The 140,579-nt window shown below is 46.4% G+C and overlaps 3 protein-coding genes and 3 long non-coding RNA genes across 12 annotated transcripts; 4 read left to right on the forward strand and 2 right to left on the reverse strand.

Annotated features, from left to right (window-relative positions):
* Window positions 1-10,648: 10,648 nt before the first annotated feature.
* Window positions 10,649-54,089, forward strand: PMEPA1 (prostate transmembrane protein, androgen induced 1). 3 transcript variants are annotated; one of them, XM_059862467.1, is made up of 5 exons: window positions 10,649-10,817; window positions 25,812-25,850; window positions 42,677-42,831; window positions 48,612-48,665; window positions 48,758-54,089. In XM_059862467.1, exons 1-5 carry the CDS (start codon window positions 10,715-10,717, stop codon window positions 49,322-49,324), a joined length of 918 nt encoding a protein of 305 aa, XP_059718450.1. In that variant the 5' UTR covers window positions 10,649-10,714; the 3' UTR covers window positions 49,325-54,089. The 3 variants fall into 3 exon arrangements, with proteins under 3 accessions (XP_059718450.1, XP_059718452.1, XP_059718451.1); XM_059862468.1 differs by having other exon boundaries at window positions 10,654-10,817; window positions 48,761-54,089; XM_059862469.1 differs by lacking the exon at window positions 25,812-25,850 and having other exon boundaries at window positions 10,653-10,817.
* Window positions 54,090-70,160: 16,071 nt separating this feature from the next.
* Window positions 70,161-76,274, reverse strand: LOC132335777 (uncharacterized). Its single transcript, XR_009488729.1, has 3 exons — window positions 75,819-76,274; window positions 75,122-75,561; window positions 70,161-70,963 (listed from the first exon to the last, which is right to left on the reverse strand). It is a non-coding gene; the product is annotated as an uncharacterized LOC132335777 (long non-coding RNA).
* Window positions 76,275-88,520: 12,246 nt separating this feature from the next.
* PCK1 (phosphoenolpyruvate carboxykinase 1) lies at window positions 88,521-96,139 on the reverse strand. The gene is made up of 10 exons (XM_059862418.1): window positions 95,979-96,139; window positions 95,488-95,762; window positions 93,934-94,115; window positions 93,138-93,341; window positions 92,611-92,798; window positions 91,569-91,731; window positions 91,225-91,449; window positions 91,002-91,133; window positions 90,177-90,272; window positions 88,521-89,609 (listed from the first exon to the last, which is right to left on the reverse strand). The coding sequence occupies exons 2-10, from the start codon at window positions 95,709-95,711 to the stop codon at window positions 89,155-89,157; spliced, it is 1,869 nt and encodes a 622-aa protein (XP_059718401.1). The 5' UTR covers window positions 95,712-95,762; window positions 95,979-96,139; the 3' UTR covers window positions 88,521-89,154.
* LOC132335638 (uncharacterized) lies at window positions 93,502-103,458 on the forward strand. 2 transcript variants are annotated; one of them, XR_009488714.1, is made up of 4 exons: window positions 93,502-93,775; window positions 102,552-102,682; window positions 102,816-102,902; window positions 103,009-103,458. It is a non-coding gene; the product is annotated as an uncharacterized LOC132335638 (long non-coding RNA). The 2 variants fall into 2 exon arrangements; XR_009488713.1 differs by lacking the exon at window positions 102,552-102,682 and having other exon boundaries at window positions 103,009-103,453.
* Window positions 103,459-104,829: 1,371 nt separating this feature from the next.
* CTCFL (CCCTC-binding factor like) lies at window positions 104,830-120,914 on the forward strand. 4 transcript variants are annotated; one of them, XR_009488741.1, is made up of 10 exons: window positions 104,830-105,010; window positions 109,622-109,874; window positions 111,466-111,636; window positions 112,323-112,456; window positions 114,116-114,236; window positions 115,474-115,623; window positions 116,298-116,458; window positions 117,234-117,354; window positions 118,523-118,899; window positions 118,990-120,914. XR_009488741.1 is itself a non-coding variant. In XM_059862738.1 (9 exons), exons 1-9 carry the CDS (start codon window positions 104,966-104,968, stop codon window positions 118,648-118,650), a joined length of 1,284 nt encoding a protein of 427 aa, XP_059718721.1. In that variant the 5' UTR covers window positions 104,830-104,965; the 3' UTR covers window positions 118,651-120,914. The 4 variants fall into 4 exon arrangements, 3 of the variants coding, with proteins under 3 accessions (XP_059718721.1, XP_059718723.1, XP_059718722.1); XM_059862738.1 differs by having other exon boundaries at window positions 118,523-120,914; XM_059862739.1 differs by lacking the exon at window positions 104,830-105,010 and adding an exon at window positions 105,110-105,684 and having other exon boundaries at window positions 118,523-120,914.
* An 11,451-nt stretch (window positions 120,915-132,365) lies between these two features.
* Window positions 132,366-140,103, forward strand: LOC132335890 (uncharacterized). The gene is made up of 3 exons (XR_009488764.1): window positions 132,366-132,681; window positions 132,795-132,869; window positions 139,853-140,103. It is a non-coding gene; the product is annotated as an uncharacterized LOC132335890 (long non-coding RNA).
* Window positions 140,104-140,579: the final 476 nt, after the last annotated feature.

A 140,579-nucleotide genomic window follows, 5' to 3' on the forward strand; every position in this document is an offset into this window, starting at 1 on the left:
TGGCTTTTCCTTTAAGGGAGGAGCTGAGAGATGCCTCAGCTTTGGAGCTGAGTTCTCTGCTGGCACTTGTCAGTCCTTGAGTATTCTGGGCTGGAGCTTGTGGTCTGGTGTAAGAAAATAAATCCGCCTCTGAGGAGGCTTGAAGAAAAGTCCCAGAGGTTTTGCTATTAAGGATGGGATCAGTTGCAGCTCTAGGAATGCCTTATTCCTCACACTTCTCCTGTGCTAAGGACAGCTGGGATGGGTCACACTGTCCCTTGTGCAGCATCTGAGCCTTGAATGAGCTTTCCACTTGATATGTCCAAGTTTCTGACACCATAAGCCTTGGGTGGAAACTTGCTTGTGTCTGGCTGGCTGGCATTAGGCAAAACTCTTAAAGGAAGAACAGCTAATTGCATATTCATAATGGCACATACTTGAGGAAAGCCCTTAATTTCTGCTGTGGTGGATCTGGAAATTCACCTCTGTCCATGCTCAGCAACATCCATCCCCAGTCTCTGAAGAATGTGGATCAAGCAGATCTTTTTGGCCCTTTTCCTCTGAGAAAGAACCACTAATTTCTTCAGTTGGAGCACATTATTTTTTTTCACAACAGAGCATGATACAGCTCTATACACCAGTTGGAAGCAATGTGATTTGTGTCATGAATACTAATATGCATTTGACGGTATCCTATAAATTCAACACGTTCAGAAGAGCAGTAACAAGAGTTGTAGGAACCATACTTAAATTCTTCCCCTACTTTTTTGTCAATTAAAGGAAAAGGAAGCTAGTGAGAGTCTGCATTTGTATCCAAAACAAATATGGCTTGGGTCACGACAAGACTTCTGCACGCCGTGCTAGACCTAGGTCTACAGCACATGCATTGATTTTTGTCTCCATGAATCACCCTAAAGCTATAGGCAACAAAAGCTGAAGCTATGTAGATGTGATTTCTAGTTCATTTGTTGTTCATTAGAAAGATTTTGTCTCTCTCATTTGCAGCACCCCTGCTGCTGCGTGTTCATTAGGAGAATGGAACGTATTCCAAATATTTCCTAGCTCTGGCAGGGCAGATGGTGGAAAGTAATTTTCCAAACTCTTCTGGAAAAGGATGGGGCAGGGGGGGAGGGGGGGAACACACCCAAATAACCCCAAGTCACCCCCTGCACGCCAGAAGAATTTGGTATTTCTGAGTGCAGACGTGCCGTACACTCTCTGTCTCTCTGGTTGTACAGTGCAGCATGTCGGAGTGGTGGGAAGTGTGTATGAATGGGAATGTATCACATTACATGTGGGATGTTAGCAAGGCTGGGATTTTTTTTCACAGGAAACTACATTTGCAAAGAGCACACAGCAACACGCAGTACCCTAAAAGATGTGTGTGAAGGAGTGAGCAGGATTCATTTCCCTAAATCTTCTGGGCAACCCAATGCCTGAGGGAATCCCAGGGAGGGAGGACAGAGCCTGGGCCCCACTCCAGTTTCCCAGTCCAGCCCTGTGCAGAGGCGTGAGCAAACTGGAAGCTCCTCAGACACCCCATCCCCAGTGCCTGCCCTGGGCAGAAGGATGTCCCAGTGCTCAGACAATGGTGGAGGAAGCGGCTCTGGCTGCATTTCCCTTCTGCTCCCTGGGGAGCCGGGGCAGCACACAAGGCAGGGCCAGATTTAGCTCTTGGATCCACATGAAACATCCCCGTGCCGACTGCTGCCTTCCTCCGCGCCCGGGCTCTCCTCACGGGAGTGGAAGTGGCGCACACAGGGGGAACAGAGGGGCCGGGCCCGAGTGCAGCAGCAGGGCCGGGAACACAATGCGGGGGAAACAAAGAGCGGGGCTGTGTTTGCTGCCTTCCCGGGGCCATTCACTTCTCCTGCCTGGAGCCCGTTTCCTCTTTTCAGGAGCCTCTTGACCTGCAGCTCCCTCTCCTCGGCACACAGACCCCAAAGCCCTGCGGCTGGATCCTAATGCCTCTTCAGATCAAACCAGCCAAGCACTCGGAGCACAGAGCCCGAGCTGTGTTTGCAGCCAGGCTTTAAGCTCCTTGGTGTTGGCACCGGGGGTTCCTGTTTGTTTTCCAACTCCTGGGGACAGCAATGGTGCTCTCAAAGTCAATACAAACAAACCAGCAGAGGCTTCAGGAGTGCAGCAGAGCTTTTCCAAGGGCTGCCATCCCTGGGACTGGGCTGTGCTGCTGCTGATGGAAGGTGCCTCCAGCACTGACCTGGGCTGTCAGCTCAGGCCTGCACTCCCCAAATCGCACACAAAGAAACCTGGCAGAACACAGAACTTCCTCAAAAGAAGGGGGCCAACTGACCCATCCATGCCAAGCCACCCAGCTTGGGAGGGAGGTGCTCTGACAGCTCTAAAGCCTTGTCAGATTTTCAAAGCTCTCTGTCAGTGATGGATTTTCAAAGCCCCTCTTTCTCTAGGCACTCTCACAGTGCAGTGAGTGGGTGCAGGTGGAGGTGTTGGGGCTCCCACTGGATTCATTTCATAGAATCACAGAATGATTTATGTTGGAAAAGCCCTCTAAGGTCATCAAGTCCAAGCATTCCCCCAGTGCTGCCAGGGCCACCACTAAGCCCTGTCTTTAAGCACCACATTTACACATCTTTTACAGGAGACCCCTCTGAGCCTGAAAAATCAGGAGCAGAACTTCCTGCAGCCAGGACTGACCCACCAGCTGAAATTCAGGGCTTTGTGTACCCCATATCCAACACCTGAACCTGAGTTTTAAACTCCTCTCCATCAGCTACAGCTGGCAGCCTTCAGAGATGAGCAGGGGCTGTAATTGATTCGTCAGGGCTCCTGTTAATTGGGCTTTGCTCAATTGTTGTGATATATTTCGCTCCCGATTATTACGCTCTGGAGCCAAGGTTCCTTTAGGTAATTTACACTGTAGCCTACGTATGTGTAAAGAATTTATTGCACTCATGTTTTTAATTAAAATGCATGTGATAATACTAAAAGCAGAGAGGGAGAGGGAGGGAGGAGAACGCAGATTAAGTTTTTAATTGTTTTAATAGTGAGATTTGTTTCAGAGAGAACAGGGCATATTGGTTTCCTTGGAAACATTGGCGATGTATTAGCTGTATAAAATCTAGCATAAAAGATTTGAGAAAGTGAAGCATTTAGGTTTTAACTGATGTTATAACTCTTTTCATTTGGAAAATCAGATTCACACATGCTCCCTGGAGCCCCAAAATAGTGTCTTTTTTTGTGTTTTAAACCTTAGAATTTTTAATTTCGTAGATTATCAGAATCATTAGAAATCCAAAACTGCAATAACAAGAAAAAAAAACCCTTCAACAATTCAATATCCCTGATTCATACAATTTAATTAGATGTGCCTGTAACTTCTCTTTGTGCCAAACAGTACCAGGCTCAGGCAAGACTCCACGTGATTTGAGAAAGAAGTGCAAAAATTTGGCTTTTTAAAATGTTCCAGTAAAACTAGAGATTATTGGTAATGGACAGAGAGTGATGTTTTATACACATCCTGTGTTCAGTTGTTTTATTGTTTATATGTACAATACACACTGCACAGACAGTTTCAACCTCAGGGAATCACTGAAGATGATGACGATGACGATCTGCCCTCACACAAAGTCTTCAAGGCCTCTATTTTTCCTGGCTTGTATTTTAGGAACCAGAGGAGCCCCAGAGAGCCTCATCCCCAGAAACAGCATGTGTTTGGGGCTACAACACTCCAGGGCAGTACAGGAGGTCAGTTGTACATTTTACATCTGAAATTAAAACACTTTCTCTTCGTTCTCTTTGAAAAGCAGGCTCTCAAATTATCAGTTTTGTCTCTTTGTGAGGGAGGCTTCAGCTCTCTGCAGCCGAGTGGGACTGAAACAACCACTTTTAATATCTGTGATTCACCTCTGAGCCCAAACTGTGATGATACAGAGCATCTGGGGATCAAATACTGCAGAAACGCTCTCTTTGGAACAAAAGGGGGGAAAATAGACTGCAGATAAAGTACCAGATGTAGGATTTTGGACCATCGGAGAAGAGAATGGATGGCTTGGTTTTAGTATGTAAGACTAATCACTCAGTTGAAATCATTTCAGCAGCTGAGTAAATAGACTTATGGAAAAGACATTTATGGGAGCATTTGTGTTCCAGGATCCTCCCTCTTTCCTAGCCCTGCCGTTTGTTTGCTTTTCTGTCTCGCTGGTGTGGAAGGCTCCCCTCTCGCAGGTTTACGATGTGACGGTGTCAGCCGTGCCCCGTGCGAGCAGAGGGGCTCCGGGCTGCCCACCCTGCCGGGCACAGGGCCCGATGGCCAGCTCGGCTCCGGGCCACCCGCACGGGAGGGCAGCACCGGCCGGGCCCCGCCAGCGCACCCAGCGCTCCGGGTCACCGCCAGCAGCGCCCCCGGCTCGGGCAGCCCGGCTGTGCCAGCGGGGGTGCCACGGAGAGGCACCGAGGCTGCGAAATGAGCGGAGCCTAAAAGAAAGCGGTGTTTAAGGACATGGGCCAGGCAGGCTCGGCCTGTGCAGGGAATGGGGGACTTCATGGTCCAGCTCTGCCTGCCCGTCCGTCTGTCGTGACCCGTGCATGCAGACAAACCCTGCCTGTCTGTCTGTGCTGCCCGGCCGGTACAGACAGAGCCCCGCTGTCCGTCCGTCCGGGCACGGCGGCTGTGCCCAGCTCGGGGCAGGGCACGGTCACCGCTCGACACCCCGCAGAGGTGATGCCATATGTCCCTGCCTGCTGTGCGTACGGGCGGCTGAGCCGGTTCATGACCGGGGCAGGAAGCGCTGGCAGCGCCGCGGGTGCCGCGACACACCCAGGGCGCACACAGCCGGCAGCGCCGGGGGTCGGGCCGGCCCCGCCCGGCCCCGGTCGCTCCGGCGGCCCGGGGCCCGCGCTGTCCCTTTAAGGCGGCGGCGCGGGAAGGCGCGCGCTGCGCCTTTGTCGCGGCCCCGGGTCACGGCGCGGTCACGGCCCCGCCCCACGTGGCGCCGCCGCCCGCAAGGCGGCGGGCCACGCCCCCTGCGCTGATTGGCTGCCTCACGCCCCGCGGCTGCCGCCGTCACTTCTGATTGGCTGAGCCCGCGCGGCCTTTGCCGGCGGGGGCGGGGCAGCGCCTGCCCGTGACACCGGGGCCATCTGGGGCTGCCCCGCGGCCTCCGCGCGACTTAAAGGGGCCGGGGAGGCGAGTTCGGTTCTGCGGGCACGGTCCCGCTGGGTTTCCATGCGAGACCGAGGGCGCATTCCTGGGGAATACCCTTATGGTACCCCGCGAGTGATGGTGATGGCGGGAGGAGGGCTCAGGCCCGCCCTGTGCTGCCGCTGAATGGCGACTTAAGGCAGGGGCATCTTCAGAGCCTTCTCCTCCTCCCGCAGAGTTTGCCCGTGGCAGGCGCGGAGCGGCTCCGAGCGGGGCAGTGAGAGGGGCCTGCCCTGAGCGTGTGTGACAGGGCAGGAACACGCAGAGCAAAGCCCGGCTCTGAGCTCACCTTTCACGCAAGAAAGAAAAGCACCATAGCGCAGCAAATGTGTTGTGACAAACACGAGCTGTGCGTGTGTAGTATTTGTGCAGTGAGAGCACGGGGTGGGTGTAGATGGGCATCAACAAGGACAGTTCAAGCCATGAGCTGCTCGCAGCTGCTCCGCTTCCAGAGCTCCGCTGAGAGCAGTTCCGAGCTGCCTTCCAGCATCACTCAGGTGCTTCCTCGGATCAGCCTGAAGTCTTCACTTGGCTGTGGCAGAGCTCGGGGTCACCTTTGTTTGCCTTCCAGAGTGCCATTCCCCTCTTCAAAATGTTGCTCCTTTAAGAAAAGTCAGGGATTACTTTTTTGGTGCAGTTAGAACTCTTCCCCTGGTGCTGTTTTATTTTATCTGTGCCATCCTGGTTTCTCTAGCACAAGGAAATGAAGTGTGCTCAGGCAGGGAGCTGTGAATTCAGAGGGTGATGTATTTCCTACCAGTGCCTCAATAGAATGTAAAGGTAGGGTGGAGTCTTCCCAGTGATGTCAGCCGGAGTTATATCAGGCCCCAAATAAGACAGAATGGGTTGGAATTACATTCTGGTGGCTTCAGTGAAAAATTTTCATTACAAACAAATATTCACTGACATTTTATCTCTCCTGGTTGGGAACTCCTAAGTGGGACCCTTAACTAAAACTGGTGAGCATCCATGTCCCTGTGGCATTGTTCTCCTCTGTGGCAACAGAGATCCTGTTCTAATTGTTGGAGAGAAAACCTGAGTTTCTGGTACCAAGCAGTTAGAAAAATAAACTTAAATTGAGAAGTTAGTCACCAGAAAGTGGAAACCATGTCTGGAATTGTTAGAAATAAGGCTTGCTTGAAAATAAATATAGAATTATTCACCATGGTAACTATTGCCCTATTGTGTTAGTGCCTATCGATTTAACATTAATCCAAAGACTAATGCTGTGAAATATTTGGGCTCTTTATTGGACAACTGTTTAGTTAACAAAGCTTTGGGGAGTTGTGGAGGTTTTTTTGTTTTGTTTTTCCTTAGGTTGTCTTGAACACCATTTGACTCTTAAGGTTACTTATTTCTCAGATGGATCTTGCTTTTCCATTACATTTTATGAATTTATTCATAGTGCTGCACTGTAATGATCTAAGTGATGCTGGAGTGTTGCAGTGAGGAATAAAAGGAAAGATTTAAATGTGACAGCACAGGCAAACGCCTGACTTCTGGTCTGGCACTGAGCAAAATTACGTTACAATCCCCAACTAGCCATGGCAGACTGATGTGCCTGTGTCTTTCAGCTTGTCCAAGGATCCCAGATGATCTCAGAGCTCCTGTGTGTCCCTTTCCATGGCTGCAGAGCCCGAGGCCCAGGGAGCAGCCTTGGATTTCCCTGAAATTTGATGGCAAACCCAGGAAGCGAAGGGAGATCTCTCAGTTCCAGACTCATCCTGGAGCCATCTGAGGTGTCTCCAGGGAAAACAAAAAGAAGTGGAAAAAAGCTGATCAGTGACTGAATACAGGAGCCAAAATCAACAACAGCGTCTTCTGGAAATTTCCCACAGATGAGCAGCACCCGCTGCTGGGACAGAAGCTCTGACAAATGCATTGGGCTGGAGGCTGGATGGTGTCATTACAAAGAACAGGGTGAAGCATTTAAGTTAGCTGATGTACTTTTAATTTTTACAAGCCCATCTGGGATGACTTTAATTATTTGTTCTTAAATCATGGTGGAAAAATGCTGATTATTCTTAAAGCCACATGAGTCGTTCAGATGAAATGGGGATGGTGGTAAACAGCATTTTTAAACCAGCATCGACTTGCAAACAGTTAGTTTTTCTTTATTTTTAAAGAAGGTTGGGAAGATGTGTGAACTTGCAGCAGCCTGCACCTGAAACGGGAGCCTTTATCCACCAGAGCTTTGTGAACTTGTAAAAACTCCCCCTAGAACAAGCTGATTCATGGGGTGAGGGCAGGAGCCTCCCCCCGCTGGAGCTGCCTCTGCCACAGCTCCAGGGCAGCCTGAGCACGGGTGCTGGCAGTGCCATTGCTCAGGGCACCCCATCTCCTGTCCCTGTGCCCAGGGGTGATGCCTTTGGGATGGCAGAGCCTTTTGGAAGGCAAGGCTGTGCCTGTTGCAGCAGAGATTGCAGAGAAGGACCTTCTGCTCAAGGAACTGACCTTCCTCAGAAGGATAATCCATTGCTTGGAGCTGCACTCACTCTCTTGAAACTGTTTAAGGGTCTCCCAACTGTGCTAAAATCCAAGAATTCTGAATCAAACGTGAACTGCGGCCACAGCTACATGGCTGAAGAGCTCAGAGGACTTGGCAGTGGTGGCAGGGCTGGTGCTGCCAGCTGGGACCTCACATGACACAGGGACACGTGCAGTCCTCACCTTGACTTATTTACGGCAGTGCTATGTGTCTTAAGTGCGAAGGATGTGAGTTGCAAGCTGGTAGGCTCAGATAAGCTTCCAGCCACCTTTTCTGGCCAGGCAAGAAAGGTCCTTTGGAAAAGTGTAGCTAATGTTCAACTACCAAGTGTTTTAGACATAATATAAAGATATATACTTTCAGATAAATAATAAAAGTAGGTTAATTGATAAAGCATATCTGAACTGGAATTTGTCTTCAGAATTTTGACCATGTGTGTGCCTGGCTTTAACTTTCTTGATGTCCTTTCTGGGGCTGGTGGGCCGAGTGTCCCTGTAACAGGGGTAGTGTTTCTTCCTTCACATTTTCACAAAGCATTTCTAAAAATCTGACTGCTACAAAATAAATTGAGCCCAAGAAATAACCTGAAGGAATCAAGATTACCCCTCCTGCATTACTGATGAGGAAACTGAGGCAGGAAACAAAATATAAAATAGGATTGGAAATACTTTATCTCCAGCTCTAGCACAGATTTTTTTCACATAACTGTCCCTAATCTCCCAGCACACCACTTCCCACCTCTGGTGCCACCCCAGCACCTTCCCCTGCCTTTAGGAATGGCACTTGTTGGATAATTCATGTGTGCTTGGTGCTGGGGAGCACAAACTTCTCAAAGCCCATTTCTATCCGAGCCACACGATCCCCTTCCGTGTTTCCTTTGGATCAGTAATTGTTGGGAGTTCCCATCTGTCGAGTGGCAAAGAGTAAAATATTAAACAACCTGGCAATTCCTTGTTCCTGCTCTCCAGGCATTTTCACAGGACTGGATGGGCTGCAGGAGTAAAGTACAGGTGGGTATTTAACATTAGTTTGTAGTAGTCATGTAGAAATAAATTCCTTCTCTGGGCAGGGAAATAAAGGTTAAACTTTACCAATGAGTGCCACTGAATCTGACCCAAATTTTGAGACCATAAATCTTCTGTGATTGCTTCAGCTTTGTAGGAATAGGATTTCTGCTGGCTGGTCTCCTGTCCCCACCTCCATGCATCTTCCCAACAGCATCTCTGGGGAATGCAGGCCCAGCTAGGGATGTCTCAGATACTCCCAAATCCTAAATCAGAGCTATCAACAGTTACAGGGAAATGTGCTTTCTTAGAAGATAACTGAAGCTGCCTTTATCTCCCAGTAACAGGATCCACCAAGATTTATAGCAGCTACTTCGCACCACTGTAGTTAAGCTTGTTTCAGCATTTTCTTTATAAACCTTTGTTTTCACAGGTTTATTTCCCAGAAAAAATATAAAAATCTGTCTCAACTAAAGCTTGGCACAATGAGCCCTTAGGGAAGAGATGATGTTTTTTCCTTTTACCTGTCTTGCGGTGAATGGGGTCGCTCCATTTTACAGCGTGTGGTTTGAAACAAAAGTGGGAATGTGTCAGGAATAGTTCTTGAGCTCTGAGCAGCACCACTGGCACCACCATGGGAGCTAACGAGAATTCTCACTGAGCTCAGCCATGGTCAGACTGGGTTATCCCCCACATGTCTTTTCCAATCTTTCCTATTTTTCTGTCTGAAATGCTGCACTGGGGACTGGCTGTGTGAAGTGAGCCTGGAGCCCTGTGGCTCAGTGCTGTGGGGCCAGGGCTGAAGGGGGTCCCCACAGCTGGGTGGGTGTTGTGGGGTGAGCCGGACTTTTGGGTGCTTTTCCAGCAGGATACCCAAATCCAGGTGCTTTTGGAGCTGATCTGCAAAAGGATCTCTGCCAGGTCCTGCTGGAGGCTGGCAGCTGGGGGTGCCACTGGACCCACCTGGGTAGGCTCAGTGCAGGTGGTGCTTTAGAGATCCACTGTGGGTGGGTGGGTGCAGTAATGACTGGAGCATCTCTGATGAGGAAAGGCTGAGAGAGCAGGGCCTGCTCGGACTGAAGGGATGACTGAGAGGGGACCTCATCAATGTGTGTAAATATCTAAAGGAAGGGTGCCAAGAAGATGGACCAGGCTCTGCTCCGTGGTGCTGAGCAATGGGACAAGAGGCTACAAAACAGATGGCCAGGAATTTCCACCAGAACACGAGGAAGAACTTTGTTTCTGTGCAGGTGAACGAACACTGAACAGATTGCCCGGAGAGGGTGTGGAGTCTCCCTCGCTGGAGATATTCCAGAAGCCTGGACACAATTCTGTGCTCTGTGCTCTGGGATGTCCCTGCCTGAGCCGGGAGGTGGGACACCGGGTGACCCACGGTGGTCCCTTCCACCGCTCCACCCCGCTCTGCGGTTCCGGGGGTCCCGCGCCCCCCGGCAGCTGCCGCCGCCCAGCCTGGGCGCATCCCGGGGGGGCCGCACGGGGCGCTGCCCCCAGCCCCGCTCCCGGCGGCAGCGCGGGGAAGGGAAGGGAAGGGAAGGGAAGGGAAGGGAAGGGAAGGGAAGGGAAGGGCAGTCCCCGTCTGGCGCTGACGTCACGGTCCCGCCCGCGGCGGCGGCGGCGCGGCCGCGTCCCCGTGGCCGTGAATGAGCGCGGGGGGCGGGAGCGGAGCGGGAGCGGGCGGGCCGCGCTCCCACCGCGCTCCCACCGCGCCGCGCCCCACAAAAGTGCGGGGCTGCCGCGGCCGGGCCCAGCGCTGCCGCTTCCCGGGCCGGAGGGGCGCGGAGCAGCCGCGGGGCCGAGCGGAGCCGCTGCCGGGGGCGCTGTGCTGCGCCGGGTTTTTTATTTCCAATTTCTGATCGCAGCTGCATTTCCCTCCCTCCGCCCCCCCCCCTCCCCCCCGCGCCGAGGAGGAGCCCCGGCTTTATGTGGTGCTGCCCGGGGAGCGCTCGGCGGCCGGGAAGTTCTTTGTGTCGCCGTCGCCTTCCTTTTTTTTTTTTTTTTTCTTTTTCTTTTTCTTTTTTTTTTTTTTGTGTGTGTGTTTAAATGTATAACTTCATGGGGCTGAACAGCACGGCCGTAGCTATTCAGCCCAATGTGTCCTGCACATGCAACTGCAAAAGGTCTTTGTTCCAGAGCATGGAGATCAGTAAGTACCAGTCCTGCTGCTCCCGGGGAGGGTGCGGGAGGTGCCCGGGGTGCGGGAGTGCCCGGCGGCCCCGCCGCGGGCGGGGAAGTTCCCGCGGGGGCTCCCGGCGGCGCCCGGGACCCTTGGCTGCGATGCGCTTTCCCGGAGTGGTTTTCCTCCCCCCTCCGTGCGAGCCCCGCTCTCTCATCTGTTGCCGCTGGGATGTCGGTGCGGGTGTGACACGGCGCGGGCCGGGCTGCCGGAGCTGCCCGGGATCGGCCGCCCCCGGCCGCTCCCCGCCGGCACCGCGGCTGAGATCCCCGCTCTTCCCCATCGCGGCTCCATCACCGCCCGCGTCTCGCCCTTTCCCCGCGATGCTCCGGTGCCCCTGCCCCGCGCCTTCCCCTCCTGCGGGGGTGATGCTTGGGCGCTCCCGAGCCTCCCCCGGGGGTTTGCGCTACCCCCGTGTAAATCACCCTGGCCTCGGTTCCGGGGGGCACCGCGGTCCGGACACCCGAGTAGGGTTTGTGTTTGGGAACCTGTTCTCCCCGTCTCCAGCCCCTCGGGGCTTTTTGTTCCGAAGGGCGATTTGGGGTTTTTCATTAATATTTTTCAACCCTCGCTGAGTAGCAGTGAGGGCAGTGCCTGACCTAAATATTCACCACTTCTCTGTGTGCTCTTTCCCTCTTGGAAATGAAGTGCACGGAGGTGGGAGAGAAGGAATATGACTGCTGAGGGAAGAGGAATGAGTTGGGCTCTTTGGCAGTTTTAAGCAAATGGTATTTTCTGTAAAGGGAAGATTTTCAAGGCATCCCAGAGCGGGAGGGTTGTCAGGATTGTACCCTGCTTAGCACCTCATTCAGTGTCTTGAAATCCAAACCCTGCACAGACTAATGCAAAATGGCCCAAAAGGAAAACTTGGGAAAGAGTCTGGATTTTGCATATATGCCTGGCACTGCGACGGGGCAGGCTGGCGCTCGGTGCGTGCAGGGAGAGCCAGCTGAGCTGTGCCTGTTTCTGCTAGCACAGGATCTGCCCCGTTACCTCCAGCGGGGCTGCAGAGCATCTGTCCCTTGGTATTTTGGATGGCTTTTGTCCAGCGTCGTGTGCCTTCTCCTTCTCCAGCTTCATCCTTGTTTAATTCAGGTGTCTGAGTCCCGGAGAAGGTCTGCAGGCATTTGTATACTGGGTACTAAAATGTGTTCACTCTGAATTTTAGCATAAACCATACCCTTTGTACTGTATGCACTTTTAATCTTGATTTAATCTCATTCGTGTTCAGACAAAACTAAGCTGGATTTGCCTGATTTTATTAACACTACCGGTACTGAATAGACCATTATTCTTCCCTGACTTTAACAGGCCGGGCTAGATGTGCATACCAATAGCAGTGTATAAATAATGAAGATACAGTTCTTTTTTGTGTCAGCCAGTTGCTGAACATTAACTGTGTCCCACAGAATCCCAAGGATGAGACTTTGTGTCTGAGCAAGGCTCATGGTTGTGATAGAAGTTGTGAATTAAAATAGGTAATGTCTTTTGAAGAAAAAGCTTCTATTCCAGTCTAACTCTTGGCATGAGGTTTTGTTGGAATAACTCAGGCTTTTAATTTCACTCTTTGACTTTTTAGAAATGGCACAGTTTATAATTTTTCCCCCCATTTTTGTCAGCATGTGAAAGGCTTGGTAAGAGGCACTTGCTGCTTATGGGTGAGGAGGGTGTGAGAGACAGGGAACAGTGAATGACACCAGAGACCTTGCCTGGATTGGGATGGGTTTTATGGGAACCTCGTGCCTGATGCTCCCGAGGTCCTTCCCTGACTTGTCCCCTGCCCTGTGTCAGCTCTGGGGTCCTGGCACTCAGGTGCTGAGTTCCCGTGAGCTCCTGGGAGCCTTGGAGTGAGCTCCCTTATTGCTGCCCTTCCTTATTTCATGTTGGGGTAGGTTTCTTATCACCAATGTTATTATTTATTTCCTGCTGATGGCGGGCAGCATTGGCTCACCTCTGTGCTACAGGAGAGCTCTGCTGGCACTACAGGGGCTGTTACCTGATCGCCTCCTACACCTGGCTCCAGTGGAAAGGGCAGAGCTGAGCCTCCCTGAAATAAATTCATTCTACAGCGTTTCTCCTCCTCCAGTCGCTCGATTTTTGTGTATCTTTCTGATACGACTTTGAGGGAACCTCAGAGCAGCTACCACCAGATGCTCCTTAATTTTTCAGCCAAAATTTCAGTTACCAGGCAGGAACACTTCAGGAAAGTATCACGGAGAGGAACACGCAAACTCCTCTGATTTACAACCCTCTAAATAGGTTAACTGTCCAACCGATGCCCAAACCCCTTTTCCTCGCAGGCTTCATTCCGTATGGCGGCTGCGGCGCTGCGGTGGAGGAAGCAGCTGGTTTCTGTGTGTGGCGCTCCCAGATTAGGATTAGAAAAGGGTTTTTTGGGGGCGGGGGCGCGAGTCTCGCTGGGGGCTGGAGTGCCAATATGCCGGGCGGTGCTAAGCAGCCAGACGTCTGCAGCAGTGGGCTCTAATCGCCTCGGCTGGGTGAAGGAGGTCAGGGGTGACCGGCGTGGCGGAAGAGGCTGTAAATAACTAATTATTTGGCGCGGGGAGCCGAGCGAGGCGCCGTGCCTGCCTCCCCACCCGCACCGGCACCTGCCCGGCCCGGCCGTCCCGCGGGCACCTGGGCATCCCTGCGGGAGCGGCCGGGGCAGCTCTCTCCGGGCCGGGCCGCTCTCGGCAGAGGCTTTGCAGCCGCTTTGATCGGGTAGGAATGGTATCCGAGGCGTTTGGGATTTTTGGGAGGCGTCGTTGCATCTCCCAGGATCGAGGCCGATCGCCCCAGCTGCAGCGCCCGGCTGGGCTGAGCGAACCGTGAGGGCAGGTTCCTGTCCAAGCCAAGACTTCTAGGTTTTCACATTTTTTGGTTGAATAACAAACCAAATGCGTATGGCTCAACCAGGGATCACATCTTTCCACTTTCACACTGCTTTTCTGACAAATGCATTTCTTTCCTGACACTTTGTCATCGGCAGTTATGGCTTATTCCAGGGCAGAGTGGATATGAACCACGTGCTTCTTTATTCCTCCCCTAAGTTTTCCCCATGGAGTGAAGCCAGAGCTGCTCCCAGCATTTCAGCAAGCCCAAAAGTGCTTGCACAGAGGATGTTAGTTTGTGGCATCTCAGTTTGACCTCAGCCAAACCGGGGAGTTCCCTATGTCTGGCTCTGGTTATGTGTCTGTGATGAGCTCTGCTTTTTGCTGAGATCAGCATCCCAAGGTGTGATCCTGGAGGAGCAGAGCACAGCTGGCTTTACTTATGGTGGCCTGAGAGCTGTCTGTGTGTGCCCTTGGCCATCCCAGGGGAGCCAGACTCTCTGCAGTCCCAGCTCTGTGGGTCCTACCTCTCAAACCCAAGGAAAGGCCTGATTCCCTGAGCCTGGACAGCATAGGGGTCTTTATTAAAATTACAGTTTATTTGTGCCCTCAGGTAGTGATTTTGGTCTTAGTGCTTTATAATTTATGCCGAATGGGAGAATGAAAAGACAGAGGGGGAAATGCAGGGGAAATAGTCAAACTTTGTTTTTTCCTGTGGGTGAACACCTGGATTGTGCTGTGCTGCACAGCGGGACCGGCACACGGCACCAGAGGTGATCCTGTATAATTGGAGGTGATCATTTATCGTGCCAAGTGGAGGCAAAACATGGTTCATTATTCCTTTTCAGTCAGTGTCAGGGTGTTTGCTGCAGTAAGTTCTGTTAGCTTCTGGTGTGGAAGCATCCTCCACCCCCTGAATGTTTGCCTCTGTAGTGTGTTTTCAGATCCTGGCTGTGAGAACACCAGAACTGAAGGGTGTGTGCAGAGCAGCAACCATGTTCTTTTCCTTAAAGCCAGGAATTCCCAAGGTAGGATCTGGGATTACCTCTAAACTTTTGGGATATTGAATTAGCTGCTACCACTGCTTCCTTTGTGAATGGAGAGAAGAGCAACCACAAACACATGTTCTTACTTTTATTTGCTGTTGCTTATAAAAAAAGCCTAATAATTTTAAATTTCTCAGTTGAAAGTTGGTGGTTTGATAAATCCAGTTTTAGAATTAATTTGTAAACATAAATTATACGTGGAGAGACATAAGGAGACCTTTCTAAGGGAAGTACCAAACTACATGGTGTCACTACTAAAGGGTAATTACAATCCAGCTCCTTTCCTGAGTAACTCAGTGTACAGTCATGTCTGTCAATGTTGTTTCATTCAGGTAGCAGCAGCTGTCAGAATTTGCTAAGCCTAATTAGTGAAAAAAAAAGTAATTTATTTGCAGTGGTGTCTCATGTGAAGACTTCCAACCAGTTTGCTTCCTGGAGGGAGATCCCGTACTGGTGTGTGGTTTGCCTTATCAGATCCCTCCTGTTCTCTGTCACACGGTGTGTCTGCTCCTGGCGGGTTCCATCAAAGGGACAGAGCCAGGCTGGAGAGCTGGTGAGGACGAGGTACAAGGGCCTGCAGTTGAGTGGAAGCTTGGTTCACGCCATGAGCACACTCGCAGGCGGCCATAAAGCCCAGCAATCATTGGTGTCCACGGGGGTGTTTTCATGCAGTGTTCTTCCTGTCTGTGTGGCTGAATTGCTGGGTGATTATTTTATAACTATTTTGGGTGGCAGGAGGTAGGTCACTCGGGCAGGTCCCAGGTGAGGAAATGCATCCCAGACCTGCTCTGTCTGCGAGCGGCGTGGCCGAGTCTGGCACAGGGAGGAACAGGGAGGAGTCCTGTGGCAGCAGGATCTGACCCCTCACTTCCATCTTCCAGAGCTGATCACTGGCTGCTGCGTTGCTGCTTCCTTGCTGCAGGGAATGCAGTGGTGGTCTGGGAGCTCCTCCAGGAGCGATGGGTGAGTGAGGAGTGAAGGGGAGCGGGGCAAGGGCGATCCTGGCGCTGAGCATGGGAGCAGCTCCCTGAGTGCCAGCACCTGGAACCTGGACACAGTGCTGAGAGCTGGAGAGACCCTGCACACACACGCCTCTGGGAGCTGGAGAGACCCTGCACACATGCACCACCAAGGGCTCACAAGCTTTCAGCACTTGAGGAGGTCTCAGGGTACTCTGTGTGTGCGCATGCAGGCATAAACACGTCCATGAAACTTAATTTAGTAATACAGGAAAGTGGCTCCAATGAACTGGTTAATGAAGAAGTTGGTAACCAGAGAAAGGAGCTGTGGGGTTTGGGCTTTTTTGATTTTTTTTTGGGGGGTTGTTGTTGGTTTTTTTTTAAAGCAGATAAATTTCAGCTGTAAGAATTTATCGTTCAAATCAGAGGATTTGGGGAGCTATTGAGAGTAAAGAGAGCTTTGATGATTTGGCAAGGAATACAGCTTCTAAGGCAGCACTTTGATCTGCATTTTAAATGCTTCTTTGTAATGACAGTTTCACAATTTCTTTTCTCATTTTGAGTCAGTTTTGCAGAGGTATGTTTTGAGAGAAAATAGTAACAGCACACATTATTCTTGTTGGCTTTGGAGCCAGCTAGAACTTGTAGTTCATCCCAGATCTTTTGGCTACTGTGGTAAATTTATGATTGCACCAAAAAGGAAAATTAGTAAAGATGTTAAATATTATCAAAGCTTTGAAAATCTTTTGAAATCTCTCTGGTGTGAAAACTAAACTTGCATTAGCATTTCTGCTGTGGCGTGTTGAACAGTGTTTATCCAAGCATCCACCTAATACTGCAGGTTCCTGATTTAGCTTTTTTTTTCCTTCTGAAGGACACGCTACTGTTTAGCACATGCATCCTTTTAGTCTTGCATTGCAGCTGAAATCTTGGCTCTAATGACTCAAGCTTTCTAAAGACAACCCTACTGGGAACCTTTTTCCTTTCCTTCTGTCTACAGCACCTCCTCAGATAAACTCTTGTTGGTGGGAGAAGGTTGTTGGTGCCTACATGTTCTTATACATGAGAGCTTGTTGCATTAATTTATGTATTATGGAGAGGGGTAGGAATTGGGAATGTTTATTAAGGTTTTAGTTTAAATTTTCCACAGCATCTTGAATCCAGTCTGGGGAGAGGTTTATACCTCTCATTGGAAATCAGCAGCCTCAAGCATGAGAACAAATAAGCAGGTTTTCCCAAATTGGTTTAGAGCTGTGTGGCAGCTCTTCTGGTGCTGGTTTTGGCCTCTCCTGGCTCTGATGAGCTGTACCAGGCTGGCAGCTCTCTACTTGTGGAGCAGGTGTGTAAAACAGGGCACAAATTTCATTTGCAAGGTAAATTTGCCCAGGAAGTTGGGTCTTCAGTACATGCAAAGGGTACTGGTAGGCCTTAGATAAATAGAGCTGTGTGTACATTTGACTGGCATCCCTCCCAAACTGTCAGTGACTGTGCTCAGTGGGGCGTTATCCCTGTTTTTGGATCTCTCTGGTACAGGGTGCTGATTTGGAGCATGTAGCCCTGAGACATGTCAGTCACCATCCCACTCAGAGATGTACAACCAGGGCACTGTCTGTGTTCAGGCTCAGGTTGGCATCAAGTCCACCTTCACTTTTAGATTTATATTTTTTTACAAATGCTGCTTTTTCACTGTGTACAGTGAGGCAGCAGTGCTAGAGGCCATAATCCATCAGTGTCCCCTTTTTCTCCAGGTAGTCAGACTTCCCCTTTCTCCCTGGTGCAGGAGTGGGCTAATGCTCCATTTAGAAGAAGGTGTGTTTTTCACTGTGTGTGGTGTGTGTTAGCGTGTCCCAGACTGTGCTGTTACGTAAAGACACCTTGCACATCTTTGGAAACTTGCCTCACAAGTTGTCAGTGTTGGTGGATGTCCACAGTGCTTTCAAGTGGTTCACACATTTGTGCTTGGTGTATTCAGTCTCGCACATCTCTTTAATAAAATGCCTCAGACTGGGTAATTTTTTACTTGCAGTATGCATTCAAGAGTGTGCAGTTGGAAAGGAAAGTGCTTTTGCACATGGCAGTTCTTCTCTGGACCATTTTTGAGACCCTGCCGAAGCCTGCATAGCTGAGGGATTGTGCCTGTGATGGTTTGTGCTCTTCAGCAGGTGCAACAGGATTTCCCACATTTGCAAACTTGGCCCAAGCAACCCAGCAAAGCAGAATTTAGCCTTGGCGAATGAAAACGGATTAACCCCCAGGCTTGGAGCGTACCAAGGATGAAAAAAGTTACTGGCACAAAAATCAAGGCTACTTTTCAAAGAATATGTGCAAGACATGGCTTGGGGATTTTTTTCCATCTCTTCATTCTGTCCAATATGTAAAGTAGCTGGTTTGTTACTCTAACCCCCTACAAATGATTGTCAGTAATAATTCTGTAAAACTGTGAATCAACTCTGCATGACTTTGTGCAAATAGACTGAGTAATTTCTTTGTTCTTTTCTTCTTACTTTGTAATTGGAGTCTGTAAAAGCCCAAAGGTTTGGTCTTGTGGAAAGCATGATTCATTTATTGGTGTCTGTGCCGACTAGTTATCTTTCAGTAATTCCAGAGTGCTGCTACAAGCCAAGAGTGATTCATACATGGCTAAGTGCACAAACAAATGGGGTCATGGCCATCTGCAGAAACTTTTCTAATCTATTTATGGTATCAGAGAAAGAAGTGGGTGTATTAAGGATGATGGAATAGGTGTCAATTACATTAGTGACTGTAACTGGTTAAGTAACGCTCACCATTACTCAAAACCACATCTGCTCCTTGCTGAAGATCACAACAGCAGGTCCTGTTTAAATGTTAACGCAGGTCTGATAGAAGAGATGGATTGAGTGTCTAGCCTGCCTCCTGAGGAGCTCCCCCCCTCACAGCTCTTCTGCCTTCATTGAGATTGAGACAGGGATCAGGAACTTGCACTGGGAATATTTGTAGTGACAAAGTCTGTCTCTGCTGTTGCAGACCTTGGTCGTTGTAAGCTTCACGCACAGAATTTGGCCTTATACTTCACTTGTGTTGACGGTCAGGGTAGGGTTTGTCATTGGCAGAGCATCTCAGAGTACTGCTCCAGTGGTCAGTTTTCCTTCCAAATGCATCTTCGGTGGTTTAAAATCTTGAGGGAAGATGACCAGCATCTTACAAGGTGGCCTTTCTCTACTTCTGTCCCTTTTCACTAATTGTGAGAATTAATTCTCCCTTTAACTCTGATATCAAACAAAACATCCCTGGCTGCAGCTGTGTCACAATTCCTCTGGTCAGGTTTTAGGCTTTTGCTTTTAGGCTCCTGCCCTGCTCAGGGGTGGAGGAGCTGGGCCCAGGGCTGGAATTGGTTGTGAGGAAGACAGGGTTTGAGATCAGCAATAGGAAACAGGAGGGCAAGAAGCAAGATGCCCATGGTTGAGGGTCTCTGGTGGGCTCCCTCTGGACTCCTGGTTGCCAGAGCCTGCCTGCTCATCAGCCTTGCACTCTGCCTCTGCCTTTGCACCTAAGATATGTGCATCCAACAAGATCTTGCCCTTGCAGAGTGTGGAGTGGTCTCACAGAGTGTTAGAACCGTCCCATGTCTGCAGGATGGATGAGTGTTACTCATGATGAGGTTTGGAGGTGGCCATGGCCTCGTCTCCCTGAGCCCTGGGAGACCTGGACAGTCACTGTTCACTTTGATTTCAGAGGACTTGACTGGAACACAGAGCTCACGGACTCCAGTTTCTGTAAACTGAATTTAGGCATCAGCACTGGCCAAAAATATGGGAGAATTTGGCAGTGCATTGTTGTTGTCCTTTCACTGATGTTTTGAGCACTGTGTTCTGCTGCGCCCTCCCTGCACGTGCTCCCATGAAGGGAGAAAAGGCCTGGCTGACACCCTGAGTTCTCTGTGGAGGGGGAAGTGACCCAGACTTTTGCCCAAAGGACTGATGAGCCTCTCCTGATGTCTGAGCATCTTTCTTCTCCTGCCCTTGCTTTACTTAAGTCAACAGATTGTGTAAGCCACATGCGAGATTTACCTGCAGGGCAAGTGGGAGAGAAGCAGTGCCATTTGGATGAATTCCCAAGAGACATCTAACCACTGAGTGTTCAGACTCACATTTCTGAGCTGAGTCCTACGACAGTCCTGAGTCTGCTCGTCGCCTCTTCCACTCTTCCATCCGTGGCTCTGGCTGCCCAGGACGAGTCCCAGGGAATTTGCAGGCTGTGGCCGCTGGCTGGCTTCTCCCCTGCGGGCTGGACTCTGTGCTGAGCAAGCTTGGAAATTCTCCCCCTTAGTGGTTTCTGTTTAATGTTATGATTAATGTTGTTATTTCTTACAAAAACAAAAGATCCCCCCCAAAGCAGAGTGCCTCCCACACCCTCCTGCGCTGTTTCCCACGGTGCTGAGGGTACACGGGGCTCACCCTTGGAGCTCTGCTCTCTCTGCACGGGGTGAAACCCAGAGCTCAGCAGCTGAAATGACCCATGACTGGGCCTGTCCTTGGTGCCTGTTCCAGGCCTGAAACCAGGCTGGATCACCTTGTGCTCTTCACAGGTGTTTGTGCAGTGAGACCCCGAGAGTCAGTGGTTGTCGGTGTCCCCTGCGCTGGCTTGGCTGCAAGGGCTCACTGAGGGCACATGTCTTTGCTGGAGGGGTAAGTCCTGCTCCTTCTGTGTTGTCTTCATTATTTCCACCATTACTCCACTTTACCAAGGGTGGTCTCTTGGCTTTAGTACCTCAGAGTAGCATATACAGATTAAAATAAGCTCTGTAAGTACCTTGTCCTGCTAGGTGCTTTTTATGACACTGAAGAAACAACATGATTGATGGGCACTTGCTTCACACAATTCAGGGAAAAATTATCTTAAATTGCAATTATTTCCCACCTAATAAGCAGGAATCTCATTTTTGTTGTTACACTTACATTACTGTAATGGGACTCTGTTTGAATGGGAAGATGTGTTTTCAAATTCAGTGTTTCCAACTGCTGAGACACACTCAAGGTGTGTAACGCTTAATGATACTGATCACTGGTGTGTAATGCAATCAGGGTTTATGTTTCTCTAGTGTGACTTATTCATAGCAGTATATACACACTGCACCTTCCTTAGGTTTTTCTGGGAATGCAGGTGCTGGCTGGAATGCAGGTCCTGTCAGCTGATGAGCCAGAGGTGGGCTCAGAAACAAGAATAGGGGCAGAGGTCTCTGATAGGGGTCCTGTGCCATGTGCAGAACAAACTGCAGGGTTACAAACACATTCTGTCCTGCTGATAGCTTTTAATCCTCATAGTTCTCATGGGTTTTCTTGATAAATACACTTTTCAACCTCTACTGAGTTGCCATCCAGGCCTGAATTGTAAGGAACAATAAACATAATGGACAGACTCAATTTAATAGATTTCGCTACGAGCTTTTTATTAGTACAGCTTTTTAAAAAAAGAAGGAAAAGGAGATGACTGCATTTATTTACTTGAAGTGCAGAAAGCAGCTCTTTGAAATCCAAGGGAAGTGTGCCTGAGTGGGCTCAGTTCAGCTAGTAACTGTGGAATGAGAGAAAGATCCATCCTGCTGCACAGCCTGCAGAGTGCTGCCTGGTCTGGAACGGGTTAACAGTGCGTGCAGATGTTCAGGAATTCCTCTTTTGACTTGACCGTGGGGTTTTGCTGCTCTTCAGAGCACAAGTGCACTCCAGTCACAGCAGGTTCGTGGGTTTGGAGATGCCTTTCATCTCTCCTGTTCTTGCTGCATGCCCGAGAAGGGATCACGCCGTATCTTGCTGCCATGTGTCTTCCTTGCTTGTGTTTCTAGAGATTTGCAGACCCACATAAAAAATCCATTAAATTAAGCAAAATGGCCTTTAGAAAGCTACATTTCAAGTGGAAGAAATGCTTTATGTAACGTAGGGGTATGTGAGGGGACCTAAATACAGGCTTAAATTGGCTGTTACGAAAATAGGTATAATTGGGTTTTTTGCACAGTGATTTTACAGCTTCTGAGTTTAATGTCCTGGTGAAATGCTGCATCCAGTCCACGTGCGGCCGAGGAGATGGGGGTTGAGCAGCCTGAGTAATGGGGCTTGTTCTAGGAACAGCCTTGCCCTCGATTGCAAAACTGGACATACCTGTTGTTGGCTGAGGCTCTGCTGTGTCTGAGAGGTGTCTGGAGTGAGGTGGTTCCTCTCACCTGTGTTTGCCCTTCAGTCTCTCCCCTCAGCTGCCCTGTGTCAGGGCAAGGGGCATCTCCGACCGTGGTTGTAACTGCTTGCAGGTGAAAAATGCAGCTGTACCCTCCTAACTGGGCACGTGCCAAGAGCTGCAGCTTTGTTTTCCAGCCAGATCAATGCAGTTCGTTGAAGTCGTTGGGTAATTTAGTAGCTGGAGGCACTTCTGTGGGCTTGGCGTGGGAGCGACTGCTTCGCTTCCCCCCTCGGGAAGGCTGGGAAGGGTTTCCCTCTGAACCCAGGCTTCCCCAGCTGCATCCGGCCACAGGTGATGCTGTGGGGTCGTGGTCCAGCCATTCAGGGATCAGGAGCCTGAGGAAGTGGAGGATATCACATTTTGACCTTGCATCCTCATATTAATCCCGATGGTTTTTCCTGTTTTAATATTTAAAACCTTTCCATTCTTCTGTCTGGGGAGACAGAGTATTGGCTCGCCTGGGTAAAGATTTGAGACATCCTCTTTTGGAAAGCTCATCCCAAAGCAGGTTTTCTTCATGGAAATCAAGGTGCCTTCAAATCCTGTGGCAGGAATTGGAAGAATATTTTTTTTTATTTGGTCTATCTTCAACCAGTTAGGCCTGAGAGCTGGTTTCCTTTCTGGCTTACTAAGGTCTTGCAAGGATGAAAAAAATATGTTGCTTTCCTTTGAATCTCTTAGCCAAGGCATGGAGGAAAGCGTGGTACTGTGAGACAGGGTGGAAGAAGCTGAGATAGTATTTGCTGCTTCTTCGAAACTATCCCTTTTTAATTGTCTAAACAGCATTTCAAAAAAAATCTCTGCTCTTCTCCATGTTCTTCCAGCATTATAATTCTATATAATCACTTTTCTTTCTCTAGAAGAATAGAGCATGATTTTTTTTTTTTTTTGCAGAAGGGAGAAGGGATACATTCCAGATGTTGCTGGGATACACTTTTTGCCTCTGCTTAATGTCTAGTGGCTTTCAGTAAATATGCTGCAAGAGGTGGGGCTGGTGTTTTTATTCCAGGACAAATAATTTACAGCAAATCCCATCTGCTGATGGAGGGAGAGCGTCTCTTGGGTGTGACCTGGTGGGGTTAGAGCTGGTTCTGCCAGAGACTGAGGCTGGCCCAGGTGTTCCTTTGGGGTCTTTGCCCTTGGTCACTCATGGTCTTCACGCTGCCCTTCCCACACCACTGCCCAGCTCCTGCTCCGTGAGGTCAGGGCTCGGGTCCCTGGCATGGGAATAGGAATTCTGCTCTAAACTGGCACAGGGCATTTTTGGGAACAGCTCTGCTCTGCAGGCAGCCCTGGCTGGGTGAGGACTGTCACATCCTCTGTGATGTGGGACCCTTGGTTTAGCAGGACTCTTCTGGCCAGCCAGGCTTTTTGCTGCTGGTGTTTTAGCCCAGCAAAGAACATCCCTGTGCCCCACACCAGTGTGGGGCTGGATCCAGAAGCTGGGCTCTGCAGATGGGCAGCCCTTTTCCCTCCTTTCCTGCCTTTTCAGTGCATGCCATGCTCTCCCCTGCTCTGCAGCCTTGCAGGCTGAAGCAGCAGTGATTTTCCAGCATGTGTTGCACAGAGGTGTTGTGGGACCAACACGGCAGCTCTGTTCCCTGTTTCATGTTTTCACCTGTTTAGGCAAAGCACATCCCTGCTTTGTTGGCAGCCTGTTGGGTTGCACAAACAGTGTAAGACAAAACCACGAGCAGGTGTTGGTCCAGCCAGGGTAATTACTGGTTCCATGCTGCTGCTGGTAGGCAGAGAGCCTGAGCCACCCTTCCCATGGAGCTGTCTGGCAGTGCTGCGGCTGCAGAAGGGCTCCAGGCACGGCTCAGCCACTCCCTGGATCTCTTCCCTGCTGCCGATTGCATAAAAAAAGTTTATGCATATAAGGAGGGAGGGAGGAGAGCTGAGGGTGGCTCTGGTCTGGTTTAAAGCACCGACTTTATGTGCCAATTCTCATTTGCATTTAAAAAGTTGGCAAATGCATGGCTGAACCTAAAGGGCAGATGTGAGGATGGGAGAGGCAGGCGTGCTGAGAGAGAGAGGGGAGAAGCAACATCCCAAAATCTTGCCTGACTTCAGAGGGTTCAGGCTGGCTTCTCCCACACATCCCAGACCATGGCCAGACATCTTGGATGAGACGTGATGGGGAGCACATGCCCACACGTGCACAGGGTGTCATGCTGCATCACCTGGGCTGTGGAACTGAGAGGGGAGAGACATTGCTTTCTACCCTTTTGGAAATGTAGCCAGAGAAAAGCTGTTCCTGATCCAGGCAGCTGCATGCACAGGGTCTTTTTCTCAACCTTTAAATTTCCTTTGGACTCTCACCCTTTTGGATCTCCCAAGCCATTTTGGCATCCACTTTTTCTCAGACTCTACATTTTACTTTTGGGACTCCCACCCTTTTTGGCCTCCAGTCGTGTTTTGGCCTTTCACTCCTTTCCAGCCTCCCACCCCTTTCCAGGCTTTGTGCAGTGAGCTGGCTGAGCAGGAGGAGGAGGAGGTCCAAGCTTGTTGCCACATGTTGGTGTTTGGCTCGGCAGAATTCCTTTCTCTCCTTTCCTGTCACACTTGGTGTCAGTGCCCGTTCCAGTGGGGTGGTGGTGGTGCTGCCCATGGGCCTGGAGGCTTAAGGCTGCCCCTGTGCATTCAGGTGACACCTCACGTGTGCAGGCCCACTTTGGAACACCTGCATGTGAAGTGTCTAAATCAGCCTGACTTCCCATCAGTGAGCCCAGCCTGCGACCCGTCATGATTTAGCTGCTACAGTAATTTACAGCAACTCTCTGATCCTTAATCTTTACCTGGGATTAAAAAGCTGGTTTTCTCTGTCCTCCCAGGTGCATGGAAAGTAACTTTTTAAAGCTTTATTTGAGAGCAGTGATGTGCTGATATATCCCCTCGAGCCTGCTGTGTTGCCGCAGAGGCAGGCGCAGTGCGAGGAGCGGGCTGTGTGTCCGTGGCCCTGTGTCTGGCAGTGACTGACTCCTTTGCTCTTGGGTTAAAGGCCACTTTTATAGGCCAGTAGGACTCCTTACGGTCAGACTGCACTAATTAGTACCAATTAACCATTATCAGTGACAGACAGTTCTTACAGGCTTCATAAAAGAATCCTGTATGTGTTTCTCTGGCAAACCTCCTGCAGGATGCAGAGCTCCCAGCCAGCCCAGAATGTCTCAGCTTGCCAGGCACTGGGGAGGATCCATGTCCTGTAATCCCTTCAGTATTGCAGGCAGTCGCACAGTGATGGGTGAGAGAGAAATCATGAGTGTTCTTTTGTTGCAAACTTTTTTCTGCTTTGTTCTCCTCACTTGAAAATACATCTGCTGGGCATTGCTGCTGGGGTGTTGTGCAAGATTTTGCTGCGGCTCTTCGTCTTCAGCGCTGCACAGCCAGTGCCCCCGCTGTGGGCATGGGGTGTCAGGAGACCCTGAGCTTTCACCAGGCTTAGCAGCATGTGGGGCTCAGCTCTGTGTGTTTGCAGAGGAGACAGAATGTGATAAACAGTCTTTGAAATGCAGTGCCTTGAAATGCAGAGTGCTGCCCTGGGCCATGGACAGGCAGTCTGGCCCTGTTGGATGTGGCAGGGAGGTCTCTGGGGTGGGCTGAGTGATCCCAGAAACTTCACAAACCTCTGTGAAGCTTTGGCAATGCCGTTAGGCGTGATCAGGAGAGCAGTCCTGGGGGAAGCAGAGGAGAGAGGAACGGGACCTTGAGTGGCAAAAGCACATGGGGTCATTATCCAGGAGTGGTGGGACCTCTGGTACTGCTGGCCTGTGAAGGTGGTGGGAGCAGGTGTCTGCTGGCCAGGGGAGCTCTGCCAGGACGAGTCCCCAGGAGGGGAGCTGGGGTGTGTGTGCAGCCGCTCGGAGGTGGCTCCCATCACTGACGGATCCTTTCTGTTTTTCTTTCAAATGTCTCCAGGCACTGAATGTTTAGGTCGCACCTTTCCAGGTAAACTGGGTAAGTGAAGTATTTCAAGAGTTGCCAAGATCTAATTACGAAGGCTGATTGCATGATTGCAGCTGCTGTACTGTAAACACCCCAGTTACTGCTCCACACAACGGGTGGGACATTGCCTGGCCCCGAGAGCAGCAGGTACCTGCTCCTCTGGTGCAGAGGGGGATGCAGTGGTGTCTTCAGAGGCTGACTGTGCAAACCTGCTGTTCTTTGTCTGTCCATACCTGGCTGCACTTTGGTAATCCTGGATGCGATTTTTTTTCCTGCTGTTCAATGTAGAAATGTGTTCAAAAGCTGAGTGTCATTTTAAGCACCAGTCCTCTTTCATTTGCTGCTACTCTGGCAAACTGATGAGCAGTGTTACATTGAGGAAAGAGACTTTCACTCTATTTTATGAAAGTAATTGACATCCTGCACCTTTTTAAGTCATGGGATGTGGGACTTCTGCTGAGTGTGGCCAGGGATGCTCATGTTCAGCACAGGCAAAACTGGGCGTTGGAAGCCCTGTTAAACCAGGCTCCTGGATTTGAGCTGAACCTGCTTGCCAAAGAGCCTTTAAAAAGACACTGCTATAATGTTTATGGGTCTGTCAGTTTACAACTGAATTTATGACAGTACCTCAAAACTAAGGTGTCTTTGCTCAAATGTGGTGTCCTAAGCCTTCTGGGGAAGAACCAGCTAAATAAATTGTTAACAAGCGGTGAATGAATGATTTTAATAAATGGCAAATCAATTGCTCTAGAGCCTAGAAAGTCAATAGAGCTTATGACCTTGGCTTATAACCACACTCAGATCCCTAACATGCCTGTAATGCTTACAAATCATTCATTAGGCTTTTATCAAGCATCAATTAGTAAAAGTCATAATCTAAAATAAGAGGGAAAAAAAAATTATTTCAGTTCCTTTATTTCGAGCCTGGTGGCACAATTTGGTTGCACAGCAGGATAGCCCTTGCTTATGCAAAAAAGCTGTGAGACACCACCAGTCCCCCAGCAGCGTTACCGTAATCGTGGTGCAGACATCAGGCAGGGGAACCGCGGGAGCCTGAGCTGGGATCAGCCCCGGAGCTGGGACACTCACACCAGCCCGCAGGGAAACTGTCCTGCAGCAGCCAATGGTTGATTTACATTTATTTTATATTAATGCCTCAAGATCTCAGCAGATCAGGCGGGCAGGGGTAGCTGTGATGTCCCAGTGCTCTGAGCGGCTGCTCGGGGCACTTTTGCTCCAGCAAAAGTTGTTTGGCTGTTGCTCCACAGTTGTAAAACTCACACCCGTTTTCTTGTGCTGTGATTTGGGAAAGTGTGTGAGCAGGGATGTGCTCGAGCTGTGCTGCTCTTCCTGCTTTCCCTCGTCTTCCCATTTTGTGTGTGTGTGTTTGTGCCTCGGGGACGGAGGCAGCGATGCAAGTGAAAACATGTGGTTTTCTTAGAATATAAATAACAGAAAATTAAGTATAATTTTTGTTTGTTGTACAGTCATTCCCTGCAGTCTCCAGTTGTTTGCTCCTTTGCTGCACTCCTGTACTCTTTGGGTTTTTTTCATCTTACTGGATGGATACTGTTAGGAGTGTGCTGCAGGACACTTTAGTGATCTTGCTGTGGGGTTAATTGTGCGCCCAGCAAAGAGCTGTGCTTGCAGACATCAGTGCATGCCCAGGCTTCTGAAAGCCCGGCCTGCCAGACGGGGCTGCCTCTATCAGACAGCTTTTTGCCTCTCCTTTGTTGTCTGGGTCCTTGTCTGCAGCTCCAGCCTGGGCCGGCATTCCCAGACATCGCCACCTCCACCACCCGCGTCCTCCCGGAGCGTCCTGGTGCTGCCTGCTGGGCCAGAACCCCAGGGGGAGATGCCCCTGCCCATCCCAGAGAGATGCCCCTGCCCATCCCTGTGCCACCTGGGATAAAGCCCTGCAGGTGGTGGGTCAGAACACCAAACCTGGGCAGGGAGCAGCGCTTCCTCCCGCAAGGGAGGTTTGGTTTTCACTGGGCTTTTTTTCCTAGGTTTTTAAGGTATTCCACCATCTCCTTGGTAACTCCTGGGTGTCTGTGGTGTGGATGTCAGGCTCTTGGATTCCTCTAAATGACTTGCGGGTCCCTCTTGTGCCTGCTAAGAGGGAACAGTTTGACTGAGCTGCAGTCTCTGCCCAGATCTGTGCACTGGGGCATGGTCAGGCACCACTGTGTCCCCTCCATGGGGAGTAAAAGAAAAGGTGCTGCAGATTCTGGTGGATTTTGTGTTAGCTCTCCTGCTTCTTACAGAGGGTGGCTTGGGTATGGGTACAGAGGAGGAAGGAGAGAATGCCCTCAACAAATGGCTATTCATCTTATTTAGGAGGAGATGCATTCCTTGAACTCTGTAAAATCAAAGGGCAGGGTGGAGGGTTTACACCAAGCAAAATTCACATAGCTGAACATGTAAGTACATGAAAATATGTGATTTCTTAAAAGTTTGGGTGAATTCTTTGAGAAGCTGGGTCATGCTCTGCATTCACTGCAATGTGAAAATGCCAGTGTGCACCATTCTTTATTTTTTTGTTGTGGGTTTGGGCATTTTGTTATATTAGTCTTAAATGCATTTGTTTCCATAGCTGCGCACTGCTGATAAAAATCCCAGTGTGGGATCTCTCAGTCTCTCAGTGCATGTGCACCAAAAATAAATCCCAGGCAGTTGTCAGGAGATGAGCTGCTGCCATGGCAGGTGCCAGGCTGTGAGGAAGGTCTGGCTGGACCCTGCTGAGGCTGCAGGTGTGTGGCATCTTGCCGTGGTGTCCATTCACTGTCCTGCCACAGCTCCTGGCTCTGTTGGTGCCTCAGTAGTCCCAGGGACCTGGAGCACTTGGGGGAGGAGTTGCCACAGGACTGGGGTAGGAAGCAACAGAGGCAGGGGAAGGTGAGGTGTGCTGGTGAAGGATTGGCCTTTGGTGGCTACCAGGATACTGAAACTCCTCTCGTGCTCTGAATTCCCTGTATTCACCATCAGCTGTTTGTAAATCACCTCTCATCAGAAGGAGGTGGGGATTTAATAGCTGTTTAAACGATCTCAGTTGCTGGGTCTGGTTTTGCTTGGTCTCAGGCTGTAACTCTAGAGCTCCAGCCTGGAGCTGGCAGAAGGAGGTGGGATCCCTGGAGCTGCCTGAGGTGGCTGCTGGCTGTGCCCAGGGTTGCAGGTTCCATGTGGAGTGGTGCCACTGGGCCAGTGAGTGTCCCTGGTGCCCAGGGTGCCACCATGGGTCACGCTGGTTTTCCATCCGTACAGCTGGGCTTGAGCACATCTTCCAGCTATTTGCCTTTCCTCCAGGAGCAGTGGAACGAAAGGGTTTTGTTTTGCCCAGAGTTCTGATCTGTGGGTTCCCAGGTTTACCTGTGGCCCCACTCTGTGCTGGGTGTGCTCAGGGCAGCTGCTGCTCCTGCTGCCTGTGCTGGCATGGTCAGGGCACAGCCAGGGAGTGGGATCACCCCAAAACCTTATCCTGAGGGCACATGGGGGTGGTTGGCTGGGAGTGCTTCCCCTCACAGCTCTGCCGGGCGTGTCCTTAACCCCCCCCCATGCTCTCTCTCCTTTAATGCATCTTTTTAAGTACTGAGTAATAGTGTTTTCTTTCTGGCAGAGACAAACAAGGGCTTTTAATAGGTCTTTTATTTTCTCTTCGTGCAGTTCCCGGGCAGTAACCTGCCATTAGCTCCAGCATTTATCTAGGGTATTTGTATTTTTATATGTGGGGACCTCAACACTGGGAAGCCAAGGGGTTTGATCAGGGTCACCCAAGAAATATGTGTTAAAGCTGGGACTTCAGCTTTTTCTGAATGTTGATGTGACCTCTAGGCTTGGCAGAGAGGGAACTTCTTGGTTTGTCCCCTTTTAACTGAGCCAGACAGGGAAAGCAGAAAATAAAGGCTCTGTGGAAGGAAGCATATATTTCATTTTTGCTCTTTCCTGTCGGCAATCCGCGCAGGGCTGGGATCCCAGGATCTCCGTGTTCAGGAGCGTGAGGATGCTGTGCGCGAAATACACGGAGGCAAAGGGAAACCCGGGGCTGGAAATCTGACGGGCTCCTTCACCTCCACGGGTTCCAGCAGCGCTGGGAGATGGAAGCTGCCCTGCAAACCCTGCAGACCGTGTGCTGGGGTGGAAGGGTGGGCTGTGCGTGCCCCCTCCCCCGGCAGCGGTTCGGGCGATGCTGCGGCTGCAGCTGGGGCTGCCTCGCTGCTCCTGCCCCGCAGCGCCTCTGTGCCCGCCTTGTCTGAGCAGCCCCAGTGTGCCGGAGCACAATGCTCCCTTCACTCCCCGTCAGACTGGAGGTCTAGACGCTCTCCCTGCCTTTTGTTGTCAGGGTCACAGGTTAGGGAGCGTTCCCAGCTCCTTTTCCCTCCGCTGATCAGGGATCGCTGCCCGCATGGAGTGCTGCGCCGGGGCACCCCTCCGGAGGGAGTCACCCCGCTACCCAAACACACTCAGACTTAAAATTATTGTGGCAGCTCCCAGAGAGAAATGTGCTTTTGAAAGGCAGTCGGGATCACCCCCACTCCAGTTCTTGCCGGCACAGATGCTCAGCTGACACCAGCTAAATAGAAACCTTTTAGCTCTTGCCAGTAAGTCTGGAGCAAACTGCCAAAAAGCATCGAGGACCAAGATACAAAACGAAGTCAGGCCTGAGCAAAGTACTTGCAAAGGAAGGATGGAACTGATGTGTTCTGTCTCTTGATCTTTAGCACATGAGGTGCTTCAGTCTCAGGGTTGTTTTTGTTTTTTTTTTCTAAATACAATGGTGGCATTCTAAAGGTTTTCAGATAGAAAGTCCCCTAGCTACAAAGGGAAGGTTTTTCCCTTAGTGCAGGCTTTTTTAACATGAAGCATTTGTGAAAATTTCCTTCCCCCTTAAAGACAAGGTTGGCCGAAGGAGACATTTTTAATGGCTTTTAGACATATTTAGAGATGGAACTTGAACCTGTGATGTTGCCCCTGCCCCAGCCCACCCTTGTCAGCCTTGCCCTGGCCGGGAGCTGCCTCTGGGCTGCAGTCCCTTGTCTGGAGAAGGGAGGTGCAGAGGAGGAAATGGTTTGATAAAGAAGTTAGGAACAACTTTTTTCTTCTTCCTGGCAAGAAGACATAACAAAAAATTGGCAGATTCATGCTTTTTAATATTGAATTAAAATCTATTAAATAGTCACAGAGAGCCAAACCCTGAAATTGCTGTTAGGCACTGCTCTTGGTGAAGTGAAATGCTTCTGGATCTGGCTCACTTCTGCATTTTTTTTGTGTGTGTGTGTGTTTGTATCATGTGTGAAGAATGAGTCTATGAAGCTCAGATAGAGGTTTTAAATAGAAATAATGCTGGCAGCTCTTTCTCCCTGAATCCAGGGCTATTATGTGTCTGGCTCTTGCCAACATGAATTGAAGAGGAAGTTCATGTGAACTCCCTGGCTGATTTGACAGCTGCACAGCCATGGTGGGTTCAAAGCCCAGGCACTGTTGAGCAGAAGTGATGACATTTTTTGGTGTTTCTTCTTTTCCGAGGGTAAGGATGGACCAAGGGAGCCTGTTTCCCACCCCAGTCCTGGCACAGGCAGGGACAGGCACATTGAGCAGTGGTGGTCCAACTTCTTCCCCAAAGCTTTATCCGTGGTCCAGGTGCTTCCACTCTCAGGGGAATGTCACTGATTTGTGCTGCCTGGGGGACATGAGGGGGGCACAGACCATCCCACTGGCAGTGGTGGAGACCACAGAGCCCCCAAACCTGCCCCTGTTGTCCCTGTGGGAATCCTCATGCACCTGTGTGCAGTGGGAGCAGTTTGGGGTTGATTCCTCTGCAAACCCACAGTGCAGTGAATGATGCTGCTTGTACAGGACGTGGGGGGAAATAATGTTAAATTAAACTCTCCGTAAGGGAAGAAAAGCATCCAGCCCCATTCTTTACTGCTCATTTTAGTAATTTCTTCCAGATAACCTACACATCTGTGTCAGTGCAATTAAAGCAGAAATTCTGTCTAATGAACAGTTGTAGCCCTTGGGCTATTGCGGAATGAACAATGAAGTTGGAAACAGTCTTATTAAAATAATAATTAAGAAACAAGGGTTGGGAGACAGAGGGAGGTGCAGATGAGGTGGTGGTGGGATGTCATAGAGTGAGGAGCAGAGAAGAACTGAATTCAGGCTGGTTCTGGACTTCCAGGGGTGCCTCCCACCATGACCCCCCCTGTAGAAGGGGCTGGGCAGTGAGGTTGGAGCCGGGGCTGGGCACAGGGTTATGCCAGGGGCACTTGGTCATGCCATGTCACAGCAAAGCAGTCTCTCGGGCCAGTCCTGCACTGGGGTGGAAGTGTTGGCCTGGGGTGGCTGTGGTCTGGCCCTGTCGTGGCAGTGTTTGCCCTCCTGTTTAGCAGATCAGTGATTTTGCCTCTGTGTTTTATTTTGAGATTTTTTGGTTCTTCAACAATTGGTAAAGCTCAGAGAGGAAGGAGAGTGTTTCTTGTGTTAGACAGGATTATATTTTGTTTTGTTTTTTTCCAAGAAACCATCCTTTCTCAGTAAAAAACCCAACACTCTGCACACCCACATAGTTTGCTTTAACTTTCTTTTCTTTTTTGCATTCCTGAGGACTGGGACTGAGCAGGCTCAGCTGTGTCAGTGATGGGGACTGGCCAGTTTTTCTCATGTGATACAGTTTATTTTTTTGTTTTTAAGTAAATAAAAACAAAAATTCCTTTTCAGTGTTACTAACCCTTGGAGTTATAGTAGTGTTTCTCCAGGAGTCATCATTTTATGCCAATAAATCAGTTAAAACTTGGAGCTGGCTTTTTTGAACTTAATACACTCCTATTTATGAAATGCATGTGCTGCAGAAAGCCACTGACATCTCAGATTAATAAAATAAATTAAAAAAAAAAAAAAAGCAAATGCCATAAAAAAAGAGGCCAAACAAATCCCACAGGAATGATACATTGGACTGATTTTAGTGGGATTTATATCTATGAGCTGTGGGGGTTTTGTGGTTTTTTTTTTTTTCCTTTTGAAATGGTTGTGAACCAGAGTGATTACTTATCATTTTCATTTTAACTCCATCTGACAAATCGTTTTAGATGGAGAAAGCAATACTGCGTCTTTAAATGGCTACTCTGTCAGCGCATCTTGCAGGGCTTTAAATGCCCTTTGTTATCGCAGTCTAGACAGGACGCAGGCGGAATATTTGATATGTTATAAGGCAGAGATGTGACAAGGTTGAATTAATTTACTGGCTTATTTAAAGCTGAATTTCAAAACATTTTTCCTTACAAACTCGTTTTTTTTCTCTCTCTATCCTATATTTTTTTTTTTCCAAGTTCGTGCAGTATGTTTCAACTGTTTAGACTGGGAGAGGAGACATTGGCTTACTGCAGCCTGCAGTACTTTAATTGCCCTTTTTATGACTGTCTAGACATCATGCAGATGCATGTTTGTGGTGAGAAGACATTTCCCCCTCTGGTTATACGATAGTCTGAAACCTTTACATTCCCTATCTCCTTACCCCCTCTGCCTCGGAATGCGCTTTACTCCCTCCATCCCTGAAAATCACTTTTTCCCTCACTTTTATTTTTTTGAAGGACACTTCAGCCCCCGTTTTCCTGCTCTTTTCCCCATGCTGGTGTGCAAACGCTTCGTGGGGATGGAGGTGTGAGGAGGGGATGGCTCTCGGGTGTCGCTGCTCCGGGGGTGTCCCCGCAGTCCTGTCCCCGCCGTGGGTGCGGGTCCCCGTAGGAGCGAACGCATCGGCGGGCTTTCAATGGGTGCGGAGTTTTAGTTATGCAAATCGATGCATTAATTAACCCCGTTGCTATAGCTACTGCTTTATTGTTAAATGCAGTGAAAAGGGGACAGGCTGTGTCCATGGATAATCCTCCCGTCGGGGCTGTGCCCTCTCCCGCCCTGCCGAGCGCCCTGCGCCCGGTGCGGGGCAGCTGCCGCCCGCATCCCGCATCCCGGCGGGCAGGTGGCGGGGCAGGGCCGGCCCCACAGCGGCCGGGATGGGCCAGCCGGGGCTCCACCGCCTCCCCCCGAGCCTTTTGTGGGGGCTGACCCGGGGGTCGGCTCCCCGCAGCCCCCCTGCCCCGTGTATCTGGGGATGGGATGGGGGAGCGGGACAATGGGGCGGCAGGAGGGACGCAGATGGGCCGGGATGGGGATGCTCGGGGGAAGGGGCAGAGCATCCCGGGATGGGGATGGAAATGCTCGGGAAGGGCAGGGATCCCCGGGATGGGGATGGAAATGCTCGGGGATGCAGAGCACCCTAGGATGGGGATGGAGATGGGGTTTCTTGGGGATTGCAGGGAACTCCAGGATGAGGATGTTCAGGAAGGGCAGGTGACCCCAGCTCTGTTCTTGGCCCCAAACCCCATCTGTGCCTGGCCTTCTCTTTGTGTGCGCCCTAAATCCTGCACATGCAGAACCCCTCAACGAAACAGACTTCCCAGCAGATCTGCTGTGGGAGTTAAAACCTTTCTCAGGCTGTTGCTGCAGCTGAGGTGGAAGTAAATTTATTACCTTTAATTTTGTCAGATTTGGGGCGGTTGTACTCACCTCCCCCATTCACTCTGGTGTGTGTGTGTGTATATATATGTATGTATATATATATATATATATATACAATTTTTTTTCACATCTCTGTGAGAGTGTGCACATGCATTCTCTCCCATCTGGTGGTAGCGACCAGTTCAGACCAGTTCAAGAACTGAACTTGAATCCTGCTGTGACCAGACACAGTGTGCCTTGTCTGGGCATTTGCATGCATTTTGCATATTTTTTCCCTGCAATGCATAATTTTGCCTGTAACTTAAGATTGTCCTTGTTCCCTGGGAGTAACTTGCCTTGTGAAAGGTCACTCCTCTGGTGAGCAGGAGTGCAGAGTGGCACAGATGATAACTGGGTGCTTGGGAAAAGGCAGAGCAGAGAGTGCTTCCCGTTTTTTGGCTCTGGACCGTGCTGAGGAAATCCGGTCGCAGTTCCAGCCCTGTCATGACCTGTGTGGCTTTGGCCAGCTTGCTCAATCCGGGTTTCAACACCCGTCTGCGAGCCAGGGCAGCCCCTGTGGCACTGCTGCCCGAGGCTGCGTGTCCTGGAGCCCCTGGGGGAGCTGCAGCCTCAGGACAGGGGCGCGGCAGGGGCCCAGCACCGTTCCCAAATGTCAGGGGGCTCCTTGGGGATGTGCTGGTTGATAAATGAGGTGGTGTGAGGGAGCCATGCTTCTATGGAGTGGAAATGCTGGAGGAGCACAGATTACTCAGCTACAATTTGGGGTGTTTTGTGGCTTTTCTGCACCTCAGTCATGTCCCTGAGCAGGGTGCTGGGTGTGAGTTGATGGGTGTTGTGCTTGTGACAGGGTGGGACAGGCACTGCTGCTCTCTCCATCTCACTCGAGGTGCCCCTGCATGAGCACTGGTCCTACAAGACTTGCTGGGCACTCTGACAGGGGCTGGGTGCTGGCACCGGGGCATCTGGAGCTGCTTTGAGCTCTGACAAGGTCATGGCTGAGCACACTGGGAATTGACCAGTGGAAGGTTTCCCCAAGAATAAGTGGAAATGGAAACTTTCTAGGGGACAGCCAGGGTGGAGAGACACCTGGTGAAACATGGTGTATCCAGCATTTGTTCAGCTGGGAGAGGCTGTGGTTGATGCTGATGACATCCACAAACCCCCATCTGCACACCCCCGTGCCATCCCCTGTGCGCTGGGGTGTCCCACACCGAGCGGGACAGCCTGTGCCATCTCCCTGCCCTGCTCTGTGTGCACAGCAAGTGCAGCCTGCTGCGTCCTCGTGACCTCCAGCATTTAAGATGCCTCGTTGTGCTGGGCTGGGTGACAAATGCATCCCATATTCCCGGGTGTCCCCGCGGCAGCAGGAGGAGGGAGCCGCTCCGGCACCGCTGGTGATGCGGCGCAGTGGATGCAGCTGAGGGAGGCTGCAGGTGCCCTGTCAGCGTGAGGCAGCTCCGTTGCAGTGGGAGACAGGGCTGGGAGGAAGCTGGAATCAGAAACCCAATCCCTGTAATTGCCATTTGCTTTCTGGAGAGGGGGCAAAGCCCTCCCTGCATGGAGCACTTGCTCTCCTTGGAGCGTCCGCGTCTGGCAATTTGTCTGTCGAAACAGATGTGGGCAGTGACAAACATCTATTTCTATAACTAGAAACAAATTTGGTAATTGCCTCTTTCAACAGGACTTGCTCAAGCAGGAAATGAAATTCCTAAATGGCAGTTAGCAAAAGTATTTATAGCTAAGTTCATAAATGAGATGTGCTTTCCTTTGTCATGAGTTTCTGCTGGGTGGAAGGAAAAAAAAAACCTCTACAGTAGCAAGCCACATATTGATCAGGAGTGTTTCCAGGGTATACGAAAATACTTATTTATTAATGTGTTTATTTTTACTGGCTGTTCGAAATAGCCCTGACAAACAAAACCTGTTTGGTCTTTCAGGGTCAGCTGGTGGGGTTTGATCCGGATATTGTGTGCTGTGTTTTTTCACTCATTATTTGGTAGATTTTTTTTTTTTTTTCTGGTTCAGGCTATTTATGACTGCAGATGGTAAAATCTTGTTCTTGTGTCCCTCTCTCTTGGTGCTCTTGTTCAAAGGGGTGGGTGATGTTCTGCCCTCCCCCCTGCCCAAACATCATCCAGGCCTGATGCTATTGTGCTTCCTCTTGGGAAGCAGGAGGTGTTTTGGATGTTCTCAGCTTGGTGGGGGCCATGAGCCCTGCTCAACATTTTCTAGTGAGCAAGCAAATTTACCTGTCTTTTAAGTGCAAAATCAAAATGACTTTATTCTTTTAATGCAGTTCAGCTGTTCTCACCCTTGGGAGTAACTTCAAAAGCCATGTACTCCTTCCAGTCATCTCAGTGGGCTGGGATCAGCCTGACTGTGTGTGAAATACCTCGTCTAAAAATCCTGGAAAAGGGGAGGGTGAGAGAAGTAGGCACAGAGAAGAGAGAAGGGGTTGGCATATGCAAGATTTCAGAGAGTCAGTGTGTCCCAAAGAACCTTGTTAGTTCTCACTGCTCTGAGGGAGCTGTTTCATGTCTTCAGGAGTTTCTCTAAACAAGTGTCTGGCTGACAGGTCTCTGCTCAGAGCCCGAAGTGTCCTGGCTGACAGAGCTGCTGACCCCAGCTCTCACATTTGCCATTTCCCTGTGAAAGCTGAGTTCTGCCATGCTGATCCTGCCTCTCTGGCCCTTGGATGTGTGTCCCACTCCCTGCAGCTGCCACCGAGCCAGGTGAGCTCAGGAAGGTCACCTTCTGAAAACAGGCCCAGTGGCACAGCCAGGACAATCACCTTGATTTTAAAGCACTAAAAAATGTTCTGAGGCCCAAGCAGTCTGATATTTCTGTGACTATTAAGCATGAAATAAGGCTGTTTCCTTTAAAACAAACAAAACTGGGAGTGGGGGGATGAGGCCATCATTTGCCAGTGACTCAGAGGATGTGATGCTTGATTACCTGGGGTGACATCTGACAAAAAGAACTATATTAAACACAGTTATGTCCCAAGGTTTGGCACTATGAACAGGACTTCTTGAGGCTCTATCCCCTTTTTTCCAGCAGTTTTTATTTCAACTGGCTCCTTTTCTGAGTCTTACTTGCTCCCTGCCCTCCTGCCCCATCTCAGCCTGTCATCACTGGCTTGGAGGGTATCATTTCTGCTTGCTGCATCAGAATTGACTGTGCTGAATCCAGAAATGAAGATTAGCTGTTAACTGTACTGATGATGCGTGAAGCAGGCCCAACATGATCTCTTCCCAGCTGTCCTGCCTGTTGTCACAGGCCTGGTCCTGGTTCCTTGGGTGTTGCTGCAGCTTCGAGGTGCTGCCAGTCAGTGCCAGCAGCAGCACTATCAATATTGAGATCCTATTCTGTATCTTCCCCTGCTCCCTTGTAAACAAACACAGTTGTTGACAATCTGATGGGCCCTTGGTGTCTGGTTTTATGGGGGTATTAGAAGACAAATGTAGCAGATGCTAACACAAAAATAGTGCAGTAATGACTTTGCCTGCTCTGATTGTTTCTGAGATGACCTAGCAGATGAGTGAGGGTGAGTAATCTGCCATCTGAAGTTCTTTGTTCTTTCATCTCTTCTTTGCTGTCCGCAGCCTCTGAAAGGGAGAGCACTCTTTAACAAGAGTATGTGTGTGTGTGTAAGAATGTGTGAGAGTTTGTAAGAGAGTGTGTAAGAAAGTGAGTGTGTTAAGAATGTTTAACTGTGTGTGAGTGTGTTAAGAGTGAGGTTTTTTTTGACTTTTTTCCTTAGGTGTTATGGCTAGTGCAGCTACATTTCTTCATCTTAGCTGTTATCTCCTGAGTAATTTCATTTTTTCTTGTCACTTCTCACACGATACACAATTCCAGTACATACAGAAATTGTAATTGAAGCTCAGGGATGACTGGTTTGACCTGCAGATGTGTGTTATACCTGGCTGAAAGCACAGGTCATCTTGGCTGGGACCTTGCCTCTAAGCTGTTCTGTCCCCCTGTAAATGACAGCTGGAGTGTCTGGAACAATTGCAGCAAAATACAGGTTTTGGTTTGGGTTTTTTTTTTCTCCTTTGTACTTGTGGTGGTTTGGAGAGTTTGTCTTCTGCGGAGATATTCTGTGTGGAAGGAAGAGCATTAATAAAGTTTATAGGAAGCATTTTATGAACTGAAATGTAGCTGTAAAAGGCAAGGCAATGCATTTAAAGTGTAACCCAGCCTCGCCTCCCCTACGGCTGTGAGGGTGCTCCCAGCATCACCATTGACTCAAATCACTCTCTGTCCTTGTAAATATATTAATTAATTTGAACCTATGGGTGCCAGTATTCTGTTTATAAGGACTCAAGGAAGCTCCCAAATGCACCTTCCTGCAGCATCTCCTGTGGAGCTGTGAGTGTGGTCCCACACATAAATCCATAAATTTGAGACACTCCAGAGCTTCATGGTCTTGGTGACTGGGCAGCAGGGTGGGCAGCAAGGGCACGAGCTGCTTATAAAAACAGAGGAGTGGAGTGCACAAGCTTTGGAAGCAGCAGAGTCCCCATCCCTCATTCATGCATCTCCATAACCCCCTGCAAAGCCCTTGTCCAAGGCCATGCGTGGTTTGAAGTGGCAAACGAGCAGTGAGGGTGAGGAATGGGATGTGACAAGTGCTTCTCCTTGGTCACGAATGCCCTGTTTTGGGGTGCTGAGATCTGGGGGGAAATGCTGAGTTGCAGAACGCTGCACGCACGGTGCCCGGCTCGCGGAGCTGCCGCGTCTAGACAGAGAACACGGAAAAGCAGGTTGTGTCACTTCAATGTGATGTCTGAACCTGTTAGTTTGAAACGTATTCTGGAATAAAAATTATGCAAAATTAAATTAGTGTGACCTTGCTTTGCATTTGGAGGCGGAATATGCCCATCTTGTAAAGCCTAGTGCATTTATAACACTTCCCTTGGGGAAAATTACAGAGAGAAATGGAATGAGGGCTCTTCTAATTGAAAAGTGACAATGATTAGGAAGCCAAATACAAAATGTGTTGAGTATTTTTTTTCTTGTTTTGTTGTGTGTGTGTTTTTAAGAATACCAGTAGAATTATAAATTATGTGCTTTGCAGTTTGGCTTGTTTTTCATTCCCCAAAGGCTTTTTATTAGCATAGCAGCTGAATTGCACTTGTATAATAGCATATTAACTCAAACTTTGGGTTTTTAATGATCTTTCTTCATTAGTTTGACTGAGCTGCTTGGATAAAAATCTTACTGAGCATATCCAGCTTTCCAGTGTGTTGGGTTTGTTTTCCCTTCTGCAGAAAAGAAGCCCATGAAGACAAGTTAAAACAGAGGGAGAGCTGGCAGAAACTTTGGTGCCTCGAGTGGATATGAGTCTCTTGAAACATGAAAAGCACAAATTGAGTGTGTGGGGGGGGGGGGGGGGGGGGGGGGTTGGTTTGGTTTGACTTTTATTTTATTTTTTCCAAAGGCCAGATTGGGCAACCTGAGTGTTCTTGGGATTAAAGCAGGATGGGTTTGCTCCTGGGCATGGTAAGGCTGGGCTGCTCCTCAGAGCCTGGGCTTGGGGTGGGGATGGGGCAGGAGAGCATCCCTGCTGGAAAGCAGAATCCCCTTTGTTCTGGTAATCATCCTGTGCCTTCCTGTGGCACCTCCCAGTGTAATCCCCAGTTACAGCAGTCCCAGAGCACTGAGGATGGATGAGACACTGGTGTGTTGTCCCAGATGCTGATGGAATTCCCATCCTTTCCTCTTCAGGCTCTGCTGGTCCTGTGTCTGTGTGTGCAGGGAGCCTGGTTTAGGTCATTTGTGACACATCTTGTGTGTTCCTTCCTGGGAAGGAGTTTCCTGGGCCAAAACTTCACCTGTGTCACTGAAGCACCAGGACCAATTTAACAAGGTTTGGTTCATTTAAGGCATCTCTTGTCCAGGGAAAGGAACTTTCCTTTATTACTACTTTGGCCTTGTTTTTCTTTAGAAATATAACCTCTTTTAACAGAAAAGGAAGTTTTCCATCACCAGCTTCATTTATACTTGTGTTTTCTTACCATGGCCAAAGCACATGCTGCATTTTGAGGCTGAAGTGACTCATCTTCTTAAAAACATTTGGGGTTTTTTTGCTTAGTTTTTTTCTTTTCCATAACGATTTGTGCAAGAGATGGGCTCTGCAGGCTGGGTGGCTGCTCTGCTGCCCCCAGGGAGGGCAGGCACAAGGGCTCTGGGATCTGGCTCTTCATGGGTGAGCAGGGGAGCTGTGGGGTGCCCTGTGCTGGGGTTTCACCCTGCTGGAGCCTGGGGGGATGCTGTCAGTGCTCAGTTACAGCTGGCACCAGGACACGTCTTTGGGATGTGTAGGGACACCCCTGCATACTGGGGGTGATATGGGAAGAGTCATTGTGCCTTTTTTCCAATGGTTTTGCATTGTCCCCTTTCCCAGCCCTTTAGGATTTGGTGTTTTGTGCCTGTGGTCAGTCTGGGTTCTGCTCAGAAGCAACGAGCTCCTGTTCCAGACAGTTCCTCCAGCACAGGACACCCAGGGCAGCTTTTGGGTCCCACAGATGAGCTGTGCTGGATCAGATTTATGGGAATATGGTTTTCTTCCATGCTGTTCCTCTCACAGTGGCACTGGGCAACTTCTTGGGGTTGCTGTGAAAGACCCAGAGCTTATCTTTTATTCTAGCTAAAAAGCATTTTTAAGGCAAAACTCCTGTACAATGTTTGGCTTTTACTCCATCTCTTCCCACCCCGTGTGCAACCTTCCAGAGGAGAGGCAGCTGTGTTTTAGGGGTGCTGGAAGGATCTGGGCTCAGAATCCCTCATCCATCCAGCTTGAAGTGCCAGATAAGGCTCCTGCTTTCAAGGCATAATTCTACTTTCTGCAGGCAGTGGGCAGAGCTGGTGGAGCATTTTGGGCAGTGGCAGAAATAGCTGCTGTTTAGCAGAAAGAGCTCCAAGGTAACTGGCAGCGCTCACCACCTGGACTGTTTTCTTGACATTTATTTGCTTTTACTGGCACTCAAATGCCACCTGTCAGGAGAAAACTTTCCATTAAAAAAAAAAAAACACCAACAACAAAAAACCTAATAAATTTGCCTGACTCAGCAGAAGCCACCCCAGCTGGTATGAGTGGTGCCCTTTGAGGTCTGATGGGCCTTGCTGTGTGTCTGCAGATAATATATGTGTGTGTCTGTATAGATTAAATATAGATGGCAGCATCCATGATAGCTTAGGGCATGGCTTTCCCAAACTGGATTTTATAGCTGTCGCTGCTGAGAAGCAAACAAGCTGTAAATCCCCAGAATGATTGAATTTTGCTGTCTGGCCCCTCCTTTATGCTGGGCACTGGAGCTGCTGCTGCCCAGTCCTGGGCACTGCTGGAGAGAATGGGAGTGGGGGGAGTGACTGAGCAGTTGGGAATGGCATGTACTCCCTAGGCACCAAATTCATGGAAATAATGACCCAGCACAATGTTTGCCTCCAGTACTCAATTTTCCTAAGCCTCAGAGAGGTGTGAGGAATTATTTCCTTAGGAAATTTTAGGAGCAAATTCTCGCTGCCTCCTGCCAAGTGTCTGCAGAGTTAACCGGATAGTCTGTTGTTTGCTTGTTCTTGTTTGTTTGGAAGGGTTTTGGCAGTTTTCCTTTCTGCCAGTTCAAGCCACTCAAGCTGCCACTGTCAGCTGGCCGAGCCCTGAGCCGGGGGCTGTCTGGAGCTGCGGGATGTGGCCCCGTGGCAGACGCATGGCACCCATCTGGCGTCTCACCCAAAAGCAGGAGCTCTCCCCGCCTGCTTCCTGTGGTGGGTGGGCAGCCTTGGAAACAGGGGCTGCCACTGCCTGCTGTGCTGTGCTGTCCCCTGGGCCGCCACTGTCTGACCCTTGGGACAGAGGGGACGTGCCAAGGAGGGCTCAGTCCTGTCCTCCCCGGAGGGAGGAGTAGTGGTGATGGGAAGAGAACCGCAGAAATTTAGCTGAACTGTTTCATAGGATGAATTTTGTTGGTTGATGGCTCTGCAGCCCCAAGAGAGGCACGCGAGGCCCTGGGATGCTCCTGGTTTTGTGCCCAGTGCTGGGGACACCCAGGAGGTCTTTGGGAAGTCCACTCTGTGCCGTAGCTGGGAAACATTCTGTAGTATAGATTGTCTGCAAAGATCCCTCCTGGAGACTCTTGTGTGACACTGAAAAAGTGAATGAATGAGGTTTTTGTGGGCTCAGGGCACACAGAGCCCACGTGTCAGAGCTGTGACAGGAAGGGTGCAGTGCTGTCAGTGTTGTCTCAGCCACTTCAGTTGTTCTTGTGCTCATTACCTGCTGCTGTTCCTCATGGCTCAAAATCTGTCTGTCTCTTTTGCAGCGGAGCTGGAGTTTGTACAGATAATCATAATCGTGGTGGTGATGATGGTGATGGTGGTGGTGATCACGTGTCTGCTGAACCACTACAAACTCTCTGCGCGATCCTTCATCAGCCGGCACAGCCAGGGCAGGCGGCGAGACGAGAACCTCTCCTCAGTAAGTCACACCCTGCTCTTCCAGCCACACGTGCCAGGACGTGTTTGGCCTTGGCATCATCTGTCTCTGTTATTGGGGGTAGGGGGAGCATTTTAGGGGTGCCTCTGGCTCTTTGGGGTGCTGTGTGTATGGACAGACATAGCCTCTGCCTTTGCCCTGAGCTTTGCAATTTGGATTTTACATTAGTAAAGTGACTGCACAAGGCTGTTCTTGTCTTGTCCTGCTCCTGAAACCTCCATCCCCAGCTGGTTGGGGTTCATATGCCTTCATTTAGCAGCCCAAACTATCCAGTCCTTTGGCTCCAGTTAGTATCAAGTGTCTGTGTAAAAACTTCCTGCCTGCCTTGCAGAGAGCAGGAAATCCTGAGTAACTTGCTCCAGTTTTCACCAGTGCTGCTGCCATTACTGCAGTGGAAGGGGCAGAAATCACTTGTCAGCCACACAAGCAGGATCTCTCCAAGGGGATGTGCAAGAGCCTCTGTGTAACCCAGGCTCCCAGCTTCATAAAAGCCTGAGGAGAAACGTGTGAATTGTACCTCTGACAGGGATTTGAGGGGAAGCCTCACCAGCCTCAAGGCAGATGTTGGTTCATGGAGTTTCCTCAAATGTAGTGGCTCAGAGAGACTTAGAAGGATGTATAGAGAAAAGGCATCACATTTTCTTGGAGGGGAGCATGTACTGTTCACTGCTGCCTCTGTGGCTTTGTCTTCAGTGCAGGGATGTCTTGTACAGATACTTCTCTTTTTTAGCATTCCCCCTGAAGGGTCTCAGAGCTCTTTAAACAGGGCTCCCTCAAGGTCACTGCTGCATGCCCCCTCCTCTGCAGGCTGCCAGGGCAGGCTGGACACACTGCTGGTGCTGTGTGCTGCTCTGTGTGGGGCTGTGCTCCCCTGAATCAAATCCCTACTTGCTGCAGGAAAAAAGATCAAATACAGAGATTGCTTGGGGGTTTTTTCTTCTATTTTTTCCATTTTCTTTCCTCTAATTTTTTTTTTTTGTTTTGAGAGGGATATCTAAGATCTTTCACTAAGCCAGCCTTCAGTGCACTTGCAGGCTGCCCCTCTTAGCCACTGTTTTTGTCACACACCACACACAGCAGACAGAGGTCCCTTCTTGGCTGCTTTGTGAGGGGGATGCCCCGTGGGAAGGAGAGCTGTGCCAACCCCAGCCCAATTAACCCCTTGTTCTGTGGGCTGTGAGCACTGGGCTGTGATCCCAGCTCAGGGTCTGTCCTTGCTGCAGTGGGATGGGAGTGCTGGGAATGCCTGATCCCACGGGATGCCTGATCCCACGTTAAACCAGCTGGTGAGAGGGTGGAGATGGCTCAGGCACCTCCCTGCTTTGGGGCTCAGAGCCCAGCTCCCCACACATATCCCAGCTCCACCCGGAAATCTTATGTTCCTCTTACAGTCCCGTGCACCCACTTCCAGCAGCAGCAGGGTGTGGGCATCTGAGCACATGAGTTATTAAAAATAGCAGAAACATTGCTTTCCCATTTTCAGATTCTTTCACTGTACTATCATGTCCAGAATGTTTTACCTGCACAATGCCAAATGTGTCGTTTTACGTTTTCAAAGTTCAGCTCAAGCCCTCTTTATTTTAATACAGTAATTTCTGTTTTCTTAAGTGGACTGCGTTTTATTTTCTTTAAAAAGAGATCAGAAGGCTAACATAGAAAGAAAAGAAAAAATCACATGGAGATTGACCAAAAATTTCAGATTGAATGAAAAATTGACTCTTTAAAAAACAATTCCTTTTTCCCCTTTATTGTTTTTTTCTATTTTAAATTTTACCAAGCCAAAATTTTCAGCCATTTTTTGGCTCAGCTCTGTTACTTATTCAGCCTTCAGGCACATCAGTGATTAAATGGCTTTCCAGCAGTGTTTGACCTCTATGCCTCTGCTTGACCCCAGTGAGGATGGGGAGTCTTCAAAACGTTTTTTGGAGCTAAGGAGAGAAATAGAAATATATAATTTTGGGTTTTTTTTTAATTTTTCCCATCTTTATGGTTGTCCCCCATCTCCTGCCCTGTCCATGCTGTGCATGCAGCACTGATGGAGTGGCAGTAGAGATTCCCTGTGGTCCCAGCACCCTCCTGATGGGACAGAGAAGCCCCTCGTGGGCTAACGAGCGGGAAGCTCGTTACAGGGGGATCCAGCATGATAAACACCTTAAAGGCAGCACCTTTCATGTCAGTGGAAAACAGTCTGAAGGGGGGCTAGAGCCTGGCAGGCAGAGGCCACGCTGGGCTGGGTGCTGGTTTATGCAATCCATTAAACTTGCACTGAACTTTTTAAATCCCAAACTTCATTTTGGCGTCGTGACCGCAGACGGGCACTGGAGCTGCATTCGCGCTTTTCATCTGCTGAAATATTAAAGCAGTTCATCCCATGGTCAGGATGCTGCTGGGTCTGCTGGAGTTGTCCTTTTTTGTTGCTGCAGCTCAAAAATTACAGCTGAAGGAGAAATTAATTTCCCTAAAGGGTTTTTTAATGCGGCTCTCACTGGCAAGCAGTTTTTGCATTGCTTCATGCGTTTCTCCATCACCTTTCTTGCTGAACTTAAACTCTCGTCTCCTCATGACAAGTACCTTTTATTTTCCAGAACTAAGAATATCTAAGAAATGCTACTGATAACTTTTTTTCCTTTTAGAATGGCACTTTCTCTGCACCTTTGTAACAGTGGTATCCCTCTCCCCCAAGAAACAGTACCTTTGTGTCCCCCAAAATAGAAAATGAGTCTTCCTGAAGGCTCAGAGACTTAATCTGCACCATGCAGCCTTACAGAGACAATTCTCTGACATCACTAAAAGAAGTAGTTCTAAAAAAAGTTGAAGATTGATGTCTAAAAAGACATTTTAAAGTAATTTTAGGTTCTGCAGCAAGTCCTGCAATACTTGCAGAGGCTTTTACAGCTGTGTTGCTTACCAGACAGCAGGATTTCACCTTTTATTTCAGAAACCTGTGGCTTTCTAGGGTGTTCATTGTTGAGATGGATTCAAGTCCTAAATATTCTGAAAATCAGAGGTGGGTGAGGAGAGGCTGAGGATCTGCAGTGATGTTGCTCCTGCAGTTTTGCTTGGCTCACTGGGGCTGTGGAGCCATCCCAGGGCCAAAGTAAAGGCTCAAAGCAGGGATGTCTCCTGTCCCTGGGGCTTTGTCCTCCTCTGACTGCTGATTTCCAGCACTTTTAATCTTGCTGTGGAGTTTTTAGGGGAGCTGAGCTGCTCCCTGGATGGGTTCATGGTCGTGTGTGAGGCAGGGGTTGGCTTTGGGGAGCACTGGGTGCCTGTGGTCAATCAGCTGTGGGCACAGGAGTCCTGGGAGAGGTGGTTAATAATGGCTGCAGAGACCCAGCTCCTACAGAAAATGGGTCTCCTGTCTGCTCCTCCTCTCTCTGCACATCCCATTTTAATGCTGTTTCTGCTGCTCTTGCAGCCACGTGTTGCCCAGGGCATCATTCCTGGACCTCATCTGCACTAACAGATGAAGGGTGTGTGAGCCAGAGCTTTGATTCCAAGCACATGGGCAGGATCTTGCTGAGGCTCTGGGTGCGTGGGCACTTAGGGGTAGGGCACGTTTGGGGTGGAGCAGCCCTGCCCATCACCTGCCACAGCGGGATGTCCCAGCTGAGCCTGGCAGGGCTGGGAAGCACCAGGAATCTCACCAGCCACCCTCGTGGGAGCTGGCTGACATCACTCCCGGGAAAGGGGGGAGCAGATGGGATATTGCCATGGCACTGCCCACTGCCAAGTTAAATATAAAACATCTAGCAGAAGGCAGCGGGGTACTCGCTGCTCAGGAAGTCTGCCACGGGGGCACGGCAAAGTAAACACAATTTTGGGAGTGCTTCCCGCTCCTGCCCACTGCTTTGGTGTCCTTTGGGATGAGGTGACAGGCTGGCAGCGCCTGTGGTGGCTCTGGAAATCCTCCCTGGGCCCTTTGGTGTCAGAGCACAGAGTTGGAGGTGAGGATTTGTCCTGTGGCACACGCGGTTCCACTTGGATCTTTTGGCTGCTGGGGGAGTTCGACTGCAGACTCTCCCTGCAGGCAAGAAATCCATGTAAAATGGACCAGACTAAACAGTCGATGCCTGTGTAAACAATTGCATGTTGGAGTCCCGAGGTCTGGAATGAAACAGGGCTGTCTTGCTCAGGAAGGGCCGTGGGGCTGCAGCTCAGCCAGCACATTCCTCAGCTGTGGCCAGGGAGCTGCTGGCATTGTGGCACTTCACCTCTGCTCCAAGGAGGTGCTCCTGAAAACCCCGTGGAGAAGGGGGAAGGCTCTGGGCTGTCTCATTTCCAAAATCGCTGTTTTCCTTGCACTGGCACCAGCCCTACCTTGAGGTTTGTGTGCAGAGCTCAGCTTCAAAACCCAGAACCTGATGGATTTTCTCTGTACCTGATGCCACGTCCCGTGCCAAAGGAGAAAATACATTCCAGCACTGGGGAAAAATGAGAAAACAGGAGGGTGGGGGATATAATGGGTGATTTCTCTGGAGATTTTAATGTGGTGCTGGTGCTGTGTTTGGGGCAGGTAGAGAAATAGGAGTTCTCATAGGAGGAAGGTGTGTGGTTTCCTCAGACCAGCCTCTCAGGGCAACACTTAAAGGGAAAAAAGGGGTTTCTTTTCCCCTTGGCATTCTTTTTTTTTCCACTGGTGCTAAATACTTCTGCCTGTGCCTGGCTTACTAGTGCCAGAACTGGAGATTTACCTGCAAGCAACTGGGAAGTTCCAAGTTATAATTACAAGCCTTCTGGCTGTTTTCCTCTAGCTCTGCCTGCCAGAGGGATGTTGCTATATGTGAATATTAGCAATATTTAAATATTGCAGTTCCTAAGGCAAAAAAGTCTGGGGTGAACTGTGCGTGCTCAGAGTATCACCAGCAGATGGGAGGAACCCTTGTTTGTTTGTTTGTTTTGATCATGAATTGTAAACTAGTCTCGGGGTTTGGGGGAAATTGTGGCTTCACCCTGCCTGGGGTTGTTGGCACTGAGGTTTGGATCTCAGGATCAGGGTGATACTTGCAGTGTAGGAAACCCTCTACACTTCATTCCCTCAGTCTGCTTAAGCCAAGGACCACTTACTCTTTGGGGAAAAAATACTCTGAAACCATCCTGTTGCTACAGTTTTTTTCTTCTTTTTTTTTTTTTTTTTTTTTTTGCCAAGTCAAAATTAGTCTTAACATTTGGTTATTCACTTATTATCTTTATTTTCCCATGATGTCCGTAGTTGTGAGCATCAGAATGTGGGTGTGAGGGGTTTTTTTTGGTTTGGTTTTTGTTGGTTTTTTCTTTTTTTTTTTTTAAATCTTGTCATTATTTCATGGAGCATTTTTTGATGTCTTGTGAATCACCCACGGCTCATGGATCACAAATTGAAAAATACTCCTCTGGCATGTTTGAACCAGGGAAAGAACCGTGCTGGGGGTGTGGAGGTGGGAGGGGGGAAGTCTGCAAATGGGAGAGGGTTGTTTGGTAGTGCTGTTCTCATCATTCATTCTGCAAACGATCCATTAAATGGAGATAGAAGTGCGAGGGGAGGGAAGTTTTGGTTGGAAGGGTGTTTTCAGTGGCCATGAGGTGACACTGGAGCAGGTACCCACACGATGGCCAGCACACATGATTGTAGCTGGAGATGCTGGTTGGAGTTGGTGCGGGCGGGGCAGGAACACGTTGGTGGCAGTGTCTTCTCTAGGTGACACCTGGCACAAGCTGTTTGCAGCAGGAGCTTACACCCCTGGCATCACTCACCCTGGCCTCTCTTCTCCTTTCCCACGCAGGAGGGAAGCCTGTGGCCTTCGGAAAGCACCGTGTCGGGGACCGGCATAACCGAGGTGAGGGCGCCGCGGGTGTTTCCGCCGGTCCCGCTGTGCCCCAGCACCTCCCACCTCTCACCCCCTTTCCTCTCCTCTCCTCTCCCTTCCAGCAGCAGATCTACACCCCGCGGCCCAGCGAGCGCCTGGCAGTGCCCTCCTTCCTGCAGAGGGACCGCTTCAACCGGTTCCAGCCCACGTACCCGTACCTGCAGCACGAGATCGACCTGCCGCCCACCATCTCGCTGTCGGACGGCGAGGAGCCCCCGCCCTACCAGGGACCCTGCACGCTGCAGCTGCGCGACCCCGAGCAGCAGATGGAGCTCAACAGGGAGTCCGTGCGGGCCCCCCCAAACAGAACCATCTTTGACAGTGACTTGATAGATAACTCCGTGTTCGGGGGGCCGTGCCCCCCCAGCAGTAACTCTGGCATCAGTGCCACCTGCTACGGCAGCAGCGGCAGGATGGAGGGGCCGCCGCCGACCTACAGCGAGGTGATCGGCCACTACCCCGGCTCCACCTTCTACCAGCACCAGCAGAACAACAACGGGATGCCCCCCATCCTGGAGGGCAGCAGACTCCATCCCTCACAGATCAATGGCCTTGAGAGCACAACGACGACGACGACGACGACGGCGTGGAACAAAGAGAAAGAGAAACAGAAAGGGCACCCCTTTTAAAAAAAAAAAAGAAAAAAAAAAGGAAAAATGGAAAAAAAAAGGCAAGAAAGTAAATGAAACACTCTGCACTTCTCATTAAAAGAAAAAGGAGAGAGAGAGAGAGTTGAGGAAGAAGATGAGTAAAGAAAAAAAAAAAGAAGCCCTTCCCCATCTCTCCGTGTATAAATATTTACTTGTTATGTCTGGTCTGAATGCACAAGCCTACCAAGCTTGCAAAAACATTTCTTTATTGAGCTGTGTCTAGACGTTTAAAAAGGAAAAAAAATTTCAACTGTAGTCTTTTTTTTTTTTGTTTGTTTCTAGTTGGGCTGTGTGTGAATGCTTTTTTTTTTTGTTTGATTATTTCACTTATCTTTAAAAACAAAATATTTGCACAAAAACCATTTTGTTTAAAGATCTGCAATATAAATATATAAATATATATTAAAAATAAGAGAAAGTGTATGTGTAAGGAGCAGGAGTATTTTTGTATTAGAAGAGGCCTATTCAAAAAAAAAAAGTTGTTTTCTGAACTAGAAGAAAAATGGCAATTTTTTGAGTGCCAACTCAAAAAGCATGTATTACATTGTAAAAAAACAAAAAACAAAAAAAAATCAAAAGCAGGGGTTTAGAGTTATTTATATAAATGTTGAAATTTTGCACTATTTTTTAATATAAATATGTCAGTGCTTGTGTTGGTCAAAGCCTCTATCATGTCTACCATGAACCTGTTAAGGGATCTATGTGGAAGTGAAGAACAAAGTAGATGGAAGGGGAGGAGGATCGCTGGAGTGGAGATGCCAGCCCTGGGAGGAGCGGTGAGCGAGACTGCAGCTTATGCAAATCCTTAATTTCCAGAGTCCCTGCGCGTGGCCGCCGACAGCCACGGCTTTTATACATTCCCTACAAAGCAAGAGGAGTTGGTGTGTGTCTGTCTGTCATCCGGTAGGATTATTGGAGTAACAAGGTAAAATGAAAACTCCCTGCTTCCGCAGTCAGGAATGACTGAAGCAGGCAAAAATTACTTGATTTTTTTTTCTTTTTTTTTTTTTCTTTTTTTTTTTTTTTTTTTTTTGGACAACCTCTAACTTTTTGGAGGGGAGGGTGGTGGGGGTTGAGAATAAACTTCTGTGTCTGAAGGAACAAAAGTGTTTTTTGGTTTATTTCTTTCCATGTTCAACTGAAGGGCCCTGTTGGAGCCAAAGCGGTGGTTGTGGAAGTCGATGAGGAACTGGTAACGCACCCACTGGCTGCCCTTCAGCTGGGTTTAAATGTCTCGTTGAAAGAACGAGGTGGAAAGTTTGGTGGTGGTGGTGAACATCATTTTCATTTTGTTTCAACCTCCCAAACCTCAATTTGGGATAAACGGGCGCAGCCGTGTCCCGCGGTGCCGCCGTCCCTGGTTGTCGCTATTTTTGACGTTTGTTATCCAGCTTAAGAGGCACCAGGTACAGGAGATGGAAATGAATCTGCTCCTGTGTTGTATTAATTAAAGGCTACAAAAATAAATAATGCTTAAGGCTTTAGAAGCAACCCCCCCTTACCTCTTCTGGGACGTCCTCCCCCCCAGGTCCCGCTGCCCTCCCACCGCCGGGTGTTGGCGCGGTTCATTTCTCTTGGTTTCGGAAGCGCTTTGTCTTGCTCTGCTCTTGTTTACATTTTCTGTCACCTCGGTGTCTGGTAGGGGCCTCACCCTCGTGGTGAATTCGTAGGTGACTGAGTGAGTGAGTGAGTGGGAAACCTGAGAGAGCGAGGGGGAGAAGGCAAAAGGGAAAAATCCCGTTGTGGGTCTCGTCTCTCCGAGCAGAGGAAGGGTCGGTAGGGAGCCACAGAGAGCGAGGATTTTACAAGGGGGTGTGATTTGATTTCCTGCAGGATGCTATCTAGTAGAGTGACATAAATGAAAGATATAAAGGCAATAACTATTGTTTTTAAGCAACTTTTTTATTACTTGAAAAAGAAAAAAAACATAACCATGAGAACGGTTTTGAAGTTCTGACCATTTGAACAATATTTATATATATTTTAAAGAAGATGATGAATAGCTGAACTTGAAGTTTGATCATTATTTTTTGCTTTTTTTGCTTTTTTTTAATTTCTGCCTAGAAATAGTCCTGTACCTTCTCAATACTTCAAACTGCTTTTCCACAGCTCTTGAAATCTTCATAGTTTTACAGTCACGTAACCTAAATTTTGATGACCTAAAAAAAAAAAAAAGAAAAAAAAAAGAAAAAAAAAGCCACAAAAAAGAAAGGAATAAATCTAGTGTGTCATGAAAGGTACAAAACTGGTGAATTTGTACGAGTTTTTAAAATGTATCTTTCCTTTATGTAACATGTCTATTTAGTGCCTTATTAAACAAACAGTAACCCTCCCTTATTAGAGAGGGGGACACAAAATCATCGTTAGCAGTACAAGTAACCAGCGTCTGGTCTCTTGCTCCTTTGGACCTTGCATTCACTTTTCCAGTCCCTTTTTCCCGGAGCAGCTCCCTGTGCCTGGCCACACCTGCTGCTCCCTTGGCCGCTGCTCTGCTCCGACTGTTCTTAGGGAACTTGAACACGTTTTATGCACATTATCCTACCCGGGGAGGTAGGAATCTGTGGTGGATATTGTAAATGAGATACCAACCAAAAGAGAAAGCGAAATATAATATCTACTGCCCTCTTGAGCCAAAATGTGTGAATAGTGTTGTTGGGGTTGGGTGTGTTTGTTTTTTTGTTTTGTTTTTTTGGGGAGGGAGGGGGGTGTTGTTCAGTGATCTGAACTAGTTTTGTTTGCTATTAAAAAAATACGGTTACCTCAGCAGATTTTGGGTGGAATATGCATCACATGTTTAAAACTGAGCAGTGAGTAAAGAGGTGGTGTGGGGACCAGAGGTTGTTAAGAAATGAGATTGTCTTGTCACAGGCTGTCACCTGGCCACCAAACCCCGTGGAAAAGTCAGGGAAGTGGGCAGGGGCTGGATAGGCACAGAGGGGTAGTGGGAGAGGGTCTGAAGATGCAGTGCAATTGAACCCAGCTCTCATGCTTGAAAGTCCTCAAAATTTCAACCAATCCTCTTTTCCTCCTATTTTTTTCCCTCCCTCCCCAATCCTCTCCCAGTGTGAGCTTTTATTTGTCTAGTGTCACCCCAAGCTCTGCAGTTGAGTGATCAGTTTGTTGAGTTTCTGGGTCCAGTTTCATTTACCTCTTTCACTAGTTTGGGGAGCTTAATGAGTGTGAAATGGGGTGGCTCATCAACACCAAATTTCTGTTGCAAATGATGCCTTTCAGCCCATCCATGCACAAACCCCAAGCTGCCACCTTTCCCTGGTCTGCTGCAGCTCCAGTGGGGAGAGCCCCAGGTCCCAGGCAGTGGGTGCAGCTCCTCAGCAGAGCTCAGCTGATATCTTTTGTCTTTCTTCTGTCCATCCCTCTCTTTGCAGTCCTGAGAACTGTGTATTTCAAGTGCAGATACCAGATCTGGGGCCCAGATCGACTCCAAGTTCTGAATGGGTGTTTAGAAATAATGGTCTGTTCTTTTTTTTATTATTATTATTGTTGTTGTTATTGTTGTTATTATTATTATTACTACTATTTAATGTTACTTTTTGCCTCGGGGTCCATTTCTTCCCCATTCCCACATCCCGAATTGCCACCAAGGCAGGGAATTTGCTTTGCACACCCTTGCTGATGTTCCTCTGGCCTTGGTGCAGCTCAGTGGAGAGCGGTGCTAGAGTGTCCTGCAGCTGCCAGCACAGAGATTCAGGCCCCTTAAAAGTGATTTATTTTTAAAGAAATACAGAAGAATCAAAGCATTGCTAAGGCTTAGCAACCTCATGTCCTAGCCTGCCTTTTTGCTCGGAGTTTTAAGTCGCGTTAGCTTTAAAAGGGGTTGTTGATCTTACAGAGTTTCTTAGCTTAAGTACGGCAAACAGCATCCCAAAAGTGCCCCCAAACCTCACTGGCCTGGAATGGGAACGTGGCTTGGTTGATTCTGGTGGGGAGGAAGGATGGGTTTCATTTGGGGCTGACACTGGTCAAACACGTGTTCCCTTCACAACCCTTGGTTACACCGGTTTGAAGACTCAGCTTTACTAATCCAGTGTGTTGTTTCCATAAGTGTTACAAAAATTCATTCTGTCTTAAGTGGGGTCTAAGGAAATCCAATTGCTTTCTGGAGAATCACCCTTTTGTATGTGTATTGAATTATAAAATTGCACTAACTGCTATATTAAAAAAATAAAGAAATCAAAGCCCAATGTTTTTCCTAAGGATTGGTAAAAGAATCAGATGTGTAGCATTAACTGTGCTAGGCCAGAACAGAATGAATTTTAATCTCTTCTGTCTCTGAACTGCTCAGAGATTTTCTGTGTACAACACAAAGCTACAAATAAAAACAAAACAGAAAGAAGTTTTCCAGAAACTGCGCTTCAAATTTTTGCTGTACTATAGAAGCTCATGAAGGACAACATTAAAGTCCTAATTTGCCTGCCTTATAGACACATTTCATTGTATTAATATTTTCTTAAACTTCCAGTTGCATTGTGTTGGCTTTGGAGTTTGTTATAGGCAGTCCTGTATCCTGAGTTCTGTTCAATTTAAACTTATGTAAACTATTGACAGCACATGCAATGCAGTACTTATCTATATTTTGCTGTTTTAGTATGAATATGTACTCTGATGCCAATTTACAAAAATCTGTTGTAAACGCTTCTTGTGTACCAGTAACCAATAGTGGCAATTATATGTCATTCTAAAAGCTGCAATACTTATACAATAAATTTTACAATACTTTGGAAAATTTGCCTTCACCTTTTGCTTTGTTACCCAAAAAAAAGAAAAAAAAGAAAAAACATCAGGGTTTGTCAACACAATGTAATTTCAGTTTTCCTATTTTTTTCTGGAATGTTGGAAAATGAATCTGCTCAGTTTTGGATATTTGTGTGGGTTCCCCCCTTCCTCTTTCTGAAGCACGGCCCCAGCTCTGCATTGCCACCCGTGCTGTCCCTGTGGGGCTGTAGCTGGTTCTGGTGCATTTGCATGCTCCACGTGTGTGTGTGCACGTACAGCTCTTTCCTCTGGAGCAGATCAGGTGCACATGCAGCTCTTTCCTTTGGAGTAGATCAGGTGGCACAGCTCCAAGCCCAGAAGAAGCATTCCTGGTTTGCACCACTCTGTCCAACACTCCTGGTCCTGCCTTTCAGCCGAGAGCGTCACTGATGGTCAGAAGGTCTTAACTTGAATAACGTCAGTCAACAAGAGCTGCACAGATTGACTCAAATCCTAAGCACAGAGAATTTGTGTGACTTTTTTTTCTTTTTCCTTTCTGAAACTGTGGTCAAATTGCAGTGATCACATTAAAGCGATTGAAAACTTGACTGTTTGCAGGGGGTTTTCTTTCGTGTGTCTGAAGGATGGATGTCCTGTAGATTCACCCAGACCTCGGGTTTCCCCCTGGGGCTAAGGGATGTGTAGACATTAATCCCTGGGGTTTGCTGCCAGCTCTGCCCAAGCCCTTGTTCTCCCCAGCCCTCCTCTCTGTCTGGTCACAAACCTCCATTCCAGGTGGCAGCACTGTCAAAAGTGTTAAAAAAGTTAAAAGTGGCCCCTGGCTTTGACAAGCAGCTCCTCCAGCTGCTTTGGATGGGCAAGTGGTGGACACTTGGCTTTTATTTGGGCACAGGGAGCTCCTGTAGGCTTCAGCAGGATGCTGGGATGTTCTGCCTGTCCAGTTATTTGCAACACAGCCCCAGGCTGATGGCGAGTTGGGAGAACATCTCAGGGAAGGGATGAAAGCAGCTTAATTGCAGCCCAGGGAGGAGAACCCCAAACCCACCCTCAGCTCCCATCCTGGAACCGAGCCGCTCTCCTCCTGGTTGGGGTTTGTTTGTGGGATTCCTGGTGTCCTCTGTGCATTGCTGCTGGAAGGACAGCCCAGGCTGACACAGTGCTGGAAAGCAGCTGGCCTTGGCTGGAACACTTTTCCCTGTGGTAGGAAGTCAGATGATTTTAAGGCTGTGCCAATGCTGTGACCCCAGCGCTGGCTTGAGCAGCTCCAAACCTTCTTTCCCAACTCATGCCCAAAGAAAAGCCAAAACACAAAATTTCTGAGAGCAGGCAATGCCCTGCCCCAACCCCAGGGTCACAAATATCCAAGTGGAATACATCCACCTTGCCCCAGGCATGGTGAGGCAGGGAAAGGGAAGGGTTTGGTTTCAATCGCTGTTTCGAAATTGCATTTTTGGAATCACAGCTGAAACCAACATCTTCCCACAGAAAAAGAGAACTCAGCTGAAACCACATTTTCCAAAAGGGAATTTTTTTAAATGACAAAAAAAAAAAAAAATCAAGTTCAACCAGTGCAGTGCGTGGGAATGGGCAGAGGTAGCTGTTACTTAGCTACCTTTCCATGTCTGTTGAGGAGATCTGGGGACACTGCAGCACCACTGACTGGCAAAAGATGATTTTTAAATTTTTGGGTTTTGGTCGGTTTTTGGTTTTTTTTTTTCAGCTCAATGGAAGAAACAATTTTGTGACTTTTGGAAACCACAGGTGGCAAAGCCTTTGATTTTAAACAGATTTCTGTGCTGCAAGTGGAATGGGAGTTAAGAAATCAGGTTCAGATTTTCCCTGAGCTTCCAGCATCAAAGCTCTTCTTGCAGCTCTTGTGGGCCTCCATGGTTCACTGGATGGAAGGTGCAAATTCCAGCTGCAGAGAATTTAAACCTCATAGAAGCACTTGGTTTTGGTTTTTTTTTTTTTCCCCTCTTTTGTCTCTATATTTTCCCTCTTTATCCTGATCCAGCTCTGCCTCTCTGCCATCCTCGGGAGTCCTGTCCATGCTGCTCCTGCTCTCCTGGCAGATGATTCATTGCTCAGGCTCATGCCTCTGTTTCATCTGGTTTGTGCCTTCAGGGCACGAAGCAAAACCCCTCTGGGGCTTGTCCAGCTCTTCTGGTGCTCAGGGATGGTCCCAGCAGTGATTCCCTCCCAGGAAGGACAGGGATGGCTTGGGGTGCTTTGGGGTGGGGAAGGTGTGAAACCTGGCATCAGCCTCTTGCTTTTTAGCCTGCTCCAGCTGCACTTCCCTCCGTTGATTTATTGGAGGTTTTCTCTCCATGCTGTGCAGGCAGAGCCCTGTCTCACCACTGAGGGAGGGGAAGCCTTGACCAGGGGTAGAAACCCTGAGAAAAGTGGCTGGAAACAGATTCTCTCTGCAGTGAGGAGTTTCACTGAGATTTGTTAAGAAAGCAATGTGCTCTCACAGGGATCCTGCTGTTGACTCTCCCAACTGTAATGGGAATTTACTCCGAACATTTGTTGCAATTCCTTAAAGATTAAAAAAAAAAAAAAAAAAAAAAAATTCCCACTGCTTTGGCATAAAACAGGGCTGTGTGACAGTAGAAAAGTAAAAGAGCAGACAGGAGAGAAGAGGAAATAATTCCTGCCCTACTGCCCAAGGGTCCCTTCATTTACAGTCTGACAGGGTCAAAACTGATTCCCCCTCCCTCTTTCCCCTCTCAGGAGCCCTGCAGACAGCTCTCCCCTCTCCTTGGAAAGCTGTGCAGGAAGACTCAGGGGCTCTGCTCAGGAGGGCTGGCCCAGGTGGGGGATGTGGCCCAGGTGGGCACAATTTTGCCATGGCCCAGGAGGCAAATTTAAGCAGCTCCAGGGAAGGTGGAGGTTTGCTCTGTGGGTTTCTCTGCTCTTCTGCTGAGTCAGAGCTGCAGGAGGTTTTGCAGAGAGTCTTTCTTGACCAGGTTTCTGAAGCTGCCTGGATGAGGTGAAGAAAAGATAAACCCTCTGAAACAGCAGCCACCTTTTTTTGGGTTGAGAGTGGGATTTAAGGCATTTTCAAGGGTACCAAAAGTGGGTTTCAGGCTGTCCTGGAGCCACACACTGCCAGAGCTGTAGGTGTATTTCTCTCCTCTGTGGCTGAAAGCCCATTGATCATGGCAGCTCCAGGGCCCCCTTCCAGTCTGCCTTCTCCCCTGGGGAGCCTGTCCTGGGTGAGCAGGGCTTGCTGACTGCTGGGGATTATCCCCATGCTACCCAGCAGGTCGGGCTGGTGGCTGCACCACTTTGGAGTTTTCTCCCTGCATCTGCCCACAGCGAGCCTGTTGTCAGGTAAGGCTGAAAGGTGCAAAAATGAAATTCAGAGCTTTGGCTGAGCAGACTGATGGCTCTGCACTTGGCAGGGGAGAGGTGACATGAACCTCCATGCAGTGAGCTTGGAGTGGGGTGTGCAATGCAGAAATGGGGGAGAGCATCCAGTGCAGGACTCATCAGTTGTGAGCTCCCTGTGGGTGCTCACCCCCCCCTTGCTCAGTCCTGAATCACTTCAAATGCACGTGGCTGCCTTGGGATTGATTGTGATCAGCAGCAATAAATCACAATCACAGCAGCCAGTGGTGAGTTTTGGATGCCAGTCAAAATGCAGCTCCTCAGAGTATTTATCTCTGCACAGGCAGGGAACCTGGACACTGAACAATTAGATCAGCGTGGCTCTGTGAAGCTGCATTTGATTAAGAGAGTAACTGCAGTACAAAGTTATTGCTTGGTGTTGCTGTGCATTGCTAATAAGCAGCCTGGCTTTAAAACCAGAGAGGCTGGAGATGGGAGCATAGAACACCTCTGTGCATCCCTGCCCAAGCAGCAGCAGCAGGATCCCCCCTGTCCCTCCTGCTGTGGCCTCGCTGCTGCTCAGGCACAGAAAGGAGAGAGGAGCTGGCCTTTGCTGCAGTGAAGTGTGCCACAGGTGTCCTGTCCTGCTTCAAAGGCCTTTGGGATGGGTATACCTGGCCCTGAGTCTGGCTGGGTGTCCCAGGTGGGAATTCCCAGTTTGCCACTCTGTGCTCCCAGCAAGGGATGGGCTGGGCCACAGCTGCTGCTCCAAGACAGCAGCACTGAGTCCACATCTCCAGGAGCAGAGCAGCCAGCTGCTTTTCTGCACGAGGTCTTCACAGATTTCTACTACTTGGGCCCATTAAGGTGGGAATTAAGCATCCAAAACATTCCAGCTCTAAAAGAGTCATGCAAGCACCCAGTCCTGCAAGACCAACCCCTTCTGGGTGCTTGGTGGTGTTTTGGGGAGGGTCTCTGCAGGTCTGGGGTGACCAGCAGAGCTGCTGTGAGTGTGAGGAGGATCTGGGTTAGGTTTAACTTGGGGGTCAGTGCACAGCAGGGGCTTTCCCAGGGAAGATGATGGGCTTCACTCACAGCTTTGTTCCAGACAATTTATTAATGTGCACACAGTGATTTATTTTTTTTTTTCCTTGAATCTCAAACCCAGGTTCTGCAAGGTTCAGATGAGCAGAACCAGGTTAACAAACAAATGTTGAATGACCCTGGTGGGCCCCACTGCCTATCTCACCTCTGTTTTTCTCTTGAGAGCTGCTGTTTCTCTCTGCTCTGCTGAGCAGGTCTGTTGCTTTTCCTTTCTGAGGAGGAAAGCTTGAGTTTCTCCAAGAGCCTGGCCCTGGTGCTCTCCCTGCCTGCTCCCAGGGCAGCCCTTCTGTGGGCATGGAGGAGCCTGAGCTAAATATAAGCTGTGGAGGGGAAAACAGGGGGAGTTGGAGGAGGTTGAGTGAGAGGATCTGTTTATTTTCCCTCTGATCTCTGAGCCCTGTTATGTTTTATTGCTTTACAAACAGGAGGTCTGGAACGCTTCCTTCCCTCCTGTGCCAGTGCAAGGTCAGCTGGGTGCACAATTCCTGCACTTGAAGGAAAAAATACCAACTATTTACAGTAATGCTGCAAGAGTGCCATGAAACTAGAACTCTATTTACTTTCTCCAGGCCAGGTTTTACTGTAAATGCCCAAATAAGCTATTTATATAAACAATTTCTGTGTATTTGCTCAGTGCCTGGATGCACTTCCACCCTGCTGCTGAGAATTCAGATCTGATGAGTCACCTGTGGCAGAAGAGCAATTTTGATTGCAGAAAACCCCTCTGGAAGTTGATGCAGGCAGGTGCTCTATGTGCAGTGGATCTCAAGGAAGGTGAGGCACCTCCAGCACGCTTGTTCCTTCCCTCTGCAGGAGGATGTGGTGCCCACAGCCTGGCACTGCTTCAAGAGAAACCCATTTTGGGGTGCGTGGTGTTTGAGGAGCTGTGTCAGAGAGCAAAGGGGCAGGACCAAGGAATGGAACTGAGATTCCTCATGCTGCAGAAAAGGCTGATATGAGGTAAGGCTTCAAGGAAGCAGACTCACTCAAAAAAATGTGTTCAAGTTTACTCAGCTCTCCCCATTCATCAGAACATGCCCAAGTCCTCAGTGAGGTTTCAGCTCGGAACCGAGATCTGGGACTGAGTCATGAGCAAATGTAACTTGTGAGTAATTGCTGGAACCAAATGTCAGCTTGGAAAATGGGCTTTACCTCTTCTCTATAGGTTCTGGTTTATGGGAAAACGGAGTGGTTTTCCTTTTCTGCTCTGGCTTTCAGTTCCCTGTGTGGGTAAAAGCACAGGCAGAGTCACTGCTTCTGCGTGTGCCGCCTGTGTGTGGGAGTTTGGCACCCCAGGGCTCTGCTCCCTGCTGCTTTCTGCCCTGGTCCTCAGCTGCTGCACTGGCTTTAGGCCTTGGGCAAGTGGGACAAATGGCATCCAGCACAGGTACATGTTGCTTTGAAAGAAATGCTGCGTTATCAGCCTCACACAGAGAAATGCCTGCCTGAACCTGAGGCACTGCATCCTGCTGTTCTCCATCCCCACCTGCTCTCTCTGTGCTGTCTCTCTGCTCCTGGATCCCTGTTAGCCCAGGACTGGTCCTCCTGGCCTGAGGGCCAAGGTGCAGTGCACAAACAGCCCAGTCCCCCAGTGCATCCCAAGGTTTTCATGGCAAACCCAGGGGTGACACTTCCACCACTGTGATCCCCAGCCTTCCCTTCCTGGATATTCTAATTTCCTCTCCAGATCTGGCTGAGATAGAGGGTGACAGGCTAGAACTTGAGTGGAATCAAAATTGCATTTTAATTGTAAACATTTGTCCAGAAGTTAATGTTTCTGAACTAATGTTTCTCTCTGACCAGTGTGTTCAGAAACAAATGACTCTCACTAATTGATTTTCCTCTGTATAACGGGAATTGTACACGTAGAAATTCAACCATGCATAATTGAAAATCCCCCTCCTTCAGCAGGTATCCACATAATCACTCAAGTGATGTGTTTGCTTGTCCTCTGGCTGATATCACCTAGGACTCACATGGCTGGCTGGAGGGGGCTAATTTCTCCAATTTTTGTTCCTTGTGCTGGATTAAACACTGAAAATCACTATAAACAGGCTTCTATATCTAATAAATTTGCTCGTAATTGCAAACATGTACGGTGAGGGAATGTTACTGATGCCTTCCTCCTTTGGAAAGGTGTATTTTATACCTTCACACCTCTGAGATCAGCAATCCCACTTGTCCCAATACTTAAAACAGTTTTGAGCAACTTCCAGGAGCCCTTTGGCAGGTGATGGATGGCTCCTCTGCAGTGAAGGCAGGAGGGACTTGGCTCTGCTGTGCCAAACCAAGTGCTCAAAGCCCAGGACCCTCCCCGGGAGCTGACAGCCCGAGGGAGTGGGAGCAGAGGAGAGAAGTGAGTGTAAAATCAGTTGTGAAACCCAAAGGCTGTGATTCCCTGCCTCGTGTCAGAGGCAGGTGAGATCCTGCCCTGCTGCAAACCAGGTCCTGGGGGTGACAGCAGATTTCAGGCACTTCAGGAGGGTGGGGAGCAAGTCCTGCCCACAGCTGCTGTGTAATTGGGGGTGTTTTAGGGGAGCTGTGGGGTCAGTGGGGTGGTATTAATCAATTTTGCCTGCTCCAGTAACACCCACAATGGGTCCCAGGTTTACAGGAGTTTCCCTGGGGTGCTTTGACCTCTGTTACCATCAGCCTTAACAGGCACAACTAATCAAGGTCTGTTCAAAAGTAATTTTGCACCACAGCGTCTGTTGAGGAGCAGATAATCAGGTTTTATTTATTTATTTGTTTGTTAATAAAGCTGTATAACAAAGGATTTCATCATTCCAGTGATATTGAATGTAATGTGCTTGCAATAATTAATGCCACCACTAATGGAGGATTGGAATTTTGCCTTAATTATATCATTAAGACGCATTTCATGCATTTAATTGTTTTTGTAAAATGACAGCCAACCTCTCCTGCCTCATATTTCCCATTTCCAGATTCAATTACTTCCCATGCAAGGGCAACCTGCTAGTAATGGCCTCTCACAGTTTTTGCTTTCCAGGGGAAATCAAGTGGGTTTTGGTTAGATATGCCAATACTTTTCAGGTTAGCAAAGCTTTTCCGTGCTGTTTGTCAATGTTAGTGATGAACAGATGCACTGAACTCTCCCTCCCTCCTTGCTGGCCTGGATTTAATGAAAAATGGGGGTGGGGGGAAGGGGAAAATGTGTCAAGACAGAACAAGAAGGTTAAAAATCAGTCACAGGCTTTATCACGTGCTCTGCTGCACCTGTGGGAGGTTAAGTTTGGGTAAAACACACCATGTCTGATCCAAAACCAGGAGTCTTGGAATCAGCACCTGCAGCCTCACAGGGGAGGATGCTGTGATCATTCTCATGGGACAGCACCAGCCAGCAGGCTCAGGGCTCTCTGCACAGTTTCCTGCTTGTTTTTTGGAGCTAAGTTTGTGTCTGTAAGGCCAGAAGCAGCAAGCCCAGGCTCCTGGAGAGGCATCTCAGAGGGGTGTGAATCAGTCAGGTCCATTTGCTCCAAACCAGGAGCCAGAGCCCTCAGCATGGTGATGCACACGGGTTTGTTTGGGATGAGTAAATACAGCTTTCACTGGACAGGAATTTATAGTTATGTCTGCAGCTCCCAGCTGCTCAGGGGGATGGGAGTGGTGTGTTTCTCTAGTTTGTGCCTTCTCTGCCTGCAGCTCTTTCCCAAATCTGTAATTAATCACTGCTGCATAACTACATAAAGGCAAAATTCAGGGTGAGGGTGGTGGGAAATGGGACTCTCTGCTGCAATACAGAAAATATTAAGTTGCCTTGAGGGCAACCACTGCTAGATTTTGGACCACCTGAGAGAAGCCAAAACCTCCCCAAATGCCATCCAGGTGGCAAAGCCAGCAGGCCACAGTTGGAAGGTAACAAAAAGCAGGTAAAGCAAGTGGAGGAACGGAGTGGATTGTGCAGACAACAGAGTGGGAACTCCTATGCAGACCCAGCAGCTGGTGAATACTTTGAAAACCTTTCCAAGCAGTTCCTGCAGCACTGTTGGTGGGAAGCATTTGGGAGCAGGCTTTTGTTCCCAGACTGTGACCATGCTGCCCACTCCAGGAGTCCTCGACCTCAGCTGGTTCAGTTTGTTGTTTGGAGCCCAGGGGGAATGAGGTCAACTGTGCTTTCCTTCTCTTCATTCTTCCCACCCTTTCTTGCTTGGTGTATGGAAGAGCTGAAGCCTGGCCAAGGCACAAATCCCACCCAGCCCTTTGCTGGGATCTGCAGGAGAGGTGCAGGGGCCCTGTGGGCTGTGCAGACACAGAGAGGGATCCCCCAGGAGAAATGTCCTGCTGGATGTGCTGCACTTCTGCTTTGCCACTGGCCAGCTGGGAACCTTGAGCAAGAGGCTTCACCTGTCCCTCACTTGTCTTAAAAGTGATGAGGAAAGTTCAGGCACCACGTCCTGGTTGCATGAAGCACACTGGGGAAAATAACTGAGACACCAGATACAAAAAATCTAAATAAGAGGTGTGAGAAGCACTGATTTCCACTGTACAAAGCAGTGCCACACCATCTCACAACTTCCTACAAGGAAACTGAATTTCCAGGTTGATTTTGCTTGTAGATTCTGTGTCTGGAGTATTTCATCAATAAATACCTTCCCTCCCCAGCCCCCTCCTTGCTGTGATTGTTACTAACAAATTTATGTTGTGTTTCATTTCAGGTTGTCCAACAAATTTGGGAACAAAACTGAGCACCATTAATTGTCATTCTTGGAATAAACCAACAACATAAATTATCAATGTGGCAATAACAGTAATGTTTGTATTTCCCAGTCTTGAAACACTTGGATTGGAGATGACAGCATTATAATTGAAAATAATGGTAATTATCTGTCTGCAAACCTGCTTTGTTGCCACGCTCAGTATCTTCTTTGAAACCAGCCATGAACAGAAGTCACCAAAAGCAACAATGAGCTAAAAAGTCATTTTCCTGGAGATCGGTGCACTGCATCTGTTGTGTGGGAAATAACTCTCCTTTTTCTTTTGTTTGGGATTCCAAAATGGGCTGTGGATGGAGAATTTCAAATCAATACCATCAGGAAAAATCAACTGCTTCTGTTTAGCTGAATTTGAAATGTTATATGATAATATGAGTGTTTTTAATCTATGGATATATATGAATGTACACCTTGAGATCATTCATATGGAAACAAGACACCTGCTGCATCAAGATGAGAAGGGAACATCAACATAATTCTTCATGCTTTCCTAGTGAAAATTGCCAAATATATGTTGTCAAATGTGGGCAGCATATTGAGTTGGGTGAGCTGAGCACTGCCTGAGCCCAAGGAACAGCATTTCCTCCTGGGGTCAGGGCCCAGGGCAGGGGCTCAGGCAGGTCTCACCCAGCCCAGCAAATTTTGGTTGGAGCAGGCTTAAACTTGAACACTAAAATACATTCAGAGTCCTTCCCTGGAGAATACTGTACCAGGGCAGGGCAGGGATGTTTAGGTTGTGTTTTGTGCACGTTTCCTTTTGTGTTTGGTTTCAGGTAACACCCCCTCTTGCACTGCCAGGTGAGACACTGACCCCACGGCAGCTGGACAGGGGAAGCACGGAGCAGCCCCTCTGCAGAGCATCACTGCTGCAAGCAAGAACCAAAGGAGAATCTTGGACCCTTCCAGCCTGGGTTTGGGGCAGGAGGAGATGGGCAAAGGCTTTGAAGGTGACAGCCCAGAGCTGCACTCAGGGAGGGACTCTGGGTGTCAGGGTGGGGTCCAGCACCAGCCCCTCACAGCCATTCACCACCTTCTCCTTGGATCCTCATTGCACTCTCAGCTATTGAATCATTCCCTGATGAACTAGTTTCTGTTGTCCTTATTAACCAAGGATTAATTAATTATTAATTAAGCAACCCAGGCTACTTATTAATTCAACTTGTTAATTAAGTATAGGATACTAATGAGGCAGCTTGTTAATTGAGTTGTCAGGGGGAAGTGAGGATGGAGGGGAGGATTTTTTTCTGCCCAGTTGCTGCAGCAGAGCCAGAAATGTGCCTCCATGTGGGGACATTGGTCCTGGGAGCTTCCTGAGTGGGGTCAGGCAGTCACAGCTTGGGAGAGCTTTACTTACATTTATTTCTTTTTATTGTCAGCCCAAACCAACCTTTCAAGAAGAGACTCCAGGACCTGCAGCCCAATATTTCAGTTCTATGTGCAGGACCAAGTGGGGTAAGCATGGGGGCAGAGGCTTGGAGATGGCCTGGAGCTGTGGGGGATGATGGATGGCAGTGGCCTCCTGCTTTCCTCAGTCTTAATGAGATGCACAAATGGGAATTTTGCTCCTTGAAATGCCTTTAGCCTAAGACAAGAAAGCTCTGCAATTTACAGATGACAAGAGAGAGATGAGGAGCTCTTTTCTTTGCCAGAGCCTTTGCAGGGTGTGAGAGCCACGTTGGAGGTACCTTGGGTCTGCCCCAGCTCTGCTCCTTGGTTTGCAGGGTCAGGCCAGGATCACTGAGGATGGAGCTGCTGTGAGGACAAATCCTGCAGCACTGAGGCCTCGTGGGCCAGCCCCACACAGCATCTTGCTGTGTGTTAGTGCCAGGTGCTCAGGGCTGGGATGGTCATTTCAGGATGTTTTCTCTGGAACGTTTGCTGATGGGCCAAATCTTGTTGCCAGCAAGGCTCCAGCATCAGTGGTTTGTTCCACTGCAGATGCCATTCCCCAGGCAAGCTGAAAATAAAACCATTTCTAATCACTTCTGAAAGTTTCTGAGAAGAACTGGGGGAGGGGGAGAGCTAATGAGGAAAACACACAGCTTTAGAAACAGGAGAGCATTCCCTGAAGTCAACAGAATAAAAAAAAAAAAACTTTTTGAATATTCATTTCTACAGAGATTTTCTATGGCTATAATTAATTTGTCACAAATACCCTGACAAAGCATTTCTGGTGCAGTGATGAAGGCTACAGGCAGAGGTTTACTTGGTCTCTTTTGAAGGAAAATAACTAGCTATCAAATAACTTTAAACTCCTAAAGCTTTTTCTGGCTTGATCCTGCTTTCATTAAAGAATGCTACTTGGCTTTGAAGGCATTTAAAGCTTTTGAAAAGTTGTTACATGGATTTATTTTTGGGTTATTCGGTCCCCTTCTGGTGTATTGGTGTATTATTCACTTTGAGAGGTGTTGGCTATTTGTTTTCTCTTCACAGACAGGGACACAGCAAAGCCTTTAAAGCACCCAGGGAGCCATTCAGGCTCAGTCCTGGTTTTCCCCTTCCTTCCTGCACTAGCTCGGGATCCTCTGCACCTTTCCCCAAAATAAAAGATTTCTGACAGCAGCCCAATAGCAAATCAATGCTGAATGTCTTGACTGACTCCACAAAAAGACTCTGCCTCCCTAGACTGGGTCAGGATCCCTGCTGGACCAGCCAAGGTCAGCGTGGGGAATTCAAGCCTTCAAGGTTTCCTCCTTTTTCTTTCTACCCCCAAATTTCTGCACAATGACAGGACCCAGCAACTGACTCAAAGCAGCAAAAAATATTTGTGTGCAGGGAGAAGGATGAGGCCTGATTCTGTAATCATTCCTCACCCCAAGGAGCACCTGTTCAATCAGATTGCTCATGTGAGGAAGCCTTCACTGACATGAGTAATCGTGGCAGATTCTGGCCCTGAGTTATTGCATGAAACCATCTCAGGCTCAGGAGAAAGCTGCATGACTCAGACCTAGCTTTAAAAAATAAAAGTTTTAAATCCCAAGTTAGGATGTGCCATTTGGCTTCTGCTGAAGTTGGTCTAAAAAGGCAGCACTGAATAATAAAAAAGATCAAGCTTTTGATGTTAAATTGCATGTTCAAGCATAAAATCCAGCCTTGATAATGAAGCTTAGCCTGGCTTATTTCACTTGGGCAAAGACACTAACCAAGAGCCTTACACTTTTTCTCACTTAGAGGAAATGTCTGTGCACTAAAAAAAAAAAAAAAAGAAGAAAGTTTTGACAGATAAGTAATTAGGAAACATCTGGCCAAACTGAAGGCAACAGAAGTGATTCCAGTCAGAGGTGGTTCAATGAAAGCTTTTCATCTTGACTCCAGCAGAAACAACAAATTTAGCACTTAAAAAATATCTAAAATTCCAGCTTCTGATGAAGTGTTAAAAAGTGAGAGAGAGAGAAGTGCAGAGACACCCACCCGGCCCAGGGCTGCGAGGAGGAGGAGGAGGAGGGAGAGCCCTGGCTGTGGCAGGATGAGGGGTGTGCCAAGGGCCTGGAGGTAGGTCAGGGGCTGGGACAGTGGCACGATGCTCTGGATGGAATTCCCAGGTGTTTGGATGGAATTCCCAGGTGTTTGGATGGATTTGGATGGAATTCCCAGGTGTTTGGGATGGATTTGGATGGAATTCCCAGGTGTTTGGATGGAATTCCCAAGTGTTTGGATGGATTTGGATGGAATTCCCAGGTGTTTGGGATGGAATTCCCAGGTGTTTGGGATGGATTTGGATGGAATTCCCAGGTATTTGGGATGGATTTGGATGGAATTCCCAGGTGTTTGGGATGGAATTCCCAGGTGTTTGGGATGGATTTGGATGGAATTCCCAGGTATTTGGGATGGATTTGGATGGAATTCCCAGGTGTTTGGGATGGAATTCCCAGGTGTTTGGGATGGAATTCCCAGGTGTTTGGATGGATTTGGATGGAATTCCCAGGTGTTTGGGATGGAATTCCCAGGTGTTTGGGATGGATTTGGATGGAATTCCCAGCGTGGCTCCGGGGCTGCTGTGTCCCTGTGGATGCTGAGTGCTCCTGCAGCACCATGTGCCCCCACCTGCAGGCACCCAGGCCAGGTGAGGCTGGGCTGACCCACAGCACACCCAGGACAGGTGAGGTTTGTGCCACGGGGTCTGTGTGAGTGGCTGAGGGGTCACTGCTGTCCCTTGTCTCATCCCTCCCTCCCCAAACTCTGTGGGAGACGTGCACAGAGTGGTGAAATATCCTCGCTGGGGATTTGGGGTGGGGGATGCTCCCTTTCAGCTCCCACTCTGCAGGGTGCTTTGAAGGGCTTTTCCCACATTTAGTGAATGCTGGTGGTTTGGAGGCTCCATTAAAATAAATCCCAGGATTCTGTGGGTGCTTCCTCACCTAGCTGGAAGGACTTTAGTGAGCTCCCTCAGAGGTGATGTGTTCTCATGGTGTCCTGGCTGCCTGCTGGAAATAGTCCTCTAGGCTGCTTTCAATTCCAAACCAACCTCATTCTCCGTTTTTGGGAAAGGTTTCAGATATTTCCTTTTCATCAAGCTGGCAGATTTAAACATCCTGTCCAACCCCTGTGGTGTTCACACGTGGTATCTCAGCAGGGGTGAGCAGGACAGCCACCTCCCCTCTTTGCAGCACTCAGGATCAAACCCTGCTGCTGCTTTAAACTGCCCATTTTTATACCTGTAACACACCAGACCAAAAGCCCAGAGCAGAACTCACTGCTCAGCAGCCAGCTGCAGCCCTGAGCTCTGCCAGGCAGGGCAGGAGGGGCAGCAGGGCCCTGGAGCAGGGACAGCAGTGGGACAGTTCTGACAGTGTCCCTTTGCTGTCCTGCCCAGAAGGGAAGGAGAGGAAGGAGAGGAAGGAGAGGATCCTTGCTCCAGCACAGCAGCCATTTCGAGATGCTTCTTGCACAGCTGGAAATCATGGCAATAGCATCAGCTGCCAAGGGGAGCTGGGAGGTTTGGCAGGATGCAGAGGGAAAGAGGTAGCAGTTAAATCATTTGTGAAGAGTAAAGGCTCCAGAGGCAGAGCCAGGGGCCCGGGCTCGGCGTGGTTCTGCTCTGCCCAGCCCCAGCAGGGCACACACAGCTCCTGGTCTCTGTTCCACAAGCCTGTCCCCATCTCAGACAGCTGGAATACCTTCCAGCTGGGATGGAGTTATGGTTGAGTAAGGAAATATGTGCTCTGTAACCTCACCGCCAAAAGCCTCTGTAAAGCACGAACAGGAAGTGTACAATATACTCCTTTCCAAATTAATTGCTATTATTCTGATTAAAACACATTATCATATAAATATTTGATTAAGAATGTGATTAAATCTTTCTTGCTCATGAACTGTGACAACTTTAAAGTCTAACCTTTTATAGCTTGGCATCACATCATTATTTTTCTCATTAGCTAGGTTTAATAATTCGATCTCATAATATGCTTTGCCATTTGGAACCTTCCTTTGTGTGCCAAGTTCAAATCAATGCTGTTAGTTATTTGTGCCACTGCAGATAATTAAACAAAAATTAACAGTGATTTCACCCTGCAGCCTGGCTGTGGGTAGAGGAGTGTTTGAGAAGGGGAGCAGATCACAGAGCACAAGTCAAAGGGGTTCTTCTGTCATTGTGGTGGTGCAAAGCTGGCCAGGAGCAGTGTGGGAAAGTGCAGGTGTGTCCTGGAGGCTCCAGTAACTCAGAAAGTCCCTTTCTACCAGGAAAAGCCTCTGGGCAGCACAAACAGAGTGAGCAAACTTGCTGTGGGCTCTTATGGTGATGTGACAGGGTAAAGTGGGGACCAGTTGGGTCTTGGGTGTGTGGGAGGGAGAGCAGAGGAGCTCTACCTGAGGCTGTCCAGGGGTCACTCTGAGCAGAGCAGTGTCCCTCTCTCCAGGACACACAGCCCTGGGATTCAGGTGCTGTCCTGGCTCCTTCCCCTGGCTCCGGGCTGTTCCTCTGGGGAGCTCAGTGTGCTGCAGCCTCCCCCTGTCCCTCAGCAGGATCAGGCCCTCGCAGGCTGTCTGGATGCCTCTGTCTCTCCCAGCTCACTGCAAGCAGCCAGAGCCCACTTTCCTAATTTAAACCTCACACAAAAGCTTGCCTTACATGGTCACTGATGCTATTTTTAGGTCCGCCAATTAATCCAGCTCCGTTTGAGCTGGATTAGAGATCACATACCCCCTTAATTATAGGTGTATAAACTCCAGACTGGCAGCTGTTTTGACATTCTCAGCTGGGAAATTTGCCCTAAACAGCCGTCCCCTCCCTGGTGTGGCAGGACTGGGGCCCGGGGCTCTGCCTGGGTGCCCATCTGCTGCCGTGGCACCGTGCCTGCTCCGGCTCTTGGACGCCTGCCCTGGGACACAGGTGCCAGGCAGAGTGAGCTGCCATGGGCTGCCTCCCTCTTTCTTCTTTTTTTGCTTTTTCTTTATCTTTTTTATTTATTTCTTTCCCCCTCTGTAGGAAATTCTCCCGGCTCCCCAGGCTTTTTCTTTCCGCTGAGGACATCTGCCAGGAGCGAGGAGGAGCCCGTGCCAATGTGCCTCCAGGGTGGGGTCTCCATGGGGGGCTGCTGGATGTGCCTGCCCCACACGATGGGCAGTGGGGGCAGCTCCTGGCACTGCCAGAATGGAGCCTCTGTGCAGGGATGCTGGCCTGGCATGGCTCGAGCTCCCACACCCAGCAGGGCCAGCCCATGAGGGGCTGCCCGTGGCACTGCTCTGTGCCCGTGGCACTGCTCTGTGCCCTTGGCACTGCTCTGTGCCCGTGGCACTGTTCTGTGCCCGTGGCTAGTGTGGGAGCCTGTGGGGCTGCTGTACATCTCAAACCATGCAGGGCACACAGGCAGTTCTGGACATGGTGGGTGACCCCACAGCTGCTGCTCTGGTGCTCCAAGGGTGGCACATTGCCCCTCTCCCTGCTGGGCACAGGGACACCCAAGTGAGGAGCTGCCTTTTTTATTTTCCTCTGGGTAGGGGAGATTTTAAAGCTGAACATCCATAGAATTGCCCATTTCAGATTGATGTCTTTCTGGCAGGAGCCCACTGACACCCAAAGCAAAGAGGAAACTTCAGAGAAAGTTCCTTGAGAACCCTCCCTGGGACGGGGCTGTATCCAGCCCAGAGGCAGGAGCTGTCACTGGAGACCACCCTGTGGCACCTCCAGCGTGTGGGGCAGGGCAGGACTGGATGCTCAGCCCCTGCTGTCACCGTCCCGATCCCAGCCGGGGCCGCTGCCAGGGCTCCGCCGCTGATCGTGGCTGGGGCAGGGGAGGTCCGGGCTGAGCCACACCTGAGCAGTGACACAATGCCCCGGCAGGCTGCGACAGTGCCACCCCTGTGCGAGGGTCCCGGCGGGTCCTGCTCCAGCTCTCCGTGGCTTTAATGCCCAGTGGTCATCTTAGTTCTTTTCTTTCCTGAGGCTGGACAAGAGCTGGCACAAACGCTGTTTGGTCCCAACAAACACTTCTTTGTTTCAGTGTGATATCAAATATTTTGAGCCGAGTGAACAAAGCACCCTCTCGCTGGAGCTCCCCCCCTCACTGTCTGGCAGTGTCAGCAGCATCAGCACAGGACAATCCTCTGTGCTTGTCCTGGGAATCTCACTGCACCTCTTGGATCACATTTAATTTTGTGTTTCTGTTGAAGTCTGGCACACTGCATCTCGTGGGACAGCTCAACGACCAGGCACAGGCTCCCAAAGGAGTTTTCCATTGAAGCTGCAGCCATCCACATCTACTCCTCCTGTTTTCCACTGCCCATTGGGGAAAAAGCCATGTTAGTGCTGCCAGTGCTGCCCTCGCAGGGAGAGGCTCAGGGCTGTGTTGGTGAGCCTGACTGCTGCCTTCAAGCAGAGCCCTTCCCTGGCACAAGGGCTCAGTGGGGAGCCCCCCTGCTGCAGGGCTTCCTGAGGGATGGTTTGGGAAGCCACAGCCCAGGGTGAGTGGTGAGGCTGGAATGAGCTCATGTCTCAAGTCAGCTCTGCAGCTGCCCAGGACAGGCCAGCTCTCCCAGCTGGCAGTGACATCCCGGGGGTGCCAGAGGAGCCCTGGGACACTCTGGGGCCCAAGCAGGAGGCACAGGGACAGGCACACACTGCTGCCAGCTTCTGCTCCTCAGCAGAGAGCTGGGAAGGAAACATGAGGATTTCCTGAGCTGGTCTGACCATCAATGCCTGGGCAAAGCATCAGTCCCACCTGTGTCTTCACAGAGCTGTTCAGAAAGAAACACGTGTCTGGCAGGGGTCAGGAAGGGGAAAGTGGGGGTACCTGCTTTTGTGGGCTTTGGGAACTCATGAAAGCTTTGGTGGAGCTCTGGGAGAAGGCTTTTAGGCTGTTCTGATCCAACCCCCGGCTCTGAGATGCAGGGGCTGCTTCTCTTTGGTGGGTACCAGGCTTTTGTTGCCACGGGCAGTTGAGCAACTGCGGGAAGGTTGGAGCAGGGGGGTTGGAGCAGGGGGGTTGGAGCAGGGGGGTTGGAGCAGGAAGGTTTCTGTCTGACAGAGGTTTCCCAGAGTGACTCACAGGGCAGCAATTCTGCCCATCCTCATCCCACTTCCAGGACATACCTGTGGTGGATTCCTGAGGCACCAAAACCATCCCCCAGAGAGAGCATTGTGAGATATCACTGTGAATCACCCCAGGGTGTGAGGGGTTGTCTGGGTGTCCCTGTGCCCACGCCCAGGGCTGGACCACTGTAGAACAGCTCTGCCAGCTGAGAATTGAGCAATGGGGCAACAAACCAGAGGCTCAAATCCTCCTGCCTCTGTGCCATCCATCCTTTATCACAGCCCATGACTGCTCTGTGCTAATAATGAGGAAATCAAGGGGGGGAAGTGAATTTACAAATCTTTGCAGGGGGAGCTGTACAAATCCTAAAACTTCATCTCACCATAGTGACCAGCACCAGCCAGTCCTGATCAGGTCCAGCCCCTGGAGGACTTGGATGCTGCTCACAGCACTCAGAGCCATCCAAATTCCTCTTGTCCACTGCCAACACAGTGGAGAAACCCCCTGTGAGGTGAGAGAGGCCCTGCCAGCCCACTCTGATACCTTCAAGTTCTCTCAATAGCCAGCAGGAGCCACAATTAATGTCTGCTGCAATTTCTTCATTATCATAATGACAGTGCTCAGCAAAATACATGGGAGGCACAGAGGGTGACACCCAGATGCTGGAACCATACGATGCCACATGGAAAATCATGGCCTGGTGTAAAAACCCAGCTTTTCTTTGGTACAGCTGCCTCTGCATAATGCCCTGGTAATTTATCAGTGGATGGCATCTGGTTCTTTCCTGTCATTCTTCGACTTCTAGACAACCATAATCTCAAGTGTCTTAATAATAACACAGACCTGCCAGACAGGGGAGGAGGGACGATGGAAAGGGGGTGGGGAGAAAAATTGCTCCTTTTGTGCTGTACTACCCAAATTAGAGGGGAAAACCAGAAAAAGGGAAGCCTGGTGGGGGACTGGCGGGGGTGGGGTGGCACTGCAGGTCCTGGAGGAATCGCCATGGGGGCACCTTGCAGAAGCCATTGCTTTGGTATCCAGGTCTGGAAGGGCTTCCAGGCATTTGCTCTTCCTGGGGCAAATTTCCCTGGGTGGCTTTAAAGAAAACCATTTGGCTGAGGGTGAAATTTGAGTGTGTGCACAGCAGTGGTGTGTGCAGGGTGACACCAGCCTGCAGCCTGGCTGCACAGGGTGGAGGGACAATTCCAGGTCCTGCAGTGGCTCCATGGCAAGAAGTGTTTAAAAGGGTTGGAGATGGGACCTTTGCCTTGGAGCTCTTCAGCCATACTGCTGGATCCTGCAAAGCTGTGCCAGTGCCAAGCTGCCCTGGTGTTCCTGTCACAGAGAGCTCTCCTGGTACTTCTTTCCCACTCCCTGGTGGAGTGCCTGGGCTGTGACACCTACAGCAGTTGTGGGGTGCCTGAGGGTGGGCAGGCCAGTCCTGGTGTGCTGGGGGTGTGAGGAGCCAAGTCAGCCCCAAGTCTGGGAACATGAAATATCTGCACGTCCAACACGTCATTGCCCCACGTGTGTTACCTCCTGGTGCACTCCCGTGGGAATCAGGGGAAATTCCTGGGGTAGGACTGAGCCCTGTGAGTGAGTGACTCTGCAGGGCCAAATCTACACCTGGGTTACACGGCTGTAACTCACAGGTGTAACTCACTGACACCACGGGGCTGGGTCAGACTTGCTTCAGATCGAGTCTGGGGGATGGAGCAGTGCCCGGTGCTGATGGGGGCATGGTGGTGACACGGTGGGGACACGGTGGTGGCCCAGCCCCTACCCACCCCCAGCACACTCTGGGGCCCCGCAGGGGCTGTGGGATGCAGGCAGATGGGATGCGGGATGTGGGATGTGGGATGCGGGATGTGGGATGTGGGATGTGGAATGTGGGATGCAGGATGCGGGATGTAGGATGCGTGATTCGGGATGTGGGATGTTGGATGCGGGCCGTGGCAGGCTGCCTGCTGCCACCACGAGATGGCGAGCGAAGGAGCCTCTTGGCAGGGCTGTCCCGGGAAAGGGGCTCGGCTCCCGGAGGCACGGGACGGCTCAGCCGGGTTTCCCGGAGCCAGGGATGAGAGCAGCGTGGGGAGCACGTACGGGCACATCCACAGCCAGGCTGGCGGGAACGAGGATGCTCCAAGTTTTCCAAGCAGGATTCGGGAGAGCGTGGCAACACATCCCGCGCTGCTCATAGCCCTGGCCACCCCGATGTTCTGAAGGGCCAGGGAAGGGTGGCTGCCTGCTCCCCCCTCCATCCCCTCTGCTGCCAGGATAACCCACTGCAGCTGGGGGAGTGGGGCAGAGCCAGGCACGAGGGGTGAACGAGGGGCACCTGGAGGGTGGGCAGGCCCTGAAATGAGGGGCAGGAGCAGGAGCCCTGGCTGGGAGTTGCATGGGGAGCAGGAGGGAGGGATTTTCCTGGCCCTGATGGAGAGTGCTGCTGTGTGGAGGTGAGTGTTGGGGCCATGTCTGCCTGGGGATGGGGAGGCTCTGAGCAAGCCCCGTTTCAGTGAGGTGGGGAAGATGAGCAGGATGATCAGCAGGATGATGGAGACCAGCAGGGCTGAAGTCTTGCTCATCTGATTATTGTTGTGACTCCTTCCTGCCCTGCCCTGCTTCTGTACATGCACACAGGTCCCAGCCTTTGGGCCCTGGGGCTCTGTTCCTGCCTGGATTTGAGCTGGCAGGAGGGATTGGGCCATCCCTGAGAGTGGTTCCCATCTGCCCCAGTCTGCAAAAGGGTCAGCAAAGCTGCTTCCCCCTGGATATTTCTGCTGGGAAAGTTTCCTGTGGAAGTCAGCTCAGAGCTCCACAGGGAGAGATGTCTGCAGGGACTAAAGGGGCTTCTTGTTAAATATGTGCACACAGGATGGGTATGTGAGCTCTGGGAACAGCTCCCCAGTCCTGGGCATGGGTGGCAGTGGCACAGCTGCCATTCAGCAGGCTCTGGCTGCTCTGTGACCTCCAGAGCCAAGCCTGGGGCAGCAGAGCCCCCTCACCTGCAGCAGCACAGCAGTGACTTTTCTGCTCTGTCGAGACAAATGAGGGTGGTTATAAGAGCCACTTTGTGGAGGGGAGTGTGTGAGTGCCCCAACACACACAGCCAGTGCCCCTCCCAGGGCACCCTGACCTGCAGACCTGTTTTCACAATTTGTGCCTGTCCAGAGTATCTTGGGGTTTTTTTTCTTGGGGCTTTTTTTTGTGGTTTTTTTTTTTTTTAATTTTGTGTCCAGAATTTCTGGTTGGTTTGTCCTTTTAAGATAGGAGGGGAGTAGAGAGACGTGTTATTTTGCCCTGCTTTCTCTGTTTGCACAGCAAGAGATAAGCCCCATATTATGTAAACAATCAGACAATTTGTGCTGAATTGGATCTGTTGGTGCTAACTGGGACAGCTTTACCTTGGGAGGGTGCCTGGGTGGGAGGAGATCCCTGGCTGGAATGAGTGCAGATGATGCCAATTTCACCTTGGAAATGAAGTCTTCTCAGGCTTGCATCAAACTCTTGGGCAGGAATCCAGAGGTGAGGCACCTCTGTGCTGTGTCCCGTGAGGTTCCTGGGTTAGACCTGGATTCCAGAAGGGCTCCATGGGCATGGCAGCTTGGTGCTCGTGGCAGCTGAGGCACAGAACCAGCTCTGCTGGTGTGCTGGGGAGCTCAGCCTCCTGTGAAGGTTTAGGCTCATGCAGACTGTGCCAAGAGCAGGTTTGTGGCTGGACACTGAAGTCCCAGCAGTGTGGTCCCTCCTGAACAGCTGCACACTCAGGTGTTCACAGGGGGGCTTCTGGCACCACCCTGAACCTGTCTTCAGTGGTTACCTGAAACACTCTCTGAAAATGTACCTGTAAAACAAAAAGCAGCCAGTTACAGAGCCCCCAGACCCTGCTGGCTTTCGTGCAGAGTTGAGAGCAAGTGGCCCAAGCCAGCCAGTGCAGGGTCTGTCCTGGCTAGGTGGGCACAGCTCCTGTGGAGGGACTCTGTGCTGCTCTGGGCCCCAGCTGCTGGCCTGGCCTGGAGGGTGTTCTGCTCTCTGCTGGAGGCACAGGTGTCCTGGCAGCCTTCTGAACCCCTGCACAGTCCTGTGCACCACCAAACTCACCTGGGGCAGCGTGTGCAGTGGTTGGTCTCCTTTGGGGCTGCACTCCCCCAGTTCTGTGCCACCCCTGAGCACACAGGCAGCAATCCTGGGAAGGATCTGATGTGTTAGGAAGCATTTCCCAATGTGTCTTCAGTGCATGGACTAACAGGTGCTTGCAGGCTCTGCTTGCATTTCTTTCTTCCTAAGAAGCTTTCAGCTGGCTGCCTGTCCCTGCTCCCCACAGCCTGAGCCAGCCCTGCCCCTTCCCTCTCCCTGGCCCCCTCCAAACCCAGACCCCCACTAAAACCAGCTGGTTTTGCTCTTGGGGCAGTGGGAGCTCATGGGCTGGGGTGCTGCTGGATGCTTTGCTTCTCCAGGATTGCTCTGCAGCCCCTGCTCACCCAGCACAGCCCCTCTGATTTCTGCCAAGCTGGCACAGCCTGCCCTGGCAATCTGCAGGAAGGGCTGAGCACAAACAAAGTCGATGTGTCCGTGGGTGTGCTGAGCAAGCGGCGTGTGCTGCCCTCTGGGAGCAGTGTTTACCCTGCCGGCAGGGCTGCCCTGTGCACACAGGTGAAATGTTCCTGGAGCAAAGTGCAGCCCGGGCAGCAGGAGTCCAGCGCTGGGACAACAAACACATTACACCAGCAGCGAGCTGGAGCTGCATTCCTCAGTGTTTGTGCTCGGTGTGGGGGTCCCTGGGATGGAGGGGGAGCTGCCAAGGGGCCCCTTCTCTTCATTAAAAATAGTTAGGCTTTATCAGGTTCAGCACTAATTAACCACAGGGATAAAGTCACTTGTTTTAGAGCTGCCTCTTTCCTGGAGCTGCTGATTGAATTTTTGCGGTCAGTCTTGTATTCACCTCTTTTGGCACTGATTTGCCATCCTGATGGAAGGGCTGGATGAGAGGGACCTTGGGAGGGCTCTGGTCTGGTCTCTGAGCTGCTGCCAGGGCTCTTTTGGGTCAGCTGTGTCTTGTCCTGGACATGTCCAAGGACAGAGCCTCCTCAGCCTCTCAGGCAGCCTCAGTGCATTGCACCAAGCCTCCAGGGGAAGCTCTCCTGGTGTTCACCCAGGCACATCCCTGGCACACAGGGCGTGGGCTCTGCTCTCCCAGCCCTGCCAGCCCCTCTCCCTGCTCCCACCTCGGCAGCAGCTGCAGGGAGCAGCCTGGTGGGTCTGGGGCTTGCCTGTGAGACACGTGTTTTTCCAAAGAAATACATATTTCCATAAAAAACAAACACTGCTGACTTGGGTCAGCCCTGAGCTCTGCTCAGCCCCTTCCTCTCAGGTAGGAGGCTGCAGATGTTCCACGGCTGGGAAATGAAACCTGCCCTGAGAGGAAATGCCTTCCTGGTCCCTAGCTGGGAAGCCTGAACTCTGCTGTCCTTTTTTGAAACATTTATTTTTTAAATGTGGCTCATCCACCATTTTGGCTGGAGCTGGACTGGTGAATACTCCTGGGAAATGGAGTTTGGATCTGAACAATTCCTCTGTGAGCTCTGGAGGGGTGGTGGATCTTTATCTCTCTTCAGTCTCCCCTGGCAACATCTATTTACAAGCGGCTGAAATAGTTACTTCACCCTGGTCTTTTGTTTTGTTTCATTGGAAACCAATATTTTGGCCATGTCAAGGCTTGAATTCTTTTGTGGCAAGTTTAATCCAGGTTTGATGGCTTGCTCTGCTCCCAGAGGTAGAAAACCAAATAGAAATAAATACAGGGAAGGAACTGATGAGATGTAAAAGAAACTGGGGTGGGAGGAAAAAACCCCAAAAAGTGAAGTATCAGCAATTTGGCAGAAAGCTTTTTTTTTTTTTTAATATGACTTATGAGACTTTATGAATCTCTGTTTAAAAAGGAGGGAGATGGTGTCAAAGCCTTTGGTGGCACAGCCAGATCACGAAGGAAATTCTCACTGACTGAAGGATTTGGGGGTTTCTGTGCACAACTGACAGGGATTAGTCCATCCTGCAGGCTGGGGATGTTCCTGAATTCTGTGCTTTTCCTCCCGGCTGGTGGCAGCAGCAGGGACAGTTTTGATGGGAGTTGTCACCTCCAGCCTGCAGTGATGGGGACCTCAGTGGTGGGACTGGCTTGTGGTGCCCACGTCTCTCTTGCCTCTGAGTTTTGTGACCTAACAGCATCCTCACCCAGAGCCAGCCTGGGGGGAGGCTGCTTCCCTGGGGTCTGCCACCTGTCCCTGTGCCTCCAAGCATGACTCTGGGTGCCTCTTTTTCTTCCCAGCTGCTCTGTCTCACCTCTTTTGAGCATAAGTTCTCTGGACAAGGAGCTTTTGATGGAGGAGGGAGGTTATGGCTCTATTTGTGCCTGGGGGTGCTGCTATTTCAAACAGCCAGAGCAGAATTTTTGCTGGAGCTGAGCAGCCTCTGCCCAAGTAGGTATTTGTTTGTTTGGGAGCCTGGAGGGGAATTTCACTTGCTGCCTTATCAGCCTTATCTGCTTCTGCCCTGAAGCCAAAGTGGTGACGAGTGTTTTCTACTCATTTATCTGTGTACCTGCCTTAGTGATTGGCCAGAAGGGATGGTGGATACTGTAGATCTTCAAACAAATCACTTTCTTCCAATATGCATAATTTACTAGGTCATACAAGGAATCAATGCTACCAGATTGCTTATCAGCCTGGGTAGGGCACTGCTGCTCCCCACGCAAATCTAAGCAGGATCTCTTGGAAAGCTTTTATCTGGGATTGATTTTCAGCTCAGATAGGCATTATCTGCACCAAATAAATGGGGTTTGCCCTGTAACCCATGGTGATGCTATAGACAGGGCAGCCAAAATAAGGCCAGGCAGAGGGCCAGTTTGCATTTGCCCCTGGGGCTGGGCTGTGCAGGCTGCAGAGCCGGGTCTGTGAGCAGCTGGGTCCTGCTGGGCTGCTCCAACCTGCCTTCCAGTGCCTCATCCCCTGACACTGCCCTGCCACCTCCCTCCAGCCCTCAGCCCACCTGGAAAAGGGTTGTCTTCCCCTTCTCCTTCCCCCAAGCCCATATGGGTGCAGCCCCCAGAGGCACCATGAGCTACCAGAGCTCAGGACAGTTCCTCCTCTTCCTCTTATTCCTCTTCCTCCTCCCTTCCCCCGGTGCCAAGGGGCTAGGGGAGTCTGAGCCCCCCATCCCACCTCCACCATCTTGCCCTGTGTCTGGCAGCACATCCTTGGCCCTGACACAGGATAACCTGGCCTAAATAATGGATTCTTACAAGAGCTGATCTCACCGTGCAGATCATTTTGCTGGCTTTGTAAAGTTAATCAGTTTACATGCTGCCGTTGGGTCAGGAAAGCTCCGTTTACCTTAAATAATTAATCAAGATCAATTAAACACGGGGTAATTGTGAAGAACAGCAAAAGGCAGGATGACCCTCATTTCTTCCCCTTCTTTATCATGTTTAGACAACCCAGTGAGCAGCAGATCTTGCAGAGCTTGGGCAGTGAGAGAGTAACTTACATTTATGTCTGTGATGACAGCTCTGTCCCGAAGGTTTGACCTAATTACTGCGTCTTGTCTCGACTTCTGTCTGGGAGTTATTGTTGCTGTCATTGTGGCAAATGCAGCTAATGAAAACCTCCAGTGGTTCCATTAAAATATCAGCCTGCTGAGTTGGCTCTGCTGTGCAAGTGCAAATGGATGTTTCTGAATTTCTGAATTTTTTTGGTGGCTTATCACATCACTTTGAAATTATCCTCCAAGAGTTCTAATGAGTATTTTGTTTGGGTGAGTAAGACCAAAGAAGAAACTTCTTGAAAATAATTCTATCATGTACTTGATAATTTTAAAAAGTCAATACCCCCTAAGAGGAAACTGAAATGCCTCTCATGTAGGAGAACATTACAGAGGCTGAGAGTTTTGGCCCTTTTAGTTGATCTTGGAGCTGCTTGGACATAACTTACAGTAGTTTATACAGATATTTCTTGAGCTGTTTATTGCATAAATAAGTTGGTGGAACATGGTAGCAGCCAGTACAGAAACTGGTAGAAAGGGGCATGGTATGTCCCAGTGACAGAGCTTCCAAGAAGCCCTCAGGAGGGAGCTGGGGGCTGCAGGGCCACTGCAGGATGTTCCTGGAAAGAGCTTGCTTCTTTCACTTCCACTGAGTTACAAAACTTGTTTTTCTGTTCTGAGAATCATCAGCACAAAGGGACCATAAAGAGTTTGAAAGGACTTCCCTTGGCTCACTTGGAAGGAAGCTCTTTGTGGTGAACTGGCAAATGCCTGCTGGTGGCTGGCTCCTCCCAGGGCTGGAGCAGGATCAGGTGAGGGTTTCCAGGCCTCTTACCTGGTGTGAGAAGGGCTTTAGGATGGTAATCTCTGGTCCTGACTTCAGGAAGAACAAGTCCCTGGGGACTCAGTGATCTTAAAGATCTTTTCCAGCCTGAATGATTCTATGGCAGGCTTTGAGAGCAACACAGACAAGATATTGTAAAATGGGATCTTTTTTCCAAATGGGAGACTCCCAAAGAAATGAAACTAAATAGCTAATTGCTCAAAAAGGTATGCTCAGAGTTGGACAGGCTGGACATGAATTACTGCTCTAAAGCAATCTCTTGCTACCCTTCAGTCTCATGGAGCCTGACTGTGGTCTGTTGTGACAGTTTTGCTTATCCTTTGTCCTCAAAAATGGCATTTTTATATGTATACGTCTAGAGATGATACATTATGAAAAGAATTCTGCAGTGATAGCTCAGTGTTCTTTCTGCTTCTGATGGGGAAATTGCAGAGGGTGTTCTTGGCTGTAATTCCTGGAGATCAACACGTTAATGAAGCAGCCAATGAACTTTGGGTTGCATGTTGCAATGTCCTCGGGCTGTAGCACTTATCTGGATTACTCTTCAGAGGACCCCTGTCCTGTCTGCTCCACAGGGAGGTTCACGGAACAGCCCATAAATCCTCTGCAATGCACACCAAGGATTTTGTTTTAATTTATAATCCACCCCGAGCCGCAGGACACTGCTTACTTGCTGTTGCTGTGGTGCCTTGCTGCACTGACATAACCTGTGTGTGATGGGCACTGGGATCTCTCCAGGCAATTGTGGCTCCCCTGCAGCCTGAGCCCCTTTCCAGCAGCACAGCACCAAGTCTAACATGCCCAAGGACTGGAAATATTTATGCTACAAGGACTCCTGGGCTGAGTGTGGCTGCTGTTTGTCCCTGTTTGTTTTGCACACTGTGCAACAGCACAATTTCCTGAATTGCTCCTGAATTTCAGGAGTGTCAATACTGGGAGGAATCTGGTTCTGCACACAGGCAGGCTGCAAACCTTCTGGTAACAACAAAACCTCCACAATCACTGACCCACTTTGTTCAGAGGGGTTGTACTCTTTCTCTGAGGTGCTTTGGAGGTTCAGGGGTAAGGGAGTACTTAGCACTACAACCAGAGGCTTGGGGGAGGAGAACAGGCAGTGTTGGGAGCCCTGGGTGACAGCAAAGAGTTAACTTGCACCACTGGTTGCATGACAGCCCCCAGCTGTCTGTGCCTTCCCCTCCAGCACTTTTCTCCATTATTTCATCAAAGCAACAGGCATGGTTTTAATTTTCCATGACTTGCTTATGAAATATGATCCTCGCTGTAATAAAGAAATGATTTGGTTTGAAATGGATACATAAGAAATCAATTTCCTATTTTTAAATTAGGTGGGATTAACAATGAAGCAAACAATAAGCAGAGCAATGGGGGGAGAAGGATGGGAGAAAGACCCAGCAGCCCCCAGTGAGGACTGGCTGCACTTGGACGTGTTAAACTGCATTTGTTAATGCAATTTAACAGGTCCAAGCTTCACCAAGGCAGCCACAGCTGTAGGAGTTCTTGCAGTGTATACTCCTTTTATGCTTTAAAATCATGATGCTTGGAATATTGCTGGAGATTCATTACTTCCCTTCTGCCTGGCAATGACATTTAGGGTGCAACATGATTTCTGTTCAAATTCATAGTTAAAAAACTTGGCACCATCATAAATGTCTTGGGAGCAGGGCCCTCCTGCTGTGCCTGCAGCAGGGACAGCGTCCAGCAACCACCCTCACCTGGGCCAGGAGACTGGGAGGTGCTCTCCAGCAACTGGAACAGAAGAAGCTCCCAGCTTCCACTGTCTAAGGGTGTAGCTGTATGTGAGAGCTGCTTGTTTGGAGATGGAGCAGCGATGTGACACAGCCTGCAGGGAGGTTTGTAGCTGTCATTGCTAGAAACCATCTGGTCCCTCTCCTTTACCTTCCTCCTACTGAGCAGTGCAGCCTGGGGACCCCCAGGCCAGGCGGTTGCCAGCAGTCCCACAGCCCTGCACAAGACTAATCAGCCCAGTCACCTTCCTGGCAGATCTCTGCACTGTGTCCCTGAAAAGAAAGCACTTTCCAGTCCTTGCAGTGGAGAATATTCCCAGTGCCTGGTAATGCTGTGCTGGTGTGCCACGTGCTCCACCTCTGCTGGCAGAGCAGCCCATCTGGTGAGGCCCATTGGAGGCTCTGAGGGGCACAGGGATTAACCTTTAGCCTCTCAGGATGCTCTCTGTGTTGTTTCACCCCCCGGGTTCCCTGGGAAACTCACCTCCCGTGCAGCACAAAGCGGGCACGGTGCTTGCAGGGCACGTGCAGGGGGCCTTTGGGCTGCCCAGTCACAGATATCTGCCCTGGGACACAGGTCCTTGGAGCTGCAGGAGTCTTGGGAGGCAGATTGCCCTTTAGACCTTGGACTGCAGACGGCTGCTCCAGGCTCCTGCCAAGCCGCAGCGAGCGCTGCCGGCGTGTTTGTGCTGTTGACAGATGTGCTGTTCCTCTGCTGTCCTGAGTGTGCAGGGAGCTCAGGGATCACAGTGTCCCTGGAGCTGTCAGCTTGGGGAGTTTTGGGGGTGGGGAGTGGTCCTGAGGGTACCGAGCCTGTCTGAGTCTGTCCCCCTCAGCAAATCACCAATCTGCAGCGGGGACTTGCCAGAGCTGCTCTTCTGGTGCCAGCGACTCGTCCTGGCCCAGCTCCACACTTGTGCTAAGTGGCTTTGGAGCTGCCCCAGGGGTCTGTCACGGGTTGGAATTAAGAGTTGCATTTGGCTGGCTGGTCTGTCTTTCCTTCCTGGATGCAATTGCTTTTTTTAGCTTATCTTGGTTCTGCATGGGTCTGTGAGTTCCTGCTGAAGTCTCTAACAAGATTTGTATGGTGGCTTCTTTTTCCTCCGAGCAATCATAATTTGGCCAGAAATAAATGTCTGCAGAAATCTTTTTAAAGTCTCTCCCTCATGTAGGTTTCTGCAGCCTTCTTAAGAGACAAGCCGTAAAAACTGATGGGACTTTTGGAAATGCTTGGTGGGACTTCTAGGACTGGGCAGAAGTCCAAACAATTTCTTGTAATCTTCTCCACATAGATCTGTTATTGCTGGGGCAGGTACCAGATGCATTATCACTACTAATCTCCTTCAAGGGTGGAGGGGGTGCCTGAGTGTAGATAACTACGATGAAATAGAGCCAGATTTCTGTCTTTATAGAATAAAGACCAAGAAAACGCCACAGAATCCAAGGCTTGCTTCTACTTATTAGTGTCAGAAGGCTATTGTTTTTGTACTCTAAGACCACCACTCAACCCACAGCTCTCTAACAGCCTCCCCCTCCCTTCCCCAACTCTTGTCCTAGTTTAAATTTATGCCTAATTTATAGCTCCTTTTTTTTTTCCTATTGGTTGCTTCTGAAGCTTGACCTAACTGCTGGTAGTACCACTTTGATAGGCAAAACCAGGCTGAATGTGGGGGTTTTGCTGGGGTTTGCTTTTGTGCAGATTCTTTTGGACACCACCAAAGCTCTGCTGTCCAGCTCCACTATCCTGGCCGTGTGGCTCTCCATGAAGTTGTTATTTAAGGCCATCCAGGGACTGAGGTGGAACAAAAGAACAAAAGTCCAGGCACACTTACCCTAGCCTGGGCAGACCTGAGTGAGCTACAGGAAAAGAAACAGGGGAGTCAGGGTGCTCAGTGAGGGTCAAGGCAGAAGCTCCCCATGGGTCTCACCACCTTTCTGGCTCCTGCCAGCAGGAATAACTCCTGGGAGAGCTGTACCTCTCATGATCCCACGTCATTCAAAGGCACCCCACTTCCACAGCATTACTGGACATGGAGGGTGATGTTGTTCACTCTGTGGGTGGGAATTTATCTCCATGTCCCTCGCAAGGCTCTGCTGGTTTCCCAGCCAGCTGAATTGCCATCGTCTTGTAGCTTTGGGTTTCGGTCTCTTTCCAGCCTTGGATAAATTTAAAGCTGCTATTCATAGCTGCTCTCAGGATCTGGAGCTCCAGAACACCATGGGAAGTTTCTCATCTGTTCAGGAAGACACAGATAAATATAGTGATGGTTTCCAGTGGGTAAAGTGAGGTTTTGTTGTTCTATTCACGTTCAGAGCTGGCATTTGTGCTGTTGCTGTGCCACCATGGTGACAGGCCCTTTCTAGGATTTCTGATGAGATGGGAAGGATGACAAGTTCAGACTATCAGTTCAGTTTAAAGACCACAAATCTATACACAGCAGGGGTAAGATCTATTTATTGTGAGCCTAGGAGCTATTTTCTGTGGAGGATGAGCTTGGTTTGTGCTGGAGAACAGCTGTTTATCAGGATCAAGTTTCTGGGAGGGACTGTTCCTTGGCCATCTCAACCTGGGAAATGGCCTTGTGATGCTTTACAAGAAAAGGAACAGAAACTACATTTTTGGTTCAAAAAAAGAACAAAACCAACAAAAATGAAATGCAGCAGTTTATAAAGGGATTTTTTAGATGAATAAAAGGCATTGAGGCTGCAAAAAAAAAAAAAAAAAAAAAAAAAACCAGCACAAAAACTTTGATATGTTCCTTTGGGAGGATTAAACCAGATGTTTTCCATTTTCCAATGGCCAGCATCTGACATTGCCAAAGAAGACACAAAGAACATTTCTGGGATGTGTATTAGAAAAAGTTCTGCTTGCAGCTTATCAGCTTGAAGGAAAACTGAAGGCAGAATCATCTCAGCATCATGTCTGGTCACATTTACACTGGAGAAAAGGCATAGCAAGAAGCACCAGTGTGAGGAGGAGCAAAATAAATTTCAAGGTGATTCTCGCTGATGGCATCAAAGGCAGAACAAAGCCCTCTACACTGGGTAGAGACAACTCAGAGGTCTTTTTACAGCCTCTTGCAGCAAAGGCACCATAACCATGCTTTTGTTTGCAAGGATCAGGCACAGCCTGAATTTTGCATATTAATATATGTGGATTTCTGCAATTTGCCCACAAAATCCTTCTCTAGTAAAGTTTTGCAGCCAACATACCCATGGTGGCTGCAGAATGCAGGAAAGGAATACAATGGCAATTAGGGTTTTTTCCTTTCCCATTCTCCCCACCTAGCTGTTTTGCATGAGGACACACAGATGGGGCAGGACGTGGTTTGGACTCTCAGTGAGGGGGATTTGCCAACACTCATTTGACCAACGTGCCCTTTTGTACTGCTGAGGTTAAACCTCTGCCAGAAATGTCCTCCATGATCAACACTAACAATTACTAATTTGGAGTTTAGAGTGCTCTGCTCTGCCATCCATAGCAGCATTCCCACAGTCTTCCAGCCAGGTACATCTCTAGTTACAATAATTGTCTTTCAGTTGGGGAGCTGACTGACTATACTGCCGCAAGTATGGAATAAATCATGTTACTATGGTAGCCAAGGTTTTTGGAAAACAGCATTTCCCAAAGCACAAATGCCATTTCTCTGAATTTTGCTTCTTTTCCTGAAAATATCATCCCAGAATTGTGAGAGGTTTGAAGTTGGGTTTCACTATTTTCCAACACGAGTTCTGCAGCAAGCTGGACACTGCTTTTCAGGTTTATTTATTTATTTGGTTTAACCTTCATGATGTTGACAGAATCCAGGTGCATGGATATCTTATATACTCAAGCTAATTACTGCTGAGACTGACATCTGAGAAGGGGATTTGAAGGAACAAGACAAAACACAGTCAAAACTTGACCTTGAAACATGAGAAATGAGTCCAAAGGATGGCATCGGGCTTGGAGGCTTCTCAACCTGTGCAAGGATTGGGCCAAGGTCTAGGTCTGAGCTCTGGATTTATCTGTGCTAACAGGAGCACTTGGCACTGAGGCCAAACTTTTACCCAAGGGACTGGGCTAAATTTGAGGTATTTAATTTAAGGCACAGCCTTCCCTGGATGTGGGGCATCCATCACAATGTTCTTGTCCAGTGAATCACGGCACAAACAAGGTACCATAGATCATATCCTCAAAACCATTAATGGTTAAACTGTGGTTTTAATTTTGTCTCTCTTCTTTTAAGCCACCGGTACATCCACAAGTGTTTTAACAAAGTATTTTGTTTCTCACTTCCCAGAATACCAAGTGCATTTCATAACACAGCTGTTGCAAATGTTATGGCTCTGTACACTTCATGTGTTAGTCTTGCCTGTACTTCCCTTCTCTGAATTGCATTTAATAGGCCAAGTTTTCTATTTCTCTACTAATTTGTTGAAATTTATTGCATTTGTTGCCTTCCCCTCTTTCTTTTGAAAATCAGGGGAACTTCCAAATTTCAATTTAAAAGCATTTTGTTTTTATGGAGCATAGTATTTGTTGGAGGGAGAAGAGTTGAGATCATAATCTGGCACAGTTGACGAAGTTTCTAAATTTTAAACCACCGCCTTCTCCTTTTTTAAACATTTTCTCTGCCAATACTAAACATTTTGATCATTCAAAATGTAAATTGTACTCCCCATAGATGCTGATGGGTTGAGGATATATTTACATACAAAGGAGCTGTTGAATGACTCATGCAAAAACTAATTTTCTTGTTCTCATTCTTAACAGTACAGCAGGTTTTTTCCCCCATTTTCTGGTTTCCGGAATGATCTGTGTCTCTGAGCAGTGTTTGAAAGTGGGAGAACCACAAATAAATATTTTTTTCCAGAGGAGCTCATGATAGGCACTGTCCATGGGTTGCATTGTGTTATGTGGAAAAAAACACCCAGAGCAGAACCTGAGGGCAGTGGTGATCAAAGGAAGGAAAGTTCCCTGATTTCCTGGGGTGAGGAGGAGCAAGCAGGGGTCAGTCAGAATGTGAAAGCCAGCGTTTTGGGCTGGGTAAGATGTTCTCAAGGCAGTTAGCACTTTATAAGACCAGTGTTGCTAGAGCTGGGTGTGTGCTGTAGGACCCCAGGGATGGTATCTGTATCTCCTCACGGAGCAGCATTTTATGGGAGAAGTGTCACTTGGTTTTCCCATGCCCATATGCCTGCTGGGCTTGGGCCCTGGCACAGATCCCCCTGGCAGGAAGAAGGAGCCATTTCTTTGGAACACTCGTTTGAGCCTGGTTGTGTTTGGGAAGGCAGAGCAGCAGCTCTGGAAAGCCCCAAGCTTCTGTACATCTCCTGGGCAGCATTTCAAGCTGTGCCTGGAACACGTTTGCACTGCTCAGGGCTGGGATCCTCTCCCGAGGTCCATAAGAAACTCTGAGGCTGTAACTGGCCATAACTCTGAGATCACCATGACAGATTTTCTCAGCTCTCCTTGTTCTTCCTCAGACCTATCCAAATACCAGCCCAGTACTGTCACACCAGCTGTGGATGGCCCAGGCTGTTCATCAGCTATTTATAGAATTACTTTATTAACAACTTAGTTTTATACACTTGATAGTAATGCTTGAATCTGAGGAGTGCATATCCAGTCTTCCTTGGCTCACTTCCTCTGACTTATTTACTGACTTCCACCTTGATTTTTTCTGTTAATCTGGAGCCCATTCAAGAGGACATAGAGGTGACCCTATAGGAGATGCAGATGTGATTTTATCACCTCCACAGAGACTGCACCACTCTCCTCCACTTCCCTCACAGCTTACCATTGCCTGTTCTTTGTGTGAACTATGCATTGACTTGGGCTCTATTATTCACTTCAGAACTGATGATGTTTGTGTTAAGTCTTAAACATGGGGTCAGGGGACAGTTTAGAGCCTTTTCAGATTATGTGACCTCTCCTAGCAAACTTTGAAGGGCAGTTGTTGACCAGCCCTGGCACTGTTTGCTCTGCAAGGAAGCAAGTCTGTAAAAAGGCTTATTACACAATGTAAGTGATTTTCTTTTTGCTAAGCAAATATTTGCAATATGTTTTGGGAGATCAAGCATTCAAAGTGAAAAAGCAGGATACCTGCCAGGGATGTGGGAAGCACGTAAATGACACCTCTAATTGGGAGAACATGGGCTGGTTTTAGTGTCTTGACTCTACAAGGTTCCTGCAGGTTCCTGCCCTGATTTTCATTGAGCTCTAAGGCTTTAGGCATCCCAAAAAATCTGGAAAACTTTTTCCCAAACTGTCTTTACTTCAACAGTTTCACTCATTACTCTTGCAAAAGCCAAGGTGTTGTGGAACAGGGACAAATCCTATGACTTTAACAAACGAGCGAGGTCCTAATATGGGGCTTTCCTAGAGGGTAGTTTATTTTATAAATGCCTGCAGTAACTAACAATGCCCAGTTATGGAGAGTGTGTCACCATCTGGATGACTGCTCACAGCTGGTATCATAATTTTTGGATCATTCCTTTGGCTGGAATCGAAGTTGCAAAGACAGTATGTGGCTTAAACTAGCTGGCTCAGGAGTAGCAGATCAACTCCAGTCAACATCTAACTTCCACATGTGCATCTCTGCCTGTGCTGTGGTATTGACAGGAGCCTCGATTTATGTGCATGCGGTTTATAAACAGCAAGAATACTGGAAATGAGGTAATATTTTGTATAAACATTTATTTTATAGTTTAAGAACAAGCCATTCAAAACATCTGGAAATCACAGGAACATGAGTAATATATAATAGCAATATCTTAAATATGCATTAGTAATATAAAGTCATCTTTCACTCTGATAGTTACAACTTCATTTTTCTAAAAAGTATTTAAGACATGAAATATGTTTAGGCAATACATATATACAGCATCTAATTTTCTCTCCTCTTTGCAGTGGAGTCTGAGACTCCAGAGGTTTCTGTGATGGAAACAACGTGCTACAACTTGAAGGCTGGATTGGTTTGGATTGTATATGCAGAGCTAGGCAAATAATTTACACCCATCATGGCTCTGTGTGCATGTAAGTGACAGGACAGGGGTTTCAGACCCTGTGCACGTGCGCTCCCACAGCTGCTCACCTATTCACAACAACCGATGTAGTTATAAATCATTAGGTCTGGAGTTGTTTCTAGAATGTCTCTGTATCCATATCCTAGCTAAGCTATGACCTACTTTCATTATAACCCCCTGCCCATCAATGTGCTGTTATGCTTCCAGTGGTGATTTGGTAAAATGTGTTTGCCCTGTCTCAGTGTGTGCGAATTGATAAATAATTGTGGGTTTGACCAGCTTACAGCTGTTTTATCCTCATCTCTAAGGCAAGCAACTCCCTTTCTATTTCATAGGGAAGGTCAGCATTAACTTGCATTTCAAAGTACTGCTTGATTTCTTCTACCTCCTTTTCCCAGAACTCTTTTGAGATATCAAACAGTTCGGTCAGGTTGATGTCTTCTAAACCTTTCAAGTTCAAAGCAGCATCAGTGGGGATGTAACCTATGGCAGTTGGTTTGGCAGAGGCTTTCCCTTCAATTCTGTTGAACATCCACTCCAGCACACGGGAATTCTCCCCGAAGCCAGGCCACAGGAATTTCCCTTGGCTGTCTTTGCGGAACCAATTAACGTGGAAGATCCTGGGTAGTTTTGCAGCTGGACGATGGGCCATGCTCAGCCAGTGAGCCAAGTACTTGCCAAAGTTGTAGCCAAAGAAAGGCCTCATGGCAAATGGGTCGTGCATAATGACTTTGCCTGTTTGAAACACAGATGGAGAAGGTAAGGGAATAAATAGCACAGTTATTCTGAAGCACAAAGATTCAGATCCTCCCAGGGTTTACTCATGATCCCTTCACCACCCTTGTGAGCTTTAAGAAACAACCCAAGCATTATCCTTGAGGCACGAAAGGTACAAATGAAATTAATTTTTGTTATTAAATTTCTTAAATCTCAGGTCAAGCAGCTTAAATGAAGATTCTCAAGAGATTGCTATCATTCATGCATTTATGTTGAGCTCTAGCAGAAGAGAATATAAATTTGTTTATCCCAGACTGTAACAAGAACTCTCTGTCAAGGCTTCTGGCAACCCTGTGCCTGCATCCTGTTCTGTATACTTGCCACCTAAGGGATTATTTTGCTTAATTTGACTTTTACAGAGAATTTGGCTGTTAATTCCAGTACAAATATTTTCTATTGTGAAAATGCACAGGTTGCAAAATTAGCTGCCAAGACTGAAATGTGAAAGAGCAGGGGGAAGGAGAGGGCAGGCAGTCCAGAGGGGGCTGCTTTTAATACAGGTAGGCAGATTAAATTTTGATTTACCTTTGTGCTCAGCAGCTGCTGTTGCTTCAGATCTCATGGCTGCTCCTACAAATACTCCATGTTTCCAGTTAAAGGCCTCATATACAAGAGGGACACCTATAAAGAACAAAATCACTTCTGTAATTAGAGGTCCAGAAATATTTTTATGACAGCTTTTGCTATCTGACATAGTGCTGAATGCATGTTACTGGATAACGTATTCTAATTTTTCCTGGGATTTTTTAATAAGTTCATTTTCTGCTCTCTTACAGCAAAGTTGAAATGAATGTTTTCAAAACTGGCTCCTGATTACTGAACACATCCAGTGGGAGATGTCTTGGACATCAGAATCTCCAGCAGATTTTAGTGGAAATAGAATCTGATCCTGTGGTCATATTAGATTCAGACCTAGCATTACTTCTATTTCTTTTCCAACTTTAGGTGACCTTTAGCAGAACAATTTATTTTACTTCCTTTTCTTTAAACTATCTAAAACTGATTCATTTCTCTAACCATTTGCTAACTGAGCTACTTAAACTGCAGGCAAACTGAGACCAATGCAGCAATTTTCTATATGTCTGCTACTCATGTTAGTGGGTCCTGATCTCCCTCCAGCCCTTTATTATTATTATTACCTGTTTTGTGTTAACATCAAACAACTCAGCCCCTGAAACACCAGTGGCTGGAAGCGTGTGTGCCAAAGGCTAACACAGAGGAATTGGACTAACGTGGTTATTTCCTTGCTTTTGCAGCTGTGAAAGCAAAACCTGTGGCTATGCCCAGCTGTGTGTCAACCCTTCTGTGGCCAGCACTTCAGCCTGGAAAGGTGGCTGCTGCATCTCTTACCAGCTGGTCTGCGGCCTCCAAAAATGATCCCTTCGATGGGAACGCCTTCGGGCGACTCCCACGCCGGATCCATGATGGGGCACTGCCTGGCTGGGGAGCAGAACCTGGAGTTGGGGTGAGCACAAGGTTCTCCTGCACAGAGCACAACAAAACAGAATGAACTTGAATTGATTCATTAATTCCAAAGAAAGCCAAAGGGAGGGCCACGGGGTGGGCCAGGTACCGTTGTCTGGGGTCCAATCCTTGTTCTTCCACGAGGTCACTGTCACTCCAGCTGGCAGGGGCTCATCAATGCCTTCCCAGTAAACACCTCCATCACTGGTTTCTGCCACGTTGGTAAAGATGGTGTTCTTGAAGATGGTTTTAATAGCATTGGGGTTTGTTTTGACTGAGGTTCCGGGGGCAACACCAAAAAAGCCATTTTCAGGATTGATTGCCCTTAAGTTGCCTGGAAGTTAAATGATAAAATATAAGTGAACCATACTGATTTAATTCTATCCAGAAGTTTCTAGCATGTCTTACTGCACCTACAGCAACCTGCAAAACATTCCAATTTAATTTCCATACCTTGTTCATCAAATTTCATCCAGGCAATATCATCACCCACACACTCAATTTTCCATCCTGGCAGGCTTGGGTTCATCATGGCCAAGTTAGTTTTTCCACATGCACTAGGGAATGCTGCAGCAAAGTACTTCTTTTTACCTTCTGGATTGGTAATTCCCAGGATCTATTGAAAAATTAATACAACTGTTAAACACAGCCTTTTTTTCTTGCACTTTTCATTTTGGAGATTGTCTCCCAGCAAGTGGAAATGATAAAATATTTAATTATGCACATTTGCTCCTACAGAAGAAGCACAACATAATATTGCTGACAAATAACTCAAGCTGTATTTTTTAAATCAGAGAGTCAACTCTTCTTCCCATTAGAATAGCTATAAGAAGTTCTCATATTTTTGAAAAATGTTAGGTCTGTATATAATAAACATTTATTTTTATTTTGCTGTGTTTCTCTGTCAAGACAGAAGAAAACCAGGCAATATTCTTTTGGCTGCACAAGTGGAGTGAAAGGAAAGCACTTGGTGCATGGATACTTCTGCTCTTCTCAAAGACCACAGATATTTTTTTTCTAAGGCTGCTCTCTTATGCACTTTGAAATTCTTTTTTCAGTGGTATTTTATGGTGGTAGAATGTTTAAAGGACAGCAGAAATTGAAGCTTGGAAGGTTACACAGCAGAACTCACTTAGAAAATCTGATATTTGCAGGTTTTGAGTGCACAGACCTCTTTAAAATTTGGCCCAGTAATGATGTTCAGGCTCTGCTCAAGTTCATGGGTCTGCCTACAAGAAGTCACTCTCAGAAGTTCCAAACCTTGCTTGTTTTACACCATGGCAGGTCCTATTTTAAATGTTTAGTACTTGGCTTTGCAAGCAGTTTTCTATTCCCCATGAGCCTGGCCCATGACAGATTCCTATCTAAAGTTACAGGACTATCCATATGAGACTAATTCCACTGACGGCCAGGCGGGTGATGGATTTATGTGGCTCTAATTTGGGGTTTAACAAGGCTGTTCAAACACACAAGATTTAACAGCATAGATTTTTACCAGCATGTGCTCTGCCAGCCAGCCCTCCTCTTTGGCCAGTCTGCTGGCAATCCGGAGAGCAAAGCATTTCTTCCCCAGCAAGGAGTTCCCTCCGTAGCCGCTGCCAAAGGAAATGATCTCCCTGCGATCCGGGAGATGAGCAATCAGCGTCAGCTCCGGGTTGCACGGCCAGTTGTTGATTAATGGCTCTGCAGAACAGAATGTTGTAGTCATGAATGCAGCAATTTCCATGCTTGATCACGCTGTTGTTTCATCAGCATCGAGCTTCTGACAGCAACCCAGAGCATATGCTTCAAGGAAATCTAGGGATAATGATCTCCTCTCCATCAAACTCTCGCTGAGCTTTGATTCCTTTAACTGAGTTTTGTACCTAGTGCTGTTACAGAGCCACCCTGGGCTTCTGTGGTGAGGGTGTCCCACGTGCTGAGGACATGCACTCAGCTCCAAAACACAGCCCTGGGTGTTTCCAGGGGTTTTTAATGGCTTCAGGTTTTTTATTGGCTCCTGGAGTTTTTAGTGGCTCTTACCTTTTAGCGGCAGAGGGCATCCAACTGAGTGAAGGCATTTTACAAACTCCCCATTGCCCAGGGCTTTCAAAACATCTGTTCCTATCCGTGTCATGATCCTCATGCTGGCCACTACATAGGGTGAATCCGTCAGCTCGATCCCAATCTTGGACAAAGGTGATCCAATAGGGCCCATGCTGAAGGGGATGACGTACATCGTACGTCCTGGAAAACAGGGAGTAGCAAGATGTAGCCAAGAGCAAAACAAGGAACATTTGAAGTAATCTTTATAAACATAGAGGTTGTTTCTCAGTCCTTTAAAAGCTGTTTGTCTTGTGACAGCTTCTGATGATGTTTAAAGAGCTGGAGTGTTCTGTTTGTCTAATTGTGTAGCAAGAAGTTTTATCTTAAATGCTGAAGGCAGCAGTTCAGATTGTCTAGCGAGGTGGAAGGGGAGGTGAAGGCCAAGTTCTCTGTTAGTGTAAATCCCTGAATCTGAAATTCTTGCTGTGGATGGGAGGTCCTTCATTCTCATCTCACTTCCTATCTGCTCCTCAGTTGCTGTGTGACTTCCTGAACCAAGTCACGAATTTTTGTACTTTGCCCCTCTCGAGGAAAACAAGAGTGCTGGAAAGAGACTGAGGACTGCCCTTGCCGAGGTATTTGGGTCTATGGTAAAGATCTGCATGAAACCAGTGAAGTGACTATCGGGGGGATAAAGCTAAATCTTCAGCTGAAACTGTTCTTTAAAGATTTTCAGCAGTAAGTGTCTTAGCATTGCTGAAAGTTCAGTGTCAAATATCTTTTTCTTATCTACCTTGCATGCAGCCTGGGAACCTGGTGTTGAAGGCTTTCTCAAAATCTTCCTCAGACATCCAGCGCCCCAGCTGGCTTGTTCCAGTTTTAGGTATTGGCGTGGTATCTCTCTGCTCTTGAGTGATGATGACAGTTTTGCTCTCAATTCTTGCCACATCTCTTGGATCAGTGAGAGCCAACCAGCTGCATTTCAGCAAAAATCAGCAAATTAGACTTAATTATCAGCATAGCATTTTTACCCTTCTGTGGGTCTACTTTAGCACAAAAGGCTGCTAAAACAATGCTTTGTAAGTCAAAAGTTAGTGACAAAGCAGTATAACAGATAATCTCAAAAATCAGTCAGATATATTCTCTCATAAAAATTGCTTTAAGACTTTCCAGTAATAATAAAAAATTATATGGCCTAGGAAATTCTTGTTACATGTTAATACTCCTTTGCCTCTTATCTCAGCCTTATTCTCTGTTGTTAACTTTCAGGGAAAAGTTAATCTTGTTTAATTCTCATTCTCATCAGTGTGAAGTTGTTTTGTATGGGGACCACAAAATGATGCCTCAAGCTAAGTGGATGCCAAGGAAAGTAGTTTAAGTGTTGGTATAAGTGCCAGAGGGATCAGAACCCAGCTTAGTGGATTGGCATAGTCCCTTAAATTAGAGGCATCACAAAGGAAATACTGAGTATAAGCACGATCATTAAAAGTGAAGGAGTTCATTAAAGGGGATTCTTTTTCCCCTCTAAGGAATTTTTTGCCATCTATTTACGATAGAGGGGATTGTTTTACATTTTCACCTCTGTGCATCGAAATTTTCCACGAGTATAAAAATGTTCTAGTTGGGCTGTCATAACCATCATCACTACAGCTAAGCATATAATTAACAATGAATAATTTATCTGGTGAATCTTGCCCTTTTCTCTCCCAAATAGTCTGCAAACAGATTGCCAAATTCCTGCACTTAGTTATTCAAAAGTCTTTGCAGATTTCTCCCGTGAAGATCTCGTGGTTGGCACGTAATTCTCGAGTATGCACTTGTTGTTAATATTCTCCTTTCACGTTCAGTTAGTTGGGAGAAATTATGAAATATTTGAAAAAAGTATTTGCAGAATACATTAGAGTCAAAGCTCATCGGCATGATGTGAATAATGCCTGTACTGAATAATATTTGAACACCCACAGACCTATTTGAATGCCACAAAAAAGTATGTGATGAATAAACTAATTGGCTAAAATAGTAGAATTCTTCAAAAGAAGATTTGCTCAATAATATTTAGCTGTTGCTAATGATAAATTGCATAAGTCTCATGACATTACTTCAGTTCCCTGATGTAACTAATCAAGAGAAAATGTACAGTTGATAGTCCAACTGAATAATATGCTTTATGCTAATTTTTAGAGGGAAAAGTTTGCTTTTCCTGAGTATTTCACCCCTGTAAGCTAAAATTCCAAAATGTTCATGGAAAGCAAATATCGGAGAGTTATAAGAAGTATTTAAAGTAAACAGGATAGAAAATGAATTTTCCAATTCTGAGATGATACTTGACTTCCTTTAGGCTACTCACCAGTTCTCATACTTGTTCAGCTTCTTGATCATGCCTTGTTCTACCATGATGTCCAGAATTTTCTTGTTCTCCTCTTCCGAGCCGTTGCAGATGTGGATGCACTCAGGCTGGCACAGCTTGGCATTGGTCTCGATGAAATCCCTTGCTTCAGGAGACAGACTCTCCCAATCCCCCTGGACAACCTTGGGCATGACGTTCATATTGGCTTTCAGCTGTGGGGGCATTATTGAAGCTGGTGTGGATCTCGTTGCTGGCTGTAAAATACTGATCACTATCTAAAATCAAATAGATTAGGTGGGTTAGCTTAGTTACGTTCTAGCCAGTGTCACAAAGCCTAACAATGTATTACACAAAGAATTTGCAATGGACTTGATTATGTACTGCTTTAAAATCAAGGTAGGGAATTTGGAGCACTGCTAATTTCAAGGTGGAAAAATTAGAGGCCATTCTACTAATTTAAGGTGAAAAAAAATAAAGGCCATTCTACTTACTGTCTATGGAAGCTGGAGCTGGATGCCAGAGAGGATTTTGCTGTACCTGTCAGTTGAGCCCGTTTCACTTGCTTTGGAGCTCTCTTGCAATTGCTGCTCTCCAAGGATGCACCTCCTTCCTTAAATATTCTTCATGGTAGTGTCCATCCCACCAGTTGAGGTGAAGGAGGCTTGGCCTTTACATCACCACTGGATGTGTCTTGGGACAGTGCCACTGACATTGTCATCACGCAGAGTTGTCAACAAAGCAGCCCTGGCCAGGTAATCATTTAACAGCCTTGATTAATGAATGCTGAAAGCGGAGGTTCTTAGCCCCTGGGTTTGCTGTTTTGAAGCAGTTACAAAATTTAGCAGTTTAACCAAACTTTGATCCATTTTGGCTTTGAAATCAAAAACGTCATAACTTCTCGCCGTGTGGGAAAGGTTGAGTACAAAGAGTTTCTGGAACCAGGAACACGGAGGTCATGCACGGAGGCAAAGTGCAGTTGGCACATTTTGTAGGCAGATGGTCACTAGCTGGCTGTGAAGTGGAGGCTCGTCCAAGGAGTGTTTACTCACCTTGGGAACATTGCCTGATCTGGGTATAAAGTTCAACAGTGAGCACTGACAGGCCTGAATAACCACTACGTAAGGCCCATAGCTCTTATTTTTGTCTATGCAGTTCTAAAAAAATCCCTAGCAATATAAATCTAAGTGTTGAGGTTCCTTCAGTAGAGGCAAGGAAGTTTTTGTTTATGGCTTGTTTTAGGCTTCTGCAAATGAAACAGTTATTTTCTATTGCTACAACCCCAGAAGAGGCAGAGTGGCAACTGTCTCAATAATTAACCTCTTCTTTCAAATATTAGGTTATTTTTACTGGGAGTTCTATGGGGGCGAGGTGTCATAAAATATTAACCCATCCCTAAATTTGTACTCAGAGCAAAAGCACAGAACTGCTCAGGACTGGGGTTGCACACTGTTCTGTGGGGGAAGTGCACTGTGTGTGTGTGCACACACACAGAACTGAGTCTGTATCTCTTTCAGAGGCACTCTCTGGTATCAACAGCCACTACTACTCTTATAATTCTGAGGGTTATCTCAGTGTGATATCAGACTCTTGAGTGTCATCTCAGACACTTTGAGCTCCTGTCTCTGTTTCTGCAGGCCTGTCTTTAGCTTCCCTTATTCCATTTTAGACAACTATGACAATAAAGAAAGGTGGTCTTCACATTGATTTGTCCATGCAGTCTGGGTGTGTGAAGACTGAAGTATTTTAGACAAACAGAACTGTAGAAAGAACCCTGCTGCCATTTCCTCTCCTTCTATTTATACCCAGTCTTAGCAAAGCATCTGGAGCCTGGATAAGGTGATGCATTTGTGCCAACTTGAGACTTTTTTGTATCGATGGGGCTCTTACCATGGTTGTCATGGGTAGTTTGCAGAACAGGAAATCTGGGATTCACAGCTAAGTTTCAGAGAGTTCTGAAAAGCAACAAAGTTGATTTATCTTGTATAAATGGTGTTCACAACCCAGCTGTTGCTCAGGTTTGTGAGGCAGTTGGGCATTCCCAGCAAGGTTCTTGCTGGGAAGCCAGCAGTGACTTGCAAGCCCCCAAAAAGCCAGGCTGGCACAGCAGCAGGGATCAGGATTGTAGCTCACCTTCCCACCTGCAAGTCTAAAACACTGCAGAGCTGACTCTCTCTCTGCAGGAACACCCTCTGGGACTGTACCCTCTATCTCCCCTGCAAAGCCTTTTATTGTGTTTTGTAAATAAGGGAAGAAAAGAGTGAGGTAAGAGGGGCTGTCCTTGATTCATGGCAAGGCCAAACATTCCTGAAAAGGAAAACAAAAATCTGGTGGGATAAGAGGTGCTAAAGACTGTTCCAGATAGGGCTCTGATGTAAGCAAAGATAAAATCCAAAACCAATTTAATAATGGCAAAGCTGGTGTTTGTCTTGAGAGTCCACATATTGTGTTGCTGGTGGAGCTGATGGGAAATATTTTCGTTTTAAAACATGTCACAAAATACCTTCATTAAAAATAAAATGGAGCATAATCTTTAGTAATACTAAGCAGAGGCCTTTTTCAGAGATGTGCAAAAATACTGAGTGCTTTTTGTTGGCCAGGTAAGTCAGTTTACATAGAAATAACTGAGAGTAAGCCAGCAATGCTCAGTTGTCAGGAAGACAGTAGACCAGGAAATTATCATATTGCAGCACAAGTAAAATCAGAATAAAAACTTACATACAACAGTGAAATACAGCAGAATCAGTCCTCATGTCTCTAGGTTTTGAGAGGAAAAATTCCCAAACCCAGAGCATTAATTTCTGCCAATTAAATTACAGTCAGGCAGGTGTTGTGCAAATTTTTTAACACTGCAATCCTAACCTCCCACAATCTTGCTATACAAACTGTGGGCTTCTCTTGAGAAGACACTAAATATGCCAAATTGGTGGCACTGTGTTATGAACATATGTCCATTAAAAATCACATTAAGGATTCCAAATGTTTTTCATTTGTGATGGCAGCAGGGCTCGAGTACAGATGTCCACTGGGAATTCTAGACACTTCAGCATCAAATTCCTTGTATTTAGGTAACACCTCCCATCAGAGGATCTCAAAGCATATCACAAACACACAGTAAGCCTCAAGCCCCTATATAAAACACACATAGTATTTGGTGCAGTGAAATAACTGGAGCATATGCAAATCAAGGCCAGGATTTTTTTTCAAGAATCTTCTCATTTAGAGATTCAGCTTTTAGAAAGCCAACAGAAGGCATTAAAGGTTTTATGTGAAGACAGTGAATTCTCATAACACCCACTGTCTCCTACACAAAAACCCAGATGTAGCACTTCCAATAGCTCAGTTACAGTGGTCTTGAGGTGTCACCCAGTAGCAGTGGGTGCTGCTCTCTTGATTCAGTTTCTGGAAGATTTCACAAATGGCAAACATGGCAGGTGGTATGGGGAAATGTAAGGCCTTTTAAAAAATAGTTGTCTTGAATGTAAAGTTTATTTTCCATTTAAATGAGAAGCCTTTTTTAGTAGTAACTGCATTATAATGCTCATCTAATAGCTGATACGATTTCTTCTGATTGAACTTTTTTTGGCACTTTTTCTCTGTGCTACTTGACACTTGAATGTGATGCTTATCAGGTGCCTTCTTGGAAGCTGTCAAATCATTTAAATGTGTGTGAATCTGACATTTCAAGATGACAGTGTTCAACAAGTGCCTTGAAAGGAGGGGTTTTAGGATGTTTGCTTTGATGGACACCATTCAGGTCGCTCAAAACAGAAGTTTTTGAGCACTTCAGGTTTTACAGACTTAGTAGAACTCAATAAATGTAAAGGTTTCTAGTTGCTCAGAAAAAGTGTCATCAGGAAGCTTAACTCATCACTACAAGCCAAGGTGCAACAAAGCATTCACAGTGAGATCTGAAAGTTGTTAATGGCACATAATAATACTCAAAATTCTACTTCCCTCCCATTGCTAATTCTCCTACATATTGTCACCTCCTAGGAGTTTGTCACTTGGGTATTTTGCTATAAAATTGTAGGTTTTTTTAAGATTCTCTGAGCTGTTCTACTAACAGAAGAGCACTGCCTCTGGATTGCTATTTCTGTGGTGTTTCGCTCAGCTGACACTGAGCACACTCTGACAGCTGCTGGACTGGATGCCACAGAGTCCAGCCCCAAGGGCAGCCCTTGCAAGCTCAGAGAGAGCAGGGCAGGGATCGTTCTCTCCATTTCCAAAAGAAAACGTGAACAGTGCAGATTGCCTGCAGTTACAAAAGAGTCTGTGAGCGAGCCAAGGGCTCGTTCCAGACCCTGCGCGCCGCCGGGCGACGTTTCCACCTCACAGCCCCTCTCTTGCAGCAGCTCCTCAGCACTGACCCATCTGCAGGAGGGCTGGGGGCCCTGCCACATGTGCTGCACGCTCCCCTCCACGTGTGAATCCTGAGACTGAGCCTCTGCCACTGGCCACAGCAGGTAGCAGCAAGCTGGGGGCACAGTGTTTTACCTCCTGCTCACCTCCTTTCCACCCCTAACCCATACAGGAGTGGGCAGATTGTAAAATATGCTGTTTGTGGATCCCTACAAAAGGCAATGTAATTTTTTTGGCCCATGTTCGAAATGAAGTGGCTTGTTCTGATGGTGGAGGAGTGGAAAAAAATACCCAGATTTATCACAATTAGACTGTGCTTCCATTAACCTGTCCAGCATTTTCAGCTGGAGACATTTTCAGCAACAGACATTTCTCAAAACAAATGCAAGCAAATTTCAGCAGCCAGGAAGATGCACTGGTGCATGTTTAAAATCTCTAAACAAAGTTACCAAGCTTTGATGCTTCCTTTTGTATCAGCTCAAGTGCTCAGTCCTGAGCTATATTTTAGAGAAAGTCCTGGTTGTGCCACAGTGCATGCCAAGGCTGACATTACACCATGGGCACACTGGTTTCTTTCTTGTTCTTCTGCTTTGGCAGATAAAATAGTTTTCACTGTTATTATTATTACTTTATTTTTAAGCTCACTTTTACAGGCTCTGCTCTGGAGATGGGATTGAGACATGTACTTTTACCTTTGATAAGCAGTCACTCCTCTGGAGCCATTACTTGAGCTGTGACTCTAATCTGGGGACTCTTCCCTAAAGGAATACTGTTGTTTTTGTTTTAAAGCACCTTGTCAAGGATCAGTGTGAGTATGTGAGTAATAGGCTCTGCAGCCCCTCATACTGACCAGTGGGCAGGTATGTGTAATTCTGTTAGCCTGGGAGCTCTTCTCAACTACTGCAGAAGGTCTCAGTCATATGGAGAGTTTGGGCCCACCAGACTTTCACTAACTTTACCCTAGCCACAACAGAATTATGATTTTTGCATGGTTACTGCAGGGTTTTGTTTTTTTTTGCTGGATGAAAAGCAGAACCACAGCCAGGAGAGAAGGGGACAAACCATACTAACCAGAGTGAAAAACAGTCAGCAAAAGGTTTGTGTTTCCCTTTCCCTTTCAGCATCTGCTTGCTCAGTCCCACGAAGCCCAGATGGCTCCAAATCCAGTTTGCAAATAAAAATGGTTACCCTTCCTGGAGTGAAATCTCTTTACCACAGAGGTGTGTGCTTGCAGCTGTCAAGGACTTCCTGCTTCCTACTTGAGTAGGGAATAGACAAATCCTTGCACATGAGTTCAAGCACCTCTTGTTCAAGAATTTCAGCTTCCTGTGGTGTTCTGCTAGCTGTGCCCTTTTACAGAGACCTCAGCTCCTCAGGCATAAAGAAAGGACATGGAAGCACCTTTTTATATTCTAAATTTGTTTGTTTTTTCTAGGATGGGACAACCCTGGCTCCTTCCTCTTGCATGCTGTTCCTTATTTCTCTGCAATGCTTTGCCTGCTAGCAGCATTGAGCTGGCAGTTGTCCTTTCAAAGTTACCCAGCTCTATCTGTACCACAGCCTTTTTCTCTTTTCTTTAAATCCTCCCACATACCTTTGTTGTCCCTTTTTACATGCAGTCTCACCCACTGGTCGCAGTTCTGTACATTCTTCTTGAGCTGACTCCTTTGAAGAAGGATGGCTTTAGCCAGTAAGAGTGGGGGCAGATTCTGAAGGTTTAGGTTCTGTTTTTCCTTCTGCTATGGATTTCCCATTTTGGCTTTGGACATGTAACTACGTCCCCAAGCCTTTATCATCTCCTAGGAAGGTGGCTGGGAGGTGACAAAGCCAATTTCTCCCTGTTCTTATGAATTCTCCTAGTTTGGTTGATAGTTCCCAGCTAGAGAAGCTTAAAACCTAATTAAATATGATCATCATCTCTTCTCATTTTTATCTTTGCCACAGACCATCCCTGCTGAGTTCTCTCTAGGTTACTGTAATGTAAATAGTAAGTTCTTGAAATGAAAAGCATTTACTACAAACTGTTTTCTCCTTCAATAGCAACACAAAAGCAGAAATTGGGGCTGAACTGTATTCTGTTTCAAGTGAGATTTGTTCTATAATTTCTCCCCAGAAAAACAGCTTTGATAAATATTTCAAGCATTTTATAAAACTAACAGCCAAACAAGAGGATAGAAAAGCTGATTATGCAGAAATGAAAGCCAAGCTACATCTAAAGGTCAGAAGGCAAAAGTGCCTATGTCAAGAACTACATACCTTTTGGTTCTTGAACCTGGCAGCAGGAGGAAAATCAACATTGCACAAAAACCAATAATCCCTGTAACGAATCCTCTGTTTACTGGAAAACTCTTATGTAAGTGTTAACAGGTCAGGTGAAATCCTACATACTGTACATTTCTGCTTAACACCATTCTGAGAGACATAAGGCAACATCAGTGGACAACAATGGGATTTTTTCAATGTAAAGGCACTTTTGTTTGGTCAGTGTAAATGGTTCCTACCAGACAAATGCCACAATATGATTATTTCTACAAACAACACTCAGTAAAGAGATCAGGAGTTCAACTGGATCCTGGAAATCATGGAGGTTTTTTTCCTTATGCTTTTAGGAAGACATAATTCTGACTGCTATTTGTGCATCTTTGACTCACCTTGAAGAGTTCAGGTATTTGCTCTAAATACCACTAAGTACCTTTTTATTTTAGGTGAAGCATAGATGTTCTCTGCCCAGAAAACCTTAAACAAAAGATGGGTATGAATGACAGATCAAGAGACTTTCAGTTTGTAGAGGCAGCTCTGAATGGAGTAATTGTGATTCACAAAACGTGTCACCCAGGTATTCTCATCTGCTTTCTAGACACTGCCTCATCTTGATGTTTAAGTTACAAAGACTATAAGATTGACTTTGTTTCCTACAGGAGCAGAAAAGATTTACAACTAAGCCTGTTATTCCATATTTCCATTTCCAGTTCCTGATGGAGAGGCCTGAGGCTACCTGGTTGTGGACTTTAAGTGATGGTTCATTATTGGAGCAGTGCAGAAAACTAAGATTTAAGGTATTTCTGCTGATAAATATCACGGACTACACCACCTGCTGTTCAGTGAAGTGACATTAATACACACGTTGTTAAATACTCCCTTAAATTTTCTTGATTTCTTTAGATTTTTGAATTAAGAAGTTGATTTGGACTCCTCAGAAAGTTTAATGCCCAAGAGGATTTGTTATCTGAGCTGGAAAAAAGTGCACAGGAACCCACTGCTCTTCTGAACCCACCAACTGCCTCCTTACTGCTGATTTTGCAAGGTTCAACCTGGACTTGCTGCACATCCACGTGGAAGCAGAATTTGAACTCCTCGGGTTTGTACATCTTACTCACAGATTTATTAGGACAATCATTTAATAGTCTCATTCTTCAGTGATCCTATTAACTTCCAAGTTTTGGTGTCTGTTCAGCTGTGCACAAAGAGCTGTTCTCAGAACTGTTTTCCTGATTAAAGATTAACAGTGTGATAAAAGAAGGAAACATGGGCATCCTTGGAGTTTGTTTCTTACATCAGCTGGGTTAAACCTTTACTATCTTTTCTCACTGTGTATCTTTTATCTGTGTTTGGCAATCAAATTCTGCACAGCTCCAGCACGTTTCCCCTGGTTTAGTCAAAACAACAGGAAAACTTTCTGCCTTTTAAACCTTTAACTGTTCCACCCTTGCACAAACAGCAACAGAAACCTGTAATAACTAACTAAGGCGAGTTGTATTAAAAACTTTCTTTGCTATCTGTTGGATTAAAGAGTATTCTGTAAAAACATTGGAAGTCACTGAGGTGTAGTTAACTGTATAACCACACTAATGTCTTTTGAAATGGAATAAGCGATATGCTTCCCAATAAACATCCTTCTTCCAAACAAATCCAGGCACGCAGCTCTGCTGTTTGCCACAAGGAGCAAACTGTGTATTAGTAGGTGGCAGGATTGTTTCTAAATATATCATAATGTTAGATGAAACAGTTAATAGACAAATTGCAATTATGGTTAATAATTTTTAGACCACTTCCCTGACTTGTGTCTAAGCAATCAATCACCCCTGGTACTTTCAGCTCCAATAAGCTTATGCTAAATACTTCCCCTTTTATATATCCCATATCTATTAGGTCTTGGTTTTTTGTCATGTTATATAATTATAATTATTTACAGTATGGAGCAGGATTTTAAGAGCATAGACAATACCTGAAAGCATTAAGTCTTTTAACTGAGTAGGAGTTGCTTTTGTTCTGCTGAAAGGATCAGTTATATTTACAGAAGTTATTTGTCTCCTCCAAGCCAAGATGAGCACTGGAGAGAGAGCAAAGCCTGGCTTTCCCCGTGCCTTAGGCACAACCCGAATTTAGCTGATCCTGAATGAACAGCAGAGGCCAAGCACTGTGCCCTGAGACAGCTCTGCAGCTCTGCTCACCCTCCTCTTTGCATGAGAAGTGGTAATTTATAGCCTGCCTAGACACTAGTCAATCAATACCCTCCAGCATGATTTCCATCTGGCTTTGCTTTGCTGTGCTCCCATCTTCTCTCTGCTTCGGGGATTCAGTAAGGAAACAAGTAGGACTGTATGTTCTGATGTTCCTGGGTCTGAGGTCTGACTAGTTTTTTATATGACTGTAGCAATAGGGAGCAGAGAATTGTGTTCTTTGGGGCAGGCAAGAAATCCAAGTCAGATCTAAATCCCAAGTGATGTCTGCTAAAATGAACTGTAGTTTCCATCTCCGAACCAGAGGTCTGGGGGAAAAAATAAAAAATTAATAATATTCTTCTTTCCAAGTGATCAAACTGTGTATTTTCTCCTGAGAATATTCCAGGCCAGCACTGAAGCACTGACTTAATTCTGAATCTGCAAGATTCAGTTGCTTAGAACAGCATCAAAAAGAACATAACTTTTTATCTCACTCATTAGCTGACGTGCTTTCTTTTTTTTTTTTTTTAATTAAGGTTTCTGGTGGTCTCTGAAGAAATGCTTCATATTTGGGAAAGTGGAACACCAAAGGAACAAGAAGCACCAAAAAATACAGCAAAAAGACTTCAACCATTTAGTGACAGCTTCAAGACCCGAGCAACATTTAAAGGAGCCAGATGAATTTGAGGATTGTAAAAGTATCTCCACTTTCTCTGAAGCAGGTGATGGCGTGAAGGAGGTTATCTGGTGCTGTCATTATTAAGAGGGGCAATATCTCGCTGCAAAAGAGGTGCTGAAGGTAGTGATTGTCCCTGGGGTGGGAGGGAAGGGGAGGCGTGCGTGTTTGCAGCGCGGCGCTAAGGCACACACACCGCTGACAGGTGCGGTGCGAACGCGACACATGCTGGGAAACAAAAGTGAGACATTGGGGAAAGTGAAAATGGAAAACTTTCCAGATGCCAGGTGGAAAATGATATTAAAGCTGTCAAAATAAGTCACAACAAAGACTGGGTTTTCTCCTAGACTAACAGGAGTCATGTTCTGAAGAAGAATGGAGGTTTCAGCTACAAGGCAGAGTGTCATAAATGACACAATTATGAGCACTGGAGGTTAAATTTGAACCTATTTGTTTTGGGGTTTTATGCTTTGATCTCTTTATTTTTCATTTTTCTCTTTCAAGTGCACTGCAGCATTCCTGATTTACTCTACAGTTTGTGGACAGGTCAAAAATGTGTAAATAAATCCCACTGTCATTGCTTCACATAGTTATCTATTCTGGGCCTAATTCCAAGCCCTGTTAAATTGATGGCATTGGAGGACTGCAGTTTAGAACCTGTGATGGAGGTGCAAAGCATCACCAGAGAGGATGGATAAACAGCCTCTGCAGCCATCCAAAGTGAGTTTCTGAAACACAGTAAAGGAAGCAAACCTTGAACTACATTCAAGGTCAAATATGCTTTATGTATATGGTAACAGAGCTTTCAAAAAAATCAGCTCCACCTAACACACATTAAACATCTTAAATATTATAAAAGACATTATGCAGATTGATGACTGTCAATCTGAACAGATAACCCAGTATTTTTCTTTAAAAAAATCAGCTGCACTGTTTATACTTGAGTGGAAAACCGCAGATCAGAACAAAGTTTCTTAGTGCAGTCAAGGAAATTTACTCTGCTGATTGAGGATTTTACTTGTCCATGTATTCACTTTCATGCACTGTTAGATTTTTATCAGTAATTTATCTGCAATTTTATGACTGAATTTTGTTTCTTTATGTAATGTTACTTTAGCACAAGAAAATGTGCCTACGTTAAATTCCTTTTGCTCTTATGAAATACTCCTAACAAACAATAATTCATTTTGAATGTTTACCCCCCAAACTATAATTATGACTTAAAATATAAAATACATCTCTATTCTTTCGTGACAGACTTTTCATGCAGGCTGTTGATGTGTTAGAAGGAACCAGACTCCCAGAGGAGTGGGTAGAAGCTTGATTGCAGCTAGAGATAGACAATGCAGCAGCAGTAACTGGAGACTGTTCACACAACACACCATAATGGCCATTATGGAGCTGTTAACCTCTAGTGTGTCAAAACCTACTCAGAAACTGGCTGAATTCGTAAATTGCTGATCCAAGTAGTTCCTTTAAATTCAGCAAAACATGAACTGAAGGGCTATTCTGCATTTGAGCTGTAAATCCTTGGAAATATTGGTTAATAATGGAAATAATGACAGACCTTTACTGTAGCTGCATGGATGGTGCTGGTATTAATAATGCAAAAGTGCAAGGCAGGACAGCTCTTAGAAGTTGATGACTGCTGAAGTGCAGAAAACCTCATTAAAACAACCTAAAGGATGGTGTACTATTATAACAACTTTTTTCCTACAGTGCCCTTCAACTATCATAATTGCACAGTGTACAGAGGAACTTGAAAAGATTTAGAAATGCGTAAGAAGTAAAATCTCTGGCCACAGTTACTGGCAGCCTAATTATGTGAATATATTGTGTACTCTGCATCCTGCTCTTTAGTTTTGAGAGCCCGTGGATTTGTGGATGATGAATAATGTGGTGTCTAACCAAAATATCAGCACTAAATTGCTGGAATAGATATTCAGCCTTAAATAATTGCTTTGGATTTGTGTTGATTCCCAGCGGTAGAATAGTTATGACTAAGCTGCAGTTGTTAAATGTAAACATGTTGTATTATTTTTGCATTTAAGATTTTACAGAACTGTGGATAGGAGTGGCTGTTGTCAAGGGTGTTTATGGGATTTTCAGTTGATGTCTCTGAGGATGAGGTCTGATAACCTCACCTCATCTGAGGGTAGTGGTGTGGGCTGCTGTTCGTGCTACAGGTATTTCACAAATGCCAGTTGTACTGGGTTACTTCCACAGACAAGGAAAGCCGCCACTCGGTTTGGGGCTTTGATTAGTGTTTGGTAATTCAGTTTAACAGGATCTGGACCACATTGGGCTGCAGTCCCTGTGCAATGTACTGTACCCTGCAATGCACAGAGCTAATATTTAGAGGTAAAGCTCCAAATCTATCATCTGCACTGACATATAATAGAGTATTCAAAGTAAGTGGGTTTTATAAAATGTTTGATGGCTGGAAATTACTAGTCTAGAAGGGTACACAAGATTAAATGTTAAGTCACTCAAATTGTGCAAGTTTACCTCAAAGGCATTTTCACAATGCCTTTGGAGAAAGAAGTATTTCAACTTGTTCTCACTGAATAACCAATCCTGGCCTAAGGTACAGTGTAACGATGCTTAAACATCGCTCCAGTGCCTCTGCAAAGCCACTTGAGCCAATTTTGTACAACACTTCTGCGGCGGCAGCATCAGGCGGCCCTTCAGCGGCACTCCAGCACGGCGCTCCCGGCTGGAGGCTTTCCGCCGCAGAAACACGGCAAGTGCTTCAGATATTTCCCAAGTGGAGAAGCCCATTGAGCTCAGCCCCGCGGTCTGCAGCCAAGTGGGAGCAGAAGGTTAAAGGCCTACAATTAAGGCCCAGAGATCTTCATCTTTGCCAGCTCAGAGGGTGAGAAAACGGCAGCTGCCCTGACAGCACTCGCCATGCGTGGGGACCGAGGAGCACCGGGCACCTGGAGCATTGCGAGGGAAACCTCCGCAGGGTCGGGGCTTTGTGTTTTGTAGGGAATTAACAGGAGAGAAGCGGCTGTTCCCCAAAGCTGCTACCCACGAGTGGGCTCCCACCCCAGCCGCTGCTGAGGGAGCGGTACAGGGAGGCAGAGGCGGCCATGCCGAGGTGCACGGCCGGTGCTGAGCCCCTTCCCTGCCGTCTTCCCTCGAGGGGCAGCCCGGGCCCCGGCCCAACAGGCCGGGGGGACCCGGCTCCCCGCGAGGGGACCGCCCTCAGTGGCCGAGAGGGGCCTTGGAGCCCCGGGCGAGGAGCAGGGCTGAGGCTGGTCCCGAACGCCCGTGCTTTGCCCTCGTGTTGAACCTCGAGCAGGACCGCTCCGCAGCGCGGGGCCCCAGGCCTGCAGCGGGAAGGGTGGCGAGGCCGGGCTGACCCGAGCGGGGAGCGCAGTGCGGGCGGGACACGCGTCCCGCAGGGCCCCGATCCGTGTCCCAGGAGGGGCAGAACGCCGAGCCTGCGGCCGGTGTGTGTGCGGGGAACCCGCAGGGCCCTGCCGGGCCGGGCCGGGTGCTCTGCCTGGCCCCGGGCATGGCCCTGAGCCGGCCGGACAGCATCTGCGGGCTCCGTGGCTCGGAGCTGGCGCGGACCCATACATTGCGAGAAGAAGGGCAAAGAAAGAGTGCGGGAAGCAAGGCGACAGAGAAACCACTATATACGCTCCTGATGGAGGTACAAGTTCTGGATAAAGTGGAATTAGAGATGTGCTGTTCCCTGTTAGCTTCTACTATCACACCGATTTGGTTCTGAATCAAGCATTAATATAATTTATTTGGCTTAAGTTTTCAGTCCCCTGTACATCTCTTTATAATTTCATCTTATTTTTAAAAGGACAAACTAAAAGTTTAGACTTTCTAGATTCAGAGAATATTCTGAGTTGGAAGAGACCCAGATTATCAAGAAGATATGGAGATGATATTTAACTGGTGAAATTTGGACAAGTTTTTCATTTAGTTCATCAGTTTGCTACTATTTGGTTTGGTAGCCTCCATCTCTTAAATGACATTACAGACTTTCCCTTTTTCTCCCTAATTCAATTAGTTCAATCCTGCAGTCATTGTTAAAGCTGGTTATGTAATACAGTCCCATTTGAAATGAATTCTATTAAAAAGGACATGCAAACACTGCTGTTTTGTTCTGTGCTAGCTATTATATTGGCTTTACAATTAAAAACTATGCTTTTTTCTTATAAAATTCATGCATCACTACCTCGGAAATGATGCATGAGGTAGGTCATATTGCCATATTTGAGTCTAGCTAATGCAAGAAGTATCACAGCCTGGTTCATTGGTATATGACAGAGAAGGCATTACAATCCTAAATTTGTTAAAAAAACAGAGCACACTTCTCATTTCCTGTTAAAAGTATTGAAATGAAATTTTAATTATTATCTTTAAAAATAAAGATATGTGTTTCTGTGTTCTCAGTGCTGCAATCTTAAAATGATGCTCTGAAATTTTATATAAAATTTTGTAGAGGGAGGGCATAATATTAGTAATTATTGTTACTTAATTGTAACTTACCAGTTAGATTGCTGAATGCAAATTTTGTCCATCACATGTAAGACTGAAAATCAGAACAAATTGGTGGTTTGCATTTTGTTGACTGCTCAGTTGATTTGCCTTTAATTGAGAAAGTTGTAAAACACATTCTTTTTTAAAATAGGTTGGCAGCGATAATGATGCCATTGCATTTGAAAATAATATCCAGCAACTGAGTCCATCTGAAGAGGGGGAAGGAAAGGAAGTTTTTTCCACTGTTGGGGAAACAAAGAGTCAGAGCTGCAAAGGGGGTGATGATTTGTCAGACTTACTCAATGAAAGTAAAGAGCAGGAATATCCAACTGCATCAGAACAAACAGTTGTAAGAAATCTCAAGAATCTAAAATTTGAGGCTTGTGCTCCACATCAGGAAAAAGGTAAAAAGTTAATAATCTTTGTAGTTAATTTTTAGATAAGGCATGTTAAGTAAGATTTTGAACTGAGGTTGAAGTTTTGCATTGAATATTTGCAGTGGTAATTGTTTAGATTAGGTTAAGTAACATTCTGTGGAAATTTGGAAGAAGAAATAATACCTTCAGCCCTAAGTGCTCAAAGATCTTGTTCAGGCTGATGTCATCTGCCTTGTGTTCAGGAGAGACATTTTGGATGGCATTTAGAAATTAATGGTCTTTTGAACAGTGTGTGGTGTTTGAAACCTCCAGGGAGATTTTAAAGTTAATATTGTATAAGTGCCTTTGAATAAACCTAGTAATTTATTTAGTGTCTTCATCCACTCATTCAGCTTCAAAATGTGCTGGTTTGAGGGTTTATGGTTGAGCTTAGAGTGGTTCCACATTGCCAGCAGAGGGTGGTGGGCACTTAACAATCAATACCTGTCAGCAAAGCCTTTCCCAGAGCCTAAATAAGAGTAACAGAAAATGGCTGATTTAAGATGTTAGAAACCTAAAAGTATGTTACAGAAGTTAAGGATTGAATCAGAAGAGAACAGATAAGCATCTGTTTCCCTAGAAACTGTGTGTGTACTGTAAAAATTGGATGACATCAATGATGTTGAGTCTGTAAATGTGTGTGCTGTATCTGAGTTAAGGTTTCTTGGCTGGGGTTCTCTGTGGAAGCTGTACAAATTGTTAATGTCCCCCGTTTCAGTTACAGCCTTTATAGGAAGCACATTTGAGCAGTTTTAACAAAGCTAACAATGTTCCTTTGTGTGGGCATGAATCCACAATGAATAAATGACAATAAAGTGGTTTTGTTTGCTTTTGCTGAAGTGGAGTGTTATCTGCACATCTCTGTGTGGTATGAAGCATTGTATAAAATGCATTTTGGTCTCAGCATGAAAATCATTACAGAGAGCACACTTGGGAGCTGAGACAACTGTTCTGGAAAGACTCTTCCAATATGATGTATTTGCCATTTCACAGTTTCAGATCTTCTTCATAACTAAAAGTGTTGCACATTTAATCTTAACTTGTTACTCTCAAAAGAAATTCATTACTCTTGTGCCCTGAACTTTATTCTATGACTTCTCCGAAGAAGTGACTTCTTCCCCTCAAATTCAACCAGTAATTTTAAAGAGGCTCTCACATCATGATTTTTTTATAAGCATTTTACAGATTCAGGAGCACCAGAAAGCTGGGAATAGCTTAACCTACCATTTCTAAAATGTTTGCATAAATTTACTTAGTGTTAATTACACAGTTGTTATCAAGATATTTGTTGCACAGGTTGTAAGTTTTAAGATGGTACTTAGAGAGGAAATCTCATCCTGTCTTGGTGATGAGGGCAAGGGTAGGAGTTAGGTTTCCTGGGATTAGATTCTAACCTGTATCACCAATAATTAACACAATTTTGGGGGCAAATCACTTAAGTCTTAATGAATCCTTTGATGTAGAAGTTCGAAGTAGTTTTACCCAGACTAGAGGGACTCTTTAGAAATTGGTGCCATTTTTTAAAAGATGATCATTATTTTGTGGCACGTACAGTGTAAATGTGTCTTTGTTCCAACAGGAGAAAAGAAAAGTTTCAACTGTTTCTTCTGCACATTCACCTCAGTCAAGTTATCAAGTCTTAGGCGTCATTTGAAAACCCACTCGGATGAGAAACGTCACGTGTGTCACCTCTGCCCAAAGGCCTTCCGTACAGCAGCTCTGCTGCATAACCATGTCAACACTCACACAGGTACCTAAGGCTTGAAAATACTCTGGTACATGCTGTCTTCAGAGCTGAATCCGCAGGCAAGTGGCTCTGCCTTAGAGCTGTGTTCTGTGATCATTTTATGCTCAGAAATTCCTCTGATCTTCTGTGGCGTTCTGCACTGAAAAGACATGGTCTGTAGTTAGGAGCTCTGTGTGTGTGTATTTGTTTATTTTGCTAAGTATCATTCTAACAATTCTTGTCAGCAGAACAGTGACTTCAGCTGTGCTTCATTCCTACACGCAGAATAGAATTTTCTGTGATGTTTTCATTTAGCTATATAAACATGTGAAGCAAAGTGATAAATTGTGTTTATAATAAACTTACTGTGTACATATATATGGAAGAAATTCTCTCCTGGGAGGGTGGTGAGACACTGGCACAGGTTGCCCAGAGAAGCTGTGGCTGCCCCATCCCTGGAAGTGTCCAGGGCCAGGTTGACCAGGGATTGGAGCAACCTGGGACAGTGGAAGGTGTCCCTGCCCATGGCAGGGGGTAGAACAAAATGAGCTTTAAGGTCCCTTCCAACCCAAATCATTCTATGATTTATTGTATGTAAAAAAAATCAGAATATCAGAAATGGTTTTATTAAAAAATTTTGCATGTTGATTTAAGGCAGACAAATCAAATTGCTGTGATGCTGAGTAAAAGTCTCCCATGTATTGTTGCAGGGAACAAGCCCCATAAATGCAGTGAGTGTGACACAGCCTTTGTGACCCGAGGGGAGCTTGCACGACACAGGAGGTACAAGCACACTTTGGAGAAGCCTTTCAAGTGCACAATATGTGAATACTCCAGTGTAGAAGTAAGTACAGCCTTACTGAAATTTTTGGGAGGGTGTGAAGGTTTTCACATGCCAGGATTTTAATGTACAAACAATTTTTGCCCAGATTTTTAACCATGAAAATTTCAGGCCCTGCTGATGGCCTTGGACACACTGATGGATTGTGTTTATCTGTTATGGTGCTGCAGTGTTACTGCAAGGTGGCTGATGGCTACAACTTTGTGGTGCCATGCATTTATTTCATTTCATTCATTACATTTCATTTCATTTAATTTCATTTCATTTCATTACATTGCATTCCATTTCACTTGTGTGCACATCTTTTCATCCCCATTATCCTGCAAAAAAGCAGCAAGTAACCTGAATTCCTGAAACCCTTACTTTGTCCATGTAGTATTTGCAAATGTGTTGTTCCAAATTAATATTCATACAATTATTTAGGGTTTTTTTTAACTAGTTTCATTATAAGAGCTTTTTCTCTTTTTTCATGCTAAAAATGGTGCTAGACAATATGTTTGTGTGATTTTGGTCCTACAAAAGCATTTTTGGTCCTCATTTCCACTACATTCCATGTACTGTAGGACAATACTAGCTAAAGTCTAAAAGGAAGTTCTTGTATTATGTTCATATACTTGATGATGTAAGGGTTTTTTCCAGGACTAGAATTTTCTTCATCAGGAATAAAATACCTTAGAGTCTGCTTAAGGGTGCACTTGGAAATTGCAATTGAATTGGGTGCACACACTTTTAGAAATGCACCTGTGATTGAATCACTGTCACAGTTTAGTGGATGTTCAATATCTGAATTTGTGCTGTGTCCAGATCTAAAGCTGTAAGCAATCCTGAACTTTATTCCATGCACCTTATCTTAATAATTAGATTTTTGATAGCTTGCATCTTTAAAAAGCTTGACAGCTGATACTAAATTACCCTATTCTTTCCCTTGTTTCAGTAAGGAGCTATTCAGCACTCACTGCTGTTACAGAACTCACATTCCTGTAGGCTTTACCTGAATGAAGAAAGCTGAAAGAGCTCTCCAGCACTGCCATGCAAATTATTTGACTTTTGTGTATCAAAGGTTGGCAGTCATGTTTAATTTTATTTAAGTGAATAGTAGTGTAGAATCTAGCAGTGAATTCATGAATTGTGTTCATAAATGGAGGAACTGAACATTTGATAACTCCTAATCACATACCTACAATATTTATGTAGAACATATCAGAAAAATAGCATAAAAAAGTAGAATTGAATTAACTTTGTAACTAAGGTGCTTCATTGAGACTTGAAGGTGAATAGACTCTGGATAATGAGTTTGGTTTCCATTTGTTTTCCTGAGTGTTTTCAAAGAATTTTATGTTTGGTACATCCAAGTAGCCTGACAGTAGTAGGTATCCTCTTTTTAAAATCTTATCTTTTTTTGTTTTTATTTTAAAATTTCCTGTTTTGCTAATGTGGACACTAAACATGAAAGTAAGATAATATGGGGAAAGAGTGCAGAGGTGTCCTAAAGCCACAACAGGCTGATTGTGCAGGGAGAAACACAGATGTGAGAGTGCTAATTCTGGGATTAATACAATGTCTTAAATTGCAGTAGGTGCAGCATGTAAAATAGCTTATATTTTAATTAAATGCATCTCTAATGTAGATGTTACTGTAGAAAATGTCTCATTTCTGTCTGAGGCCAGCAAGATGAGGCGCCACGTTCGCTCGCACACGGGAGAGCGGCCCTACCCCTGCCACCTGTGCAGCTATGCCAGCAAAGATGCCTACAAACTGAAAAGGCACATGTTAACTCACACAGGTAGGATTCTGGGCTAGTGATAAAGTCCAGGGCCTCAGCTCTTTAATATTCATAGAGCAATTGTATTTCAGCCTCAAAATTAGCCCTTTTTTAATTTGTGATTTGGAGTAAAAGCATGTTCTCTTTCAGTGTTCTGGATTTGGTAGTTGGAAGCCCAGTAGTTAGTCTTGCTGCTCCTCCTAAACTTCTTTTATATGAGAGAAATATTTCATTTTCTGTGGATCAAGTTGTCACTTTTATTTCTCAATTAGTTGATTTTACATGGAGAGTATCTATGAGAGATTTTTAACTGTCTGTTCAGAACATGGATATTGTTGTGACCCCAGATTGCCAGCAACTAATTTGGTCAACAAAGAATTAAATTGCTTTAATATTGAAAGCAGTGTGTTCTTGTCATAGCTCTGTAACATGCAAGTCATCTCAGGGGCAGTGGGTATCAGTCCTGTACTTCAGGGTTTAACTTGGCTCAATTATGATATGTAATTTGTGCTCTGATTAATGTTTTAGGTTGAATCAGAGTGTGACAGCGTGGTTTGAATCAAATTTTCCAAATATCCCCACTTGTCATGCATTGGTTCATATCTTGAGACAGTTTGGTGCAATTAAACTGAATTATTTTTTTATGAGAGTCACCCACAAGAGTCCAACTGGAAGAGTTCAAGAGTCTTACCCACTCCTGGCAGGGACTTCTTCCACAGAACCAGTCTGGAGTTGGTTCAAAGCTGTGCCAGTTGCCAGTGTGGATGTAATTTTTAGTGGTAGTTACATCTGATGTGGCTTTTTGGGGAGGAAAGGCAAGAAAATAATTTCCTAATTTCCCTGTCCACCATTCTCAATGGCTGATGGTGTGTCACTCTTATCGTGATGTTTTACTGCTGTTGACTTTCTCTCCTTGCATATTTGAAGATAATTCCGCATTTTTGTACATGAAGTATTCAGTGAAGAATAAATGACAATTTAAAATAATTCCTGGTTCCTAGTTTAGAATTATATGAAGGGCTTTATGCGTCAGCAGTTTGACTTGTGGACTCAGAAAGCCAAGATTTTGTGTTGCAATCAGTTATGTAAACTTCTGGAGACTTGTTTGGCCTTTTGTGCACTGTCAGCTAATATTAACTTTTGGTTGATCTGGAGACTGTTGCTGTTAGAACATGGATGTTGAATTCTGTGGGAATTTGGATTTGTATTAAATAAGTAGAGTTTCTAAGCATATCTTATTTTAATTTCTTTTTAATAGGTGAAAAACGCTATGAATGTTATGTTTGCCAAGCCAGATTCACTCAGAGCGGTACCATGAAAATCCACGTGTTACAGAAACATGGAGAAAATGTGCCAAAACATCAGTGTCCACATTGTAGTACTTTCCTTTCCCGAAAAAGTGACTTGGGTGAGTGCAGAAGAAAACACTGACAACAAAATGTAGAGATAAGTAGAGGTGAAATCTCTTAATTTTTACAAAATTTCAGCAAATATGTTATAGCTGACTTCATGTTATCACAGAATATTTTAAGTAAAATGTATTTGTGCTTTTACAGGTAAATTCCTCCTGCAAGGAGATGTGGTGACATCTTGTGGTTGATGTTTTAATTTGTTTAAAATGCAAAGTAGCAAATATTTAGCTTTTTCTGTTTTATTATTTGCTTGATGCCTGTGGCACTGTGACCCTTTGTTTTTTCAGAAGAAGATTTGGTGGCAATAGAGCTGACCAGTAACAATCAACCTGATACAGAGTTCTAGGTTTCCAGAAATACATGAAAATTCTGTGTTAAAACTGGATTTGTTTTAAGTATTTGATTGTTAAATGATTTCCACTGAAATCAGTGAGATTCAGGCTTATAACTGCTTGATTTCTTTGGGAAGTTACAACATCTTTCTGCAGCTTTTGTTTAATCTTAATCTGATTTGTCTATTTTACCCCACTGCAGAGGGCATGGAAGGTTCTTTTTTGCTTTCCTCTACAAGATTTACATTTCCCAGGGCTATACACAGCCCAGCTCTTGTTCAAAACTCTGAAAATCAAAACCTTGCCGTTGAAATGAGTTCTTTTGAACAACTGCCCAGGTGTCCACCTGAGGAATCTGCATTCCTACATGGAAGAGGCAGTGAAGTGCAGGGACTGTGAGGCAGCTTTCCACGAGCGCTATGCCTTCCTTCAGCACAGGAGGACTCACAGGAGGGAGAAAAGCTGCAGGTGTGCCCAGTGCAGCTGCACATGCAGCCAGGTATTTCAGTTCCTGGGAAAATACTGCTCGCTCTGGGGGTGGTGCTGTGAGACACAGTTGGCGTTGGGGTTATAGTTACCTTAAGAAAATAAAAACTTTTGTGACTGCAGTCCAACTAAAATAAGGTAGTGGTGCTTATTTCCAGGGTAAATCTTTCACAAATTGAAATTGATAGGCTGGAAGGATGAGTCTGTCTTCTTGATAAGTCTTTGGTACGTGGTCTGCTTAGAAGTATAAAGTAAGAGCAGTCACTTTCAGGGGTGTTGTGATGAGGAGCAAAATGTAGCATTTGAGCCTGAAATGTGATTTTCAGTGGTGATGCAGAATAAATTCAGTCAGAACTGAAAAATTTATTTTAAAGAGTACTTTTAGGGTAGCTAGAACCCGTTCAGCAAGGAAAGTAAGAAATTATTATTCACTTCAAAACCAAATGCAATGAGAACATATTCTCATTTTGGCTTAACTGTGCACACTTTAAAGTAAATGTGACCCTTTTTCCACGTACAGATTTTACATGTGAAACTTTATTGCTTATCCAGGAAGCAGAAAATGATAAATTTATTTTATACCCACCAAATGGCAATGTTCTTTTAAAGCAGAATTTTAATATATATTCTGGAAAATCTTCAGGAGTTTTATGGAAGTTGTTAAGTCAGTCAGTCTCCACTTAGTGTTCCAGAATTTGTCTGTCAGAGCCACATTTGCTTTGTGTCTGTTAAATTGCTTACATAGATTAAGATTTGATTGATAGATTTGTTCTTCATTATGCTAACAGAGTAATATGTGCAAGCATGCTAAAAATTGTGGATTGGAGAGGGCAAAAACTGCTACACCCAGAAAAGGAAGCAAAGGCAAAAATAAAATCCATGAGAACCCGAAGCGTGCTAAGCCAGAAGGTAATCAGTGACTAAGTTAGGATTTAATCATGTAAATTAGAATAAGACTAAAAGGCTAAGGCATTGAATCTTCCCTGCTGCTTAATTGCTGTTTCACAGTGAAGCTAATAATGGAAGAATACTTGAGAATAGGCTTTATTGTGTGTCAGAAATTCTTGTCATGTGAGTTGGGTCTCTGCACAGGTACCATCCTGGGCTGTTCCCTGCTCCTAAACTCCCTTTTTAGCAATGCTTTCAGATGATCTTTGTGGAGTAAGAGGCAAGAATAGAGATATCCCTTAGGCCTAGGTGTCCCTAAACCTCACCCTTTGTATCAGATTGTATCTGCACTGAGAGAAAATTTGATGTGGTGAGAGGAAGAAATGTTGGAGCTTTTCTGAATCTAATGAATATATATCAGCAGCTGAGTTTACATTAGCATTGACACTTCTGTTTTCACTGGTGAGGCTGTAATGGTATGGTTAGAGAGAAGTGTTACAGCTGCAGTGTTTATGTTTTTGCAGTAATTAGATTTTGCTGCTTATTAATGTTTTCCTACATGCAAACAATTTCTTTTTGATATCTTGTAAATACCTTCATCTGAAAGCTTGATTTTCTAGGGCTGTGATAATGTATCTTCAGATGTTGTTCATGCAAATACTCAGTTCATTAATTGACTCACACAAAACCTAGAAATTTCTGTGCTGTTCCAGAAGGTTTTTCCCCAAAACTGACATTTGCAAGTATTTAAATATATCACTGTCCACTTGCACAACTGGAAGGGGCCAGTGGGATCCTCAGTGTGGTTTTGCAGATGATGACTTGTGAGACTGGGGCTGTCACTGATTTGCTAATAATTAAAAAGGAAAAAGCATGCGTATGATAATTAAATTTCCAGTTAAAAAAATTGCTTACTTTTCCTCTGATGAGAATACCAAACTCAGTAACATGGCTTGTAATGTAATATTCAACAGAAGATAAATTCATTCCTCAAGTAAAGTGCAAGATAAAAGATGTGCTGTAGTTACATATTGGCAGCATTTTCTCCACTAAATTAAATTCCATACTTGTTAAATTTATTGAAATATTTACTTGTCTTTGAAATATATTGAAAATTAAGTATTGAAATTTATTGAAATTTACTTGTCTTTCTGGTTAATCATCCCAATATTTAATTTTTTTTTCAAAGCTCCCCAGAAATTATTCCCAGATGACTCTACTGTGAAAAATGCACATTGTGCCAGTGAGATTGGTCCTGTTTTAGATGGGACAGAAACAGCAGCTCCAAGGGAACACAGAACAGAAACAACTCATTAAATGGATCCTCAGCATGATGGACAAATAATGCTCAAACAGACTGGTCTTCCTTGTTCTCAGTCGTTGTAACTGAGCAGCCCAAAGTGTGGAACTACCTCCAGTTAGAAAGGTGGAAAAGATGCTGGCTGGAAGCTGTTGAAGCCCTTCTGTGCTCATGTTTCTTCTTGCTGCAGTTCCTACCCTATGACCTAAACACCATTGCAAAGTGGGAAAGTTAGAGGCAACTTTCACCTGGTTTGTTACATACAGGTAATAACAGAGTGGCAAAAATCAGCTGATTTCAGAGTTATTTATTAAAGAATAGATTGGTTGTTTCCCCTTACATTTGTTTTTTTCCAGCTTTACTCACAGGATTGCAGACTGATCTGGGGCAAGTTTTTCCCTCAGTATCCCTGAGAGCTGCCTGAATTTCAGTGTCTGTAATTTGCTGAGGTGAGCAGATGAAAGGCAATGATTTTTTAGTACAAGGTACATTTACTAAATCTCCTTTCTGCAAACACTTTAGTTTCTAATCGAATTCATGATGCAGTAGAATGCATGACACAATTTTTTGCCTCATTTGCACCATTTTTTTTGCCTCATACTACTGGTAATTAGAAACTAATATTTTGTCTGAGTTTTCCTCAGCTCACTTGTCTGGGGAAACAGAACTGCATGACAAAAATGAAGCAGGAGCAGGGTGGCAGAGAAGTCTGGAAGACCCCACATTCTGGGAATGTGAAACCTTCTGTGACCTTAAGATGACTGTTTTTTGAATGCAGGTGGGATCCAGCCTTGCAAGTGTTCCCATGTAAGTTTGTGATCCTCCATTTAGCACCAGATCCAAGCCACACCCACGACTTTGATTTTAATTTGTTCTTCAATAAAACACAACTGTGTTATTTAGGAAAGTTCATGTTTATGGTATACTTAAAAATCAGAAAATAATTTAACTGTCAAATACAATTCTCTAACTTTCCTTAGGTTATAAGAACTGCTGGGTTTAACTCTTAATAATTACTAGAGTCATTACTGTAAGTACTATTAATTTTTATGATTCATTACAATGATCACAATTGCCATTTATGCACTGTTCACACTTTTTTTTGTCATTTATAATTAATACTTGTAAGCCTCATAAAATCTTAAATACTTTTTAAATATTCATCTTTAATGCTGCTATTCTTATGTTACATTTCATTATAAATAATTACCAGCATAACTAACAAATATTAATAATATTAGGTCATGTACCAACTGAAATTAATTGGAATGCCAAACCCTCATCCCAATTTCAAGATTAACATCTGTGTATAACTTCATTATGGTGTGGAATTTGACCAGTATGAAATGGTTTGGGTTTGCAGGTTGGGCAGGCTGTGGTTGCAGGTTCTGCTGGTGTGGTCAGGGACAGGACTCCTGTGCTGTGCACCCCAGGTGAGCTGCAGGCTCACAGCAGCTGCAACTTTTAACTTTTTTTACTTTGAAAAATGAAACAATGAAACTTCAAGTTTTTGCCAGTTAGTTTATTCACATAGCACCTTTATCCTGTACTTGGTGACATGTCTGCATGTTCTAGGTAACTTCTTTAATTCAGTAGCTGTTCTGTGACCCAAAGCAGTGCCAGGAGCTTTGTGCCATGCAGTGTCCCCAGGATCTCTGTGCCCAGTGAGCAGATAAGGGAGGATGTTGGGATTAGCAGGAGATAATTGCAGTCTTAAATAAATAATCCCAATTATAGAGACAACACCAAAGGCTTCACCAAGACCTTCATCAATCATCTCAGTCAAGCACATGAACAGGAATTACCACTGTGGTAACAGAAACCTCTGTCAGGTTTGCAGCAAACCCTGAAAAGTCAGAGGGCTTGAATTCATTTAGATTCCTTATTGATTCTGGCCCTCCATTACAGATCTGTTACTTCAGTGTTTATAAAGTTTCATATTGATTGCTCTGTGTCTGTTTTCATGCTGGTAAAATTTCAGGAAGTTCATTTGTTCTTACAAGTGACAGGACTGAAGAATACTTTCGTTCATTATAATCGCTTAAATAATATTGTTAACTTTATTCTTGTTGAGCTGTTTCCATTTGTGTTATAAATTCTAAGCAGCAGATTGCTTGGTTAAAATTAATTTTAGAAGTTGTTTAAATTCCTTGATCAATTTGCTGAATATATATTGTTCATTTGAATTGTTAATAACAAAGCTGACTCATTCTGTGCTGACATCTAAAAATCAGACTACATAGAGTGGAATGTAGTAATAAAAGATATTTTTATCTCTGAACTTTCAAATCATTATTTCAGTAGTTAGAAGTTATGAATGTGTCATTTTGGAAATCAAGAAAGAATGCTTTGACCTCCTCAGGAACCATTCCTTGTGGCTTTATGCTTCTTAACAGCAGTGATTGTTCTTCATGATTAAGAGTTTGCATAACTATGCAAATGCAAATATTTGCATCACTATTCTGATTTATATTTTACAAAGATAATTTGATTTCATTATATTACTCACATATTTTGGACCAGTAGATATGTATTAATATCTTTTAAAGCAATGCATATTCTGAACAGATGCCAAATTGAAAATATTTTAATTTACTAATTGTGGAGGAGTTGTTAAATACACAGGAATTATTCATGTCTGAAACAGATAATGCTGGAGTGTTCTGTAGCATTATGTAACAGTGTTCTGAGATAATTCAGTTATTTGGGAAAAAAGAGGAAACTTGCATTCCAAGTTTCCTCTGCCAGCTGAAATTGACTATGCTTTAAATAGTTAATGTGTGAGGAAATACAGTTTTGCACAGACCCCGCTGATAAAGTGCAGAGAAAGAGTAAAACCAGGCCTTTGGATACATTTTTTTACTATTTAGGCTCTATAATAAAACAGACTTGACGCAGGAGTAGCTTCAATGATGCTGAAATGCGACGTGACCTTGTGGAAGTGATGGGTCAATTAGAATGAACTGCATCCTGAAATTTGGAAGAATTGACCTCAGGAGAATCCTGGACAAAAGAAGAAGGAGCCGAGACTGGAAGTTGCCTCTGGTGTTCCTGCAGGAGCTCCTGCCGGAGTTCAGGGGCGGTGCTGGTCCGGGATCGGTCATTCCCGGCCCTGGTCATTCCCAGTGTTGGGTCCGGGATCGGTCATTCCTGGCCGTGGTCACTCCCGGGTCCCGGAGCGGTCATACCTGGCCGTGGTCATTCCCGGGTCCCGGAGCGGTCATTCCTGGCCGTGGTCATTCCCGGTGTTGGATCCGGGATCGGTCCCTCCCGGCCGTGGTCCCTCCCGGGTCCGGGATCTGTCATTCCCGGCCGTGGTCATTCCTGGCCGTGGTCATTCCCGGCCGTGGTCATTCCCGGCGCTGCCCGCAGGTGGCAGCACGGGCCCGCGGGAGCTCCGGGGTCGCCGCTCCGAGGTGCTGGAATCGCTGCCTCAGTTTCCCTCGGCCCGTCCCTCCATCGCTTTGGCCGTGTCCAGGCGACACCAAAAGAGCTTTTTCTGTCCTTTAGCAGGTTCCGAAGTCCTAGTGTCACTACCAAGCGTTGTCACCCCAACCAGGAGGGAGGATGGGGAGTGTGCTGCTGCCTTGTGTTCTGCTGAAGCCCAGCTGGGATGGGCTGGGGCTGCCTTGTTGTGCCTGGAACTGGAATTTCCTCCCGGTGGGACTGGCAGAGGCTGAGCTGGTCCCTGCACGTTCATGGACTGTGACAGCCCTTCAGCCCTGCTCGTGCCTTCGCTGTGTTTGTGTTTCCCTCTGGCTGAGCTGGCTCCATGGAAGGTCCAGTCAGGGGCACCAGGGCAAGGCAGGTGCAGGCAGCCTGCACTAGGGCATGTTAATATATTTTCTGTTGCTGATAAGTCTTTTTTACATACCAAGAAAGTTACTGTTGATAGTTTAAGCAGCTTATCTAAGAAATCTTTACTTAAAGAGATGTTAGGGCTTTTAACAAGGAACACATTTGTTAGGTAAATTTTAAAAGTGGGCACAGGCCATGAGGAGTGACCTGGCCCTTTGATAAAGGAGGAGCTTGTCAAGTCCAGTAGATTTCTTTGGTAGATTCTCCAAGGTAAGTGTTGACACAATGTGGAAATGGTGCACAGTCAGCATCACCACAAGGACTGGGACTTCTCATGCTGTGATGTAACATTGTACCATGAGATGGTCTTTACTCACTGTCTAACATTATTCTTGTACACTATACAAGGAAATTATGGATTTCCAGCTGATTTCCATTTTTGTGACTGTTCCAAGAAATTTTCTTGAATTGTCATCTTAACATTCCTGCCATCCTCTCCTTTGTATCCAAACTAGTCTCTTTTCTGTCTTTCAAATCTTTTTTGCTGACTGCTGAGTCTGGATCAGGGAAACTTGTCTGCTGTCTGTCGGCACATTCCTGGAGATCTTTGCCATGATTACTTTTCTGTTAGTTACATGAATTTGGTTATTTAACAATCTCACAACTATACTGCAAAGATAACTGACAAAAAAATTAACAGATGGGAGTTTAATTGTTGTTGTGAGGAAGCTTCTCTGTCTCTCAGCCATAGCTGTGTTGTCTCCATCGTACAGATGAGAAAGATGACACACAGAACAAAATGAATCTCTGATTTAATCCTCTAGCTTTCAGGAGCAATGAAACCCACAGTGTGCTCTGCTCATTACTACTTCAATCTCACTGAACCAGAAATAGAAACCTGGGCTGCTGCAGCATGTGATGATTAAGTTACATTAGCAGAAGGTGGTGAGCAAATAGGCAAGGACCTAAAGACATGAAGGTAGTGCTGTTAATCACTTGCAGAGACATTAAAATCAGAATATTACAGCTGAAATAACATTTATAACTTCTTAAAGGTCAGTGCTTAAGCTGATAGGAAGGCACTGTGGCAGCATGACTAACAGCCATGGGCACGAGTGGTGTGCAGCATCCTGGACCAGCAGTCTGCTGGTAATTGGAAAGTCCAAAAAGGAGACACAGACTCTGTAGTCTTAAGGCCTTTCTAAAGTAGGACGAGTGAAATGAAAACCATTTTCCTTTGATACAAACCTCAGAGGCCCCTTTTGCAGAATGCAAGCTCCCTGCTAAGGGGTGACTGAATTGCAGCTGACAGGTTGTGTGTGGCTCTAGCAGTAACTTCCACTCGTTTAAAACCTCGGGTTTGTTTTGCTTAAGAAACTGGATGTGCATTTGAAAGCAATTTGCATTAATAAAGTATGTCTTCAGGCAAACATCATTCCCTGTTTTAAACAGCTTTTAAACTTTTAAACAGCCCAGCTATTGTTTGAAGTCAGTGGCAGAAACAGCTGGGCTCTGTCTGGCGTTAGGGGTGTGAGCATTACAAAATGGGAAAGCATTTTTGGACAGTTTTGGTTCAATCTGTTTTCACTTTGAATTGGCACTTGACAATGAAGAATTTTGTTTCTATCTCCTTTGGTAGCTGACTGTTTGAGCTACCTCTCCAAATTATTTTATTTTAACTTTTGGGGTTGGTGTTTTTCCCCCAAATTGAACTATTAATGGTTTTATCCCTGCTCTGTCCACATAACATTTGCAGCTAATGGCAGGATTGCAAAGGAGTGACACTGCTGATTGCTTTGATAAGAAAGTAACTTGCTTTTATTACCAACTAATTAAATGGTAGGTAGCAGCTAATGGTGATTCTAATTAAGCCTGGAACTGACATCCTTTTTCTGGAAGAGCTGTAAGCTGAGAGAACTTAGCTCAAGTCCCTTTATGGCCAGGGTGATTTTTTGTTCTGTCACAGGAACTGATCAGCTGTTTCACTGCAAAGTGAAAGTTGTGAAGCTGTTTATAGTTGGTATTTGCCAATCCCATTTCAAATGTCCTGCTGCTTGAAGGGAGTTGTTTATCCTTTCACCATTTAGCTTTACTGAGTGCGAATTGAAATTGTTTAATTGTACATGAGCTGTACCCTCCAGGCCATGTCCTCTGACAAAACTTTTGCAGTTTTGCTCCAGTAAAATTTGTGGGATAATAAATGTCATATTAGTGTTAGGGAAAGCCTGTGCTCCTTTTTTTTGCAGAGGTGTAAGTTTATTAAAGTAAATACAGCTGGATAGTAAATTCATTCTAGTTAGATGCAAAGTGAGACAGCTGTGCCTTCTTTTGGGCCAAACTTCCAAGAAGTGATGCACAACCAACAACCCCACCTTTTAACAGCAGGCAATGCAGCTGTACTTTGGACACCGAGGGATATTTTCCTGTTTCCTCCCAATTCCTGTGAGGGCTGCAGGAGTGTGCAGGGGGCTGTGGTGGATCCTGCCAGGGTGGCAGCCAGGAGGGAGCTGCAGGTCCTGCCAGGGCTGCAGGAGGGCACGGTGGGCAGCCGGGCTGTGCCTCGGGGGCTCCTCCCTCTCGGGAGCAGCTGAGGGTGGGAACAATAAAACTGCTTTCCCCATCTGTGATGGAGCCTGACAGTTCGTAGGGGATGAGTCAAAGGTCGCTGATGAGGAGATCCATCCAGATAATTGCTGTAATTGCACCCTGAGGATGCAGCTCCTCTCACCGAGCATCAGGCAGTGACTGCTGGTAAATCTGTGCTTGGCAGTGAACTTCATCCTGTGCCTTAAATCAAAAAAGTTCCTCCATCAGATAGAAGTGGAGAAAGCTATTTTGATTTTTTTTTTCCCTGAATCCAAGTGTGTTTTCTCCTGTTGGCAGGTGATTAGGAAATAGTTGCATTGTGAAACAGGGAAGTGATTGTGATTTAAACATTAAATTACCATTTAGTGTTAAACCCTTTGACAAATACACAAGCTGTTGTTACTTCACAACAAATATCAATAAGCAGCATGAATGAATATACATAATTCATAATATTTAACTTTAAAGTGCATCTTTTTCTTACAGTGATTTATTCATTTTTCAAGAGTTTGTCCAGTGACTTCATCACAATTTAATACAAAAAGTTTTTTGTTGGAGAGTGAACAGTAACAGGACACAAGCCACAGACCTGACACAAAATTAGCTTTTTTCATACCCCTTCACAAGGCCCAGAAATCCAAAAGCTTTCTGGTTGCATTGCTGAATGAAACTAGGGAAATAACACCCTTATCAATCAGTCAGCCCTTAGCACTTAGGACTTTATTATATAAAGAATGAGAAACATTCAATAGAGGTTGTGCTCAGTAAGAAGGAATTGAAAAGGCAGGGACTACCTCAACTACAACACTCAGATTGTGTTTTTTACCTCAAACTGTTTGAATGTTGTGTATAACACACAACACTTCCTATTTCAAGAGACTCTTTCTTTGCCCCTGGGGGAATTTTTCATTTACCAGAGAGGCCCAAGGGATGGGAAGCAAAATGTTTGTTTTTGCAAGAAGCTGCAGAGTTTGTTTTCTGTCAAAGCTCCACAAAGGATCACGATTACCCAGCCACTGGTGGGGAAGGTGAGTGAGCACCCAGCCTGTTTCTGAGCAGCATTTTCACTCCCCTCTCAGGCTGTGTCCTGTCTCACTTTCTGTGCTTCCAGAAGCTGACAGAATGAAGAAGTGCAGGGTAGCCCAAGCTGCTCTGAACAAAGGCTGGTGCCTCTCTATGCTCTCTGGGGCAGGTTCAGGCATGTTCCTTTGGACCCACACTGACACAAAGGCAGGGCCAGAAGAACATTTTCTGGAAGTTGCTTTGGTGGTTTTTAATCTGTTGGTATTTCCTCCTTCCTGGATTTTTCTGTATCGACTCCAAGCAAGTGTGATGGGGAAGAGCTGTCTCTAAACTACACCCAGTGCTCTCCTCTTACAATTTATCCACTCAGGGCTCTTTTTTATTCAGTGAAATTGCTGGGGTTTTCCACCCTGATGAAAGCTGTGCTGTCAGAGACATAATGGTTTTACATCATATACCTCTCCTGCAAGTAGTAATTTAACCTTGTCTTTACTATTATGAAATAAGTAGGTAGTAGCATGGTCTTGTGCCAGCACAAATTAGTACATTTATAATTAGATTAGTACAAATTGTTTATAGGTTTCAGACTCCACTTAGCCCAGTAGAATATGCAGTCTGAAAAATTGCTTTCTTTGGTGGAAATTCCTGTGAAATAACAAAAGTGTGGCTCAAAATAGAGTTTTACATGTTTTACATTAGTTCAATAACAGCTATAATCTGATACTGTGGTCGTTTGGTTTATGCCTTTGCCACTTATTCATCAAAACAGAAAACAGTATTTTGTGCCTTCCAGAGATCTTGGTATTTATCTAGGATTCATTTGGTGTCTATAATTGAAATATACTCTTGAATTTCCCCTGAAGCTCTTGCTCGTGGGAAACCAACAGGCTTACACCAAACATATCTGTCACTACTAAAAGCTATTTGATAAGAGACTTGGGAAAAAAAATCTTCTTAAAATACAGCAAAAGAGAACTGCAAAAAGCAGAGTTCTTGAGTCAACTGCTGCACAGGAGCTCTCTCAGCTATTTTTGCTGGGAGTGCTTTGGGTAGAAGACAAACATGGTCAAATTAGCTAAAATGCTGGAAGTTCAGTCAAGGATACTGCCTTAAATAGTTCACCCAGAAAGGCTTTCTTAGGGCAGCCCCTTCAGAATTCCAATGGCAGTTGCAATTTCTAATAAGTAAATATCAAATATAGTAATTTTTCTGTGAATTTGTTTTAGGAGGGATTATTGGAATGTTTCGATGTCAAATTCATCCCTCCTAACTATGAAATACTCACTAGGAAAAATATATCTCTGAGAGTAGGCCTTGATTAATATTGTTGTTTTCCTATTCTTGGCTTTATTTTTTTGCCATTCATGGCTATAGGTCAGAGCTGGAGGAAAAAAGTATGGTAACAAGATGCTAAAATTTAAAGGGAAATGTGTTCACTGTCAACCTCCTTTTACTGTGCAGTGGCTTTTACTTCTTGCCAAATATCTGCTATTTGACCTCTCTGGGCTATGCTAATATTGACCTAAAGAGCACAGGAGATTATCTTTCAATGCAGGAATAAATTCAATATTTACTCATAAATATTTTTCATAGAGCCATAGAATACCAGGTTGGAAAGAACCTCAGGGATCATATGACTGAACTCTTCTAGGCAAAATCACAGCCTTGATGGGATGGCCCAGCTGAATCTTAAAAGTGTCCAGCACTGGGGAGATTTTTCTGTAAAAGATATTCCCTGTAAAAAGGGAATTTCCATCTTCTTTGTAGCCTGGAACATGGTGAGGAAATCTCCCTAAGCCTTCTTTTCTCAAGGCTGAACCAGCCCAGTCCTCTTTCCTTGTGGGACATCTTCCCAGTTCTTTGATCATCTTTGTGGTCCTTCTCTGGACTATCTCCAGCCATTCCACATCTTCTTTAAGCACAGAGGGACCAAAACTGACCCCAGTATTCCAGGTGAGGCCTGGCAGGTGCTGCATTGGGTTGGATGATGATTTTATCTCTGCTGGAGCAGCCCAGCATCCTGTTGGCTCTCTGCCACAGCAGCTGCCTGGTCACTCAGACTGAGCCTTTTTGGCCCCCTTTGCACAGGAAATGGTTCCATTTCTGACTCATCCCTGGTCTCACCTGCACCTTTGGTGCTGCAGCTCCGTGTACACACCTGGCACTGCAGAGAGCCATCCCCCTTGATCATCCCTTCTCTCATCTCAATTCTAAGCTGCCACCAGAGCTTGGTGGAAGGTGCAGTCCCTCCCCAAATGCCACAGGTGTGGCTGTGACCCCCATCTGTTAATGAGCATTTGCAAGTGCAGAGCAGCTCCTGAGCACGTGGGTCGAGGGTGGCTCTACTCATCCCTCTTCATTCCCAAATCCCAGATGTGGAAACACTGGAGTGGATCACTGGGGCTGTGGTGGGCTCAGCAAAGGGTTAACAGGGGCTGAGCACAGCCAGCCCTCACTGCCTCTGCTGAAGGAACATTAATTATAGAGAGCCAGAAGGATTCAGAGCTAAAAAGCCTAAAAAGCCTGAGGAGTATTTAAAGCCAAGACAGTCAAATAACCAGTTGGATTTGATCTGTAATAAATTACTATGTTCTGATGGTGAAATTCAGCAAGAGGGTGACAGTCAGATAGGGAGGTTGGCAGCAGAAGTTTTAAAAATAAATAGTCTTAAATTGTAGGAAATTACAGCAAGCAGCTCCTTGGAGCTCTTTTTCTGCACGCATTGTGTCTGAGGAGGCAGGCAGCCTGCTGGCAAGCTTTTGACCTTTTGTGTGAGAAATAAAATATGCAGGTGCAGTAGTGGGAGTGCACAACAGGGGACAGTGACTTTCAGCTGTGGGTAGGCAGGGCAGCCAGGAGTGCTCCAGATCAGCTCCAGTGAACCTGAGAGCAGCGCAGGGAGAGGCTGTGGCTGGAAAGGATTGCAGAGCTTGTGTGTTTCCTACAAATATCTTTGTACTCCAAATCTGTGAAATGACCTTACTGATCTGCTTCTCCTATTGCCCTGTTTGTATTTCAGTCTGGGGTAACTTAGAGCAGTTGAGTTTAGTTTGGTGACATTGCTGCACCATGCTCTCAGTCCTTGGCTGAAAGGAAATCCACACCTGCATGGCAGGGATTTCCTCCCATTGTAATTATGTTCCAAATTCCTAAACCCTCTATATAAATATGAATGAGAAGTGATAATTTAAAATGCAATGGAGGTGCTGCAGATAAAAAGGTGACAGTAATGCTGGGAATGTCAGCTCTGCAGTGGCTGGAGGAGCAATCCTCTCAATTCTCCCTCTGCAGCACAAGTGATGAATCCTGGATCTCTGTGGCAAAAGGAGTTGCTCCACTCAGATATTCAGGGTTTATCAGGTCAGTGTTCCTACAGACAAAACTGAGGAGTTCCAGGCATTCAGTTCTCACGCTTTAGTGTTGCTGTTACTGCTCCAATGTTTGTCAGTTGTTTGGGCATGAAAATCACCAGGTTTTGCTGTGGGGAAAGCCCCCACACTACCCCAAGCACTTCCCCATCTTTATAAATCACAGAGGATCTTACAATGAGGATTATGATTCCAGTTTTATCTGCTGATAGATCACATTTAGAACCAATTTTTAGCTCTATGTTCTTATCAAAATGTTGTTTTTAAAAATTAAAAGGTATGTTCTTGGAAGCTTCAGTAACTTCCACAGAGAAATGTAGGTTTTACAGCTAAACCCAGTTCTAACTGTTATCTGCTGGTGGCACCATTACACCAGAGGAATTTATTATCCAAGTCCTAAATGAAAAACTGCTACAGACTACACCTTTCAATCTGATTGAATGGCTTTTCTGTTATTTCTTCATAGTTTGGTGTCAGTTAAACCAAGTAATTTTGTTGCCATGGGGTCTTTGTGGGTGAGTTTTAAAGAAATGAGCTTCATAAGGAGCCTAATGGTGATGTACCAGGGAAGGAAATTGTCTGACAGTGTCACCTAAAGTAAGTGATCCTTTGTGCAATCACACCCTGGCTCTTTTCTCTGCATCAGAGGCAGTTCCATATTGAGTATTATTCCCCCCCCCCTCCCCTTTTATTTTCTTTCAGAAATCTTGGCTAAAAAAAAAGCCAATGTAGATCATGTTTCATCCTTCAGATGTTGAGGATTAATCTTTAAACTTGATTTTTCTAATTATAAGTGGGGAGGAACAGTTACATTAGATTTTTGTCTGTGGGGTAACCACACAGACAAAACCATTTTTTTTTTAGTTGGCAGCTAAATACAACTTATTTTGTTTTCTTCAACCTTTTATTGTCCTGATCTTTTATGTAATTTCCTAGACCTCTCCATTATTGATATATATTGCTACATAGCTGTGTGAGGCACTAATATACCACAGAACATAGTGAGAGCAGTTTGATTTTTCCTGTGGCTAGGAGAGCAATCACTTCCAACAGTATTTTTCTACTGCACTGATTTCTGCTTTATTTTTTACCTTAAAGTTACGAAGATTGAAAATTTTGAGTGGTTACCTAAATTAATCTTTGTCCTCCCTGGGAGACACAAGCACTTCTAATTAAATATAAAATTGATTCTATTAATTCTGTTTTTCTTGTAAGGAACTGATTGCTGCATTCTTTACTCAAAAATAGGAGAATCACCCACTTCAGTCCATTGTGAATGCCTTTATCTATGTCTCATGATCCTGTAAAATTCAGTTTAAAAATCCTCTTATAAGACCTGGTACTTTTCTAATTTTCCCAATTTTAGAAAACACAAATTCCTCCCCATTTTGCCCTCTCCCTCTCCTGGGTAATGTTGCTTTATATCTGGGCAGAAGTAATTTGTGCAAGACACATTACTTATAGGACAGTGCCTAAAAATACATCCAAAGGTCAGTGCACAGCAGACAGAAGGCAGCACTTGTTCCAGCCCCTCTCTGGAACTGAGCACGACAGCTCTTTGTTAATATTAATTGTGCATATTTTAAACAGTGCCTGCTTTAAAAATGCATTGCACAAACATGCAGCAGGGAGCATTTTGTGAGCCCTGGGACTGGGGAACGGGTTCAGCTCTTCACTGATGGTTTTAGACATAAGTGTCTAAAATTTGCTGCTCTGATTGGCTTCCAGGTTTGTGAATTGTGCATCTGCTTCCAGGAAAGTGGGGTCTGTTTCCAAAAGTACAGGTGAAATTGAGAATAGTAGCAAAGATGTGTAAAGTACCAAGATTCAGGGCTGGTGATTTGCACAAACATTCACCATGATTGTGCTTGTAATAGTAAGTGTGTACAGAGAAATGGGAAAAACTCTGCTGGGAGAGCAAGGCCAGCTTCCCTCCGAGCTCAGGAGAAGCTGAGCTGCTGTGGGGAGGTGGAGCAGGGTCCTGCTGCTCCCAGAGTGCAGCTGCCTTCCCACAGCTCCTGGCCCAAGGATGCCTCACTCTTTCCTGGAAATGTTCCTCCCAAGGCAGTGCTGGCAGCTGCTCCCTGGGCTGGGCATAGGATCCACCCAGGGGATTGTCCCAGGGGCATCTTCTCCCTTCCAGCTGCTGATGTGGCACTGAAAAGCTGCTCCCAACACACATTGCACACACAGCCACCTTTTCTGCCACCCCTTCTTCTGAGCCCAGGCAAAACCAAAAGTGGGATTCTCTCCTCAGGTGGCCATTATCCAGGAATGGTTTTCTTACTAAAACTGCAGATTCTGAGCCTCCAGAGAAGAGGCTGCAGTGTTTGAAAGGCTCTGTCAACATCTAACACAGAAACCCTGGCACCTGGACACTGCTCCCATCAAGGCCCTCTCACTCGAGCACGCTCGGTTTGTTTTGTAATTTATCCTTAATAAGAAAATGTTGAAAAGATCCAATTCTGGCTGGGCATCAAAGGCAGTGGAGCTGCACATGGACAGCCTTGTTTACAATGTGACTGGGCTGTGTGGCAATTTACAACCCAAATTTATGTTGCTGTTGAGTATGGCCTTTTTTTTCTTTTGAAAACTGGTGTATAAGTGTGTTTACAATGGTAATTGTTCACACAGGGAAGCAAAAAAAGAGTGCAAGTATGGTGAAAGCAGCACAAGGAAGGTGATGCTGTGTAGGTAAAGTCATTCCAGAACTTCCTCAGATGTTAAGCTGATGAAGATGAACATTAATTCTCTTTTGGAAGGAAGATTGAGGTAGAACAAATGGGTTGGTTGCCAAGAAAATGGTTTGAAAGGAAGTAATGTGCACGTTGACATTTCCTGCTTTTACATAATTATTTTTTAAATAACTTATGCAATTGCCTTGAGTGGAATCATTGTGTTCATTAGCAGGGTATAAAGACAAGCATTTCCAGCATCTCAGAAGGGCTGTCCTGTGCTGTTCCTCTTTGGAACTGGGCAGTGCTGTCTGTTGTGGGTGATGCACTGAAACTTGTTCCTGACAGAAGGGAGTTGCTGTTTGCTCATTCTGTTTGCATCTCTGTTCTGAACCTGCCCCTGAAGAATTGAAAGTTTCTCTCCAGATCTGTGCTAGATGCTTATAGAGCACAAATCCCACAGACTGAGTTCAGTGCTTTACTTTCTAAAATAATAATTAATGTCAACAATAGCAAGGTGTCTGATTTGGTCAGGAGTGGATAATTTCCCACCTTTCAGCACCCTGAAGCCCCAAATCTTTGACATCAGAATACAAATGTGAGTCAGTCTCTTTAGGCAGAGTGCTTTACAAATTAATTCTGTCAGTGTGTCTGCATTGGGTTTTTTAAAATTGATTTTGTTTGTAATGTGCTTTTAATTTTTTTCTTCAGATCCAGGATAGCCCTGCTGAGAGGGGACAAGGATGATGCTCCCCTTGGAACTCTTTGTTGGTAGATCCCCTCAAGGTAATCAGAAGCCAGTGATACCTCTTTGCTCATGTTTCTCTGCCTTATCAGTTGCACTAACTTTCAAGATCTGTTTGATTTTGGAGAGTCTGATGATGTGTCTTTATACATCCCTCACCCCCTCTGCCCAGAGTGAAGTTTGCCATTAAAATTCACTGAAAGGCTGCTCTTTTAGGATTGCATAAAAAGGGGCAGAGCTGGGCACAGATGAAAAGATCAGTCCTGAAAACTGTTGGAATGCAACTGATTTTACTTATGGGAGCTTCAGTAGGAAAAATTCCCACTGTGGTCTGGTTCTTATGTGCAGTGACTTTACTAAATACTGCTGGAAATAGATAGGATTCAGTCTTGAGTGAGTTTGACCATATGAGAAATATTTCTTGGGTGTGTGGGGGCAGGACAGGCATCCAGCTGATAAGCTTCATCTGAATCTGAAAATAATCATGAATTGGTGGTGGTACTCATTACCTTGAACTATTATCCACATAGCCTGGGTGTGTTTATTTTTCTGTGGAAGAAATCTTGTGAAAATTAAGTTAATTCAGTGTGCCAGATAAAGAATGACATTTTAGTTGGAAATTGTTGTCATAATAGCTGCACAAAAGGATTCAAATATTCTGCAGCTTGGTACAAATAAAATGTTCAAAGATACAGGTGTTGTTCCTGAGCCATCAAAGGGTTTTCCACTGCCACCACAGGGTTTTATTAAAATGAAAAGAAGAGAAAAGATAAAAACCAAAGCCCTGTGCTAATCTTTTGCTTTGTTGCTTAAGGGACATTTCAGTATAAAGTAGCAATTTCCATATCATTTGAATAGCAGTTGCAGCCCATTGATGTTTAAAGTAGAATGTGCAGCTCCTGTAATCAGCAGAACAGATGCAAATGCCTTGTGTGTCTCCAAGTGCAGCTCCCTGCTTGCTGCTCCATCAGATTTAGAGTGGAAAGAACCATCAGATAATGAAAATCACAGGAGCTCCTCTTTCATCTCTTGGCTGCAACAGTTTGCTCAAAAGCAGCTGGAGTGAGCCTGGCTGGGGGCACGTGAGGGTCCCTGCAGCATCCCTGCCCTGGGAGATCCCACAGAGGTGGGAAAGGGACACATCTCCCCCCTCTGCCCCCTTCCCTTCCCCTTCCCCTGCCCCTGGGGACAGGAATGGCCTTTTGGGTCTGTTCATGCCCAGTGCCATCCCAGTGCAAGCCTCTGCACACTTCTGTAAACAAGCAATCACAAAAATAAATGACATTTAGTGTTTAGTTCCCGGGCTGGTGGTTTTGGCTGTGCAGGGAGCAGGGCAGCAGGTTGGGTAAAACCCCACTGAGCTCCCTGAGTTCTCCATGCCAGGCTTTAGGGGGCTGGAGCTGTTCCTCAGAAGGCTTCTCAGCTCTAAAAATAACCTGCAATGCCATGAGGGAAGCATTTACTTTATCCTGCACATTTCCAAATGTGACAGTGAACACTTCCATGGTGCTTTCCTGTGCCTGCTCTGCCTGAGCTGCTGGCCCAGATTAGAGAGGGGTTTCCATCAGAATGATTTCTGAGTGGAGCTGCCTTCCTAGGAAAGGGAAAATTCCCAAGAAAACTTGGGTTTGAGCAAATTAAAATCAATGAAGCCTCCAAAAGAAGTTGCTGATGGGATGAGAATCCTCCTTTGCTTCCTCTAAAACATTTTCCTGGAAAGAGGCTGTATTTTTTATTTTTCTCATTAGTATTTTTCCTAATCAGAAGGCATCTTGTGGAAAAGGATTTCCATCTTGTGGTCAGCTGTGGTAGTAAAACACTCCAGCTGGGCTTTTTTTCATAGCAAACCAAACTGGTTTCAATAAGAAATAATGCAATTCTATCATAGTTCCTTGTGAAGGGAAATGCTGAGACCTCACAAAGTCTGCTTGTACAGAAGGTAAAATTGTTTCAGGACTATCCCCCTTCATCTTTAGAATTAAAACACTTGGGAAAGGTATAATATAAATGATTCATGATGGAATATTTAATTTTGACACATTATACAGCTTGTTGGCCTCAGGAGCCATGCACAGGAGCCCAGACAGAATTACTTGGAAGATTAACAGAAAGGAGGCAATTGCTCCTGAACTTCTGGGAAAATTTCTGTCCAGAGCCAAAAAGTGTTGCTTGGATTGTTTTCTATTCCAGGATGACTCTGAGTCTCAGTGCAACGTCATCAGAACTTCATGCAGATATTTGTTGTGCAGGACAAATTTTGAAACCCGTGCTCTAATCTTGAAATAGCAAAATGCTGCAAGGTTAAGTGCTGGAGTTCACTGGAAAATCCACCCACTTCAGTGGGAAAGACTTTTTCCTATATTAAAAACAAAACAAATTTGGAAAGGTCCTTTTAAATACTAAGGCTGAAGGGCAGGGCTGTGTGTGCTGGGGAGGTTTAAAGCTCAGATCTTGTGGAGGTGCTCTGTAAATGACCCCAACAACCCTTGTACAGCTTTCCTTGTATAACCCTGCAAGGAAAGGTGAGGCTGTTAAAAGGAATAATTAATTTCTTCCGTTTAATTACTGCCTTGTGCAGTTGTGTGCTGTGATGCTCATGTGGATTGCACTGAAAACCTTCTGACTTCAGCAAGAGCTGGACCAGCCCTGAATATTTACAAGGAGAGTTAAATAACATCTCAGATCAAATTCTTAGAGATAAAAGTAAGAACTTCATAAGTATTTTTAATTTTGAGGGCTTGTAGCTAAAGGAGATGTTCAGTGTGTTCCTTAGTGGGTGCCAAAAGCTTATTTTCAGAAGTGTCTGAATTTCAGGGAAAGTCAATAACTGCTATATTTAATCTGAAGTCGCCGCAACTGCTGCTGAAATTCATCTATATTCTTTTTGTAGGAATAAAAAGGAAAAAAACAGCATGTATATGAAAAATCAGGTAAAATGCACATGACTGACATGACATAGCCAAGTAGTTTTTAAAAAACCAGTTCAACAACCTGTCTGAGGTTGTGCTGTAAATATCACTGAAAGGAAAGTAGAAAATGAGCAGATATTTGTGAACTCCTTGCAGTATTTGGTAAATAGTTTCAGAAAAACTTATATCCAAAGTTTGTGCATGGGCCTTGTTCTGTTGGTAACTGCAGCCACAGTCTCTTTTGAAACAGGATCCAGTTTATTTCTTTGTCTTATGTGGAGGTCTAAATCTTGGACCTTAATTGCAAGAACACTTAAAGAAGAAAATATTTTCTCCTTTTTATTTAAAAAAAAGTAATCTGACATCTAGTTTGTTAAAAACATTAAAAAATGTATTAAAAATGTATTGAAAAATACTTGAGGAAAGGCTTCCTTAAATCAAGCAAATCTCTCATTATTATCTTAGACCTTCCTGGAGGGTGCTGTGCTTATCCCATTTATTTGGAGTGTGAGAACTTGGTCAGATGAAGCCATTAGCAGCTCCTGGGGCAGCAAAGAGCAAAGCCCAGCTCGGTGCTGCTCTGGAGAAATGCAGCTTCCACATTTCCCCATTTCCCCCCAGGAGGTGAGGGGTGAGGAGGAATCAGCCAGAGAGGAGAGGGGAGGTGCCCTGGCACTGAGAGGAGCAGCTGAGCCTGCCAGGGGCTCTTGGGCAGGGCTGGGATGCTGTGCTGGGCTCTGGGAGCATCCCTGACCTCCCCACGTGGGATGGAAATTCTGCACCAGCAGCCCAGGCTGGCTCAGCCCCTGGAGACCCAAATCTCCAGGTCTGGATGATTCTGTAGCTGGGTTATGTGCATGGATGGGCATTTCCTCTTCAAGGGTTTGGGAGCTCATGCTGGGGGAGGTGGATGAGGGATGAACAACTTTGCTCAATTTATGGATAGTGCTTCCCTTGTCTGCTCCAAACTGCTGAGCAATTCCATCTCTGAAAAGTGTTTCATTTATTTACTTCTTTGGACTTGTGATGCTCCCCGGTGCACTGTGTGCTGGTGAAAAAGAGTTTTATTTGTCTGAAACGTTGTTAACAAATGTCCCCTTACTTGTGTGGAGGTCTTCATTTCAAAGCAATTCCCCTGTGCAAGGAGCACCTCTGTGAGCTCTGGTGTCACCCTGACAGCAGTGAGTGGGCACCATCCTCCCTGCTCCTGCTGCTCCCAGCCTTGGGAAGACAATTTTGTGCAGGTTTTGGTTCCCACACCCTCAGCTGTTCAAACTGTGAGCAGGAAGGTAAGTACAGGTGCTTTGGGGAGAGCTGGCTGGGTTTTTTTTTATTATTACCAGTTGCTAAGAAATGTCTGCAGGAAGCTGCCAAGCCCACTCTTGTGGGGCTGCTTTCCATATAAATGACTGCCAGGGTCAGCCAAGTGTGGCCTCAGAGGAGAGAGTGGAGAAGGTGAGGAGCAGCAGGGAGATTTCAGTGACAGGGAGCCTCTCCTGGGCATGGGACAGATGGTGGAGAATGTCCCATGGAATGTCCTGTGGCCACCCCACCTGGTCCCACCTGGCATTGGGAAGTCCCAGGTTTCGCCACCCCAGTGGGTGGTGGAAGTGAGGAATGTGGATGAGAGATGGAGCTCAAGGTGCCTCAGAGCAGGCCCTGGAACTCTGGCAGTTCCTGTGGCCCAGATCCAGTGTGGTTTTTCCTTTGGTTTTGGTTTTTCTGCAGTTCCCAAGCCCTGGGCACGTGCTGTGACACCAGGCTGCAGCCTTCAGCAGCAGCCCAGAAATGCTGCTTAATCACTGCTTTATTAGCTCGTGGCCTTAGGCAAACCTGAAATCATTACCAGCCCATTTGTTGGGCTAATGACTCTTTTTTACTAGATGTATAATTTAATATATGGTAGCTTTCATGCTTAATTATGATCTTCAAAGTTTCTTTTGAAGGAATTTATTTTTCTGTGTGCATGTATATGAGAGGGTTGGGAGCTGGCTGGCTTTGCTTGCATGCTGCTGTGTTAAAATCTGGATAGTTTATGTAAGAAGATTTTAATTTAGATATGGGTATTTCCCCTGTTGCTCGCTCTTTCAATATTTTTATCTTTGAGAGCTTGAAAAATAAATAATGATGAATTACCAACAGGTTTAAAATAGCATCATTTCATGCCCCACTGTAGGTTGCTACATTGTTTTGGACAAGACCTAAACCCAAAGTCCTGATCAATGGGGCCATTGTGCCAGCAGCTTCCAAATGAATGCAAGTCTTGATCTCAGTGTCCTGGCTGGTTTCCAGCCTGGTTCACATTTTACTCAGCAGCAAGTCCCACTTCTGTTCCCTCTAGCCTCAGTGGGAGCAGAGGCAGAGCCCTGCAGAGTGCTGCTAATCCCACGTGCCATTTGCATGCAGCACTTGTAAGGCATCCTGGGATCAGTTGGGATGAAAAAGGCAGTGCATGTAAGATGTTTTTCACGGGCATCCCAAATCTGCTGCTCTAGCACTGAAAGGAGGTTATGACTTTGTCAATCGGGAATTTTTTTTTTTAATTTTTTTTTTTTTTTAAGCGAGGCAGCTGATTGAGGAGGATAATAAAGATGAATTTGATTTTCTTTCTGTGAGCTCTAGTGTCCCCTTCATGGAGATTAAAAATTTTCCCGTGCTGTTGGCAGCTCCACAGAGCAAGCAAAAGCTGATCTCCTGCCTGACTATACCCACAGCCCTGCCATCCCTGACAGCAGCACCATACAGCTCTGACTTAACAGGCACTGGGAGAGCATAATCCTGTTTATTCAGTCATCCAAAGCACTGATGAGCTGAGATAATCAGGGGCTGGAGCAGGGGAGGAGGAGGGATGAGGTTTGCTTTGCCCTGCGGTTGGTCTGGGCAGACACAGAGTGCCAGGGAAGGGCTCAGTCTTGTCACAGAGCATGGGGAGGGACCAAAAACATCCCCCCGGTGGAGAGCCAGCCTGCGAAACAACAGCCTTGGCAGGGTCTGATCCAGATGTCGTGCTCAACAATTCTAAATTGTTCTTTTTGTGACTGATTTAATCTAGAAAGACTCAGTGTCTGAGTGGCCACGTGAGGCACTTTGTGCACAGTGCTTTGGCTGACAGGTGGCAGAGACTGTGTGTGAGTGGCTCATCTCCCCATCTTCACTCACATTTGGAAACCTACACCTACCTTGTACTTAAAATTACAACTATTATTACAGTTTTTGCTGGGCATGAGGCACAGCTTTTCATGGGACACTGAATATCTGCAGGCAGCCACTGGATCTGTGGGGATGTAGGAGCACATTCTTCAGAGCCTCTCCCAGGAAATACAAGCTGGGAGGCTTTCCCCAGTGACCTAGAGCCTTGAAACTGGGCTGTATAAAATCTCTGGAGACAGCACAGTAGTGAGCTTTCAAATGACTTTATTTCCTTGTTCTTGTGATCATTAAAGCTCTCACACTTCATATTCTATCCCATTAATTCACTGGCTGGGGTTTCAGTGAAAGGGCCCATCTTCACTTTGATTTTATCTCAGTGTTTAGCAGTCAATACTTTCCTGTTGCAGACATTCCAGGGTTTGAAACCTTAACTTTTACAGCTGGCATGGCCCATGGATTAACTTCAAACAGGGATGCTGATTTTGAAGCCTCATTTTATGTTCTCTGAGCTGTCCTAGTCCAGATGACAGGTTTATGGTTTGGGAAGCCAGTAGCAATGGCTGAGCTCACTGGTCTTTAGAGCTAAAGCACTGTGCTAGGTGCAGCTCCTCACCATGGTGACACTGCAAATATTGAACACAAAGTGATTCATGGGACCCAATATAATGCTTACTTGGATTCATATTTTACAATATAACTTGCTTTATTTAACTTTTCAAATGTGAGTGGGTTGGGAAGGACAGAATGTTGCTATGTATAATTTATGGGCACTCATATTTGTTACGTGCTTGTTTTAAAAATTAAATTTAAAAAGTATTGTTTGTTTTCTCCTCTCCCTGCTGGCGGGTGTTCAGGCCCTTGCAGGGCTCCAGGGGATTTTCTGAGTGTGAGTGTTGAATGATGGGCTCTGAAATGTGATGTTCTTGCTCTCCTGCCTCCCTCCCTCCTTTTGTACTCCCATGCAGTCAGTGTGGCAGGGCTGTGTCCCTCCTGGAAGTGTTTTGGGATACCCTGAGCAGAGAGCACACTGCTGTGACCCCGTGGTGCACCCTGACCACCAGACACCTCAGACCTGAGGTTCAGCCTTCTTTCCCTGCAGAAATGATGTTTTGGGTAAGTAGCTCCAGATTCTTCACTAGAGCTGGCAGGAAGTAAAGGAGTATGGCAGTTGCAGAGCTTTGGGGCAATGCAGGAAATGAGTAATTAGGAAATTAGCCCCAGGGTAGTGCTTCTGAGGTGGAAGGCTGTAATATGAGCATATTCCAGATTTCCATGCATTTTGACTGGCATTTATTGCACCTAAAAATCAATCTATGGACTAAGACAGAGGATGCAGCAACCCATCTATTCAAGAGGTGGTCACACCATCTACAGGGTCCTTCCCTCTGGGTGTGTCCTACTATCCTGAGAAATCAGATTATTGTGAGACAACCCTCTGAAAAGAAACTTTCTCAATGCTTAGGTTTTTCTATAAATTTCCCTCTTACAACTAAAATTTCCTCTTGTAATTTTTACAACCATAACTGTAAAGAAACAGACATTATAAGATGCGTTAAATTCACCAGCATTCTTCTGCAAGCAGGGAAAAAAAATGCCCATTATTAACTCCTGTTTGCCACAAAGAAATTCCCATTAGTGTGTGTCCAACCCCTTTATATAAAATTGAGAGCAATGAAGTCACTGACAGGGCTT

This window comes from Haemorhous mexicanus, chromosome 18 (genome assembly GCF_027477595.1).
Source record: "Haemorhous mexicanus isolate bHaeMex1 chromosome 18, bHaeMex1.pri, whole genome shotgun sequence".
Lineage (NCBI taxonomy): Eukaryota > Metazoa > Chordata > Aves > Passeriformes > Fringillidae > Haemorhous > Haemorhous mexicanus.

Coding starts and splice junctions, on each gene's coding strand:
- CTCFL (XM_059862738.1), top strand. CDS start 104,966: ATGAATTTGAGGATTGTAAAAGTATCTCCACTTTCTCTGAAGCAG. Junction 116,459..117,233: donor GCAGCTGCACATGCAGCCAG/GTATTTCAGTTC, acceptor TTATGCTAACAG/AGTAATATGTGCAAGCATGC. Junction 117,355..118,522: donor GAAGCGTGCTAAGCCAGAAG/GTAATCAGTGAC, acceptor TTTTTTTCAAAG/CTCCCCAGAAATTATTCCCA.
- PCK1 (XM_059862418.1), bottom strand. CDS start 95,711: ATGCCCCCACAGCTGAAAGCCAATATGAACGTCATGCCCAAGGTTGTC. Junction 91,450..91,568: donor GATGAAATTTGATGAACAAG/GTATGGAAATTA, acceptor TTTAACTTCCAG/GCAACTTAAGGGCAATCAAT. Junction 91,134..91,224: donor GGATTGGACCCCAGACAACG/GTACCTGGCCCA, acceptor TGCTCTGTGCAG/GAGAACCTTGTGCTCACCCC.
- PMEPA1 (XM_059862467.1), top strand. CDS start 10,715: ATGTATAACTTCATGGGGCTGAACAGCACGGCCGTAGCTATTCAGCCC. Junction 25,851..42,676: donor CACCTTTCCAGGTAAACTGG/GTAAGTGAAGTA, acceptor TCTCTTTTGCAG/CGGAGCTGGAGTTTGTACAG. Junction 48,666..48,757: donor CGGGGACCGGCATAACCGAG/GTGAGGGCGCCG, acceptor TCTCCCTTCCAG/CAGCAGATCTACACCCCGCG.